Source organism: Pavona decussata, unplaced genomic scaffold (assembly GCF_977016875.1).
Source record: "Pavona decussata unplaced genomic scaffold, jaPavDecu1.1 SCAFFOLD_21, whole genome shotgun sequence".
Lineage (NCBI taxonomy): Eukaryota > Metazoa > Cnidaria > Anthozoa > Scleractinia > Agariciidae > Pavona > Pavona decussata.
The window spans coordinates 285,001-417,500 of record NW_028145444.1 but is presented as its reverse complement, the minus strand read 5'-3'; the positions used below and the strand labels follow the sequence as shown (position 1 = coordinate 417,500).

Genomic DNA, 132,500 nt, shown 5'->3' with positions numbered 1-132,500 from the left:
TTAATCCATTGTTCAGATCCACAAAGGAGAAAGAAGCAGTTATATATCTATTAATCTTCTTGCAGGAAATTTTCTCGATATGAAAATTAAGTACAAAAATGTGACAACACAAAGCAAATTTCACGAAACTCTTTTTTCAAATTTTACAAACGAAAATTTTACGTTTCTACGTTTATTTCTGTGCCGATCTCAAAACGTTTTGGTTTAGGAAACAATGACCAAAAAAAAGACAACAACAAACGGAATATTTTTTTCGAAAAAAAAAAAACAACAACAACAACCAATTCTTTAAATATGCGAAAGTACTTGCCGTTCAATATCGCATTTTAAAACCTTAGGTTTTTTAAAATGCTTGGAGTTTAAGATACGAAGGAAATATATGCAAAGATGGCAATGAAAATTAATTGCCTTTTTCTTTCTTCTGGTATAGAGAAAACTAATTACTTGGGTTGCCAGGTTTGTCACTTATTTTTCGACAAACATTTTCTTTATTTTATGGTTATTTTAAAACAGTAAATTTAGTCCTTTCTTATTGAAATGCAGATTCAGTAGCTCTTAATATTTAAACAGCTTCTTCTTTTGTTCGTACATACACCGGATAGTTAAATTAAGAGCTCAATTTTTATTCCCTCTTCATCCGAGAAGTATACTTAATTAAACGCGAAAGCCTACTCGTTAGCACACAGCTGTTTTGGGGTGTGATACAAGTCGCTGTTCCAGTTCCAGTTCTGGGATTCTTTTTCCAAAAATGTTCCTGTCTACGATTTCTAAATGAAAACCAAGATCCTACGGCTTGGTAGTACTGCCCGATAACACAGATGGATAACTTTACAAGAACGCCACCAAACTGCTCTGCAGTGCATGGAAATGTATCGTGTTTTAGACCATTGCCTCCCAAAAATTTGTTATCACTCCTCTCTCTCAAAGAAACTCTGGAACCGATTTTTACAGTGGTTGAGTTCACTGCTCTTTCTGTAGCGTTCTTAGGCAACCTTTTGATTGTCCTTACAGTTTTCTCGAACAAGAAAATGCGGAGTATGGCCCATCTTTTTCTTCTTAATGTTGCCGTCGCAGATTTGTTCTTCTCTGCGCTAAATATTGCAGGGCATGCGACAGAACAGACGCTCGACAAAGAAACACTGAAAAAGACATTTTGCACGCTGTACCGACCTCTCATTGCCGTACGCTTTTTAGCGTACGCCATTTCCATGTTTTGCTTGGCGGCGTTAAGCGTAGAACGCTGGTACGTGGTTTGCTCGCCGATAAGCGCGCAATTTTCCAACGCCTTGCTGGTGAAGAAAGCTAAATTCTCGTTTCTGTTGCTAATGTGGATGATAGCTTTGGCTATCTCTGCGCCTTTGGGGCTGTGCAAAATTACTGTCACAAAGACCTTTGCAGTATTTCTCGCTCTCGTCTTGCATTTAATTCCACTAGCGGTTATTACAGTGGTGAACATTAGGATGATCCTGATGTTAAAACGGAACGCAGTGTGCGAAATCAGCGCCGTGAACGAGAGAACAAGCGAAAAAATCCGCAAGTTGCTCATAACTCTGATCCTAAGCGTGTTGGTCTTCTGGAGTCCCTACCATTGTTTATTTCTCTACTTTGTGTTTGCAGAGCCAAGATCCTCTCCTGAAGAAGCTGTTAAGCTAGGGCTTGCCTTCAGAGCTGGGAATGTCTGGGCGTATTTCAACCCGCTCTTAAACGCCCTGTTGTATTACATTTTTTCCAAGGAATTTCGGAAAGGATTATGCGGTTTATTTGCACTATGTTCTGGTCGCAAATCGGTACAGAGAAATGCCACGAGTGGACCGAGGAGATCCGCACAGGAATTAGTACGATTCAGCACTAAAAACGAAGCATTCTCAAACTTAAATATTATGGCTCATTTACCTGAGACCGAGTAATCACCAGGACTTTCAAAATTTAACTTCACTGATCCAAACGAGTTTTGATGAGAAGATGACTGAAAATCAGCAAATCCGGCAATTCCCACTACTTCGCACCATGAAATCCAGTTACTTCGCACCATTACAACCATCACTTCCCACCTTCCTCCAGTTACTTCGTACCTTGACTCAAGTTACCAGTTACTTCGCACCATGAGTCCAGTAACCATTTACTTCGCACCTTGAGTCCAATGACCAATCACTTCGAACCATGACTCCAGTTACTACTCACCATGCAGTTTACTTCGCACTGATCCCAGTTACTTCGCACCATGCTCCCAGTTACTTCGCACCATGACTCCAGTTACTATGGACAATGACTCCATGATTTCAATTTCTTTGCACCTTGACTCGATTTGCTTCGCACCAGACCAAAGCGGAGAATGGACGAAAGATCGGAATGACCTTCTAAGGAGGGAAGGAACAAAGCTTAACGTTAAATCTGGAAATGCGCAGCTTGGGCCTTAATACTTCTAATCTTTTGACCTCTCCTAGGACTCTCATGGGCTCTAATCAACCATTTTCTCTCTCTTTTTATTTCTAAGGCTTATAGCTAACCAGCTGCAAGGTTGAATAATGTCAATACAGTAGTATCACGGGAAGAGTTTTCCTCTAAGTACTTCCCGTAATCCCACTGGCAACTTGGATTTTAATCAACGCTCGTAATCATCAGCTTAATATCATGAAGCAATTACAATGAAAAAGTTGCTAAGTATGAGTGGGGGAGGAGGTATAAAATTCCAAGGGAGGGAGGAAGTAAGAAATTACATTACCCTTCCCTATAAAAAATGAACTGTTGCTAAGCTTAAATTCAGCAAATGAAAGGCGCTGACCGAGTAAATGATTTCCAAAATAACATTGTATATAGTAACCTATTGTAGTTACACGTAAATATTACGTTACCCGTGATATGTATGTACAGGTAACAAATTCTTGATAATTGTACCACACTTTGGCTGCTTAAATTTTGGCCAATTTTGAAAAGCTGCAAACAGAAACTGAGTAAAGTAACTAACTAACTATATAAATAAATAAATAAATAAATAAATAAATAAACAAATAAACAAATAAACAAATAAACAAATAAACAAATAAATGAACAAATAAGTGGGAACTAATGCCAGACGCACATCTACACAGTGGCTAGCTCTCCGTCCGATGTTTCCTGATTGGTTTGGAATTCGGAAACGTTGGCGTTTTCTGGAGGGATCGGAAGAAATCCGGACAACCTGGAGAAAAAACGCAAAGTCAAAATTAATGCAAGATCAAAATAAAAATGATTATGAGGTGCGTTTGTGTTCAGGAAAGCAAACATATAATATTCACCTTTCCTTTTTGCGGGCTTTCAGTTTTTGTGGCACGCTTTGACCGTGCCGAAACAACGAAATTGAAAATCACAAAAGAAAAGGCGCAGTGGTAATCACCATGCCATATGAACTGGACGAAGCTGGTATGTAACGTTGTAAGAATAAATGCAGCAAAAATGTTATCGCTTAGTATGTGGGGTAAGTTGTAACGGGAAATAATAAATTATGTGTAAAGATAACGTAAACTGTTGTGAAGAGTTATCTGCTGAAAACGAGCTTGTTGCGGGTGAAGAAGGAGCACGCCTACTAAACTGGTTGTGGCCAGATCAAATCTGTTATAGACCATAAAATGACGTCATAAAATGTTCGAAACTCAAGTGCCAAGTTCCCGCTACTTCGCACCATGAAATCCAGTTACTTCGCACCATTTACTGCCAAGTTTTGAACATTTTATGGCGTCATTTTATGGTCTATAAGGGTATAGACCATAAAAAACTGCCCTCCATTCGTGTTTTGCAATAACATGGAAAAAGTTCGACCGGAATTGGCTTTATTTTCCTTTGTAAAAGCGTGCAACAACAACAACAACAACAACAAACAACATTTTATTGAAAATTAGAAATATAACTAATTATATTACTTTTCCCCCGCAAATAGCTTATGAACTAATCGAGGCTGGGAGATCTGAGGACATATTACAAGTACAAAGTTTATCTATATGTAGATGGACTAAATAACAGTGAAGACACTACTATACAGTGAATAGGATAAACTAACATAAAACAAAGCAAATACATTAAAATTACGAAGAGAAGCTAACCTAAAGTCTTAAAGAACTTAGTAAGACGGGAGACTTCGGCATAATTATCTTCAGACCGCAAGAAATTTAGTTGTTGGACGAACGTTTGAGTAGTTTAATCGAATGACGAATAGAGTTCCAAATCTGGGCACTGATTCTCGAGAAAAAGGTATACATTTTATCGGTTCTAGGAAACTTAACATAGAACGAGTCGCTAGAGGCATATCTTGTTCTGTAGTTATGAATCTGACTTGTTTTAACAAAATGATTGAGTATACTAACTGGTGCTGACTGTCTGTTGATATCATACAATAAATAGCTACAATCTTTTAAAAAAAAAGGCTAGGTAGGGGAAGGCAATTTGATTTGAGAAAGAAGGGTACGGTATGTTCGTTAGACTTCCTGAAGTAAATAAGATGTAAGGCCCGTTTTTGTAGAGTTACGATCTTTCTTTGAAATGTCAAGGCACAGTTTCCCCAACTACAAATACCATAAGTTAAGTAAGGGACTACTAATGAGCTGTAAACTGAAAGTAAAACACGACGCGGGACATAATGTCGAATTTCAACTATAATTCCTATCGACTTGCTGATTTTGTGACAGATAGATTCAATGTAGTATTTCCAAGAAAGATTTGAATCAATCATTAAGCCAAGATATTTTACATAGTCTTTCATTTTAAGGTTTGCTTAGGTGTTAGTCACGGAGTCTAAAAAGATTATTAGTTAGTCAAGAATTCTAATCCTAGGTATGAAGGGCATATTCTTTTGCCGGGGACGAAAGATTACAAAGTTTGATTTTTTAGGTTCAAAGACAGTTTGTTGGCCTTTAGTCATTCGTTGACGTTGCCAAGGTCGCGATTAACAAGTGACTCGAGTTACTTTAACTTGTTGTTTGCACTGAAGTATTACACTGGTATCGTCAGCAAATAGATAAAAGGCAAATAACGAGGACTTGTAAATATCATTGACGTATAGAAGGAACAAGAGTGGTCCGAGGACTGAACCCTGTGGCACGCCGCACAAGGTCGTCTCAGCCTCAGACACAACATTATTAACTTAGGTACGATCTGAACTAGGAGTTGATTACACCTATTATCTGCATGAAGTCAATTGTCATTTCTTGCATAAATTCTAATGATGAGCTGATGTCACTGGCACAAAAAATCTTCCGATATAAATCGATGAAATCGGTAAAAATCAAGATAAATCGATAAACGAAACGAGTGTGTCATCGATTGCTACCGATTGATCGATGGCAATCGATATTAATCAAATCAGATTTACCAAATTTTATCGATTTATCGATTGATAGATCGGAACCGATTTTTATCGATTGACTACGCCGGGATGATATCATTTCCGTTGTACTGTTGTATTATAATTAATTTAGGAGGGTCATTTTATAGGATTAAGAAAATACATGTTTGTCAGATAAATCGCTAATTCACACAATATTCGACAGTTCTGTCGTTTTGTTCTGCGATTTATTATAATTCAAGGAGGAATGTAGCCTGACGGTATGTCAAGCGAGCTTCGTTTACTGTACGCGGTCGCAGTGTTGACGAGGACAAGACCGAATACCACTGCCAGGATTACCGCTCGCCTAACCGGCTTTCCTACCACGAATTCTGCAAACCGTTAAGGAAAATAGCCTGTGTACAGCCACCCTCTCCCCTCAGGAAAAATCGCAACAAAGAAAATAGGAGACGTCTGCTCGCAGGCTAAGGAAAACTGAAAATGAAACGTTTTGTATCAGTTGTGAACGTTGCCTGAGTTACCCAGCATTAACATATATAGCTCAAACGGATGCCACACAAGCGGGTTGCGAGTGATCTCTATGCTGACTGACATTCGTCATTCGCCCTTTTTTCAAATAGGACTCATTTTAAAAATTACAGTGAAATTTCCTGGCTCACAAGGCCTGCCACTCACATGTTATGCTTTTGTATTTTGATATTTTGAGCGATGGAATTCAGCCATTATCTGCGAGTGCCAAAGTCTAAAAGAAGAAATGTTAGCGTCAATGCTCACGGTGAGCTACACACATCACATATAATAGGAGCTTAAGCAGCGACGACGGCAACGGCAACGAAAACGTCACCTGAAAATATAACTTTATTTCATTTGTGCTACTTCGCGATTATTTCAACTCGCTCAACTTCTACAGAAACGGCGAACTATCCAAGAACCAAATTGGAATTGGTAGGAGTGGCGTTCAAGGAAGAAAGAAAATGAAAAGTTCACCGTCGTGTGCTCACGTTCTCCAAAAAAGCCTAGAATTTAATTGGTCATTTCATGTTATTGTTTTGCAGAGAACAGCAGAGAAATGTATCAAAATATAAAACGCACGTGCAGAGCGATTGTCAGTTGCTCATTAAACCTACATTTTTATGGCGTTGTCGTTGTCGTCGTCGTTGCTTAAACTCCCTAATGGTCCCTAATGTGAACTCAAAAACGCGTTACCACCCCTTGTCGTTGTCCCGGTGCTCATGGCTCCGCCGCCAAAACCTTATATTCGTGCGCGGATTTTTCATACCAACAACCGGCTTCGCAGGCTAAGTCCTGGAAGAGGCAGAAAAACCAGTCCCCATGCGCATGCCCACACCAAGGACTATAATTTGTGAATTCGTGGTGAAATAAAAATTAAATTATCTATGTAAACAACATCCGTATGAATGAGTTACGTCACTACCAGAAACTCAACCAAAGAAGTCTATGAGCAGACACTGGACATCTCGCTCCTTTGATGATCATGGTGATGATGAGAGGAAGAAAAAATGTAAGACAAAAGGAAGAAGAAAGAGAAGGAGAAGACGTAGAAAAAGAAGAGGAAGGAGAGGAGGGTGAGGAAACGCAAGAACGAGAACAAAACGGCGGAGCTGCAAAAATGCCATTCACACCCGCATACCTCTCTGATGTATATGATCTGACTAACGAGTATATGAGTGCTTCAGCTGCCTGAGGTTCTTTAGGCATATAAGTGTTAAAAGGAATCCTCAGTTGTAAACAGCTTTGTACCCTTTGTATCGTTCATATAAAGGGCAGTCCAGAAGTAACTTGTAGTATCTGCTAGACAACGCTCTGGTTGTGTTGCCCTTGCTTCAATTGTCCATGTAAAAGCATCCCTGCGAGTCTCATTGTCTTCCCACCTCACGACCCATCGAGCCAGTACGCCACAACTTTATGGGTCAATGACCATTTTATCTTGCACATCTTGTAAAAGAAAGGTTACGTTTAATGTAATTGCTCAGGATGGGTGCTCCATATCTCGCAGCCGCATTGTATGGCACTCAGACCCACTGCTCCGTCTGTTTGTGTGCAGTTGTGACCGGATAAAGGCTGCAACGTGACTTTAGCCAGAGGTGATTTGCATGAATTGCAGTGCATGTATATCTCTGTTGGTGCATCTGGTGCACCATCGATCGTCGTCAAAGAGATGGCCTACCAGAAGGGATTCAACCAATGACACTGGACGGGTCTGTTCAAGCCACGGTTGCCGCTATATTGCTGTGTCAGTTCTACTTTTGCACTCTTGATTACCGACAAGTTGTTGTTGAATTTGCGGTTGTCTGGTACTGATTTCTCGTCAGGATAGTTTGTCCTTTTTGAAAGATGGCACATTTCAGCTTAAAAAAGCTTTAAAGAAAAGGCTTCCCAAGCGTTCCTCTCAGGAAAGAGTTGATTGTGCAATATTGATCACATTCCAGTGGCGGATGCAGACCTTGAGGTAAGTGGAGGCCCACTCTTCATGAGACGAAATATCTCGGCACCTCGGCCCTACAGAACTTGCTTTTTAGTCGGTTCACAATGAAACTCGATCTGGTGGTAAATTTTTTCCAATACTTCATGCGTTTGGCACGTGGAAATTTAACAGGCTCCCAAATTTGCATAATGTTCTTCATGCCGCAAGTCTCATTTAATCGTGCTGGATTTCTAAAACCTCCACCTCGTGCGTTTATATTCTAATACGCTTGAAACAACTGAAAGCAATTATGTAAATTGGGAAGCCTGTCAATCTCTCACGTGATAAATGCATGGATCCATTCGCTCATTAAGCTTAACGGATCGAGTTTCAGCATTCAGCATTCTTCGTTTGAAGAGTCAATTTATTGAAAGGGCTACTAAAAAAGTGAGCGTTAAAAAGATCAACGTCGCATTTTGTTATTGGAAGTAAAACATGACCCAGTTTCACTGTGAAACAGTAACGAATATCATTGACTGTGTAGAGTAGTATAGTGGGTTCGTTCAAGACTAAATGAATTATTTATGATTGCTGAGTATAATTGAGTATAGTTGAGATTTTCTAAGGTCTTCTACTGTACGGCATTCTGCAAGAATAGTCAATTGACATGTCACGCTGCTTTCTTTCAGTGGCTGTACATGTATTTTGATAGTCGATCGCATACTTACATGTACATAGTCCACCTGTGTTCCACTCCACAAAGCAACAAATCAACCAGACGTGGCTTCTTCCGTTTGGATTCCACAATGTCCCTTTATAAATGATACCTTTGAACATGTCGTGGCATCTTTCTTAGGGTTGGTATTATCTCCTCTGCATGTGTTGACCTCTTCGAAACCGTGTTCGTCCATCCTTGTCAAAGACGAGATATTTGCCCCTTCGAAATCTAAAGGAATTAGTTTTACAACGGAAATTTTTGAGCTGGCATCTTGTCGTAGAAAACGTGAAGTTTTCTTTGCAAGTTAGTCCGAATTTTTTAGGCGATTAATGTTTTCCGAACAGATATCCGCCGAAATGAATCGTTGGATACCTCTATTAGTGGATTACTACTATTAGTGGATCTGATAGTTATCAGGTATGCATTTGATATCTCTGTAGCGTAAAAACGGATGGCTATTCTGTTCTGTTCTCAAATGTCTCCGCCATCGCGCTGGCGTGGCCTCATTTGGTTCTTTTTGTATGCTATATGCAATCATTAAATAGTATGACAGGGCGCATGAGCGTAACCCGCTGACTGTAGTGAAAATCCTTTATCCTAAGTAACTTATGCACATAGATGAGCTCTTTCTGGCTGTGGAAGTTACCGCTACTAATAAAACGTAAGAACAAAACTATTCAAAATATCTGATAATTCAAACTAATTCAGAAACGTCAACTAATCTCTTAAGTCTATTGCCTGACTGACTACGGATACAGCAATGTTCACGTTACAACTTTAAAAGTCCGAGCGATGTTAAGGGAACTCGACAGCACGGCTTTCTGCATGTTGTGCAGAGCGTCCTTGCCCTTCCTTCCCACCAACTCCTTCATCACAACTTCTAACTCTCGAGACCATCCCCCTAAGACATGCGTAATGATGTTGCATTGCCGCACTTCATATCCTTGAAACCGCTGTTTCAGTTTCCATCTCAACGGCAGATATTTCAGGGTGTTCTTCTCCGTCTTCTTTGCCCGGTTTGCGATCCATGGACAGCTTATCTCAAGCGTGATGACTTGCTTTATCTCGAGGTTGATGATGCGAGCATCCACTCTGTTGGCTCTCACTTTTTGGTGCCTCGCATATAAAGGGAGATCCCGAGATACTTGCGCATTGCCCGCCACGTATACTGGCTTCCGTTTCACTGGCGAGTGCCAAAGTGGCACTGTCTCTTCCAGGCCTAGTTCTTGTAAGATAAGAAGAGAATCTTCAAAGCTGCGTTATGCCGGGACGTGTACTTGTTCTGTTCCAGGGGGTACAACCAGCCATTACTCGGGCAACACTCTGTGGGGCCTTATCGCATAGCCTGAACATCATCCCACCCGTCATAGCCGTGTGCATCTTTTGGCAGGCATACATCCTCGTAGGTAAAAGCTGTTTGCAAAGCAGGGCATTGCTTCCAACCGGTTAGCCACCAGAAACAGCCTTTGAATTTGAGGCTCTCCTCCTCCTTTCTTGCGGAGATAAGTTTCCCATGCCAGTTATGGTCTTGCACCTTCCATAACTTCCGCTCCAGACACTTCCTCAGCTTTACCTTCAGCTTCCCCGCTGGCATCACCTCCCCCCTCTCGTGCTCTATGCAGGTTGGATTTGGATACTCCAGCTGCAGCTGGAGGCTCCTCTGGGTACCTTGCTTCTTCTTTAACTAACGAGTTATGACCTAACTCCTCCACTCCCTCTTCAGACTCGCGTACCATCGCCATCGCTGGCTCGCCATTTCTGTATAACTTCACTGCCGCCTCGATAGTTGTTACTTTGTATTCCTCCTAGATCGAGCGCAGACCTCTGCCTCTCTTCTCTCTTGGCATGTATAGAATAGCCGTTGAACCGCAGGGGTGTTTCCCACCATTCTCGACGATTATCTTGCAAGATTTCCTGTCTATCTTCTTTAGCTCTGTCACCAGCCAGTGTTGTACCCACATCAAGTAGCCTAACACTGGTTATGCGAACTGATTCGAGGTTGTTACACGATTGTGATCAGACAGGGGATTGACCAGATGATAGGCATTCTGTGGAGATACACCTTAGTCGCGCACTCCATGGACAGCCTCTCCTCCTGCCTCACCGTCTCTATGACATCCAAGAACTTGTACTGATTACTCTCTTCAAGGTTGTGAACATGAAAATTCTCTTCACCCCTCAGCCCCGAGGCATCATGGGTATGTACTCCCCGTTTTACATGGACGACCGCACATACGACATCCGACATCCTCCATCGCGCACTTGGTTTTATTATTATTATTATTATTATTATTATTATTATTATTATTATTATTATTAGAGTGCACCAGGGAGTGCGCCAGGGATGCTTGTTGTCGCCCTATTTGTTACTGCTATCCATCGACTGGATAACGCGGTAGACTACAGAGGCAAATCGTGATGGTATACAGTGGACCCTCACAACCCGTCTTGAAGATCTGGAATTCGCCGACGACATTGCCCTCCTCTCTCATAACCACCAGGGCATACACACCAAGGTAATGCAGCTTGCAAAGATCTTAGCGTAGACGGGCCTTAGGATCAGCAAATCCAAGACAAAGGTGATGAGGGTTAAGACCACGAACGTGGATAACATCAAGCTGGATGGGGAAGCATTTGATGAAGTGGAGGACTTCACATACCTTGACAGCAACATCAGCAACGATGGTGGGTCTGATCGGGACATACTGGCAAGGATTGGGAAGGCAAGAACTGCTTTTGCAATACTGAGGCCTATATGGTGATCAAAGGTGATATCCAGAAAGACCAAGTTAAGGATATTCAAAACCAAAGTGAAGTCTGTCCTCCTGTATGGTTCAGAGACATGAAGAGCAGCCAATGTCAACAGATGGCTGAGGTCCATAATGGGTATCCTCTGCCCAGAGGTAATAAGGAAGGAAGAACTGTGGGGAAGAGCTGAACAGGAAAGAATCAACACCCAGATAAGAAGACGCAAGTCGCGTTGGATCGGACACACCCTCAGAAAACCAACAAACAATGTCTCATTTTCCATAATGCCTTTATCTCCATGGCCAGGTCACGATTTTATCGACTTTCTCGTTCTCCTTACTTTCCACTCTGCTGTCTCCCGGGCACGCGACATATAAAATTTGAAATACCCTCTCCTTCTTATGGATGATGACAATATCAGGAGGATTATACTCATGACGCTTGTCTGTCTGTATTCTTAAGTCCCACAGAATCTCAACATCTTCATATTTCGCAACACTTTTTGTCGAGTGCTCAAATCACTTCTCTCCACATTCTAGCCTATTTTGAACGCACAAGTCCCAATGTAAAGCTCTAACAACTCCATCGTGCCGCCGCTTGTACTCGTTATTAATTTGCAAGTTTGGGGCATTCACACAGGACACGGGAAACAGTCTCCTCTTTTTTCCTACACATGCGACATAATGGATTATCGTGAGACTTATCGATCTTTACTTTCACAGTATTCGTTCTCAATGACTGTGTCTGAGCAACCATGATCACTCCCTCTGTTTCTTCAGGTGGGCGTATTATTATTATTATTATTATTATTATTATTATTAATATTATTATTAATTATTATTATTTACATCACGCAGCACTAAAAGGGATTCAGTTTTGACCTCGTGTGAAGGCAGCCTGGCCACCCAAGACATCTTGACTAAAAATTTTGGAAAACTAGCTTAGCCGCCTCAAACATGTTAGCGTGGGAGTCAATAGCAACGCACAAAGGAGCAAAACATTTATTAGTGCAAGTCACAGCACAGAATGTTATAATGGAACTTAATTTATTTGCCTGCCGGACACTGTACACCGCTTTCAAAATTCAAAAATTAAAGTTTACACACCAAGGAGAAATGATGCTTGCATTTTAGGCTGCGACCATGAATGTCAGTTACTATTACAATAAAAACAAATATCAATGTATGAAATTCGCCAGTCACAATTCACCTGTTCGTGACCTTTGAACTCTTGAACTGATGCCTGTTGTTTTCATTCGCCACATGCCACGCCCGATGTGTAGTTTCTATTTATGGTATGTGGAGTAAAAACACGATTCATCATCAAGTCCTGACGTCTAATCAATTCTCATATTTTTGTAAGATTGGCTATCCAATCATAATGCAGGATTTTTCATGGTTGCTACCATGAATTTGCATCAGATAATTATCTTAATTCCCATCAATAAATCAAAGCATTTTTTTTAAGTGGCCCGCTTTCGGTTTCTTCAAAGATATTGTTCAGCCAATCACTGCTTTGACTTTCGAGTGGTATTATCCGGTGTTTTCTAAAACAGATTAATTTCTGTGGCAACCACAAGTGTTTTCATCCAAACAACGTATTTTAAGAAAGACCTTTTGTGATAACATCTGTAAGGTTTCTGTTCAAATGCAAATTACCAGCTGTCGCCGCAAGAAACAAAGCTTCAAAAGATGCCGGCCAACTGAAAAATTGAAAACAGAATTAAGATTAGCAATTAAATGTACACACACCTCGCCGGTATTTTTAATTAAAGTTACGTGCTGTTTGCGCTTGGAAAAGGTTTGCTGTAAATGTTTAATATCTTATTCACCCTCATACAAACACAGCAAGCTTAGTCAACTCAACTCTCCGGATGTCCTTCATGTTAACAGTACTTTATGCCATACCTTTCGATAACATTCAGTCGTTTTAATCCTGATGTAAGGTCGGTCAGCCGAGTCAACCACAGTGAATCAAATTAGTTTTAAGGAAACCGCGATTAGATTTCTAGATGCTATAACACATGGAGTCAAAATTGCATGAAATGTAAGGTGTGGCTTGTATACATATTGCTTGGCAATGTTTTGGAAATTTTCACGTCTTCGTTTTTCCGCGTTGAATACGTTTTCCGTGAACCTGTGATCAAAATTGGAACTCCAGCTTTTGAAAGAGGTGACTTATTAAAGAAAAACTTGGCAAATTTTGTCACACACACGAGAATTCAAATCTTGTAGTAAAGTGCAGGAGACAAAGGGAAATAACGAACACAACATCATGAGAGATATTGATTGATGAAGAAAATAATAAGATGAACTCTTTGATCGATTAGTCATTTTCCGCGATGGCATTGTTTTGACTACAACCACCAAGAATCCTTCAGCTCCTTGTTTCCTGTCCGGCAAATTACTGAAATTATGTGGCTATTGTTAATTAAACCTGAAAAAGGATTGTGGCAGTTGTAGCAGTGAAACGATGGGCTGTTCATGCAACCTCAGTTGATCTTGTAGTTGTTTATTCATGACTCAGCAAACAAAAAAATGCGTTCGCTGAAACAAAAGCTTCGTTATCGTATTTTGCATAAAATGTCGCCGATATCGCTTGATAATTGTTTTTCAGCCGAATACATGAATTGTTTGACCATCTCACCTTCACAGTTCAGTGTTACAATAAACATTCTGGAGATATAAACACAGCTATTGGAAGCCGCATTTAATTTAACTGACTGCTGTGCGAGACTGACACCAAAATGAACTTCTCAGTCGTTTCCGAGGAACAGCGTGGACAACTATGAAGAGTTCCCAGATGGTAAGGTGCAGAATAATTATTTCGTCGTTAGTGACCTTTTCAAGAGAGCAATTTTATATCCTGGTTACCGATATAAATTGTATCTCGGTTTCAGTCGTGACAGCGGACATTGCTGAACGATCAAGCTTGACAATGTCGCATTGAATCTTTGATGTCTATTTGTGTAAAATTAGACCAAGCAAGGCACGCTGTAGACGAAAGCGTGTATTATGAGCCGATAAGCAAATAATACAATTGTCAGTTTTCATTCTAAAGTAAAATAAAAAGCCGAAAAATATTATGAGCCAAATCATCCTCCAAATGACTGGAAAACCTGGAAAATGGAAGTAAAAATACATTTTCTGAGTAAGAATTCCTATGTGCGGACAGATTTTAAGAAGGCCGGAAGCCGGAAAAACCATGTACCAAGGTGAATCGGAAATACCTGCTTCGGATTTATTAAAGAACTGACAATGATAAGATGATACCGATGAAACAACTCCTACTCGTGTCATTCAGTTTTTGTTAAACAGGTGCTGCCGGTTTTCAACCCAGTCTACGTTGAATCTGTTTATTATAACGTGGAACTGGCTATTTTAAAGCTGTCTATATGAACATGACACTGGTTAACGGTTTGGCCCAGACAACTAAAGCGGCCAGATAACGAGCATTACTCGGCCGAGAACCCGTTGCCTACGCCTGTTACGTAGCTACAGGTAAATCCGGCAAAAGTGTCTCTGCTCGCCGATCGTTCGTCATGTTTGTGGCCGGTGCATGACGCCTTTGGTCGCCTTTCGTATCTCGGGGCGAAGTCCTGTCTGGCTTGCATTTGCTTTTACCAATTTACGTCTCTTTGAGACCCGACCGTACGCGTAGTCGTTTTAGAAAACTGCCTTTCTCTGGTTTTGTGGGGAACTTTTAAAGATCGACTATATTCAATCGAGTTGTTGATATGAAGATACACAAAATAACGATTGAATGAATGAATGAATGAATGAACAAAGGACTGAAGGGCTTAGGTCTTTATTGTTCTCTGTTTCAAAAGAGTTGACTCGTTTCATTAAAAAAAAAAAAAAAAAAAAAAAACAAAACAAACGAAAACAATCAAAGTAGTTGCCTCTTAGAGAGACATTATTTTAGACCATTTTGTGTACGTTTAGCGGTTGACTCGTCAAAACGACGCCCGCTTTCAGGATTCTGGTAGTTGTCGTAAAATACGCGTTTCCGGTTGTGAACATTGATTGCTGTTACAGATTTTCATTGGTCGACATTTGTCACGTGTTTCCTGACAGCGAAATTCTCCGAATCTCGTTCACCTCACAACATTCGAACCTCGATAGATACAGTCAATTTTTTGTAACGCGTTTATTTCCGGTTCGACGAAAAACGATTTGATCATTCCTGGTTCAAAAGGAAAAGTGTTACAAAACATCATTTGTTGTTACGGAAGAAACAGAGGCAAAGACCACGAACGCATGTCATCACGATGAGCTTCTTGTGGACAAAGTTACATTCGCTTGTTGTAGCGAAAATCGAATTTCATATCCCACGTTTAGGTGAGTAAGCAAACTGCAAAGAAATGTCAGCTCGATTATTTAGGCTAATAGGACTTTGGAGTCGTTCTGTTCGAAATATAAATTCGACGACTTGGTTGAGTAAACACACGTTGTCAGATTTTCGCGCGCATATTGCAGCGTCTGCCCATGGAACCCGTGCCTATACATGTGGCTGTCGAATTTTTACCAAATGGAGTTCTTCAAATAAGTTTCTAGTATCAATAAGTTAATCAAATTTGTAACCAGTTTACTTTGCCCTCTGTAGTGAACTCCGTAAAGGATTCCGTACGAAAGATATTGCGTTAGGGAGCTGTAAGTGTAACCTGACACTTGCATGTGCAAGATGACAGGAATTTTGCTTCACTGTCTGTAGAAAGACGGCGATTGACGCTTTTGTTGTAAGAGTAAGCTTGTACCTAATATGCCTCACACTAGCCTGACAATAGACCCCTCTCCAAAGTGGTGGCCGAAAATTCAAATAAGTTAAAATTAAAAACGTATACCAGCGCTAGAAAGTGCACTTTTACTTTAGTAACCCTGCAGTAGTTTCAACGTATTAGGTGTAATGTCAGATAAGAAAATGTAAGTTGAAAAATGAAAAATTTACAGACGTTTTCATGACTGGGTGTACGATGTATTTAGTAGGCACAAGCGGAGACCCTGTAACATAGGGTATACCTGCCAACTCTCACGCATTATGCATGAGTCTCACGCCTGCGGACTAAAGACATCGATCTCACGCATCAAGGACAATTTCTCACGCCTGACTACACAAATCCGGACGAATTGTTCTAAAAAACTTCATTTTATTTCAGATTTGTTATGTATTATTTCTTTTCTCTTTATAACAACCGCAAAAGCTTTCAAATGTCTAAAATCCGTTTGAATCGTAAGTGTTCAAAGGTCGTCGGAATATCTTCGGACATTTGCCGAAACGTTCAAAAGTTTTCGGAAAATCTTCGGAGGTGGTTCGGACGTTTTCGGATATCCCGGTCATGACGAGACAAAAATCTCACGCGTTTGACTCAGAAAAAGTTGGCAGGTATAAAAGGGCACTTTCGATTTTTCAGAACTGGCCGGCCAGACCGTCAAATGCGTAGGGAATGTACCAATTTAAAGGATTACGTCTTGTGCTAGTCCTTCCAATTTCTTCAAAATAGTGCATACAAGTATAATTTTGAAGAACTTGTCCTGATTTGATGACGTGTCCCTTTGTCTGTGCCAACCAACACTGTATAAGCACCACTGGGTAAGATGTGGAGAGCCCCATACAGTGATTCTGTGTACATTTTTCTTGTTGTGTACATTTGCTGTTTTTGAAAGAGGGTTAGTATGACAGTGGGTGCATGTACATGTATAATATTATTACTGTATGGGCAAGGCTGTTGCTTAAGAAAAATTCCAAAGATCCCACAAGGCCAAAATCCAAAAAGTTAGAAGCCCAACAAAAATGAAGTGTTAGGTGCTGCTGCAAAAAATTTAGACACCCAGAGCATTTTCTTGGGTGCCGCAGACTCCTGTTAAGCAGCTGCCTTGATGGGGCTGTAAACAAATCTTTTCCACCACTGTTTTGCCTGGTACCAGGGAGCGCATGGTCAGTGTTCTAGATACAAGTAATTTCAAAGGCAAGGAATCAATGAAGAATTGTACAGAGGTTAACAGTTGAAGGTCAATCCATATCTTGTTGAGTTTACCATTTAGTTTCTCAGGTCAGGAATGCAGCATCCTTGGTTTTTTGACATGAACACTGTATGCTTGTATCTCTGCTTTAGTTTACGACTTTTTTATTCAGTCATTACCTCTCTTGATTTCTTATTTAGTTATAATGCTCTCTTTTTTGTTTGTATTTCAATTATCTAGCTAGGAGGTACAATATTAGTTTCATTAGTTGCACCTCTCCTTTTCACTTAATGGAACGTTTTAGTAGTACATAATATTCCATTTTTATGCTTGATATTTATTTCTTTATTCATTTCTGTCAATATCTACACTACAGTAGACTCAAATGCTTTCATTGTTGTCATTGCCAAATGATCTACCAAGTCAATCAACCTTTTGTAGCTTAGAAGGGATTCTAGGACTTAGTTGCTTCATACAAATTCAATTAGGCTTTAAGTTGTGAGTTATCTCGCACTTTTACACTTACCAACCCTGGTAAATTTCTGAAAGAGTGATGTGCACAAGGCATAATTTTCATTTGCAGTTTTCCTTGATTTACAGATCGCACTGAACAGATGTTGAATTACGAAGGTAAATAAAGTTACATCAATTTGGTAAGTACTGATACCTAGAAGATAAGTGTTGAACGTGGCCATGATAAAAGAAAGGCAAATGCTTTGACCAAGACAGCAGACCACAATAATCAAAAGGAAAGTGCCTTCTTTTATTGGTCCTGGAAAGGTGACTCATTTGTCATAGGGAAGGGTTGAAAGTAGAGGGCCAGGACCTAGAAGTAGGCAGCTCTGTTACAAATCTTGTCAGAATTCGAAATAATTTCATCGGCTTCCAAATTTTTGGAAGGTGGTAGGTCGCATGTTATTGATAACTGCATGTAAACATGTAAACCTTCGGAAGAGCAGCAGCTCCGAATCCACAGAAGACAGCTCTTTAGCTGGCTCCCTGTACTTAATGAGAAACCTAGTAGGGTACATCTTGTAAAGCTATAATTATGTATACATGTGTAGCCTAAAATCAGTATGTAATATGGTGGTTTGTGGTGGCTCGCCTTGTATGGTGTCCGAGACTCTTGCATGCATTCAGTGGCTTCCTTTTTTGGTAAATTTTGTACTATTTTTAGTACAGGCTTATGCAGACTCACATGGTAGGTGGCAGCTTTGTACATAGCTAGGATCTTGTACTTCGTCTTTGAGCGTTTGTATAACGGTCTGCGGAGTGGTCGTTTTAGCATTTTCTCCCCCTCCCATCCCCTATTTCTCTTCCCTCCACTGTTTTCATCAGTGTGATGGGTGCCTGGAATTGGGTTGTGGGGATTTGCCAGCCATGGGGGCAGCATTCTGTCTAGGGGCTGGCTGGCCACAGGGAAAGCCCCTGGGTATCCCAGGCACCCACCTTCCATTTAAGGGAGGCAGTTGGTCAATTATTTAGTTATTGTTCTTATCTTCATATTTTTGCTTTGCCATAAATAAATTGTAATAAATAAATAAACTGACAATACGTAATTTCACTTTAAATCTGCTGCTTGCCTACATAAACATACTTATCTATCACTAAGGAAACATGCAGATTCCCAACTGCAAGTGGAAAAAAAAAGATACGGGTATTGAAAATGAGTGCTCTCTTTTAATGAACAACAAAATAACTGAATTACGACTGGTGGGTGATTGAATGACCTCTCAAGGAGAGGAAAAGGTCAAGAACAGAACGTCTTGTGTAGAACGTTCTTGCATGTACATACAGGATTTTATTAAAATTTGTTTTTCCTTTCAGTTTGGTGGTAGTATGGAGAGTCATGCGAGACCTGATAAACGGAAGTAAGTTGCAAGAAAAATTGATCTGATGTTAATTTGATGTTAATCACATAATTTCAGTCTCAATGAACAATCAAGAACAGTGTTCTTGTGTTTGGGACATTTGGGACCCCTTTTTGGCTTGTGGTGGGGGGCACAAACTGCCCATGTTGACTTTGATTATTCATTTCAGTAAAAAACACCAAACTTGGTGACTTTAAAATTAATTTTATCTGTCCACATAAATGAAATAAAATAAATAAAATAATAAATAAATGGGAATTTCAGTGGAATCCACGGGGTGGCTCTTCTTTCCACTGTTTCCAGGTCGAATTGGAATTTGGAAATGTTGGTTTTTGTGGAGGGAGGAAAACCAGAGTACCCGGAGAAAAACCCTCGGAGCAGGGACGAGAACCAACAACAAACTCAACCCACATATGACGCCGAGTCCGGGAATCGAACCCGGGCCACATTGGTGGGAGGCGAGTGCTCTCACCACTGCGTCATCCCTGCTCCACATTGCTATAACGACTTGCACTCTATATTATTTTTATGTTCATGTGGCTTGGTGTTTCCATGTCCATGTCTTTCTAAATTTGGATGTCTTTACGGTTTTTTTTTTCTTTTGAGAAATTTTAAGTTTATCTTTTACAATTTTTACATTCCTTTACCATTTTCACAGTTCTCTATTTGTTTTGATTACCCTTCAGTCAATTTGTCTGACCTTTTTTAAAGGTTTTACAGGGCTTGGGAATAATTTCTGTGGAGACACCGGTCATGTTGACCAGTCAATACAATACGATGCCTTTTATTTAAACACAATAAAAGTTATAGCTGTTGCTTGTGGGGTCATGTTATAAAATTAAAAAGACAAAAATGTTAGTTTACATTCACTAAAAAAATATCTAATTTAATTCAGACTAATCGCACTAAATGTTAACTTACAGATAATAGGATATCATACTAACTTAGTCATCACACTGTACATGTACCTAATAATTAAATAATATACATGTACAATCGGAAATCACCTGTTTCCTTCACAAATGATGATGAATTTGAGATTAGTTAAATTACTAAATAAATGGTACACCAAAAATTCATCCCCAATAAAATGTGAAACAAATTTTAGCTCAGTCTCGTGTAGTTTCTGGCCAATCAGGCCAAATTAGACCAAAATGTTTGTCTTGGTAGAATGGTATCTTTAAGGGGTCAATTAAAACATAGGCCTGAACCTGTTCTAAGCTCTCTCTTCACTAGACCCTGATAACCTGCAGTTCCATTATTTTTATGTCTAAGAGCATTGTTTTGTTGTTTGTTCTTTCGTTCTCTCGACCAGTAATGTTCAAAACTTGGCAGTGAAACCACTCGCCTTTCACTTGAGTTTTGAATGTTTATGACATCATTTTATGGTCTACTGTACAGTCATGCATAAGAGTCCAAACCATAGAAAACTACTGTCAGTTTGTTAATAATTACCTGTATATTACTTGGTCACACTAAATTTGCATCACATACATGTATTTTCATCATTGTGTAGGATCCACCAAGTAGATGGTGAAACCAAATTTGTTTTCCTGATATACATGATATCCCCCCTCCCCTGTTCGCCTCCTTGGCTACACCATATGGCCCGAGCAGGAGTTCGGTGCAGCTATTCATGGCAGCTGCCAGGAATTGTGGAAGTCTTTGTAGAGATCAACCTCATCCATGATATCGGGAATGCCTTGATTGATTAGAAATGCTAACAGAACATTGTGGAGATGTGCTGCACATGTTAAGAAACACCTCTGTGACAAGCATTGTAAATCACTTGAATTTTTCCCTAGATTCCCTAACCTTATGGGGGTCAAGAGTTAAGCTTTCAGGAAGCAATAACAACTACTATTTGGTAATTATTTTTCAACTCACAATACATTTTTTTATTTCTGGATAAAACTTAGACAAGGCAAGTGCATTGTCTTACCTCGTGCTAGCTACAGCTCTGTTGCCTACACTTGTACCTCTTATTTTTTTCTTGTCATAAGCGGTCCATCAAGACAGTCAGAAATTGCCTTCTTGCTAATATTATTACTTGTTGCATTGGTCACTCTTACCTCTCTCCTTAGCTGGCCTGTTTTTGTATGCGTAGTGGGTTAAATTTCTATTATTCATGTACATGTATCTTTTTTCCCTTTGTTGTTTTGCCAGATTACAGTAATTTGTAAAACAAGAGGTGAAGATCAAATCAATTAAATTGAAACAATAGATGCACATAACTACGAACAAGTACTATTTATACATTTAATTACGTTTTTCTTTTGTTATAGGCGTTCTGAAGGGTTGTTTCAAGGTGACGAGAATGGTACGTAAACTGTGCTTTGTTTGTCTCCTTCAAGATGTGGATGTAAATTACCATCAAACTACAACTGGAATTAAAGAGTTGACTTTTTCTGCTGGGGTGTGAACGTTCAACCTCTACATGTACATGAAATGCTTGTCAGCCAAGCTGAACCACAAGGGGGAAAATTTAAGTGAGAGTGAATGAATAAATAAACAAACGCTTCAGTAGAATAGACCCGAATTTAGGATGAGGTACTCTTCTATATAAACTTACAAAATAATACCAAAAAAAAAAAAAATACACAATAAACTTCTATACAATATTAATCAGCAATTCTTGAAATCACTGTGCACTAAAATGCACTTGTCAGAACTGTCCTAGTAGACTGGTTAGTTTGCAAACAATTTGAGGGAGTAGTATATAACTTTACTTATAACCTTCAAGGTCGGAATATTAATAAAAACTATAGTAAAAATTGTTTAAAAAAAATATGACTTTTGGCTGAACAACCTCTTTAATTTTTGCCAACAGCAAAAAAACCCAGACTGCAAGTTACAATTTCAAGGCTTGTAGCATCCAAAGATCAGTTAGAAAGGTTGCAAAAGCTATCAGCAAAACGCAAGGAAAAACCCAAGGATGAAGACAAGAAGCAAAGTGGTTTCAAGCTTAGTAGCAGAGATACACCAGCGTCATTGTTGCAGATAGAAAGGGAAAGCCCAGTCAGACATAGGCTGTCTAACCTCCTTGATGGAACAGTGCCCAGTCCAGATCGTGACAATGCAGAGCACCCTACTGAGGGAGAAGAAAATGTTACAAGCATTAATTATGAAAATTACAAATCAAATGCTGCTGAGCTGTTACCAAACCCAGAGTCTGTCAAGGCCAATTTGTTTGATCCAGGTAGTATATCTTCATTAGATGATGGCTCCTTGCCTGTGATGCATGATGAAGGTTACATTACTGTACGTTGCTACCCTGATGTTGAAGCCGAGACTCGTTTACAGGTAGAAGGAAATGGAAATGAGTCTTCCTCTGCCAATATCTCCTCAACAACTGATGCGAATGTTCCATCAGGATTGGAAGGGGAAATTTCTGGCAATGGTGGTAGTGACCAGCATGATGAAATACATAAACAGTTATCTAATGATGTTGCTGGTTTAGTTGTCCCAGAATGCAATGCATCTTTGTCTTATGACGTCACAGGAAGTGAACCTCCCAGTGGTGATTTATCGCCAGTTAATGAAGAACCTGCACCCAGCTTAGGTGGTGTTGAGGCAAAAAAGGAAAGTGAACTTACTGGAGATTCAGGAAGTGGTTTGATGCCCAGTGCTGCAGAAAACAGCTCGATTGATTATGCAACTGACTACAGTACCCTTGAGGTTTGTACATGTACATTGGTTATCTTTGTGTAACAAGTTAAATGGCTTTAGCTCCCATGAGTCTTCTGTAGCTCAGTAGTAGGGCATCCAAACTAGTAATTAGAAGGTCTTAGGTTTGACTCCTGATCATAGGAGTACTTGGATTTCCTTTTCTCAGTATGCCTGTGTCACTCACTGAATAATGCACCATTCTCAAGTAAAGAGTAATCTTTACATATTCATAAAAGCTGTTTTTATCTTGATGTTTGCTGGTAGCTATTTGTAAGTTATCATGAATTATGTGTACGATGATTTTATTAAAGCAAGGAAAAATAAAATCGGCAGTCAAATTTAAAGAACAGCAGTAGGTCACTCAGAATGACATTCTGGTCATGCTCATCTTCCGGCAAATCTGATGGCGTGAATTTGAAAGTCGCTCACTTAAAAATTGTCAAAAATATTAAAAATGTCCAAGTCATAAAAAGTGACCTCTAGTCCCCATCAAATGCATAAAAATGTTCTCCTTCCTGGCCAACATCCAGATTTAAATCAAAGATCCCCCATGCTAAGGCACCAGGTATTTTTAACAATTATTCCATGGCAAGGGTGCATTGGATATGAGATAATAGATAGCCAACGAGACGTGTAGCACCAAGTTGGCTATAATCATCCCATATCCAACAAGCGTGAGTGGAATAATTTTTTTTAACAATCAAGAAATATTGCTAGATCTTGCTGATTTTGCTTTTCAAGAACAACCACAAGACAATAATGGTTTTTATTTCTCTGGCATGGTATAATGGCTCATATACCATGGCCACTAAGCCAATCAAATACCTGGAATTGCATTATACCATGATCCAGTTTTTAATAATAACAATTAGTCAATGAGCATACTTTGGATATGAAGTGATGGCTAAAGTCATCCCATGTCCAACAAGCATGAGTGGAATAATAAAGTTGTGTCAAGAATGATTAAAAACAACCACAAAGTATTGTTAGCTCTTGCTGATTTCATTTTGAAACATGGCTGCTGTATAAATGCAATCAAAACTTGGAATTAAATTATCCAAAGATCCAAGTTTTTTAAACCTTAATTTAAAGAGATTGAAGGACTTAAAGATTTTGTGCTTACAGTTCTTTAACATGTAATGCATAAGCATTTCTCATCTTTTTACATTTATTTATTTTTAATTACTGAATACATTGTAGATCGTCAACAACTTGCTGTCCGAGTTGACCAATGAAAGAAGCAGAAGAATGGAACTGGAGGAAAGAATAACTTCATTGGAAGACAACAATAAAGAACTTTTGATAGAGTCTGAAAAATTGAAGAGCCTTGTTAACGACCTACTTCATCTCTCTAAGGTACACGTATGTTAATGTTCTGGAAGTGATGCAGCCCTTCAGTAGACAGGGATGCATTTAATAGCAAGTCAATTGCCCCCTTTCCTGGTTATGACATTCAAAGCACGCAAAGCCAAAAAAAAAAAAAAAAATGGAAATGTGCAGTTCCAGAATACCCACCCCAAGGAAGGTCATCGGAAATTCCTCGGGGGAGAAGGTCTTACAAGTCAAAATTTTAGAAACAAAGTATGAAGTTAAACTGGAATTTCCTGGGGAGACTAAACCCTTTGTGGGGGGAGTACAGATATTTTCTGGAACTGCACAGTGGAAATTTTGTGCAAATGGAACAGCAGTACATGTACCTCTGATGATTGTCCATTTGAACCAGAAAGTTTCCAGCATTAATCTGTACATTCCATTTTCAACCAGTTTAGAAATTTTGGCTTAGTGGAAAGCACTACCTGTAGGTAATCTTTGTTATTGTAGGTTAGATTGAGGAAGGCATATGGGTTTCACTAAGAACCTCCTGCCAGCATCTTTCTTTCTTGTTCTGTTGATCCTTTTCGTTACCTCAAATAATGTACATATTTTATTAGCTTTGCTAGCATTAATTTACTGATACATGTAGGTAAATAATAAATGGATTAACAGGAAAATTAATATATCCCATGGCTAAATGTATGCTGAGGTAATTTATGGTAGTATATTTGCGGCAATGTGTGGTTGACAACTGCATCGCTATATGGAGGTTGGGTGCCTGGGATGTCCAGGGGCTTCCGCTGAAGGCCAGCCAGCCCCTAGACCAACTACCACTCCCGTGGTGGGCAATCCATACAACCCAGCCATGGGTGCCCATGCTAGGCATCCAAGCACCCATTACACTCACTGACAAACAGTGGAAAATAAGGAGGGAAGGGAAGGGGAAGCAGGACGACTGCACTAAAGCAATACAATCCAGCTGATGAAGCTTCAAAATGTCTGCTACAACGCGACTGAATGACCCACGTGAGCATGCGTCAATTACATTGAACACTGACTGCTAACCTTTTTTTTTGTTAACTTAGTTAAACTGCATTTAACTGTATCCAATTACTGAAGGTCCTCTTGAAATGCAGACAAAAATGTTTTTGTTCTAAATATAATAAATAATTTATTTGGTTACAGGTGAAAGGTGAAACAGTTTCTAGAGGGACACAAATAAATATGAACCTAGTAAGTAACCAAGGAGTTGGTTGTTCTTTATTTAGCAAGTACAGTGTACGCCTGAGGAGGCAAGGGCATGCAGTATACTTAACTATTTTTCCATGTGGGCACATTCGATATGAGATGATAGATAACCAATGAGGCACGTAGTGCAAAGTTGGCTATAATCATCCCATATCCAACAAGCATGAGTGGAATAATTGTTTTATTAAAATCAACCAAGAAATATTGCTAGATCTTGCTGATTTCGCTTTCCAAGAACAACCAGAAGACAATTTAATGGTCGCTATTTCTTGGGCGTGGTACAATGGCTCATATACCATGCCCGCTAAGTCAATCAAATCCCTGGAATTGTATTATACAATGATCCAGTTTTTAATAAAATTCTTATTGTTATCTATTTGTAAGGCCTGATTTTGAGCAGCAACACAATTATAGGCAAAAGTAAAAGCATATTCAGGAGCCTCTATCAGTATTAATTGATGAGTCAACCCTTTGCCAAGTAAATTTATTCTTATGGAAATGGCTGTTCTGAGGAATTAATGTTGATAGAGGCTCCTAGTCATGGGCACCTAACATATTTTAAAGACTCACTTGTTTGTCGGTGGTTTGTGTATTCACTGCAACATAAGCATAATGCACAAGGAAAGCAACATTTTGATCTTCGTGCTTGTGTCAAGGCCATTCTCACATTGACATAAGTATTGTTGTGCTTATGCTTGTGCTTTTGTTGCTTGTGAATACAAGCTTTGTATACTGCTTCACAAGCTTCATACTGTCAGCCCTAACTCAAGGGAAAGTTGCAAAACCTTCCACTGTTGTTGGGTACACCTTAACAGAGTGCCCGACAGGTACTAATTGCTAATCATGTCGGGCCAGTCATTCATCAATTGGAAAGAATTAATTGCCCCCAACGGGTTTTGACCCAGAGCCCTCTGATAAGGTATCCTTGGAGTCCCTGTGTAATAGAATGTACAGTTGAAGTATACAGTTTGTATACTGGATGAAATCTTGACTTTGCCTGAACAGGGCATGCACAAAACAAATAGGTAATTATGATGTAGCCTGCAAGCAAGCTCTCCCGGGGGGAGGGGGGGAGGGAGAGGGAAGAAGAAGGAGACCTTGCAACGATATCTGCATCAAAAAAGTAAATGCAAAATGCTGATTGGTGGATATTGAATTTGGTGCTTACGTCATTACTCTTCATGTGCGTCGTGTTGCTAATACAAAAATGGTGAAAAGTGGAGTTTCTTTTCGTGAAGGTTGCGAGAATTTCTCGAAATAACCTAGGTTTTCTCTGAAATTAGGACCGAACAACATCAAGCTGCCAATGAGTTACTTCAAAGTAGCGATGTTCTTGCAGATGTTACGTATGAAATTTGGCACAAATTTGTTATTTCAACCTTTTGCTGCCGCCGCAGAAATTGAAAGGAATCAACATCAAGCAGTGTTGGTTTTTTGCCCATTGCAAAGTATCATTATCGATTACTAGATCACAGAAGCAAGAAGAATGGGGATGTCTGCCGCTTTGATTGCCGATATTTCAGGTGAAAAAGATATGGACATCTTTCAGCTTAGGCCACAAATTAAAGCTTTCTGAATATATTGCCTCAATTCTGAGTGCTTCGGTACAGTGTTAGCAACGAACTGCCAGTTTTTTAGGGCAATGTTTTTTTTTGGAAGCGCAATGTTTTCCTTTCGATCTGGCACTCGCATGTCTGGTTTGCTACTCGGCCACAACATCACAAATTTCAGACGGGTTGAATGTTGGGTCCTCGTTCTCGGAGACCAGGCTGCAAAATTGAGATCCTACCGATTTCCTTGTACTGCTTCTTTTTTCCCTGGCTGGACTGTGTCCAGTATTCGACAATTTTTTCTGTCCAGTAGTTTTTGTGGCATTGACACTGAAGTTGGCAAGGGTCGCTTGACCCTTGGGACGACATTTGTGACCTTGACCTTTTGGTCAATCGGCCTTAGAGTGCTCACAATAAAGTTAAATCCTTCAATAAATTTTCTGATTTTTGTGGCACACGGTAGGCATACTCAATCAGAGAAACTATAGTTTTTGTCAGCAAGGATTCCCATCTTTTGAAGTGTATCTGATATCATGTTTGTTTACATTTGCCATCGTTTCCAGTTTGCGCTGATTGGCCAAATTCTGACAACTAGGACAGCAGAGAGCCGCGGGGAGTATTGAGGGTGGCATTCAAATTCCTGAGACATGGTTGCAAGCTCTCGCTGCTTCTCCCCTCCCCACCCCTCCTCTTCCCCGATGTGAATCGTAGTAATGAATGTTGGAAATCCTGGTACCGCAACACTATTCACTCACGTAGCTTGTTTCACTTTCTTAATCTCAATAGTCGTGCACCTGTCTCCTTGTGTCAATCCTAACTTCTAATCGCAAAAACCACAAAGATCCTAAGAAGCTTCCTTGTATGCGGTTACAAAGGTTACAAGATTGGCATCTTTACTCCATGATGAGTCAAATCCTAAGCTAATTGATTTGTTTACAAGTCACGCACTGATTTCTTCCAATGCTTCTTCGATACTCTCGCCCCATTTGTCTCGGAGAGAGCAAATGTCCGTTGAAAAATGAAAACTTATCCCCTGCACTGTAACAAAGCAAATCAATCATCTCACATTCTAGATTTTGAGACGCTCCCTCATCGAACCTGTTTAGCCATAATGGCAAATGTTCAGTTCATAAGAGAAATGTTCAAACATCGAATCAGCACCCAAAATTGTCATGTCCATTTTGGTTTGGTTCACAGTTCAATCCCCTTACTCATCGTGAGCAAGATCTTCTATACGTAATCTTGCTGTGACTGCTGCATCACGGGAAGGCCTGGACGATGGCGCTTCAATACGCAACTCAGTGGCGGTTCATCCCCGTCTCCCGGTTGATCACAGGACAGTTCCAATGGGTATAGCTGCAGCACTGCTCGCTCTAGATGTGAAGTCCCGGTGTGCAACTTCGCTCCCCGTACAAGGCCATCGTACGCTTTGATTACTTCCGCAACTATCCCGACCTTCTATTTCCCATGATTCTTGTCCTCCGACTTGCTCATCACAACCTCGCCCACACTTTGTGTGTGTAGTTTCCCGGAATTCTCCTAGACTGTGGTGTGCACGCTGGCCTTTGACATACTCCCCCTTCCATCGTTTCCAGGTGGCCTCCTTGCATCGCTTGAGATACTTGGCACTTGCATAACTCGCTGTCCTCAATGTGATGTGATTCCAACTCAGGTAGTACATTTGGTTGACCAAACAACATGGAGGTGGGGGTCAAGATCGGTAGCTGTACATCGTCCTCCACGTAACTCAAAGGTCAGCTATTGACTGCGACCTCAACATCAAGTATCACCTCCTCCAACTCCGTCCAGGTCAGGAACCCATTTCCAATGGTCTTCTCCCACCTTCTCCCCACCAGGGCGCTCTGCTCAGGTTAAATTGCCACTTGATTCCCTGGCAGGAAAGGAATTTGTTGAGGTGTTCATCTGAAATCACTTGTTTCAGCCACTTAGCTGTTGCCACGAAGGTACCCCCGTTGTCTGAATAAATCTTCTCTGGCCAGCCACATTGGCGTTTGAGGCATCAAAGGAACTCTCCCATCTCCTAACTTGACAGCAACTCAAGATAAACACCTCTCGTCAGGCTAGAAGCGTAGAGCGCTAAATAAGCTTTTCCTTCTTGATTTCTCCCCTTTCTGTACTTCAGTGGTCCGGCAAGGCCCACTCCGACAACTTGGAATGCATTTCTTCCCTCGGTGCAATCCCTTGGTAGTTGTCCTGGTGGCGGAGCCGCAAAAGCTGTAGTGTGGAACCGCTTGCAGCCGTTACAGGCCTTAACAACTCTCTTCGCAAGGCATTGCAACCGTGGAACCCAATTCCTTTTTGCGAATCTTTGCCTTTGTGAGGCTCACTTCCCCATGGAGTGAGCTGATATGTGCTTCTGCAACTCTCTTCTCTATGAAGGGGTGAGAATCAGGTAAGTAAATGGGGTAGTCTCCCTGGATCCGCCCTCGGAACTCTAGTAAACCATCTGCATTTTCTTCTAGGTTCAGCTGTACACAATGATCTTTGAATCACTCGTTTCTCTTGAATTTGTCCTGTACTCGCTTTAGCCACAGGTGTCGCTGCATCTCGATCTCCTCTGTTATGAGTGGTCCCTTGGATCTTCTCACTTCTCGCTCCGCAGGTTACGTATGAACTGTGCCATCCAGGCACACACCCTCAGAGTTTTCCATAAGCTGAACTTGACCAGCAAGGCGTCTAGGATGTCTGTCTGAGCTTGTGCCACAGTGAATACTTTTCTGTATCACTTTTGCTTCCGCTTGACTGTCTGGTGTGGCTGTCGTTTTAATGTCGGCTGGTCATCGCTCTCGATCTGGTACCCCTCTTCACCATAACTCTTCCTTTTCAACGCTCCCATTTCGGCTGCCGAGGTCAGTTGGGTTGTCCTTTGTGCCCACATGGCGCCAATTTACTTCTGGGTGTTGTTGGATTTTCTGAACTCGATTACTCACCAACTGCTTGTAACTCCCTGCTCGCTTAATCTAATGTAATGCAACATTGCTATCCAACCAGCAGAACATCTCTCCAACTGGAAACCCCTCTAGTGCTTCCTTGACATTCACAATGAGATTGGTGGCCGTGTGACCTGAGACCAACTCGAGCCAGGGGATGGTGAGGCCTAGCTTCGCTAGCCTGGCTTTGGCTGCTATCAACCCAACACTATCACTGGATGGCTGAGATATGACGCCATACACTGCTACAGAAACGCCTTGTCTGCTTGCATCGCCGAAGCATTGTACTGCAATGTTGCTGACGTCCTCACGGTGTTGAGGTATGGCCCTGGGTACAGAAATGCTCACAGGCAGCTGTGTCTCCCATTTTGACCTCTTGGTTACCAGTTGACCAGAAAGTTGTGCATCCCAAGCAAGTTTCTGATAACACGCATCTTGATAAAGTAGTTTCCCGCTCAACGTTGTGGGTGCTAGAGTCCTAACGGATCGTGCACTCTCGCTATCTTCACAAGTATCCCTCTCTTGGTCACTTGAGCATGGTCAGTTGGGAACTTGAGTTCTATAGTGTCTTGTCTCTTGTTCCATGGAACCCCGAGAATGGACCCCCCTCCTTCTTGAGGTGCACTCAAATGTTCCATTGCAAATGTAGTACCAGGGAACCCCGAGAATGGACCCCCTCCTTCTTGACGTGCACCCAACTGTTCCTTTGCAAATGTGGTATCTCCATATATCCAGGAGACTCTACCGTGGGTGGCACCGGCTTTTAGTTCACGGCAGCTTGCACGGTTGGTGCTAAGTATGAACATTGTAATAGTAAGAATATTGTGTGTCGTCTGTAATGTATTTATGTTGTATTTTTTGGTTAATGGCAAAATAAACGAACTGAATTGAATTGAACTGGTCCGCTGCTGATAAAGTCATCCACCTACAAACTCTTCTCTATTTCTCTCACTAGATCTGGAAACTCAGCTCGACAGGCATCCAGGTGCTGCTTGACTACTCCCCCAAAAAGAAAGGGGGATGGCACCAAGCCAAACAGACCTCTCGAAATCGCAGTATCTCCAGATGCCTGGATTGCAATTCCGTGATCCAGTGAAATCGCATCGCATCTCTGTCTCCTCCCTAAATCCGGATTTCCAAGAACGCTTGCTTGATATCACCTGTTAAAATGACTGGGAGGAAAGGTGCACAGCCCAAAACTTGTTCTGCGACGGAGGCACCACGTGAAGGCACTTGTTGAGAGATGGAGTCTTCTCTGAAACCCGCACTGGGCATCAGATGCAATGCGAAGCTTGGTACTCTCTGTAGCCTCTCGCACTACTACTTTGTGCAGAATGTAGAACTCCTCTTCCACTGGTGGGCCTGACACTCGCTCCAGTATCCCGTCATCAAGCTGGTCTTTGATGATGGTGTCATATTTCTCGAGTATTCCATTCTCCTCCAGTTTCCAAATGGTACTCTCTAGTCGCTTCAAACTTCCTGCTTTGTTGTTAGGCGGTGGAGGGTGGTTTCCTCTCCAGGGTAGCTCAATCTCATACCACCCCTCTGGACTTTTATTTAATTGCTCCTTAAAGTCCTCATAAACATCTGTTTGGTCTCCGCTTGGTGTGTCAGGCAATCACAGAACATCTAATTTGCAGAGCTGTTCGTAACCTGCCACTGCTGTCTGTGTTAGGAACATCTTCCTTTCCAGATGACATTATAGTCCATACGAACTTTGTTAGCTCTGCCACAGGCTCGCCAGGACGTCCAATCTTCGGCATGCTTTCTGTCTTTATTTTCGCGTATTCGCATGCACCCAGGATACTGTGAATTGGTAGCCCAGGCTTCTGATCGCTGTTGTTCATATGTACTCCATCCAGATAGGGATATTTCTCCATCATCTCAGCATATCCTGGGTTGTCAAGTGTCAGCAGTGTGTAACGATCCACTTTTGTGACTTCTGTCTCCAACTGGAATTTCCCATCCAAACTGCCAATTGCAACGCTATAAATTCTGATGACCTTGTTGGTTGACCCGAGCATCATTTCTATGCGCTTGAATTCTTCATGAAGCAGTCTGTTTCCCAGGTGTTCTGACGAAGTGTATGAGCTGCCTGCTCCAGTGTCTAGGAGTGTGTGGCACTTGATTCTATTCACTTCCACAACAACAACGGGAGACAAAACTTTCTCTGTTCCTTTGTTTTGTGTTGTCATAAATCTTCCGCTTGTTGCGTGACCGCAAATTGACGTGTGGTGTCTGTGTTGACAGTTGTGGCAAGCATGGCTTCTACAGCTTTTTGCTTTATGCAATGAGAACATAATTGCTTTTGACTCAAAATCTGTCTTCGATCTCCAACTGCAACAACATTGGTACAATTAGCGGATATGTGATCCACCTCATCACAATAGACGCACCCACGCATCTGTCTTTCACTTCCTTGTTGCTTGACCTGATAAGATCTTCCGTGTGGGCTGCGTGCATTCCAATGGTTGCGATCATTCTTTCTCTTGAACACACTCGCTCTATCACTCTATTCTCCTGCTGTATTTGTATCTCTCCAACACTTGATTGCTTGGATAAATTGGCCAAAATCCCGGTCTTGCCACGTCACCCCGTATGTCCCCGGACTAAGTCTCCCTTTATTCCCTCCAGTTTGTCCAACACCGCCCTCACATTTCTGCAGACCTCACGTAACTTTCCGATTGTCGCCAAGCTTTGTACGTCGAGCAAAAGCTTTTTATAGAACTCATTGATTTCTTTTGGACTGGCGCTTGTGATGACAGGCAAACCCATGATGTTGCCTACATACGCATGTACAATTTCTGATGTTTTCCCATACTCCGATTTGAGGATGATCTTCGGCCTATCGTACCCCTCATAATTGAACAGGAGCCCATCTATGTCCGCTCGTACTTACTGCTGGCAGATCTGTCACGTCTATTTTCGCAGAAAATTTATTCAAGAAAGAGAGCCATTGTTCAAAGTACCAATCAAACTTCGTTATTGACAGTTTTGGCAGCTTTGCATGCATCCCTGAATCCCCTGGTGAACTTTCCTTTTTTTTGCTACTTTTAAATTCTTTCTTATGATTTCTTCTCGTACTCAAACTTCATATCCAATTTGTCCTTTTCAAACGCGAGGTGCTGCTCTCTCTCCTTCACGATTGTTGCTTCCTCGCTTTCTTTTTTGGCCATTTGCGATTTTTGCCTGACTTTCCCCAAACACTTTTCGAGGTGTTTGATTGATCTCCGCATCTACACCCTCAACACCCTTATCTATTTTATCGCTCCATGCCCATACCTCTTCCATTTGCTCACTCGTTGCAATCTTCTTCCGTTCCATCTTTAGTTTGATCTCGTCTGCTTCTTTTGTCAAGTACACCAACGCATCCTGGTGTCTCCCGATAGCTGTCGCGTTTCCTATAGTTACAATGTCTTGTCCCTTTGCTTACGTATACGCCAACAGTTTGAGGTTTGCGTCTACTTCCTTCTGAAGTGCCTCCAGTTCCATGTGTCAATCCCCATCCCGTTGGAGGTGCCAGTTAGTGTTGGAAATCCCAGTACCGCAACACTATTCACTTGCATAGTTTTGTTTCACTTTCTTTAATCTCAATAGTCACACCTGTCTCCTCGCCTCGATCCTAATTTCTAATCACAAAAACCACAAAGTTCTTAAGAAGCTCCCTTGTCTACGGTTACCAACATTACAAGATTGACGTCCTTACTCCATGATGAGTGAAATCATAAGCTAATTGATATTTTTACAAGTCACGCACTAATTACTTCCGATACTTTTCCGACAATGAATAGTAACCATATAACAGGATTTAGAGGGTTTTTCAAAGTAAGAAACTTGTTTAGTGTTTATGACATTGGTGTTTTTTTGTTTACCACAATGCATCTGGAGTTAACTTGGACAGACGTTTGTGTGTGAACATCTCACAAGAGATTTAATGACTTAAGATAAACCACACCTTATCTTGATACATCATCTGCTGCATGGCTAGAGTCACTACAAATTACCACCCAAATTCTTCCCAGGTACTTCTGCGAAAGCCATTTATTAAGGTTTCAAGCCATCCTTGAAGGCTTATAACTTGGTGGCAACCCAACTGAACGTTTGTAAGCTTGACAAAGCTTCACATTTGAAAGGGATCTTTAATCTTATGAGTGTTGCTAATTTTTATCAATTGGATTGAATTTGGCGGCATTCAAGCCAGTTGCCTGCAAGACCATGGACTGGCCAGTTTGTTTTGTCATGCTGGACTTGTCTTTCAAAGAAGGCTCATTTCATCAGAAAAAATTTCCACTCATCAGCCCTCATTGTTTTTTAGGGCAACACCAATCAATCAATCTTTATTTTGTACTCACTCTTGCTGAAAAATAAAATTACAACAAAGAAAATATTAAAAGTAATAATTGGAGTACTGGCTGCCTGGAAAAACCTTAGGGGCTGGTGGAGCCAGGCAGCCAGTTGACATCAGTAAACATGTGCTGTTAGTGTTGTTGCTTTGGTAGTTATTGAGACATTTCAAACAGTCAAATTCAAAAGATTTTACCCTTTCAGAATACGTAGATTGTTAAGGTTTTCCTTCAAAGTGCCCACTAAAAAAGTGATCCCTGATACGTTAAACGAAAGCTCTCTCCTCACGTGATGCTGTATTCTTTGCAGAGTCTCCGCCGTGGAAGAACAGTTGATAGAGCAACCTCGCCAATAAGGAAAAGAGATCCCTCCCCAGATTTACAACTGCTGTCTTTTTCCGTTGGATGCCAAGCAAGTCCTGATAAAATTGAACCTCCAAAGGAAATGTTGTCTTCCTTCTGCCAAACTGATGAGGAGGTTATACCTCCCAAGATACTGATGTCTATTTCCAGTCAAACGCATGTTTCCATACCAGTGGAGCAATGGCCACAACAAAAAAGAGCAGCACCTCAATCTCCGTTCCCTGCACAAGTGCAATCAATGGTTATGCCAAACATTCAAGGCGCTGCTTCAGTTCAGCTTCAGAGTCCACTGGCACCAAACCAGTTTCAAGCTGCATACAATCAGTCTTCTCTGCCATACCAAATGCCATTGGGTATGCCATCTCAACAAACGTACTCTTTGCAGTCACCTCAACAAGGACAATCACCAGGGCAAGCAATCCCCATCACTCCAATTCTTACTTTACAACAGCATCCTGCTACTGTGTCACACACAGCAGGCTTATCACCTACAGGTTATCTCTCGGGTAGTATAAATTCTCAAGTGCCTACAATTGATCTTAATCGTAATCCCTCTATGTTGGTGCATAGGACAACTAACAATCCAGCGGCCCTTACAAATGCAAATTTCAATGCCTATACGAGTTCTTTTAATCCCGCAGTTCAAAGAAATGCAATTCCTCAGTCTCAAATGGCAAATCAGACCTTAGCTTCTCATCAGAGTATGACGCAGATGAATAGAACTGCCCCTCACGTGGGAAGACAACAACTTTCTGCTCAGTACACGGGGCCGTCATTAGGAACTTTGTTGGAAACTTCAGATTCTCGAGCTGCCCTTCAATCAAGGATAAGTGCGGCAATACAAGAAGTACGTCAACGTGGAATTTCAGAGCTTCATTCATCAAGAAATACCAGCCAACCATTAGGACATTTCTCTTCAGGTAGAGTGGCCCACCAGCAACAGTCACAGTCTTTGGTCTCACAGCCCGAAACACAAGGACACACTCAGTTACACACTCAAGGGAATACCTTATTATCATCCAACCCTTCACAGGGTGCAACTTTGAATTCATCAACCAATCAGTTACCATTCACTGGGGGCCCTTCACGGCCATCAGTTGCACGAACTATGGCAATAAGTGGACGCATTCAAGGAAGTCAGGCATTGTGGTCACATCATCAGCAAGGGGCAAATTTGAATTCGTCCGTGAATCAGTCAACTATAAGTACTGTACAACAGCCAAATTCACAGTCTGCAGCAATGAATACCCAATTACATACTCAACAAAACCCTGTGTCTGTTTCAATTAATCAACAGGGAATGAGTTTAAATTCATCTACGAATCAGTCAGCAGTCATGGGGAAGACTATGCAGCAGCCAGTTTCACAGCCTTTGGTAAGAAATACACAGTTAAGCACACAAAGAAACCCTGCATCGTTACTGCAAAATCAACAAAGGAGGAATTCAAATTCTCCTTTGAGTCAAACAAGCGTAAGTGGAGTGGCTGTGCAACATTCTGTACAGTCAGAAGCAGTTTCGGCATCTGTTCAAACTCGGTCATCACACAGCTATAATAAGACGATAAAACAGTTTAGACAGATGGCTGTTGAAAGAAACTTAGAGGTTTCAAAAAATCAGCAACGAAGTGATGTGATCATGTATGATGAGGTTAGACGGGTGTACAATGAACTTCAGCAAAGCTTGGAGGAAGTCACTCTTAACAAGCAGAAACAAGGTAGTGCAAGTGTCGGAACATACAACGGTGGTGTAACAAGAAGTGCGCACATGGCGTCAAATACTCACAAATCAAACAGTACGTTTGTTTCCACTTCATCAGATACTGTATCCAGTGCGTCGATTTCCTCTCAGGCTTGTAATTCGAAAAACACCAATTCAAATCTATCCAGTCCTTTGGGAATAGTAAGCTCGTCACAGGAACAAAAACAAAACAGCACTGCTGAGGAGGAGACGAATCATTTGTCCACTCAAACGGATCCCTACAGGAGAGCACCAAAAACACCAAGTGGTGCACTTGAGGATGCAGTGCAGCGATTACTGGCCCTCCAAAATGATACTTCGTCGTCTAAAAGTGATTCTAAGTGTTCAACTTCTAACTCTGTTGATGAACTGTTTGATGGTACATCAGAGGATGAGAACGAGACAGAATCACTAGAGTCAGAACAAGAAACATCAGATGGGGCTACTGTTACTCTGACTGAAACTCAGGCAGAAAGTGAACCTCTACAGGAAGTAGGTACAGTTACACGAGTTGCGGAAACTTCCCTTTCCTGGGATGAAAATGAGGTGTTAAGAGAGAAAAAAACGGGAGATCCTTTGTTATCTGACGCTGAAGATTTGCAGGAAGCAGCAAGTGCTGATGTTCATACAGAGGACAAAGTAGCTGGTGATCAAGATCGTGTGTTCATTGCTCCCTCAACTCCTTTGAAAACCAAAGGTGAAATTGATAAAGATAAAGACACAAGTACCGATGACCTGTACATACATCTCATGTCTCCCATCATACCACAAATATCCACAGCAAGACGTTTTCGGTCACCAATCGCACGATCAGTCTTGCAGAGTGATGATTTTGACAATGATGTTGCCACTGTTGCAGATGACGATAATGGAGATAATTGTGTATTTAATGAAGATACGGATAATTCCGTTCGAGATACTAAGAATGATCCCTCACTGACAGGTGCAGCTGAGGCAGTTGGAAGTGTGAAAGAGGCAGAGAACGCATGCGCTATAGCTGGGACACGGCAGTATGTGGCAAATATGGACAGTGTTGACCCAGAGAATGTAGAGAATGATCCTGGGATTGCGCAGATTGCATTTGCTCAGGAGAGGTTTGTGACAGATGGAGATAAAGTCGGTGAAGGTGAGACATCGCAGGCTGTGAAGGTTGGAGATAATGCTCGTGAAGGTACAGAAACTGCCCACCCAGAACAGAGTAATCTTGACACACTACAGACTAGACCAAATATGAGCAATGTTGGCACAGATGTAGAGAAGGTCCCTGGATTCCCTCCAGGTTTAGGGGAAACAGTGGAGCTTGTTAAAGATGGAGAGTCTGTCGATATAGATATGGAAACTGATTCAGAACTTGAACAAAGTTTAGCCAAGACGCAGGAAGCTCTAAAGAATGCAGAGAATGGTCCCGAAGTTGCCCCAGATGCAATGGATGGAGGTAATGCTGATATGGCGACTGATGCAGAACCTGACCAGGAAACTGTCCCTGAATTTGTGCAAGGTGTGTTGGAAACAAAAGAGTTAGTGGAAAAAGAAGGCAATGCTGATGAAGATATGGAAACGGATGCAGAACTTGAACAACGTTTAGCCAAGGCACTGCAGGCTGTGGCAAATTCCGAAGACGCTGGCCCTGATGCAGAAAACAATGACGCATTTGGACTGAGTGCAGTGCAGAGAAAAGTCTACGTAAATGAAGGAGACAAGGCAACAGAAGATATACCAACTGATACTGAACCTAAACAGAGAACGGCTGACAAAGAGCAATGCGCCTTGACAAATTCAGACAATTGTGACCCTGATGTTGGTGCCGAGTTTTTACAGAGTGTAATAGAAACGGAAAGGGCTTTGAAGGATGGAAGTAATAGTAAGGACGGTAGGAGGACTGACGTAGGGAACAAGCACAGGACAGCTGATGCGCAGCATGCTGTTGTTTCTGCAGAAAAAGTTCATCGGGATGATTGTGAATTTGCACAGAGCATATTATTTGAAGAAGAAAGGGACAAGGGTACTGAAGGGTTGAAAACTGATAGAGAACGTGAACATGGCACAACAGAGACACAGCAGGCGTGTCTCAGTGTGGGAAATGTTGGCTGCGATGAATCTGCCTTTGGTTCAGGTGTATCTGAAAGAGAAGAATCTGTCGAGTCTGAAAACAATACTGACAAAGACGTAGAAACTGATCAAGAACCTGAGCAGAGTATTCCTGGGGCGCAACACACTCCAGTGATCGGAGATGATACTGACTTAGATATCAATTCTAATTCAGCACGAAAACAGATTATAACAAGTGAGACTGGGGCAAGTGTAGACAACACAAAGACTCAGAGTACAGCTGAGTCAGAACGTACTGCAGCAGATACACAGCACGATAGTGGTAGTCTAAATAGTAAACAACCTTTCTTTGGCACTGACTTTGATCAACAACAAAATGGAGGCAATGCTGAAGGAACAGAGCACATTTCTGGAGACAGTTCGATAATGACATTGTCATCTGATGCTACCGTGCAGGACAAAGAAAATGCACCAGCACCTACAAACAATGGCCCTTTCAACACAACACTTACCAAAATTGACCAGCCAGTATGTAACACGTCTTCAGCTCCAAATCATCTGAGTGAAGAAAGAAGTAATAAAGCACCTACTCCAAGTAGCCATCCGACGTTGGAATCAACTAGTGGTCCGTGTTTGAGTGGTGAAGGTAAGTTGGATCTGCGGACAAAATCTGACCATCAAAACTGTGAATCGGTGCCTAAAGCCATCCCTAAACAAGTTCTTTATCACCTCAACAGCACTGACATACAACCTCCAACCTTGAGTGATTTGAACTCTGTGTCCGAGATGAATAAGATCTGTGACACTGAAGGAATGAAAGAATATGTTTTAGAAAAAAGACAAGAGCCTAAACAGATGCATACAATTCCAAGTTCTTTGGTTAGCAGAGATGTTAATGCTAAAGAAGTTTCTGTTTTCTCAGTTTCTCCTAACGTGAATGTCAATCAAAATGAAAAGGAAAATGTATCAACCAATGGACCCTCAGAGCGGCACTCAAATGTTGCCTCCAACCTTCCGAAGCCTCGACTGGCTGTTCATAGTTTGGTGAACCGTGATCTTGTGATAATGTGGGACCTACCTCCTGATAACAACAGTACTGGAATAGAGTACTTTGAGTTGTACTCATGGAGCCGTAGCGGCTTCTGGGTGCCACTTGCAAAAATCAAAGCCCTCCAGCTTCCTATGGGTTGCAGAGTGAAAAATTTACAATCAGGAACGATGTTCTTCTTTACTGTTCGAGCAGTAGGTCGTAATGGAGTAGCTGGGTTGTTCAGTCAGCCCAGAGGTATAGCATGTTTATAGAAATGCTTTATGTTAGTTTTCCGTGTTGTTTATTTACATATAACTAGAATGAAGAAAGAACAAAGATAGTAGATGAAGAACTCCAGTAGTTTGTAAATGCCTACTGTGACTTCAAATGGAGAGAATCAATCCGTTTTTACTCGCACACCGTCATTGTGTGTGTGATAGATATATTCATAGTTGCCTTTTATCTCACTAGGAGATAATAGTGTTATATTCAGTAGAATATTTGTTCCAAATCAGGACAGATTGAAAAGGCGTTGTTACGATGAAAATAGAAAACACGGTCGGGACTTTAATCCTCTAAACCCCAATATTTTTCCTATGTTACCTGTTGGGAGACTCTGTCAAAAAAAAAAAAAAGATCAAGAAAATCCATTTCATGTTTGGTTATCGTTTCCTGTATGGCTGGCCAAGGAGTAGAAATTACGTGCTGGTCACTAGTGGGGCTTGAAGGGTTAATCCAACGAAGTGGGTGTTGAGATTATGGGCGTACACTTGTATCATTTTGAACAAAAAAATTAACTAAAGCAATAGTCCCAGACAGTCGGTAGAAAATTAATTTGCAACAGTATTTGGGAGTAATTTGTTATCTTTTAAGATTCACCAAAATGTTCCAGCTGAGGCCAATTTATCAAAACCTAACCAACCGTTCCCCTTGTAATTAGCGGGAGTTGTCGACTTTGTATCCTTTATTTTGCAAACTCAGTAATTCGTCAAGTGTATACAGAGAACAAAGGAGGTCTAACATAGATTTCTCTTCATTTAGTGGATCGTTTGCGAAGATATAACAAACACTTTCTTCACTTCTTAGGTCCCATTTACACCTTTCTTTGGAGCTGAAGGGTACAAACGTCTAAGACATGTTGAAATTTGGCCTAGATGGCAATCGCCTCACTTTTGAACAATGAGGGGAAAAAAAGTCTCTTGTTTACACTATATTTCAAGGAGAATCAAATGTCAGCTGTTGTTTTACTGTTCGGCAAAACGCCATCGGTCGTTTGATTTGAAGTAGCGTAGTTCCGTTAGCTGAACATGATCCATTTTACCTGGAACATTTTGTATTGGGCAACTTGATTAAAGTTATGTTGGCAACTTTTTTTACAACAGAAGTTACAGTTTGTCATTTGAATCATTGGAAACTTGTTTTATCTTACATTGATCCACAATCTTTGAAAATATAAATATATTTTTGCATGTTTGTATAGTTTATATTGAATAAAGATATTTTCACAAATAGGTTTTTTTTTACGTGACGTGACGTATTAGGCTACTGTCTGAACGTGTGGATATTGTGAACCTTGTGGTAATACTGGTTTGTATGACTAGGTTGACAGGCTTTGCAAGGTCGTATAAGTTCTGGAGCACAGAATTTTTTTATTGATGTTGATTTGCTGTACACTACCAAAAAGGCGTTCATTGATCACTTTGTTTTCAAAGGATCACATTTTCTTGGTGCTTTCTTATTGTTTAAAGAACTGCCAAGCAGCAGCTTACTTATCTTTCTTTCACACATTCGCTGAATCATTAGCAGATAGGGACCTTAAGCAGTGACGAAGACGAGGGCGCCAAGGCAAAGCTAACTTTGAAGATAAATTCTCCGAGCTACTTCGTGATAATTCAAACTCATTGCGGAACGTGGCTGAAAATTAATCAACATCTGTCATCAAGTTTACATGTCTTCCAAAAACTATGAATTTGGTCATTTTACGTTGTTCTGCCGAGGACAGCAAAGGAGTGTACCACAGTGTATAACGCACGTGCAAAGCTCTTATTTTTTCTGTCTTTTACGCGAACTCGGTATCCCTTTGTAAGGCTTTTAAAAGCCAGACTTTTTTTCAAACTTTCGCCGCGACACTAGACTAACATACTGTTCGAGCAAGGAAGTGATTCATCCAACATGATTCACTTCATGGGAGAAGCGAATGTTACTGTCCTTCCCAAGTGTTTGGGCTTTCTTCGCCGTCGGACCGGCCTTGAAAGCCCTGGCACTGTAGGTCGTTAAATACTTCGATTTTTCTCAAGCTATTATGAAGTCCATGCCGCTTGCGCACTTTCCCAACACACGCTTGACATTAACATATTCTTCGATGTAGAATGTCTAACAAATTCCTAAAATAGGATTTCTTCATGAATTTTAAATTCGTCACGACCCTAAACGAGATTCTCGTCTTCATCCTTCACGATATGGTGAGAAACACTGTGATGTGTCTCCACTTATGTTAAGAAATGCAGGCAATGGCGAAATTGGCAATTTTGACGAAATCTTGCCACAGTCATGACGGTGACGAATTTGGCAAGATTTCGTCAAATTCCCAACTAAATGCAAATAAGCTAAACACATGAAGGCCAGTCATGTTGGCGGATTTGACGATTTTGGCGAATGTGACAAATTTGGCAAAATTTCATCAAATTGTTAAATGAATACAAATAAGCTACACACATGGAGGCCAGCCATGTTTGCGGATTTGACGATTTTGGCGAATGTGAGAAATTTGGCGAAATTTCATCAAATTGCCAAATGCATGCAAATAAGCTGAACACATGGAGGCCAGCCATGTTCAGCCATGTTGGCGGATTTGAAGAATTTTGGCGAATGTGACGAATTTGGCAAAATTTTGTCAAAAATTTCTAAATGAATGCAAGTAAGCTACACACATAGAGGCCAGCCATGTTGGCGGATTTGACGATTTTGGCGAATGTGAAAAAAGTTGGCAAAATTTCGTCAAATTGACAAATGTATGCAAGTTAGCCAAACATGAAAGCCAGCCATGATGATTGTCTAATATTACAGTTCTAGAGAATATGACAAATTCCAGACATTGGGATAAAAATTGTCACACTCACCAAACAGCGCGCAAAAAGTAATACAAGTATGCCTCGTTATATAAGGTGAGTCCACAAGTAACATTGGAGGATAATAATTATCTTCACGTACACCAAACTCAACCAAAAAATAATGCATGTATACCTCGTTCTTTCAACGTGAGTCTACACGTAGCATCGGGGAAAATTTTTAACAAACACCAAACTCTACCAAAAAAAAAAATGCATGTATACCTTGTTCTTTAATTATGAATCAACAAGTAATTCCATTACGGAAAACAAACACCAAACACTACAAACAAATAATGCATGCAAGTTACATTGTGGTACATAAGGCATGAATAATTAATTTTTTTGCACAAAATTTGCAATTTGCGACTCACGCCTAAGTAACAAATACAAGTGAGCAAAACTAAATATCATTTCACTGCAATTTGCCAGGGTTTTGGATAGCAAAAGCATGCTCGCATTTCTACCTTAAGCTGCTTAAGCGACTAATGTTTTCTTCACAATTAACCTCGATTCTTCACTTTCATTTTCAAGTAGCCAATCTCGTTACTCTCCTCATCATTCAAATTCTCCGCTTTGTTGGTACCCTTGTCTTGAGCACATTCGCTTGGATTTTGGTCTTGGGCGAAATATCGTCAAATTCGCCGTATTCGTCGAATTCGCCGTTTTGTCAGGTACCCTTCTCTTGAGCTCATTTGCCTGAATTTTTGTCTTTGCGAAATATCGGCAAATTCGTCGAATTTGCCGCTTTGTTGGTACCCTTGTCTTGAGCTCATTCGGTTGTATTTTGGTCTTTTAGCGAAATATTGTCAAATTCGCAATATTAGCCAAATTTGCCGTATTCGTTGAATTCGCCGCTTTGTTGGTACCCTTCTCTTTAGCTTATTTGCCTGAATTTTGGTCTTGGCGAAATATCTGCAAATTCACCATATTTGCCAAATTTGTCGCATTCGTCGAATTCGCCACTTTGTTGGTACCCTTTTCTTGTTAGCTTGCATTTTGGTCTTTTAGCGAAATATTGTCAAATTCGCCATATTAGCCAAATTTGCCGTTTTCGTTGAATTCGCCGCCTTTGTTGGTACCCTTCTCTTTAGCTTATTTGCCTGAATTTTGGTCTTGGCGAAATATTGTCAAATTCACCGTATTTGCCAAATTCGCCGTATTTGTTGAATTCGCTGCTTTGTTGGTACCATTGTGTTGAGCTCATTCGCTTGCATTTTGGTCTTTGGCAGAATATCGTCAAATTCGCCATATTTGCCAAATTTGCTGCTTTCACTGAATTCGCCACTTTGTTGGTGTACCCTTGTCTTGAGCTCATTCGCCTGAATTTTGGTCTTTGGCGAAATATCGTCAAATTCGCCATTTTCGTCATTGCCTGCATTTCTGGACATATCTCGTGTTGTGGACATGTTTTGATCTGTGACTTGGAAAATTCCGTTATATTACTTCCGCATAAATTATCTTGAGTATCTGATGATGCTAACTAATCAGAGTTGATTCGAGCAAAATGCCTACTGTCAAGCAACCAATTAGATCGCTTTCCCCACATTCTGGGGAAACTGCAGGATCCTGGAACATGATTAGCAACGGCGTTCTGCAGACGTCTCTTCTTTCCGCCAAAGGAAATACGAGACGTCTGCACGCAGAATAGTAGGGCACTGTCTTGCAGTGTTGTGAGCTGTACCTTGGAGATGAAGTTGACGTAATGTTTTCACAGTCCATACCAAAGCTAATACTTCCCATTTGGTTTGTAAATATTTGGTCTGAATGTCACTAAGTGCCATGTGAAATTATCTACTCATCTTATATGAGAATCTAGATGCATCGGGCACTGCACTGAGCCATGCCCATAAGAGAGCAGAGTTCCGTCTGTTTGGGGGGTTCAGCTGTCTCGTGAGGTGCTTACACATTGCAGGTGGCGGAAGCTGTGACATCTTTGGAGACTATGTGACTAAAAAAAGCTCATGCTGGGATCGTTAAACTCACACGTGGGTAGATTAACGGTCAGGCCTGCCTTGGGTAACCAAGTGCTTGATTTAACAGCAAGATCGTGATAGTTAAGGTCTTTCCCATTCGCCACTTTGTCATCGCTGATGCTCTTGGCACCTGAAATGTTCGTTATCACTGTCTTAATGGTGTGTTGGAAAGAGTTCTGCGGCGGTTGCATTGATGCCAAAGATTAGCGTCTTGTACTGATGAAACGCAAGATATGTTGGGAAAGCAGTGAAGTATCTGTACGATTGGTGTAGCACCAAGTGGTGATAACCAGAACGAAGGTCAAGCTTGCTGAAGACAGTGGTGCCATGAACGGCTGTGTTTGATGTGGGTACTGAGGGTACTGTTTTGTCAATGCGCCACGTCAATTCTGGATGTTAGAGGTATCCAATTCTTTCACAAAGGCGCGGATAAGGAATGTTTCTGGGAATGAAGGCTCGCTGGCATGAGCGATGTGATCTATGCCCATTTTGGGTATGCCTAACTTCTCTGCTGTTCCGTTACCTAACAGCGGCGGTACCTGAGACTACCAGGAAATCTGACTGGCTTTCCAAAGGTTCCGTATCTTGAGCAATATTCAATGCATGGTCCTAAGTCAGATCTCTGTCCGTGAAACGTTTTGCTCACAATTTCTTGGAACAACAGTCATCAATGATTTGTTCTCTATTAAAACTGTGGATGCTGTCTTCAGGAAAGTTACACAAAGGGTGGCTTGTCGACATAGTCTATTGATGAGCTGTTTGGCAGTGCCGCTCCCTTTCATTTGACTTGTCAAAAGATGTGCCTTCTACTTCAAACTGAAATATTGGGTGAACGTTTCCAGTGCCGTCATCAGTTGGTCCCCGTTTCGTTAATGGTGAAAAGATGTCTCGAGGTCCCGGTCGGGTGGAGTGCACAAGCAGTTCATGATTTTTTGTCTTTCTTAGATCTGGTGGCATTGGCAAAAAGACTAAAACTCTTGATATACTTTTTTCATCACAACAACAACAGCAACAATTTATTTACAGAAAATAATGTACATATTATACTGACCCGCATATAGCAACGCTAGTCGAGGCAGGGCAGTCTCTATCATATGTGGGTCAAAGGTTGCAACCAGACTTGCATTTATTGTTACCGTCAAGACGAGGTTTATCTCACCATCCACATCTGGCAAGTACAAGACTGTTCAAAACAACAAGACTTCAACCTTCGGCCATGACGGTACCTAATCCCTTCTGAGAATCTAGCCATTACACTTTTCCTTGTAAATGATCCACTAGACACAGGTATTGTCCTATAACAATGGTTTTATACACGATCCGCTTAAGTGAATATCATTGTTACTTCCGTCGCCTACATTTGACAATGCTTTGTTTAACTTGACCCCATTACCTCAACTTATCTGCTTGCTCTACACGACCTTCCCCATAATTTTTTTCCTCCTCCACCAAAATGCTTTACCAATTCCTACACCAAACACAATTTATTCTTCTGAAAATGTCTGTAATGCTCTGAAAACATTAACGGCAAGAAAGACCAACGGACACAGAGCAATGATTTCTCTTGAGGACAAATTATTCTGACATTACCACAGCGTCTTCATCGAACTTCTAGGATTTCGTTTCGGCAACGTGATCATTCAAATGCACCGTGTACCGATGGAAGGTCCAGCCCCCCTTACTTTCCATTCAGGCTTTGGGGTCACCGGTATCACCTCTGGTTACTAACCACTTTGAAGAACTTAAATGAAATCACTCCACAATCAGGAGCTACCAACTACACATCTTTGCGGTTACATGTATACAGTAGGCTGAAGACTCTTACACTCATTCATTTATATGGCACGGATTTTGGACTTTGTATACCGCCACCATTCTACAATTCGTTTCCTACCACCACAATATTATTGTTTTCTAATTTCACAATTCTGTTATTTTTCTTACAATCCCAATTTCACTGTTTCCTCATCTCTCACATCTCTACTGTTTCCTTCTGCCCCACCAGAATTATATATATTGGCTACTCCACCGCTCCATTGTTCCCTTACCACCATGGAACTGTTACTGACTTTGGCACTGCGCTGTGAGAGTGTTGCTGATGGTCATGCTGCTTTGTGCAAAGGCACTACAGCATGGAACACTCGCCTCTCTCCAGTGTGGCTCAGGTTCGAATCCCGGACTCGGCGTCATATGTGGGTTGAGTTTGTTGTTGGTTCTCGTCCTTTCTCCAAGAGGTTTTTCTCCGGGATCAAAAACTAACATTTCCAAATTCAAATTTGATCATCTCGTCATGGAATCAAGCATACGTCATAGCATAGAAAGTTACAAATCTATTTTTTTTTTTAATATTTTACCACCAGAATTCCATTTTTTCTTCCTTCAACACCAGCACAGTTCCATTCTTTTTTGCTCTACCAGTATAATTCTCTGTTTCTTCATCTACCACCACAATTGTGTTGTTTCCTCTTTTATTACCACAATTGTATCGTTTCGTTTCCCAATACCTCAATTTTATTGTTTCATCTGATCTAGCACACCTCAAATCTTCCCTCTACGGCCATAACTATAACTCTCGACAACGACAATACTAACGTCTCTTTGTCTCCTTAACCCCAGCGATGTAATGTTACTGTATTACCCTCACTGTACCCCTTAGGGCCCACTTCCAGGTCACATTGACCCACTGAAAAATCAACATCACTCTCATCTCACCACAATTCTATTGTTTCATCCCATCTGGAACACCTCAAATCTTCTCTCTACAGCCGCAATTATTTTTGTCTTCCATCACTGTAGCTATATTGCTGGTTCCACAACGACAGTGCTAACGTCCCTTTGTCTCCTTAACCACCACGATGTAAGTTTTGTTTTATTACCCTTACTGCACTCCTTGTGGCCCACTTCAACGTCACGTTGACGCATTGACAAACCAACATCAATCCCGTCAACTCTGGAACGTCCTTACCAAGCCAGTGTAGCAACGGGTATGTTCACCAAGTTTTTTTAAAGGACAGCTATGATGGACTGGATACGTCCGCACGTACGTCTGATGAGTACCTGGCCCATTTGTTTTGGAGTGAACTATAGGTAAGTGTTCTCAAGAAGGAGAATTGTGCAAGAACATTCCCAAAACCTCTTTCAAGAGTTTCGTTACTGACTTTGACACTGCGAGAGGAAGCGTTGCTGATGGTCATGCTGCTTTGTGCCAAGCCCCTAAAGCATGCATATGAGAAAATGTATTCTGGTGAATCCGAAAGAAACCGAACTCTTTGCAAGTCTAGAGCCAACACCCCTGCACCAAGTAAAGCTCATTCACTGCCCTGCCCCTTACAGTGGAGCCTCGATTTAACAAAGTGCCAAGGGACTAGGGAAATTGTTTTGTCATTATATCGAAGTTCTGTTCGATACATTTTAAAAGACCGGGCTGGAGAATATCGTTCGTTATACCGAGGACTACGTTTTATAGAGGTTCGCTAAATCGAGGTTCCACTGTATTACAACAGATTCTACCATGCTCCGATTAGACTGAACGGTCTTCTCGATCCGACCCTTCCGAGTGCTCTTCGACCACATTGGACAAACACCACATCCCGAGAATTTAAGCTGTGAGGGTGAAGGTGGTGGAAATCAATAGAATCATGATAGGGGTGGTAGCAATGACGGGAACGGTAGGATAAAAGATGCCTCGCCACTCTTTCGTTCTTAGCTTTTTGTGTTTTATCACTTTTCCTTCTTTTCATTTGCCTTGCACATGTTAGTTTCCCGTTGGTCTTCTACTACATACTCCATTCGATCTTAGTTGCCATTTGCAGAAAGTTGTTCTACCGTATAATCCTTAGAATACGGTTTCCCATGGTCACTGTCATGTTTTTCCACGTTGATTATCATGACGCTGCATTTTACGTGTAATCATAATGACCGTAAAAATTTATACCTTTTTTCCGAATAGCTGTTTGTCAATATAGCACAACGTAACCACGCGTTTTACCCCAAATTGTCGTGTAATGGGTGCATTTGACGCTAAGTTATCGTTAAAAACGTTTGCATATTATGCTCAATTATTGTTAACTGAAAGTAGTGTTTGTGAAGTGATGATCTTGTTAACTATGTAGTTGGGCAATACTTTAAGCTATCTCAGTCGTTATAGCGATTGCCATGGCGACAGGTCAGCTCCACAAAAAGGACCTCTAAATTTCAGTTTCTGCAAATTACCTCAAAAACTTATTTCGATGACCTACCGTTTTTATTGCTTTGATAGAAAGCCCCATAAATTTATTAATCCCTTTGGCAATATGACAAAACGTTATTCAGTAGATATTATGTTATATAAAAAAAGACATTTTTCACCTATGCTGCATGCAAGCAAAAAAATTCAGGATAGGTCTCTGCGCAAAATGTCGAGATAAAAACAATTTTTTGCCTGCAGGTTTTATTTCCAGCTCGTTTGATTTTACGCCGCATTTCTACGTCCGATGTACTATGCGCGACGTTTGATAGAAATTTTGATTCACTCAGCTGACGCGTACACCTTGGCCATGGCGTGGGTGAGTTACGTGCGCGTATTCCCAGGATATTGAAGAGCAAAAATTCGGTCATAAAAATCACAGTTAAAAAACACAGTTTAAATATAACATATTCTTTTTAATACAATTGAAAACAATTTCACTCACTGTGTACTATGAGGGAAATGTATGATTACTGCTGGACTCAAATGCGAGATTTTTAAGGGATGTCATCCCTTTGTAAATGACTGGAGAACGTTTTATGCTGATTGCGACTTTCAGTGGCATTTTTAGCCTTTATGTTTTAAGTTTAATTCAAAATGACAGCATTTGAAAACATTCTTTAAATATTTTTGTGAGTCTTGTGTGTCAATATTTGATCCTATAAGGACGTAGACTTAAGTGCCGTGGCAACATCTCCCTGCTTTATAAAATCAACCAGGGTTTATCTGCCAACGCTTTACTAGTTCAGTTCGCATTTGATTTAGTTCTTGTGGTGCTTCTTGACGTTCTTCCTCTTGCTAAGCTTACTGAAAATCTTGTGTACTTTTCCCATCTTTGTTCGCTTTTGAGTCATACCCGGGATGCCTCCACCAATGGCATTTTGAAGGATATTGGACATGGGGCCTCCCATGGGACTTCCCATTTGACCCCCCATTTCCTGAGGTCCAGTGAACATGGCTCCGGGTCCACCACCGTTTTCCATTCCTCCCATGTTAGGCATACCTAAAAAAAATAGAAAATAGATGAAAACATGGAGCACACGTGCCGTCAGTACCTACCTCGTTTTTTTTTTTTTTGTCAAAAAGCGATTTCCTCCTACGTGAAGTTTTTAGGAACCACCAAGGGGACGCAATCAAGTAAATTTTTAAAGGAGACCCAATACGTCTTTTTTATCCGTACAATCCGCTGAAAGACCAGGCATTTCGTAAATGGAATGCATTAGACGGACACCTTGTCCGAATTTGCCCTTTACAAGCGTTTGTTGAATCAGCACATAGGAAACGGGATAAGTAACTAAAAAACAACAGGATAAGTTTAGTGGTGGCGTGAATGACACCTTACCTCCTCCCATGTTCATTCCAGCCATTCCACCGCCCATGCCTCCAAGGCCTCCCATTCCCTGCATTCCTCCCATCTGTGGCATTCCTCCCATTTGAGGCATTCCACCCATTCCTGTCATACCTCCAAAGCTGGGCATTCCGCGCATGCCACCTCCCATGCCTACAAAGGAAAATGTTGCTTGCCATTAGGGTAGGTTCGATTGCCAGCCGCTGTTCGGGAAAATGAGCCCTCCCTCCGCCCCTAAAGCCAGACCCGAGGGAGCGACGGAAATCGAGCCTACCATTAGGGCCGATTATTTTGGCGATGTTTAGACTTGTTTAGACTTGTACAAATAGAGTTCAAACGCGTCAACCAGAAATTTTTAGCATCTATATATGGAATCTGTTTTTATTCAAACCGAAATGTGTAAATCACGAGCATCCTAGAGCGCTGGCGTTCGGGAAAAGTAGCATAATACGCCCTGTGAAGCTAGGTCAAATAAGAGCTGTCATAAGCTTTAGTCAATGTGAAAACACGCTGCAGATTGCCATTCGCAATGAAGGAATAGAGATACACACCTTCACCACCTTCAATGAATTGTTTAGACATCAGTGCACCCTCCTGTGAACCTCCAGCTCCTCCTCCGATTGGCATACTCATGGGGCCTCCCTCCATACCTCCAGGCATCTGCATTCCAGCGGCTCCAGCCATACCTCCTGGCATCTGCATGCCACCTCCCATCATTGAAGGCATGCCTTCCATTGTGGCTCCACCTCCTTCACCAATGGAGGTAGCACCTGCACCAAAGCCCATACTCAGGTCCCCCATTCCTCCCATTCCGTTCATTCCTGCGACATCAACACTAAAAACGTTAGTCTCGCAGCTAAGCCGGACGTATGCAACATTCTTATGTAGACGTGGATTTGTGAGTTTGCATGGTACATCAAGAATCATGACCGTGACTTTCATTAGCGGTCACAATTTACCCCTAATTTACCCGTAAGGAGGTGGCGTGACCCAGCGGTTAGGGCAATGTACTCGAAATCTGGAGGTCCCGCTTTCAAGCCCCGTCCTCGTCCACGCTTGTAGATAGTCGGTTAGTTTGCCTCCTGCCAGTTGGGACTTTTAACCAGTTATGTTTAATTTGATTAATTGTTTCCCGTTATTCCTGAGTGGAATGCCTGGAAACTAGCTTTGGGTAGCAAAGTGTATTTCCACTATAAACAAGGCATTTAACATTTAAAGTGCACCTAACCCCAAAATGTTTTTTTCTCTTAAATAAATCTTTACACCTGTTCGAAACATATTGCGCTATTTAGCGCCTTTTTTCAACCACATCTTGACTTTCTATAGGCTGTAAAAGTGACGAAATCTAGCCATCATCTGTCCCATGACCGAGCTAGTAAGGGGCATGGGTCTATTCCTTATTTGACGTCACAAACTGACTTGCATTGGATTAAGTCTTTGTGAAAACGCATGCAAAGCAGTTTGTGACGTCAAGTAAGGAATAGACCCATGCCCCTTACTAGCTCGGTCATGGGACAGATGATGGCTAGATTTCGTAACTTTTACAGCCTATAAAAAGTCAAGATTTGGTTGAAAAAAGGCACAAAAAGGCTCAATGCGTTTCGAACAGGTGCAAAGATTTATTTAAGCGAAAAAAATTTGGGGGGTTAGGTACACTTTAATTTGAATTGACAATTCAGTTCGAGAGCGAGTATATCCTCTTCGGGATGATGCGGTTGATTTGAAGTGGATAGACACTTTGCCCAAACTTGCTTCAGACCATAATTCTGTGGGACTGTTAACTAGACTAAGTGCCAACGTTAACCTCCTCCACAACACCAAAGACAAGAAAAGGGTTTTTTTTAACTGCCAGAATCACTTTCTTGGATGAAGAATCGAAAATTAGCATTGCGTTGGGGACGGGAAGGGAAGACAAGCAAAGGAAACGTGTCCCGATACTTTTGCTGATTCCCACAAACATAATCTCAGCTTGGATGATCTGTTGACGGATACACTTTTAATTTACGATTAGAAACTTCAAACCATACAATCGCAACTTAAATTTACGTGCATTGCTAAACATTCGGTTTCATAAAAGACGTTAGATGGTTTAAATTTGATCTTACCACCGGGGCCTCCCCCCAAAGTGGGCCCGGAGTCCATTAGTCCAGGAACTGAAAAAGAAAAACGAAAATAAGACAAATACCCATAATTGTGTAAATTTAAGTTTCTAATTTCTTTGTTGTTAAAAATGAAAACTAGCATTAAGCAGCTCAAACAAAGAAATCTTTTTTCAAGGTGAAACAAACGATAATTGGCCTTTTTGGAAAAGGCCAAACTTGTTAGTTTCTTCGTTGTGTAGTCAAGAAAGTAAGTAATCAATTACGCTACGTTACACGAATGAAAGGAAAACGTCTTCTCGGAAAGAGGATCATTACAGAAAACAGTCAAAAGTCATTGTAATTATTAGTCGAGTGATAGAGCGCTGAATAATTATCAACTCGTTGATTAATGTAACAACTGACTGAACTTTTTGATGCTATTGATCCGAATACAAAACAAGGGTAAACTTTGTTTTCATTAAGGTAAGAGTTCAAAGAAAGGAGTCTCGAATCTTTCTAGTGTGATCCTCTGGCTGAGAGTCGCCTTTAAAAGGATTGCGCTTAATGATTATGACTGGTGCTTCCACCAGCCGTTTGGAATTTTTTTTCTTATCCAAGAAAACAGTGGATCGTGAATAGATAGTCCACTGACCTGGTCGGTCAGGAATTGTTTTGGTCTTGCAAAGACAAACATTTTTTTCAGTTTCGTTTCTTTAGTATCAGTGATTGGTGGCCTAAATTTCGTCGGTCTATGGAAAGTCAAATTTGTTAGTTCGTTTTTACGCGGTTCTTTCATTGATAGTTCATAAGACGTTGGTATAGGGCACTGCGGCTGTTGACAAAGTTCAGTTCTTGTGTGAAAGTTACACGAGCAACACAGTTGTTAATGGCATCAATCCGAAAGCTTTTTGTTATTATCATGATAAAACTGACCTCTGAAACATTGGAGTATAAATTATACTTTGGCATGCAATAAGCAAAATTATTTTAACCTTGTAAATCGCCAGATTTTTTGCTTGAGATCTCTGTCCTTGACATACCCCGTATGATATTTCCATGGCGATGATGTCCTGTTTATACGTGTCAACCACAAGAAAAGAACGAACTATTACTATTTTGAAAAGAGAAAGCTAAGGTGCTTGTTTTACCAGGGAATTGTGGGCACCAACCATTACAAAAAAAAAAACAAACAAACAAACGACCGTAAAATTTCTCTTATTTTTTATTCCTTTGTTTCCATATCAGCATCCGTTTCATCTTAGGCCAAAAGGCCAATCCAAATCAATAAGATCCACTTGTTTTAATCAAAGGAAGTTTTTTGCTAAGTGAAGAACAATGTTGAAGAAATAAAATATTGGGAGTGCGTTTCTCATGATTTTTGACTCAGCGGTTAACATAACACCACCGTCCATTTTTTGTTTAGGGTTAGGGTTAGGGTTTGTGCGTAATTCTTGTCAAAGTTTTGTTTGTTTCGTTTTTGTAATGATTTAATGCATCGCTATCTCCTGGTATAATAATTATTCGCCATGGATGAACATAAACCTTATGCAATACAAGACTCATCATAGAATCCCAAGATTGATCGTCAACATTCTTAAATTTGATCTACCAATTCAACTCAAGTCTAATCCTCGATCTTTATTTTTCAAGGTTACGTTTGCATACAATGGCGATTTCAAGTAATTATTTTATTCTTTCAGGTGTTATTGGGATTAATGTAGGTGAGAAGACGCTTTCCTCCATTGTAAGTTGCTGCTAGTCTTACGGAGCACCTACCTCCCTGTTTTTTGGATGCTTTGTGCGTTACATGTCCTTTTTCTTCGTGAAGACGAAATAATGAGAAACAAAACAGAGATAAATAACTTTGATGTTTTATAACATTTTGGCCATACACCGAAATGCGTCAGTGTCATTGAAGAGCTTTGAGGGCAATACTGAGGATTAAGAGTGCTGATTTGAAAGATAAATGTTTTGTTCCAAGCATTTGGAGCAGTCTTGATCCCCACAGGATCAGCGAAGGGTCTTCATTCGAGTAATTTTTTTTAATATCCACGTTACCATTCTCCCACCAATAACGTAGGTCCACTGCTCACTATATAAACACAAACCACCCACAATTCCTTGATTCGCTCTCGAAGCACTCGACTCCCTTTAATTACGGTAACCAATTTACCTTGGTGATAAACCAAACATTTGTTTTTATTCCCCACCAATGCAGTACCACAGTTTCTTTAGAAATTAACCCCCTCATACATTTTTGTGGGGGGGGGGGGGGGGGGGATTGCTGATCATTTTTTAAGTTGTCCTTTTGCATCTCTCTGTCTCCACATTAAAACCAGGCTGCCTGCGGAATTTCCAAGCAGATTATTAATTGTTTGAGACCATATGTCGTGGTTTAAACAGCCCCATTCAAATAACTAGAACACCTTTCGTTCTATTTCTTTTGTTTTTGTTTTTTGTTTCTTTCAAGAGTTATTTTCATAACATCAGTAGTGAAATTCATCAGTACTTACTTGAATGTTTCTTGGCAAAACCTGTTGAAAAGGGATACACGCCATGAATCAAATGCGTTTAAAAAATAAAATTCGATTATGATTGACTTGAACGTGGTTGAATCACACAAGTGCCGTAAAAGTCCTGTTAAGTTCCCCAGAGGGGTTTTATTCTTTTCAAGCGTCAAGAAGGGGACCTTATGTATTAGCGGATGTAAGGCAACTAATAGAGAGGGGGACGTCAAATCATCAACTTTTTAACAAAGGTTAAATAAGCGTTCCAAAAATTTACCACACAGGTAACTGAAACATAGCACCAATAGATTCTGTATCACAAATACAATGTAATTTTTACCATAGCATAACGATACTCCTCCATATTGAAGACCATCGTTTCCAAAAGGCAAAACGACTAATGTTTTGACCATTGGTATGTCTTAGCTTTGAATTACTTCGATTTTTGTATTTTCTGACATGGGAACGGGGCGGGGCAAAGGGTATTAAAAATCTGAAGTCCAAACGGGGGACTAAATAGAGGGTGGGTTTACTAGAGAGAAGGGAGCTTTTTCGGTAAGTGTGGGAAAGTTTAAAATCTATACACTTGTAGAGCGAGCTGACTTCATCGGACTCTTTAACTGTCACTTGATCGCAAGAGATACTACAGCTTCGACTCCGTTAGATATAACTTTGCCTGACTGAACGGAGGAAAGCCCACCTTACAACGATCTCCCAGTCAAGGTTGAGAAGCCTTTTGCACCATTAAGCACTATCAGGCTAAGGTAAGTAAGTTCCAAGTCGTAAAGAAAATGAGAATTCTGAGAAAGATTTTCTGGAACTTATTCAAAAGGAAAGAGAAGAATTTTGAGAGGCATGAAGGAATTCCCAACATTTGGAATATCACCTGAAGACTTCTAAGGAGTTTCAGTTGAATCAGAAGAAGAAGAAGAAGAAGAAGAAGAAGAAGAAGAAGAAGAAGAAGAAGTACCTTTATTGATTTATAACGCTTAGGGTAGCCCCTTCAGATGCAAAAAGCTGTCTGTTATCAATGGGAGCCCTGAGCACAACAATGTGCTAAAACTACAATATACATATACATTAAACTAATACTGATGATAAAATAGATAGATAGAGATTACGACGCGAAAACTTAAACGTTCTTGGTTATCCAGCTGGAGATACACTCGAGTGTCCGGAGATATTTTTTTGTTATGATTCAAATAGCGTTTGGTTTGACGATGGTTAAGAACGTAGATTTAATCACTTTTGCAAGTTTATGTAGTTAGACAACCAACAAAAACCATTTCTGAGCACTCCAATCATATACGCTAAGAAACTGTTCTATAACGTCTTTGTTTCAGAGATATTCAGAGACAAGAGAAACTAAACTTGTTAGTCAAGTGAATAACGCTGGTCCACCTCAAAGTCCACAGTGCCCCTTACTAGTGCTAATGCGTTTCCCATTCATGCGATGTCTCCTCCTTATAGGGCAGGTGATTCGTTTCCCTTTGTTCACTATTTATGTTTTACATTGAAGAACTCTATCCAGATCTAGGTGCGCAGCTTAACTACACTGAAATTTTTGCACTTATTTGATCGTTTCTCTCTTCTGGTTGTACGTACCAATACAACGAAACATCATATGTATTCTTCACATGGCAGATTCATAATGGCTGCGAAAACTGCAGACAGAGAGAGAACCCACACATACACAGACACACTCACACACTTCCTTCGTTATATTATGTAGTTACCTCTCGCCACGTCATTTCTCCTTTTCACAGGGGCTTTAGGAGGTTTCGGGGGCTTAGGAGGCTTGGGGGCTTTTGGAATATCGTACTGATCCTGAACCATGGGAACTTCTGGTATGTCACCAGTACTAGGCATGCGTGGTATCTCATGCGCAAATACCCACAAATATGGCACCGTACGATAAATAAAACCATCTGACCCTAAAACGAAAGGAAACTCTGGAGTGTCTGGAGTAACCGGTGTCCTTGGCGTTTCCGGTGTCCTCGGGGTCTCAGGGGTGCGCGGTGATACGGGAGTACTGGGTGATTCTGGGGTGAGTGGGGTGACGGGGCTTTCCGGTGTCCGGGGCGTCTCGGGTGTTTCCTTAGTGACAGGAGTTTCTGGTGTGTCCGGTGTTTCCGGTGATACAGGGGTGTCCGGTACCGGAGGGTGGATGTCTGCTGGGCGGGCGTGGATCACATCTGGAATGGTGATGTAGCTGATAGTGCTCCTTTCACCGTGTGGACAGTACTTCTAACTATTAGTCCCTCACATTCACTCTCGTACACTGTTATCTGTTAAATGTTATTTTTTAACTTAGCTCTCTTTTGATTAGTTGGCATTTTCGACTTGTCAGAGTAACCATGAAACATTTAAGCTTTCGGCACGTTTTGGAGTTTGCAATTTGATTATGGAACTTCATAAAACGCTAAATGATTGTTTTAACCTTAAAAAAGACAAACAAGTAATAGATACATGCCAGCCACAAATTAAGGAATGCGTTTGGTCAATATGATCAAGATTTGATATTTATTGGCCGCGCGCTCAGTTCAATTTGTGTGGAAACGTGATCTGCAATGCCCGGAAACCATCTTTGTTTGTTATGCTTTCGCCAGGTTAATCCATTGTTTCATCGTCTTTTTCTCTAAATTTTCGATTAAAGGCAGATAAATAACTGACGAGTCACGTATTATCGTACTTTCCACAAGAGTCGAGAGAACGTGGAAACTGATCCGACGAAATGTACCAGTTAACATGTTTGGTAAATGACAACCGTTCATTTTAGAACAAGTTTATGTAGGTACCGGCAAAACTTGTGACCATATTTGTGAAGTTGTCGCCAAGGTATTTTTCTTATTTAATCTGCAGTCTTTAAGTTTCGTTTCCCCTCTGCAGTTATTCTATACTAGGCCTTGATTGTCTGGTGGAATTTAGCATTGTGGTATTATTTTAAAAGTTGCTTCAAAGCCTGTTGACAACAGAAGCAGACGAAGGGATGACACTCAAAATGCTAATTTCTTGGATCTAAAAGTGCGGTTTATTTGGCGTATTAAGTGAATCAAATCCAAGCTAGTAAAAACAATGAGGTCATGTGCAACTACACTAATAAAGTTTCAACAACGGGGAAATTATTTGTCTGTCGTTGTGCAGACGTGGCTGCAGTAGGCCGGTTCCAGGTAGAGTGTGAATGTAACTGGCTTGACAGTGAAGAGGTAAAAACAAGACCATTGAGGCTGTCATTATTTAACTTCAACCATACTGTCATCCATTACAAGGTTTTTATGAATACAAAGCACGGTAATTCAACCAGGACACTGCCACAATAGATTTCATGTAAAGACGCAAGCAAACCGCTTGACACCATATAGCTTTGTTTATGAGAAGAAAAATTAACCACCTGTTCCTTGAGCAACAAAGTAAGACAGTTCATAACACCATAAGACAACTCTTGACACATCTGCCTTAGAGAAGTTTAGTCCTAAATCCAAGGTTTCAAAGGATCTGAAAATGTATTTTTATGTCTCACTCGAAATTGAATGCCAATTGCTTTAAAATAGTATAATTTCAAGTTCACAGCAAATATTAAGGCAGCGCACATTCCTTGTTTTATAAAAATCCAACAACGAATCAACTGATAGAATCCATTCCCCGGGCAGGTGCCTGAGTTGAAAATTTGAGCAAGGAATCTGTTTTGATTTAAAAGGTTATTTTAATCGAACAAAGCCCATCCAAACGATTTAAAGAGCCACATAAAACGACAGAAGAATAAGATATCTTACCTTGTGAAGTAATAGTTAATAGCAGGACTACAAAGATACAATTCCAGTGCTTCATGTTGTGTCTGTGGAAATAAGATATTGCGTAAATCTCACCTAAAGTTCTAAATACAGTCTATGACCTCAACTGGGATTCGCCCGCCCCAAGAAGCGTCTAGTGCGTCGATTAATGCTTAGCTAAAACTCCGGTTACCCTACAATTGTTCTTGTAGGAGACATATTTCCACAGATCAGTGGTTAGTGGGTGGAGGTGTAATAGGACTATGACTGACGAAGACATCATGCCTTCTCCTTTAAGATGCCACCGGTCAGATTTTATTAAGTTTTTTTCGTTTGAATATCTGAACGTAGAGATGTACAGTCCTCATTCAATCCAGAGGACTGGTCATCGTTGGCGCACTAGAATATTTCTAGTTTGGCACTCGCATGACCATTACTGTCACAATCCAAAGAGCAAACTGGGGCACTCTTCTAGGCTGACCTTTTGCTGTAGGAACACTTGTGGTTATCGTCACGTAACGGGGGCGAAAATGGAATTTGAAGGCAAGCAACACGAGGCAGTTTTAGCTCCAAAACACAGAAGTCATACCTTATTGGGATAAAATCCAATTGTGTGATCATTAAAGAGACAGCGGCCGGACAGTAATTTTATATATTGCTGTTCACTATTCTGTGCAAAGTGGTTTGGCAATAAAATCACAAAACTATGACCATTAAAATGAAGGTACCAAGCCGTACTTCCTGTGGTGTTGGTAACTTCATTTTAACGTGTTTCTAACTATCCAATACGAAACCAAAGTGTGATTAGTCAGAGGGAAAGCTCAGAACAATACTTTCCTATGGTGTTGTTTGTTGTCCAATATTTCACATACGAAATTTGATTTTAGCCTCGTTTAGGACATAGAAACAAAGTCATCGTGAAGGGAAAGGTAGTGGCTGATATTTTTTTTTACATAAACTAGCCTTCTATGGTGCAAGAGATAGTGAAGGGAAAGAATAACATGGAACTGCGATTTGTCGAGTGCACAATGAAGAGATTTCAATATACCGAAATTATCGAAATTTACTTTGAAAACATTGGATCACTTAGTAGACAAAACAACAATTACTTACATTCAGCTTCTCAATTTGTCTGAAATTTCTAACAAACCTTAACTGTAAATATCCTAGTGTTACTTACATCGTATATTGCAACCTTACCTTGGCTGTATGCGGCGAGTATTTGGGTTAAACCTAAAAGGATTTCCTAAGTGCAAAGAACAGAGACCCTCACCAGAGAAATGTCATTATTTATGCAAGATCTGTGTTCATCTATTATAGAATACGTCAACAGTGTGCCAAAAGTAGTAATTACTTAATGTGATGTATTACCTAAGTTTTTAACCCCGTGAAGACTTCGAGTTTGCAGCCGTAAACGAATGCTCTTGAGACCCGAAATACGATGTTATTCTTTACTAACAAATCCAGGATTTCTTAGCTGCACCAAAACTTCTAGAGCTATTTGGATTTACTCTCTTCACAGACTAAATATTTTATTTCATTGCTGGTGACAGTATTATTTGGGCCGCGTGAAGGGCAGGTAGCTTTCTAGTTCATTGAAGCAGGCTTAAACAGGCGGTGTTGGATTGCCACACACTCGACGACCGGTTGTTCATTGTTCTGTTATTTTGTGTTCTGTTTGGTGATTTATTGTTCCTAAATGTAAAATAAATTGCCTTCTTTGTGTGTCGATTTAGTCAATTTAGGATTCTGTTAAACGTAAAAAGCAGCAGCGTGTGGCACTTGAGTGGGAAAAGTGAACTCATCTGACAACTTTATCAGAAATTGTTACAAAACAATGGTAAGGTGATCAATCAGGTTTTAAGCCAAATAAAGCCGATTTATTCGCGTCAACGTAATTTAATGTTAAACTCCACACGAAATTTTATTACAATTGTTTTGAAATAGCATAACTTCAAGTTCAAACCAAAGGTTAAGAGTGCGTATTTTGCAGAAAAGAAATCAGTATTTTGGACTCCAGTCACAGCAATTTATGCTTGTTTTTACTAAAACCCTAACTTACGGGCCAACTGTTCGAACACATGCTCCGTTCAGGGCATTTTTTTTAAAGTTAGATAAAGAGATGACCGAAGGAAGAGTCGAACCCGGTCGTCGGATTCCCAAGCATGAACGTTACCACTAGACTACCAACGACTGGCCACCAGATTGTGCAATTTTTTGGAAAGATATCCTAGCCACAAATATAAAGGCCAACCGCAAGCTGCCTAAGCTATATTAGGCTAACCGGAGAGCTATTGGGGCTAACGTAACAAAGTGTTATGTAGGCTAACCGGAGTGTTATTTTGTAAGTGACCAGTCTATCACGGAAAATATCTGCCATCTTGAAGTGGGCGTAAAAAAATATCCCGTTCAGGTGCTTGAGTTGAAAATCAATCTCCTGCCCAGAGTCCTCAGTCCCTTTGGCCAGCGGTTGGTCGCCTGGAGAGACTCTGGGCTACTGGAACTATTTCACCGCAGAAATCCTGCGATTAAAAGGCATTCACAGTGCAAGACTAGTCGGAATTCTATCATTGAATGATCTTTGGTGGGAACCAAATTATTTTGTTGAAGACCAAGAACTGGAATACAGCAGCTTATCAAGAATAGTATGACACTTTTCATAGATTTCCGAACGTTTTCGAACATAATGCATTTCTTCCGACGATGACCGAAGACTGAAAGATATCTTGAATATCCAAGCATCGCAGGTCTTGACTATTAAACGTGGTGATTGTTTGGGGAAAGGGAACAGTTATTTTAGGTGCGAAGGACTCCCAGAAAATAAGGTAAAACACAAAAATGAACTGAAAATAAAGACAAAAAATAAATTGATTGAAAAGTTTAAGAGTTGTGTTTTTATTATGAATATGAAAAAGATTATTCGGGACAGCTATAAATATCATTTACATCTCCAGCAATTTACACCTTTTAAAGATAAATACAAAAATATTGTAATATTTTCTATTAAAACAAGTATCGCAACAATAAACACTATGATTCTTTCATAAAATGTACGGTTCCTATAAAGTAAAATTTATTCGTAGCCAAATCAAGGCGGTGGATGTGGATGTATTACCAATGTAGCGAATACGACTGTTGCGTACGTAGTTTGTTGTTCGTATCTTTTCAATGTTTTCTTGTGCAACATTTACAAAGAGTAATTGAAAAACATTTACAAAGAATAACTAAGAAGTTTTGAGTATCTGATAGCAGGAAATGTTTTTGCTTTTTCTGGCCCTGGAAAGTTCAAGATACGTTGGGTACTGAAAAATGTATTCACGTTTTAAATGTATCAAGTCAAAGTTTAAAGATAATTGTCTTCAGGCACAGTCGACGTTATATGGCCCTGTTTGCCTGCACTTTTTAAGTCAAGCCGAGTTTAATTCGATAGCAAAGATTGCTCTCAGTTTCAACGAGAGGTTGCGATGTGAAAAGGGCCTTGCATTTCCAATTTTTTTTCATTTCTTTGTGATAAGCTGAAAAGGTTCCTACAACTGAAACAGCACATCAACAACTGACGAGATACGACATTCCTATGACCTTTTCACATGAAATTAGTTTGATATTTTGGAGGCACTTTTCCGAGAAAGGACTAGAGCCATATTCTGGGCTTACGACATTTTGAATCACACTAATATTGAGATCCACCATGAACACCCTTTTATAACAGACCTTGTGAAACCCAACATGGTAAGTTATTTTGCACTTTCTGATCAATTTCAAACCGCCTTGGTCCCTGATGAGCAATTTAGTTTCCCTGGTGAAATGTGCCGCTAATAATTTCTCGAATCTTTACCAATTGTGCTGTTACTCTTATTGAAGGAAAATTAAAGCTAATGCAGTACGACGTCTCGATGATACTACCATCATTATCATGGTGAAGGGATATTCAAACTTTTTTAAGAAACTCTTTAAGACTTTTCTCTTTAACAAAGCGTTTTATTAGTTTTATTAGTTTATTAGCATTAAGTAACGACCATTGTAAATTACTGTAATACCTATTTTTTTTCTTTAATTTGTGTCATTGTTATGCGCGGGTGAGCATTTTCGTATGAAACCTGCGCACTACAAATTATGAATTTATTATTATTATTATTATTATTATTATTATCATTATTATTATTATTATTATCATTATTATTATTATCATTATTATTATTATTATTATTATTATTATTATTATTATTAAATTATTACCATCATTGTCAAGGTTATCAAGGCAAAGTGATATTCAAACCACGAAGAAGCAGTTACTTTGCCTTTATAACGATGGATGTATCATCGAAAAGTCGGAGAGCATTTAGTTTCAATTTTTCTACTTACGTTTTCCAGTAAACCTCTAGCCATACTCTTTTTATGATGTCTAATGATTTGCGCCAAATTAAGCGACTTTACAACGGTTTAAAAATTCCAATTGCTTTTCAAAATGCCGAGAATTGCATTTCCGAGAACCTAATGTCAATTGCAATCCCCAGACCACCTAGATGTTTCTGCATACGAAGCTCGTTTGTTCAAACTCCTCAGTTCGTACTTGTGCCCCAAAGCCTCCCTAACTCCATTTGAAAGTGTCCCATTTTTATGGAATAAAATTGAGAATGGTTGCTGCACAAAACGGTGAGGGCTTTGTGCAAACTATCGAAGGACTTTACGAAGGAATCTGCACACAGCTAAATGGGAAGGTCATGCAATGAAGACGCGAGGGGCCTTTTTGTTCTTGGTCTTCGGTGAAAGGCATGAACTATGTCGTTAGCGATATTGTGCAAGGATCACTAAATGGGCCTGCCCGTTCTTGGTCATCCACCGCACGTACGGCGAAATGATACTTATTTCCTGCAGAGAACTGGGTTAGAGTGCACGCCATCGGAAGTGGCAGGGCTTTCACAATTCCAATTTTCTTCCACATTATCGGGGGGTTTGTGCTTTCGGCGCCATCTTGACAGGCAAACAATTCATAATTATCAATTGTTGCTATGTTATCGTCAAGGCACATATTCCAAGATAGTACGATGCCATCCTGAACTACTACAATTGATGCTGTTGGTTTTGGAGGCGTCTTTAAATTAGATTGCGTTTGGTCGGGTCTAACCGCAGGAGCATCCGATTGGTTTGGAGCACTGCGAGCAACGTTTCCAGCATTAGGATCCCCAGGACGGTGCACCGATGGCGACGCTGTCGATGAGATCCCAGGAGACTGGACCGGTGGACAAGCTGGGTTTCTTGTTACAGTAGTTGGTGCTGGGAGAATTGGTTGATGAGGTGCAGATTTGTTTCGTGTAACCTATGAGAAAGCAGGGTAATACTACTGTAACGATACAATACAATACAATACAAAATTTTATTTAGACACCAGTGGCAGAAAAGTAATGATAGCAGTGAATCCCTGAATAGGATGAATAACGTTATGTGAAAATTTAAAGTTCAGTCTGTAAGAAAATGATAGCCACTAAGCTTAATGCGGCGGGCCTCATGGGAAACAGTGAGTTTTCTTTGGAGGCAAAGCAACATCCATTTATTTATCTGCCTCAAAGACTTAAAAAATTCTGTCTTCTGAATCTTCATTCAACATCATTCCGGTCAACAGAATGGTGTTAAATAAGAAAATATCGGCTAGAAAAAGGTGGCAAAGTTAGCCCAGGGGCCTTATGTGCCATACAGACTTGACAAGGATAACTGCTGCGCACCTATGAGTTTACCTTAAATTAGATATCTTGAACTGTTTAATAAAAAGTAAGAAAGATGTAATGTTCGTCATGAGCAAGAGCGTTGGACATGCTGTCTTCATGACCAACAAAGAATACAGGACTCGTTTCACATATGGCCTAGTCTCCCAGTTGTTGGTGCACAGAAGGTCGTGGGTTCGATTTCTGTCGGTTACTCAGATTTTTCTTTGCCCAGCACTCCTGAAATGATGAACATCACATCTTTTTTCATTTTATTACTGAGCAAAAATCGGCAATATTTATTGTTCATTTATAGTTAAAATAAATACCAAACGCGCCCTTTCATACATGTTTAAACTAACTATGTTAAGTACCTGATATTCTTGGATGACGTAAACCGTGCCATTAGATTCCGCAGGCTGATCAGCGCCACGCTCGCTCTCACTGTGGCGACGATGATCAGCTGTCATCACTCTTGGACCACTGTGGCATTCGTTGCTGCCTGGTTGTATTGCAGTTGAAGGGTAAACTACTCTCTCTACTAATTGACCTTGAGAAAGACCTGCAGGCGGACGACTCGGAGCCGGAAACTTTTCAGGGTAAGCAGAGGGCTGACTTTTTGGGGTACCCTGACTCAAATATGTTCCTGGAATCTGGTTAGATTGATTGGACGGACTAGTAGTGTACACAACCTGATTAGTTGGCAAAGGTCCCGATGTTTGCCCCTTTTGTCGGCCACGTTCCTGCACAGTCCATGGAGACTTCTGGACCCTAAAGTTATGCATGACATAGTTGCTGTTACTAGCTACAACATGCATTTGGAGGCTACCCTTAGCCGGGTGATTTTCAACTCTTCTCCTCTTGGGAGGATGAAAGAGTGACACATTTGGAGGACCACGAGGATTATCAGCAGTAGAACAGTGTTTAGCCTGGCCTGAAGGGCCATGATTTACCGCAGGATATGGTTGAAGATGGGCAACGCTAGGTCCGCTAGCTTGCAACAACTGTGCTTGTTGATTGGGTTGATAGGGCTGTGATATCCATTTAGCTGACGAAAATTGTGGTCGACGAAGTCGAGGTGATTCCGTTAATGTCTGTGGATAATAACTTTGATGCTGACCTGTAACAAGTGAATTGATAGATGACACATCTTGAATTCTAGGTCGTAGAGGTGGCGGTCCGCGTGTCGGAGCTACCTGGGGCATCTCAGGCCTTGGCGGTTGTTGATAAATGTTTATTTGTCCCTGCATCGCCCCGGAAACTTCAACGCGAAACTCGGGACGAGGCAGCTGGGTTGACGGAGCTGGTAGAGTTTCGCCTGGATGATATCCTTGCACCTGCAGCCCATCTTGATGATCTCGTTTCACCAAATTTTCCGTAGTTACTCCATGTGCTTGAAGGGGAGGACACATTGATATCTCAATTACATCTTCCTTCGACATTTTTGTGGCATCCTCGACAACGATAGGAAGGTTCTGTGCTTTACTGATCTCAGGGTTGTTACACGGAACTCTAGTTTCGAGCGCTCTTGTGCGATCATCAGTCTTAACTTTCTCAAATGATTCCGTTTTTCCATTGGTTTTATGAGCAACCACCAACTCCGAATTAACTACTGCGGCTCGGTGATCATTTACAATCTTTGCCGGGGGCTGCATTCGGTTGAAGAAAGTGGACTTTTCAGGCACAGAAGCTGGTTTCATAGGCTTGGAAATCTCAGGAGATAGGGGCCTTTCTTGTAGCTAAAATGAGGAAAAATATTACGACAAACGATACAAGCCTCTCCAATTATAACATTCCACTCACGTGTAACTGAATCTGTATGAAATATTACTTTTTACAGAGTATGTTGAAATGGAAAATGTGGATTCACTTAGTATCAATATGCGCATATCTGAAGCACTACAACAAAGCCTAACATGTTAGTATGGACTTTCTTTAAACGAAAATAATCACAAAATATACAGGGAATTACGTTCATCTTTGGAAACCTGCCATTTTAAACCTTCCACTTCCACTGGGTTATGTTATATCTTATTTCAAAATTTATTCAAGTGAAAGCTATCGAGCAATACTTTGCTATAATGTTGTTCAATTTACCATATTTTCATTTCTTTTTCCACTCAAAACTTTGAGGTTGTTAGATTAAAAATTAAGAACAAATAGAAAATAGAAACAAAAATGTACCAAATCCATGTCAACTTGCGTTCCACAGGAAATCATCTGCACCTTTTGCTGTGGGGAGAGAACAAAAAATTCCATGAGCTTTTACAGTTACATGTTTAATGAGCACCCTTTTTTCATCAAGCCTCGTTTACTGTTTCCTGATTGGTTGGCTTCTCAGCTGATGACAGCAAACTGAGAAGAATGTGAGCATAATTTATAAATTTGCACAGAGCATAATTGGCTCTTCATCAGATGAGCAGATAGGGCAAGCATGACAGAGTAATTAATGAACAAAATTTATTTACGGCTAAAAGCTCTCATGTTTTAAAAAGAAGAAATAATTGGCTTCAAACACATTGCCTCAATGAAGACCTGAGGGCAGGTTTACGAAGGTGGACGTGCTGATGGTTCCCAGTGGTTTGCGAACATTCAAGCAGGTCTTAAGGCTACCTACGAGAAGACTTGTCCGTTTTCAGTTAGTGGGTAGTTTTTACGTTTCGATGCAACTAACGCCGTCTGTATAACGTTTATGTAAAAAGACGTTTAAAGACGATTATACTTCTAAGACTCTCCCAAGCTAAATGCCGACGGTCATCGAGAGTCAAAGCCAAAGAGAATCACAAACAACGCCTCTTCAAGAAAAATTGTCCAGAGTTATTATTTTTTATGAGAGTAACCGAGAGCACATGCCAATTCGGAGCCAAGCGGGCGCGAGAGTTTCAACTATAGTCAATATAGCCACCTCTCTCTCAGTGCCCTGGTGGATTGTCACCCCCTAGAGCGGATTATCACCTCTCTCTCAGTACCCTGGTGGATTGTCACCCCCTAGAGAGAATTATCACCCCTCTCTCAGTACCCTGGGAGATTGTCACCCCTTAGAGGGGATTACCACCCCTCTCTCATTGCCCTGGGGGATTGTCACTCCCTAGAGGGGAATACCACCCCTCTCTCAGTACCCTTGGGGATTGTCATCCCCTAGGGAGGATTGCCACCCCTCTCTCAGTACCCAGGGGTATTATGACCTCCCTCACAGTACACTGGGGGATTATCACCTCTTATAGAAGATTGTCACGTCTCACATAGTACCTTAGTGATTGAGACCCCTTGATTGAAGAGGATCATCACCTCTCACTTAGCACCACGGGGGATTACCACACCCCTATAGAAAATTGAGCTACCATCTTGGAGAGAACTGTGATAGCAACATGATAAGTTTTCCATGAATTGGAAACTCGGAAAAAACTCCGAGCTCCAGATGGGATTTGAACCCACGAGTCACGGAGGGTCGTGGGTTCAAATCCCATCTGGAGCTCGGATTTTTTTTCCGAGTTTCCAATTGATGCAAAACTTGTCATGTTGTTACAGTGATAGCAGCCAAAAACACGGTATTTTCAACAATTTAACGTCAATTTATTTCAAGAGTGGAGCTGAAGTTTCCTTTAAGATGAATTAAATTTCATATGAATCTTTAAAATGGAACAAACACAAGTAGCCATAACGGATTATCACTGCAAACACCCATACAGATCTCTATTTTATATTTTACCCTTTTACATACAGCGTACAGGAGAGCGTTAACAATTCAATTACAGTTATCAGAAATATTAAGCTGCAAAAATGCTAGCACACCTTTTCCTGTTTGGAAGAGATTTCATTCAGCGTCTGTTGCAGTCGCACTGAGTCAAACTGCAACTTCTTTTTCTGTCCTTCCAACTCAGACACTTTCTTTTTCAGACCTTCTACATCTCCCATTAACCTTTTCTCTATTGCAAAAGTCCTTTTTATAATCACTTCTTTTAAAATCTGAAAGGAAACAAAGCAAGTTGACATGTAAGTTCCTGTAAGTCATTGTTAACCCTTAAAGGCCAAATGCTGACAGGTATGTAATTTAACATTAAATAGAGGAAAGATCCTTGCAGCTATTTACGCAACTTTTAAAGCAGTTACGATAGGAAAGCCTGAAAAATAAATTAAAAAATTCAGGTTTGAACGGGATTCGAACCCATGACCTCTGCGATGCCGATGCAGTGCTATAACCAACTAAGCTATACCAACCTATATGTCAACTATACTAACTATATCAACTGAACTCACAATATGACCAGTTCCCAGTTGGCTTGATAGCTCTGATTCGCTCGTTTTGATGAAACAGCAAACAAAAGGAAACCGATTCAAAGACAAAAGACTGCTTACAGTCCCCTATATTTTCTTCCCGTGATTGTCAAGTTCGAACAGACGCTAGCCTACGAAAGCCGATGTGTTTCAGGCAGAGAGAAGCAACAGCCAGAAATACGTCTGCGTTCGCAGACTAAACAGCCGCCTTCTTGATTACATATGTCAAAGGAAACCTGGAGAGTACCAAATTCCAGAGGGGGCTTGGTACTCTCCCCAGAGGTCATATATGAAACAAAACTGGCGTAAGTTACTGAACCTTACGTCATCTGAGTTAGGTAAGTAAGTACTTATATTTTGAAATAAATGCGATGGTATATACCACACGTTCAACATTTTAGCAGTATGCACGATATTTGTCCCATGAACCTAGTTTAATGGCCTTAGCTAGCTAGCTCGGTAGAGCATCCGAACTAGTAATCGGAAGGTCTTAGGTTCGACTCCTGATATAGGAACACCTGAAATTTATTTGAAATTTATTTTTTTTTTATTTTGCCACACCCCAAATACAATGTAAACAAAAAAAAATAGAAAAAAATAGATGTAACAATGGCGAGGAGACCTAAAGGAAACTATGAAGCTTATATTAATTAGGTCTCCTCAATTATTATTTTACAAGATGAAATCAAAAAAGAAGACAAGAACACGACGACGGATACAATTACAATTTCATACAATTACAATGTCAAACAGAAGGATATATTACGAAAAGAAAAGCTACAAGAAAATGAAAACTATTAATAATTATTATAGAAAAAACGCCTTAAGTGCTTTCTTAAAGGAGATAGAGGAGGACGAGTTGATTATTTTGGTACACAAGGAGTTGTAAAATTTAGGTCCCTGGTAAAAAACGGAAAATTGTTTGATGTTAGTTCGACAAAGAGGCAAACGATATAAATGAGAGTTTCTTGTATGATACGAATGAATTTCTTTCTGTAAGGTGAATTTACTGTCAAATTTTAAAGGAAGGGTACGGTTTTGGTAAGAGTACATGGATCTCTTTTTTCCGAGTATGCCTGTGTCACTTTCTAGAATAATATATCATACTTACATTTTGTTCGGTACAATACTAACGAACATTTACGACGGATTGATAAAGATTTTTTTGAACGAAAATCCAACTGAAGACATTTTTTACACACGAAAAAAAAAAATAATAATCCGGTTAGTTAGCGATACCTGTTTAGTGTACTAAGGCCGAGATATGTGTATCAAGTTAACAAAACCTCGGAAATATTGCTATAAGCTTTAAAAATTCTGTTTTGGTATCAATAAAGTACAGAAAATGAAAATAAAATCTCCAGTTTCGAGAACACAAACCTGGCGAAAGACATCCACATCCATTTTTATTTCACCCTCGCCTTTTGCTTGCTTGTTGCCTGGTGACGTCACTTCGTTTTTTTTCCCATTCACCACAAGCGACGCATATCCATTTACATCTGAAACGACTGAAGTTAGAAATTTAATTATGATGATGATGATGGTGATGATAATTATCTTCAAATCATCATAATAACAATCATACTAATAATGAGAATTTACGGTGGCATTTCCACCGAGTGGCTCTTAATCCACTTTTTCCTGGTCGAATTGGAATTACGTATCACCACAATAGTCTCTGATTGATACCTCACCACCCAGATCTATTTGCTTTTCGTCCACACGCGGTCAGACCCAAAGACCGCGTTCCCTTTGACCAGCGCCGATCAACGAGGAATCAGCTGGAGGAGCGCAAAAGTCAAGTTACATCCTAACCACAGGTAAATACAGAAGGGGGAGCTTAACTTAAGAACCACAGGTAACCCACACGAAGGGAGGCTTACACACAAGCCACAGGTGAGTCACGCGGAGGTTAAACGTATGAAACACAGGTAATCTCCTACCCAGATCTCACTGCAGGTTTCGAGATATGAAAATGTGGCCGTGGGAGATCTGGGTATGAGATTAAACCACAGGTTACCCACACGACCCAAGCTGCCCACACGAGCCACAGGTAACGCATAAGGCTGGAGCTTAATCCGGTTGCTACTCCATCGCAGAGTATCTTCAGCAGTATGTCACCGGTGCCCACACACTTTCGTAAAGAGAGACAATGTTTCCTTGAATCCGTTCGGAACGGGCAAAGTGAGGCACCGCTAAAGATACCTCCAAACCTTCCGGATGAAATTTCCGAAAATATTATAACCAGATAAAACGACACGAACTAAAGACCAGGCAAACCTCGCACCACCAAAATTCTGATCACAAATACAATGCACTAACCACTCCACAAGAACCTCAATAACTGTAGGGTTTAAAGGCCGGTTTACACAGCACGTATCAAACATATTTTGACACCCAAGTCTGGGCCGCGACTCGTGAAATGAAAGTCGGCCCGATTCAGAAGATCTGTTGCAGTACAATTTTTTTTACCAAGTCGGATCAGTACTCAAAGAAACCTCAATGTCAATGAAAATTCCAATCACAATTGGGTGTCAAAGTACACGTACGACTTGCGCTCCGATCTTGTCGGGCCGAGAACTCGGCCAGATAAATTGTAGCGCGTAAACCGGCCTTTAGTGTTGATTTTTCCATTTTACCTGACAAACTCTCGTCACTAGCAGCATTATGTACTCCCTCATTACCGTTGGCGTTTTGATCCAGGTCCTTTTTGTCTTTCTCGCCGTTCTTAGGCGTATTTCCGTTCTTTGATAGTAAACTGGCCAGCCGTTTCAACCGTTCAATTACTTCCGGGGTCACGTTCATCTTATTTTCCAACACCCGTGCAGATCACTGTTCAGTTCCAACCTACGACCAAGCTGGTCACAACATTTTGCAGGCTTTAATCCGCATCATCTGAAGCAATTGAAAATAAAAGAAAAATAATAGTTTACGAATCAACAAGTTTTTCGAAATTAAAAGAGAACGACGTTAAAAGAGAACGACGTTTCGACCGTCCGACGGTCATTTTCAAGTTCAAAATGAGAAGTAAAATATGTGCTTATATACAATTGTGAAAAAACTAATGAGATGCTGACTTAAAAAGCTCTAAGATATTCAATGGCCCCCGACTAGACACGAAGTTCTACAGGAAACCAACCGATACTGGGCTTTTACTGCACTACCAAAGCCATGTTGACATGAAATACAAACATTCTCTGCTGAAAACAATGTTAAACCGGGCGTTCAAACTCTCTTCGAATTGGCATTTTTTCCATCAGGAATGTGAACGTCTTAAAGGGATTTTTTCTCGCTTGCATTATCCTGAAACCGTCGTAGAGAACACCATCACACATTTTATTGAAACGAAAGTTACTGAGAATGCATGTCCTGAACAACGGGTATCCGACGAACGAGCTCTCGTCAGAATCGTCCTACCTTTCAAAGACCAGAAATCGGCGAACGCGGTGAGACACCAACTTAGTGATCTCAGCCGAAAGATCGATGCTGATGTCCATCCTGTCTACACAAGTCGGAAGATTAAGAGCAAAATCAAACCAAAGGAACATAAACCTCCCATTGTGAATCAACAAAACGTTGTTTATTATTTCAAATGTGGTCTGTGCGATGCAGACTATGTTGGCTTCACGAGTCGACACTTGCATCAACGTGTGGAGGAACACAAACGATCTGCAATTGGCAATCATGTAAAGGACGAGCATGGACAGGATCCAGAGACCATTAAAAGCAACTTCAGAATCCTGAGAAAGTGTCAGAGCAAACTCGACTGCTTGATCTTCGAGATGTTGTTTATTCGCGACCTAAAGCCGAAACTGATCAAACAATGCGACTCGATCCGCGCGAAGTTATTTGTTTAATTATTTCACTTTTAAATACCTTTTAAATACCTTTTATCGTTTTTAGCGTTCCTTTGTATTTATCATTCACGCTATTATTTTTGATATTGTTTAGATGTGAATATCTTAGAGCTTTTTAAGTCAGCATCTCATTAGTTTTTTCACAATTGTATATAAGCACATATTTTACTTCTCATTTTGAACTTGAAAATGACCGTCGGACGGTCGAAACGTCGTTCTCTTTTAACGTTAACTTTTATAGTTAAATAATAGTTTACTACAAAAAGTGTTAAGTTTAATCTATTTTTCAGGAAAATGGTGGTTGCGATAGCATTGAAGAGTTTCAATAGTGCTGAATTGTTAATTACTTCCACAAGGAAGTGTGTGGTCGAAGTGAAGGTTATGGAATTTCCGCATTCCTAGTGGCTTAAACAAAGAGTTCCACCATAAAGGATGTTGCATATCCTTAATTTCATACCTGTGAAGTGCATTTTTAAACGTTTTTTATGAACGGCATGCACAAGCATCTCTTTAACCAAGACACCTTCGAACTTCCTTTCGAAATTTAAAGAGATTTCATCACTGAATGGTCGCGGGAAGGGGGCGCGTTTGTTTAACACTTAGGTAATCAGATGTTGTCAGCTGAGATCTGCACGTGACTGGCCAGGAGGGGCCTTAATATCGAATATGGTGACAGGTTTTAGTAAAACCAGTTTATCGGCTATTGAACATATCAAGTACAGTAGTGATAAGAGAGACTATTAATTTAGTGTAGTACTGCAAGCAATTTTGTTTCATTTTCCTTTTTCATCAGCGCGCGGAGGGGAAGGGTCATCCGAAAAATTATGTTGGTCGGATTCAACTCCACCAGCCACACCCCCTTCCGCTCCCACACCTTATGAAGTACCAAGGTGGGATGACAGGAGGGTGCCAATCAATCAATCAATCAATCAATCAATCAATCAATCAATCAATCAATCAATCCATCCATCCATCCACTGATCAATCAAGTTATTAATGTGTTTCTGTGATGACCGGAGCACATTGCATTGTATTCCTTTTGTTTCGTGAGATATTATAAGGGATTGTACTTTGATCTTGATTTGCATTTATTTGTTTTGTTTTCCGTCTTTTGTTCAGGTCTTTATTTTACTTCATGTTTACCAAAACAACCCAGAAATTGCAATTGTTAAGCTTGAAAATTACTTAAGTACCTAAAATATAAATTTAAAAATCGGTATGGAATAAAACGGAGAGAACAGAATGCCAATGCTACTTGAACGGGTAAAACTAGGAGTCAAACATTTTGTTACCATGTAAACATTTGATCGACCCCGATCCATACACTGATCTGCCCTTATTGGCCTGTTCATCAAACGGCAGAGTTGGTTGCTTTGTAGGCAGATTGGCCAGGACCCTGTGATAAGCTATTAGTTCAATGCGATCCTTTTTTGCATGTTTTTTCTTCTTAATCTGACAGTTGCTCCAGGCCCGTCTTTGAAACAGAAGAGCTTCAGTCTTCTCAGAGCCTTATTTATAGCTGGCTGCTTGCAAATGGAGCTAGCCTGGATATTACAATTCTAAATCGGTCTATAATCTGCTAATACGTGAATAGACCTTAGAGAGCCTGTCACTACAGCTACAGCAAAGTCCAATCTCCCTTTTAGGTTGGTACGTAAGTAAGGCAGCTTTATTTCATTCGTATTTACAGATTTTAATAGGAAAATTAACGACAAAAACGTTACACGACTTTTCGACGACTTCATGTCATCAATTTCAAATGTCATAAAATTAACATAGGCGGCATATATATGTAGAAATGGAAGGGTGAAAAGGTACATGTAAATTAAATTCAAGCATGAGAACGGAAGAAAATTAAAAAATTCAACAGAGTTTCACACACATATTATAAGTACGTAAATTATGATCATCCGGGTGAGTGTAGTCCTGAGAAGGACTGTTTGTGGTGACTTTTGTCAAAGTCACCACAAACAGTCCTTCTCAGGACTACACTCACCCGGATGATCACAATTTACGTACTTATGACATGACTCCTGGGTTCAAACCATTTACAACACACATATTAGTTATAAACGGAATTAAAGCCTTCCTTAGTTAACCAACAGAACATTGTATGTGAATTTACATGTGAATTATTTTATGTGATTCGTGATGCAAATGGTTTCTGTTACACGTTCCGTTACCTCAACCAACGTGTGAAGGAATATTGGCATTTCGTAATTGGCAAGCATTTCAAGGACGAACAGAATTTAAGACCGGTGAACCTTTATGAGAACTTTAAAATCGTTTTCTTGAATGTCGAGGGAAGCTTGAGTGTAATTTTTGAAATGCGCATGATTAGAAAGAAAAGACCGACACTAAAGCACTCAAGCGCACTCTATCCGCGCGAAACTCTTTAGCTTTGTGTCAATTTTCCTAAAATGTCTATCAAAATTGATCCTTATTTGATGCATTTACAGAGTAGCATAAATATGCTAATATCTACGAACAATAAACAATACCAAACCAAGAAAAATAACATACTATTAATAAAAGTCATTAACAAAATTTACATGAACAAGAATTGGAAAATGAAGAGGTCTTTATAAATGGCTACGTAAGATTTGTTAATGGCGTCAGATGAGATGTCGACGGCACGGTTCGATTCAATGTGTTCTTTCATGGTTACTGAGCTGTCTAGCGTAAAATGTATATAATGTTAGGAAACTTGGCTAATTAATATTCTCGGAACATACCACCCTTTAAAAGACTAGCCGACTAATTAATGAATTGTTTGCCTGAATCTCGTAACAGTTGAAAAAGTCGCTGTGATTCACTGAGCCGAAAATGCGAAGCATCCGCGTCAACGAACGAGCACTCAAACCAGCTGCCACGTATGTAAAACCACTCGACGTGTGAGCTAATAAACATAACAATAGCTCTGTATTTAATTTCCAATTTAACTACGAGTTTTTCGAATTTTAACCAGCTGCATTCCATCTGTTATGAACGCATCCTTGACATTAGCGATTAACTATGAGGAAGTATTACTCTTAGGTGAAATGCACGACACACGGAAGCCACGAAGTAAAGATCGTATAGCATCTTTGGATTTTTCCTGTTTAGCGTTCCCTTCCCGCATATTTATCTATATGTAAACATAACATAAATTCTCGGTCCCCTGAGATTACTCAAGTAAAACTGACCTGAAGACGAAAGTGAAAAAGATAGAACACCTCTAAACAGCATTGCTGAAAAGGTTCTCATTTTCACTTCTCACTTCCTAATCCGTGTAAGCTACGTTACCGTACTCACAGTTTTGGCGGATTTGAAAATCTGCATATTTGACTGAATTTGTTGCTAACCACAAGGAATTATCAATCTAGCAATCGAGACAACGAACTGAGCACGTCTCCTGATCGACATTTGAAAGCGAAGCCTAAGATAAGGGTTCTTTGTTTTGCAAATTGACATCTGTTGCATCGCTGCTCCTTTTTTTGTTTCTCTTCAACCGAAAAACATCGCTGAAATGCCACGCGTCGTAAAACGTGTGAGAAGTCATTTTCGATTTGATTGTGAAATTCTTTGCAAAACCCAAAAAATTCTTGAAAAAGTTCCACCAATTTATCAGGAGTGTGCATACGCTTGCATGCAGCACACTGGCTTGCTTGTGAATGATTACTATATACCTAATGGGTTCACGTTTGAAAAACAGTATGAAGACATAACTGTGAAAAATATCGCTTACCTTTAGATGAGTTTTAAAACCAACTTTTTCTCTTAATATAAACCTAGACTCCACCTAGGCGATCGAAGGCGAACACTCACGCTAGGCGACGAACATTGAACCGAGAAATTCCATAAACAGTTACTTCTATGATAATTTTGTTCATATGATATGGTAATTTATTCAAAACTGTCAAGTTATTTTCTTGATAGTCTCGGATCTTGTGACAACACAATATCTGTTAACCACACAACAATAGCAATATTTTCCAGCTCATATTACGTGTTCACCTATTGAACAGATGCAATTCGTTGGATCTGCTACCGAGATCTATCGCGGCTATGGAATCCATAAAAGGACTATTAGTGCCCTTTTAATGGATCGAATACAAGTAAACGAAATAGTGCCGTTTTTAGTATGTTCCACTGTGTTTCTAATGAAACCCTCTGAAACCCTTAGAGCGTAACAATTTATCGACATTTATCTGACAGCTATTGAGCAGTATATTTCCTGTGGTGCGCCTGTTTCTTCATTTTTTCCAAACGGTTTTTATCCTTCTTCGTTGTTTTGAGGGCGTGATTTAAGGCTTTTCCCTGTCTAGAGCGTAGCTGAACGACCTATTATGTATATTACCTGGCGAAACGAACGAAAACTTAGGCAGGCGACTCACAAATGGCTGAAAAAAACCGGGCGAATGACAGATCATACATGTGAGATCGGAGGGTACTCCGGCTGCTCTCAAAGTATTTTTAACCTGATTAAAAACATTAAAAGCCCCGTTTGTACCGATCAAGAAAGAAACAAAAACTGACTCGGGGCATGGACTAACCCAGAAGTCTACGATTCAAGAAACACATTAAAAAGCTTGAGTTAGTATACCTTAATTCCCGTTTCCATTCTAAGCGCCTCCGTTTTTTTCACACTGTGGTCCTCTAGCTCCATATTAAAAGGACTTCGTGTCGATTGTCAATCATGTAAAAGTAGCTCCAAATCGGTTTTAAACTGAATAGGCCGCTTTTGAATAGAAACAACGACAAGAAAATATTTCACTAATCAACTCTTAATTACAAACAATGCGAATTCCGGAGCAATTTGCATGACAAAGATATCAAATGCACTTACTATATATGGCGCCGTGTCGGCGGGCGCCAGGAATGTCTGTCCCTTGGGAGTGTTTATAAATAGCGATATTTTCAAAAAAGACACTTCGATGGGCATTACTTCTTTGACAACAGATCAAAATCTTAAATAATATTTACCGTTTTTAGTGGTACGTGAGGGACTACTAGCAAAACAAATGTAAGGCTAAAGAAAGTAGTTTATCCTTAGATGAAAACTCGGAAACAAGGCATAAAGATCGAGTCATGCATCTTGTTCTAACTTTCAAGTCTGTGGATGAAATCCTTGTGTGGCTATAATGAAGGTAAACTGAATGCTAGCGAACAGTGAATTTCTCGTAACCTTCCAGTGTTGTCAAATTAAGTGAAACTGTGGATTTGTTTTCATTCAGATTTTCGTTGACACTATTAGGGTTGAATGCTCTGTGGTCGCTACGATGACTGATACTTACAGTCGCAAAGATTCCAGCGATAATACAAAATCCATGTTACACATGTATCTGCTCTCCATCACCAGCTGCGATCGCTACTTGCTATTCCATATAACAGCTAGAATCACTAGCCTATGGCGTCGGTGGGAGGTTTTTCATCAATTGAATAGATAAGGTTAATTGGCCACTGTAAAGAGATTCGAGAAATGCGTCCAACAAAGGGCTGACGCTCGAAACGTCAGCTCTCGGATCTCTTTACGGTGGCCCATTCACCTCATTCAAGACAGTTGATAAAACCAAGTACTTTCTTACAACTATGCATGACCCCATTCTAATTCTCTCTCGAGGTCAAAACTTTGAATTAGTGCCAAGTAGAATTTTGTAAAATTGTGTACGAATTAATCAAGCCTTCTGCGTCGTATGTGTCTGTGGGCGAGTGGGTGTGGGGGTGGGTCGTTTCCGCCTAATGTCTCCGGCTTTAATCCATCACAGGTCGGTAAACAGGAGCTCTCAAATGGAAACATTTTCTTATTGTCTCCCGTGTTCTTAGATCGTTTTCCATGTAAGCTGAATACAGAATTCAAAATATAGGTGGCCGACTATTCCTAACGCTTTTAGTTGTTCTAACCATTTTATTATTTTTTTTTATCGTCACCTCCGCCGTTAGGATAAGTTTCCCGTCGATATTTTGCATTCGAAATAATAATTTACTGATCCAGGTCTACAAGAGATCCGGCACCACTCATTGGTTTATTGCTGTGGTCTTGCAGATTTTAATTGTATTTAATACAGAATGATTTGTTCGATGCTTTAGCTGAAAATTTTAGTTGCAGAACGTTTTAGGAAACATAATTTTGTTCCCCGAATTCACTGGCTTTACGAAAACGCTAGCTTTTTTTTTTCTGCTAACGTCACTTTCACCAAAGACAATACTTATAAGACAATACTTACAATACTACAATGCGAAAACGCTAGCTGACCGTTACTTTTTCCGCATTTTTAACGACATATTTGCCCCTCCGAAAGCGAAAGGAATCACGTTTTCGGGTAAAGACGTTTTGAGCTGACCTTTTGCCGAAGAAAACTGTTATTTTCCTTACGACTTAATCCGAATTTCTTAGCCTATTAAGGTTTATCCAAACCTTCGCAGGTGTTTCTCAGAAAAAAAAAATCGTATGCGAGTTGCTTTTATAGAAACCCTAGAAAACTAAACATCATAGTAAAGCTAATAGACTATAGAGTCTGAAAATAATGTTACTTTTGGACATTTTTGCTTTGGCAGGCGAGTCCAAACCCTGAAACACAAAACTGACAGTGTGCGCTTTGACATGAATTACCATCCCAACAAACTGGACTATACCACTCAGGAGATAATGGACCTACAAAGTACATATGTTCGGCTTTTCTGATATACCCATTGGTTCCGGTTCCTGATAAAATCTATTGTAAGTTTGACAATGGAATCTTTTTCAGGGAGTTTCATACACTGGGATGCCCCAAGAAAGCTATTTCGATTTTCGCAAAAGCCTGACACGCTTTGGTTCATTAATGTATGACGAACATTTTGGCCAAATTTCGTTAAAATATGATACATCCAGATACTCTATTAATTCATTTGAATGAAGCGAATACTCGCAAAAACAAGCCCTGAGTTTAGTGGCCTCCAAAGATTTGCACAGTTTTCGCACCCTGTTACAACAGTTGTCAACGAGGCCATGCCGCCGACCAATGGAAAGTAATATAGGAAATCCCTGGCTACCGTAGCCTGCGAATGCAGACGCAGACGTATTTCCGCTGGGCTGTCGAGATTCTCGGCGGAGAGAATCTTGACAGTAGGAAATGCGTCTGCGTTCGCAGGATATGGCTACCGAGACTCGTGACAAAACAATCTATTGAGTCCCACTGTTGAAATTCGCGGAAAAGGCATAGCGGTCACGTTCTCCCTGTTTCTCTATGCAACGGGAAAACTAAAGGAAAGCTCTGTACCGCATGGTGCCTCTCTCGATTCTTCTCCGATCTGCACAGTTGAAAGTTGTTCGAACAAGGAGCCCTTGTCACTCTCTATGAGAGTTTTCTTTGTCTCATCGTATGATTTGTTTTTTTTTTTTTCTTTAAGGCCTAGTTCATACGTCGCATTTCAGTCGAATATAATGCAGACGAAGTTAATAAAAGAAATGAAATTTGCGGTAAAGCGACGTATGAATCGGTTCGTGGAATTAAATTCGTCCAGACGTTTTATCCCGTCTGCTCAGACGGATAAAACAGCTGACATGCGTGTGAGTTCAGACGCATCGAATTAAATACATAAATTTGAAAATACATTAACGTAATATCGATTCGTCGTTTTCTTGAATCTGGAATCGTCGTAGGTTGTCCACACCAAGTTCCAGCATCCTATGTTATTCAAGTCGGTTGAATCAAATCCGTCGTCTAAATCGAATCTTTATTAACGTCGTCTTACAGACGAATTATATTCGACGTATGAACTAGGCTAGTTCTGGCCCCAGGTGGGTTACTTGGGTATAAACGTGACGAGGGGGGGGGGGGGGGGATCCGACGGAGCCTAATATTTTGCACCCAAAAAAATGCAAGACTGAAAATTTTAGACCCAAAAAAATACATGACTTTTATACCCTAAAAATGCAATTTTAAGAGCTGTATACATACTGCCTTTCTGCTGAAAAAGAAACAAAGTTTCGTGGTCAAGGTTGACTAGTTTTGGAACATAGAATGACGAAATATTTTTTTGTGGTTTATACATCGCAACCATTAGCCTGGCGGAAATTCGAATCCAAAAAAATACGCGCAGATTTTTTAGACCCCAAAAAATACACAGTTAAATCTTCAACCCAAAAAAATACAGGAGTTGAAAATTTTAGACCCCAAAAAAATACGTCGGACCTCCCCGTCACGTTTATACCCGAGTATCCCCCCTGGAGCTCTGGCCTTGTGTACCATAGCCTTTTCGTATCCTATAGAACGTTCTTCCGGCTATCTCAACGAGAATTTTTGGCAGAAGCATGACAATCGAATGTAAAGAAAAATTGCTAATGTGATGCAAAACAGGCTTCCGGAAAAACCCGTTTACCGGAAAAAGGTCAGTGGGCAGTTTTACGCCTTTTGGAGATTATGGCACTTAGGTGGTTAATTAACTTTTATTTTAGAAAGGTCATTTCCATCAATAGCTCGCGCGTATTTAAAGTTTTTTTTTTCTGTTTTCGGAAATTGCTAAATTAAGAAATGAAGTTAATTTTAAGATTGAAAAACAGCGAAATTATACCATGTTTCGAGATCAATACGATATAATGATATATGATGTTATCGAAACGAAGTATAATTTCGCTGATGTTTAATTTTAAAACTACACCGATAAGAAATTTAATTTGGCAGATTTTTTTCCATAAAAGTAGCCCTGCGATCCTCTCGACAGATATAGATGATATGTTTATTCATCTGCCTTTGCAGTCGACGACTGAATTACAGCAGTGGGTCGTTTTAATAAATAACTTTTCCTTATCCACCGAAAAGAACCGCTAGGTCCCCTGGGTAAACATTCCTATAAACTAAAATGTTTTGTTAAATTAATCAAGGAAAACGAACGCTTTGGCATTTCATTCATGTAAAACACAGTAAACAGTACTACATCCGTGGCTTCCATTAAAATAGTCTCTGAGAAATCAGATCCACAAACAACCATAGGCTGCAATGCAAAACACGATGAATCACGTAATTAAGGCATATCCGGTAACCAAAATAACTCAGTCAGCTGGTAGTTAGGGTCTTTATACGTTAACGCGAGGTTAACATGAACCAAAAGCAGTTTTCTTTGCGCGTTGTACACAGTATGTTGAGCAATTTCGTATGGCCTAGCAGTTCAGTTTGCCAGTGTTTCCGACGATAGTATAATACGGCATTCAACTGGCAGACGGCATGGCGGCACTCAACGAAAAAGCTTCAGAACGAAAACTCAGTGGTGGCTATTTTTTATTGATGTGTCGTCTACGGTCATCTAAAATGGCGATGATTGGCGCTCTGTAGGGACCAAGCAGGGACGACGACGCCGGCGAAATCTTAACTTAAAAATTATATTTGGGCTATCTCTATGTGTTCTCTGAATAACTTCACGATAATTCCAACTTGAGTAGTTTGTGGAGCTCAACTTGCAGTGGCGGGTTTAGAAAGAGCAAGTAAATTAGTTTTGATGCGCACACGTTTTCCATAAAACCTTGAATTTTGCCATTTCCGGTTGTTGTTTTACAGCGAAAGGCAAAGAAAAGGACCAGAACGTATATCCCACGTGCAGTGCCAGTGTTTTGCTATCTATTATTACTGTTGTTTTCTGACATCTCTTTGCCGTCTTCATCTACCTCGCCACTTTGAGTCATAATGTATCGCGTCAATAAATAACACACAACGATAAAATAATTCGAATAAAATATCTACGACAGATTATTTCATCATGATATTATAAGCTTATGTTCAAACCTTGATCTCTCTTCAGCGGAGTTCGATGTAATCACTAGAGCGCCGGTCCAATTAGGCAAACAACTTCTTCTAGACTGCTTCAAACTGTTAGTGACTCAGTAACCGATAAAATTCCACTGGTAATGTATGTTAGATAACCTCTTTCATTCAAATCAATTAGAAGCTTTCCTCTTATGGTATATTAAATTAAAATTGACCTCGTCATAGGAATTTTTACCAAAATGTGACGCATTTCCGGTGATAAGCGGTGCTTTGATCTGACGTGCTAAATTGGACAACAAACATTTTGTAAACGAAAATTATTCTAGAAAACATTTTCAAAAACATTAAGCAAAACAAGAGCATGAAGTGAAGTAGGTACTCGCGTCCCTAAACTTGACATAGAATAATAAAATAATTATTGTTGTAGAACTTATTCCAAAATAGCTACCATTTTAATATTCTTTTGTTGTTATTCACATTTGCCCTTCTTACCTCGTTCTTAAGCTCAAAAATCTAAAGAATATTTTACCTTGAACGAGGCAAGGACTTATTTGAATGCAAAGAAAAGAATATTAATATGGTAGCCATTTTAGAATAAAGTTTATCATTACATCATTAAAAGATGAAATGCTCATCGAATAAAGTTTAATCACGTGCACGTGAAAAATAAAAAAAATCTGCTATTAAAAACCTGAGTTCTGATTGGCTCTCGCTTCTTGCTTGGGTCTAACTATAGTTAGTTCTTATTGGTTGCACCACGTCAGGATAAGACAGCGAAAATTATAATGAGTTATTTTGGTAATGTGACGCTTCGACGATACAACACAAAAGGATGTAAATTGATAGCGTCAAACAAAGGGTAACAATTATGAATGTTTGGTTTATCAACAGAGTTGATAACTTATGGTAATTGGCGACCGTAAAGAGATTCGATTTAGCAATCGTATCTCTTTACGGTGGCCAATTTTCCTTTAGTTATCAAAAATTCGTTTCTCTGTACTTCCTATCGACGAAGCGACGCAGTTTCTGCAGAAACTAACCTCCTTAGCTATAAATAATGGTCGAACCAATTATCAAGTTCATCTGGTTCTTTCAAATGAGTTGGTAAGGTAATTTGGCGACCGTAAAGAGCTTCGAGAGCTCACCTTTCGAACGAGGAAGGGCTAACGCTCGAATATCTTTGCGGTCATCAACTCGTTTTGACAAAACCAAATATTCGTTTCTTCTTTCTCACCGACGCAGCATAACAGCTTCTTGGGAAACTAACCTCCTTATCTAATTATAACTATAATGATAACAAATTATAAATTTAAGCTACTTTGGTAGGTATCCGGTCAACTCGCCTGCGTGCAAACTCGCCTACGAACAAACTCGCCTACAACTTGTCAGCTCGCCTACGTAGGCGACTTCTCTTCCTGACATAGGCAAGTTCACTCAAGTAATGTATGCCTTTTAAAAAACTTTATGTTCTATCTAACTCGTTCTTTAATCCATAAACCTAAACAAGCGTGCTATGTTCTAAATTCGCCTACGTAGGCGAGTTAACCAGTAGGCGTAGGCGAGTTGGCATAGGCGAGTTTGCACGTAGGCGAGTTGACCGGTATTCCTTTGGTAATGTGACCGCTTCTCTGTTCACTCTAACTATCAAGCCATGGTTTGAAATTTACGCCCGGATGACCACAAACAAATGTGTTCTTTGACATTCGTCTTGAATAGACCTTTGTCACGCGCGGCCATATTGAGTCTCAGAAGAATAAAAAGCTTTGTTTTTGCACGGCAAGCCTCTCACTGAATTCGCGTCTGGGTGAGGCTTACCATGCAAAAACAAAGTTTTTTATCCTCCTGAGACGCAAGATGGCTGCGCGTGACAGAGGTCTTTATTTGGGTGTAATACAAGGAACAAATGCTTTATTTACGCCTTGGTTAACGGAAGACGGTTTCGATGAGTCCCGTCATCGAAGGTTCCTTGAAAAATGATCGAGTAATTCCCAATGAGTTTTTGTTTTTGTTTCTTTTTTTGTTGTTGTTGTTGTTGTTTTTACACATGCTATATTTTAGGGAACTTTTTCCTAACTAAACTGCAATTTTTCTTCCACAAGGCTACGTACGCATCAAATTGCGAAAATCGCAATCGTTGCACCGGGCACATCGGCAATATAAAATCGCCAAGTGTGTCTCTGGCCAGGAGAGGGTCATAAGCTCCTGCTCTGGCTTAGGGGATTCCGAGATCAAACTGTAGACTTGATAAGCCACGCACAAATTAGCGCAAGCGCATTAAACTTTGGCTACAGCGGGGCGCTTTTATGGAACAGCCCACCCGTCAACTTACGGAAATTAGACTCTCTTGGACGCTTTTTAAAAAAGGGAAATTGATCGACTTTACAACAATTGTCAGTCAGGGTCCCACACGGCAATCTTGTAAAACAGTATTTTTGCTATTTTAACTTGTAAACTTTTTAATACTTTCTTATCATAATGTAGTAATGAAGCCGGATTTTACCGTGTATAAATAAATAAATAAATAAATAAATAAATAAATAAATAAATAAATAAATAAATGAATGAATGAATGAATGAATGAATGAAGTATTATGTATGTAATTTTACGAGTTGTTCTTGTTCTCGTTGTTTTGTTTTGTTTTGTTTTCGTTTTTTGTTTTTTCTGTGGCTTTGAAACACAATCAACACGACAAAAAAATAAATATAAATGGAGCCTAATTATTTTAACGTGGTAATTACCTGAAAAATATTAGACAACGGTACTCGGTTGACAAACTAGGAAACATTGTTGCGGAAACATTGTTTCTTGTTATGTTTTCCTGGTGGCTAAACTGAATTAGGGGGAAGCAAACAAAATGTTTTGCTCCCCGGTGGCTAAACTGGGAAACATATGTTTCGGAAGCAAAATTTGTATCCGGGTAGCAAAAATGTTCTTGACCTGAGGCAAAAACATTTTCTTGTTTCCGAGCAGCAAATTTGTTTCCGCAACATATGTTTCCCGCGCGGCTAAACTGGGAAACATTTGCCTTCACAACAGTGTTTCCGCAACAATGTTTCCTAGTTTGGTCAGGCCTTAAGTGAGACAGATCCGATATAGGTCTAATTATATTGCAGCTAGTTAATTGCCGCTAATTTCAAATATTCTTACTAAAACACGACGGTGACTGCAACGAAAACATCAAAAAACAAAACGTTAATGAGCTAAATAAATGGCTTTGCATGTGCATTAAAAAATTAGTACGTTTATTTGACGTCCTTTGCAAGACAACGACGTGAAATGACCTAATTTAATGTGAAGTCTTTTTATGCTATGTTTAATGTGAAGTTTTTTCTCTTTCTGGTCTTGAACGCCGTTGCTACTGAGCATGCTCCTAGATAATCTTAATTCTTTCACATTGTGCAAGTTAAACGGCGGGTTGGAATATTCACATAGAGGATCAGATAACGTGAACATTTATTTCTAAGTGACGTTTTCGTTGGCGTTGCGGGGCATTCGTAAGGTCCCTATTTTGCACGTGACGCCTAATCAACTATATGGGCACGATATGAAACTAATTAGTTTAGTAACATTTGAGAAACTTTGAACACATATCAGGTATCTTAGTAACATAGCTTAAATTAATGGCGCGCTAACAATGGGACATTGCCAAGGAGCCCTCGAATGGAACCCACAATAGGAAGAGGTCAGAGAGGGGTCTAAGGGGCTTCGGGTGTGTCTTGGACGGCAACAAGGAAGACACCACCACAAACAGATGGCAGGCATTGGTTTCGGACTTATGATTCGCTGGGAGCTAAACACTTTGAAGAGGAAGACTGAAGAAGAAGAAGAAGAAGAAGAAGAAGAAGAAGAAGAAGAAGAAGAAGAAGAAGAAGAAGAAGAAGAAGAAGAAGAAGAAGAAGAAGAAGAAGAAGAAGAAGAAGAGGAAGACGAAGAAGAACAAGAACAAGAACAAGAACAAGAACAAGAACAAGAACAAGAACAAGAACAAGAACAAGAAGAGGAAGAAGAGATTCCAGCGGGTTACCAATAACATGCGACCTACCGGCTTCAAAAGACAAAGTTGTGTCTGTTTAGTACTCTTTTTGAAGGTGGTAGGCCCCGTGCTGTTGGTAACAGTTGTTACATTTACCTGAGTGCATTTAAAATGATACTGAACCAGCAAGTAGCTTATGCTAATCGTGGCGGGTTGTTAGGTAGGATAATAGCAAACAATAAGAACAGGAATTGTATACATAAACTAAAAAGAACAAAGAAACAAATTAAATGGTCATCCGTTAGATTACCGTAGAATTCCGAAAGTAACGCCCCCCCCCCCTCCCCCCGCCGAAAGTAACGTTAAATTTTATCTTCCTATTGAACTCCGAAAGTAACGGCCCACCCGAAAGTAGCGGCCCTTCGAAAATGACAACTCAACAACAATAAACTTCCGTTTTGTATTTGATGTAAAGTTTCAAGTAGTATTTTTTGACTCTATGATACCATTCTACGAATAAATTGTGTCCATTTCGATCGACTTACAGTGCGGTTGAAGTATTTAGAGTAGCATAAGTAAATGGAACTGTCTCCTAGTCTTTCTTACAGTAAAAATCCCCAATAGGCCCTTGCCCTCGATCCTAATTACTGTTCAATTTGTATCAACATTGTATTAGATAACGTAGAATGGCCTTCAAGATTTAAAGTCACTGAAGAGAAACCCGTTATGCGGATGGAACAGCATGAGAGCGGAACTAAACTAACGTGCAGAATCATTTGTGATTTGATTGCAAACTTAACTGACTCCTACTTGAAGCTATCCTTTAAAAGCAGTTTGTGTACGTTAGCAGAGTCAAACGATACAGTAATTAGTTGCAGTATAATACGAACAGTTCATTCCATAGTTTTGTTCCGAATCTTGCAAGGGACGGAGTTGAGTTGTTCATATAATCCTGACGGTTTAAAGAAAAAGAGGATCTTGTGCGGTGGGTATCATGATTATCAAAGGAAAGCGAGAAAAGATCCAGAAAATTAGGTCCAGCAACTTTAATTTTTTAGTTGAAATATCATGCAATAAAATAGAAGCTGACTTCCCGTAAAGTGGAATGATTTTAGAAGAAACGAGCAAGGGAACAGTATGGGTCAGTTATTAAAAGACAGTTTAGACGGTGTTTTACAAAACCACGTTCAAAGCCAATTTCCATTAAATTGCCAACATTCACATATAAACACTATCTGCTGCTGACGGTAACAAGAAGGCTTGCATCCCAGACTAGAAAACTATTTATCTACTAATAAACCACTTACAAACAGATTTGGAAGCCCACTGACCCTGGCCCTTTGTGTCCTACTGTCAGCTGAGCAAAGTACATCAACCGAAGACCACGCTGTTATAGGACTAAAATTTTATCCAAATCTATCTTGTATACGACCTGTGCCAATGATCCCGGCCAGCACATGATCCAATTACTTTTCTTCTTCTTCTTCTTCTTCTTCTTCTTCTTCTTCATCTTCTTCTTCATCTTCTTCTTCTTTCTTCACTGAATAATTCAGGGAAGGCAAACAAATTGCTGTCAGTGTAAACACACTCGCCTGCCTCTCATTTTTTAATTAATCAATAGGAAATAGAAAAGAATAGCAGCGAAAATTAACTCCGAATAGCAGATAAACATTATTCTTGTTCCTTTGTTTTGTTTTGTACGTGTGCCACGCGCATATGTTTTTCTTTTGTTTGTTTGGACCCATTGTATTTTATTCAGTTTGAATAAATTGTTGCCCTCACTCAGTTTACTTAATTACCATAATGTTTCCACGGGCCACATGAAGCATAAACGACTGTTATCCCCATCTCGGCGCCTCCTATTTTTTAATTATTTTGATCGTAAGCGCGTCTGAGTGTCTCAGAATAGCTAATAATATCAATATCGTTTTGTCAGCGCGGTGCTTTCATCGCAAGGAAGGCCGTTGGACGAAGATGGACAAGACAGGTTTGATATTTTTCATATTTTTAAATGTCTTTGATGTGTCTTTCTGTGTAGCATGTAGAGCAGGTTTCCCGTGAGTGTCTTTTGTGAGCGGCTAAGCTGGGAGTTGAGTTAGCAGCTGGCTTGTGAAGCGAGTTAGCGAGCACTCGCATAACCCCAAACAGCTTATGCTCACTGTGGTAGCCAACATAGTTTTAAAAAACATTAACCTTAAGGATAACAGCAATTTTTTTAATTGACTTGACGAGTTCTCAAGTTCAAAAAAGGAGAAAAACAATTCACAAATTTTGTTTTTTTGGAAATATTCTGAAGGCCAAGTAACACGCGCAAAATTTTCTTGCAACGTGTCGCGCAACAAATGTTGCGTTGCGAGTGGCGATTGTCTGTTGCCCGCGCGCAACAAATTTTCATGTTGCAAAAGTGGAACAGCATTTACTTTCTGCAACATGAAAATTTGTTCAGCAGTGCACGCGTAGGTGATAATACGGGGAACAAACAATCGCAACCGGCAACGCAACATTGTTGCGCGGCAAGTTTCCAGGGAATTTAAGTTACCCGTATTACGTGGCACGCAGCAACAGCCGAAGATATTGTAATAGAGTTTCATATGAATGGCTACGCTAAAGCATCGATTCTGGGAGTGAAAAGAAAGAGCGGCGAGAATTAATTAATATACATCGAGAAAACCTATTTTATCGTTGTCATAAAATCATTATCTACTCAAAGGCGATAGCCTACGATCTCCTTTGTTCGTTTGGACTTTTGTTATCCTGTCAGTTTATGCTATATCGATTTCGATAAGTTCTACATTAATAAAAATTGTGGCATCTTATCTTTTTTTTAATTATAATGAATATGCGTCGGCGGAGGGTGTTTAAAACGGTGTATTTAAGTGCTGTTTTATGAATATCTTACCACGCAAACAACTCGGAAAATAATTAGCGGTTGATCATAAAACGAAAGTTAGCGACATCGAAAAACAATTTCTATATTTGAAGTATTTTCAAGGCTAGTGCCCGTTTCACAACTTTTAAGTTAGTCACAAAAACGGACTAGAAAAGAATAATTTATTTTCAGTGCTTTGTAGTGATAAATTATTTAATACTTGAATGGATAAAACCTCTGTCCGCATTGGGCGGCAAGCTCATTTTTTTTTTTTTTTGTTGTTCCCGGTCGAATCTAAACTCTTCGCAACGCTATATTGTGAAATTTTAATAGCTAACACTGACGAGCCCAGAAATCTCAATAATGTGAGAGGACATTGTATTTAGCTTAAAACGAGATGGAAAAATATATAAATAATGAAACGGAGAACTTAGGCGTTCATTATTTAACTTTTTAGGGAAAATGATTCACCTGTCGCGAGGTCATAATCTGAATTAGTCAGTTCAATTAGCATTGAAAGCCGGACTTCAATGAACGAACAAAATAATCAGAGATCCAGTTTGTCTGATCCGGTGATGTAGACTCTTTAGTGTGTGTCCAGTCGAATTTTCAGCCAGCGAATCTTGCAATCTGATTGGATGATCGACATAAGTACGTCAACAGGATTGAGAAGTCTGTGAGACTCCGGCTTTGGCGAGCTTGCTTGTAAACTCCTTTTGTTGGAAACAAGTTTGCTAAGCCAAAGGAAAACACCACAAAGGCAGATATAAAATGGTCATAGCTAACCAAGGAGCAAAGAAATTGACAAAAAAGGATAAATAAATAAAATAAAAATAAACGACTTTATTTAAGTGTCTAAGTATTTAGCGCTGCAGCGCTAATTGGGGACACTCTTAACCAGTGAAATAAATATACAAACTGAAAATAACATTGTTAAAAATCCCAACTGGTGGGAGGCAAACCTGATGGCTATTTACAAAACGTGGCCTTAGATTTGAAAACGGGACTTACGGAATGACTCAAGGCTGGATGAATGTCTATGACTGAATGAATCAAATGCTGAAAAAAATGAAAGACTGTATGATCGAGGGGCAACGAGTAAAGAAATAACAAAACTGAAAACATTATAAAAGAAGACTTTTGGGAAGGTTTATTAAATGAAACGCTGGAGACGTGCTACCCTTATGAAGACAGCAACGGCCATGCGCAAAGGGGACACAATCAATAAATCAGTATGTCACGTGACTGTGTAACGAACCCTCCTGTAATATTAGGATTTCTAGCTTTTTGTTCGTCCAGCCGAATGTCACAACCCCTATGGGAGGCTATGTTATTTCTTCTGATAGCTTTCTACCTACACTCGGAGTAAACTGATTAGACTCTGTTAACCATTGATTTATCAAATTTCTGCAAGGCTGATCGGACTGCGTAGAAAACTTCACACGACAGCGACATGATGGGGACCTAACCGAGAATCAACAGAATGCGGCAACCGTGGACAGCTGTTTCGAGCTTGTGCGACTCTCGTCAGCACGGTGTAGCAAAAAGTAGAACAACCAACGCGAATGTTTAACTTTTAAAATCAAGAAACATGTTATCGAATCTGTGGGGGAGGGAGAGGGGGGTAACGTGGGAATTGTGGGTGGGATGTACTCTCAGGGGCCGGTCCTTCTTTATCTGTCGTTGTGCATTGAGGCGGTGTTGTATCAAGCAACGTTTCATGGAACATCTCTCATAACGTGTAAAGATTATGGAAAATGATTGCAGGGCTGACACTACGAGAAGATGACTACAGTAGTTGCATACTTGTTGAATATTTGCCCAAATAAAATTGCTCGTTGCCGTATTTTCACCCCCTGCAATCAGTTTGTTTGTTTGTTTGTTTGTTTACACGTAAAGCGGTGTCTGGCAAGCGCATAAGGACTTCTATATTTGGGTCATATTTCGTTCGTTCCGACTGGGCAATTGAGCACGTGCCATGGCGTCATGACATGTTGTTATCACGTGTAACGAACCTTCGTTGAATTAACCACCCCTTTGTAATTAGCGGCTCTGCTCCAATTGGCCCGAAGGCAATTTTGATGATTTGTTGTGTACGATTAAAGTAGAGATCAGTTGCCCAAAGCTATCGCCAACAAACGCAAAGGAAGGTTTAGCAGACCGTTGAAACGATCACATTTGTTGGTTACATATCTAACAGTGTCACGGTTGCGTGGTAGCTACATTTAAGGTAAAGTAGTCAATGATATATCAAAATGATTCCTTGCTAATGAAATATCTTGGCTCGTTTTAAAGAGCAAAAAGAAAAAGGAACATCTCGAGGAGCATTTGAGATAGAAACGTTTTGGTTAGGACTTAATTTCAAATTAATGTTATCCATGCACACATATTGACTACAATCTTTTCCTATTGGTAGGAAATGAAAAAGTTTAGTATGGTCCTTGGTTATCGATAATGAAGACATTACCGGAAGAAATTATGTGGTTTAAACGGAAGAAAATGATGGGTTAATTATCGATCCAAACACACTCATGCAAGTCCAAGTTTCAAGTTTCAAGTTCAAGTTTCTCGTGAGCCACATGCACAAATTCAAATTTAAATATAACATAACCCTAAAGCATGGAATTCAGTTTTGCCGAAAGATTTCCCCTGGACCCAAACGCCATCCAAATGGCCTACTTTAAGTGTCAGATTTAACCGTCAAATGTCAATAGCTGTTCAGTTCATGCTTTCTAGAGAGAGATCTATTCCCTTCAAAACTCTTTTGAAGCCCCTTTCAAGTTACCTTTTCCTTCGATTTACAAAGGTGAAATTCTGTCCTTTTAAACTCCTCAATCCCCACAAATCATTGAAAAACTTACGCGCGTTTCCGTCAGGCCAAGATCAAATTCTACTGATTTACTACTTCCTTACGATCTATTTTTGCCTATAATTATTAACTATGCGCTTAATGCCGTTAATCAAAATATTTTTAGTTCCGGGTAGGAGACTAATCCAATGTTGTTTTAAGTTGAACGAATAAACTACGTTAATGTCAGAAATTTTCATCAGTTGGTCAGAGATTTCATTAAACAGTTTTTGCGTCAAACAATGTTGGTTTCCAAGGCTGTTAGAGTCAGGCATTAACTTGATCTTCACACCCGTAACAAACTTGTTGCTTTGTGGGTGAATTATATCAGCAGGCAAGCATCAAGTTTACTCAGTCGTGACAGGTGTTACGGATTACAGCCCTTAATAACAGCCCTGGGTTCCTTCAGCGGTCGTTCTCACGACTAATTACCACGATGTTATCACGTGCTAGGAAACCTTAATTGAATTGACCACCCCTTTGTAATTAGCGGCCTTGTTCTCATTTGTCTTGCCGATGACAGCCTATATACCTTTAAAATTAGTTTTCTTGTTAATTGCCATTCTTTCATCCAGAGATCGCGTCCTGTTCTGCTCCTGCTGCTGCAAAAGAAGATATTGGCTGCCCGTAGAATCCATGTCTTTGGGAACATTTGCTTATTACGTGGCTAGCAGACCTGTTTAAAGTTTCCGTTGCTTTTTGCAAAGGTATGGATTTCGTATTTCATAATAGCACTTGAGATAAATTAACGTTATTACTTTTTATGACCTAAAACTGGAGAGCGAATAGGGAAAAAGGACTACCAAGAACGGAAAGGGTTGTAGTTTGCATCAGGGGCAAGTATAAGGTCACAGCCCTGGTAAATTGTCTTCACGCATAAGGGAAGGAATTTTGGTACACAAAGAGGGCAAACAACGAATTCAAAACCGGGACACTAATAAGCTGCATTGATAGAAATGTGATGTTATATGCTTGTGTGTCTAACTGAAAAAAAAATAGCGTCTACCAATAATATTAATCTGGTCCTAAAGTAACATGGCCGCGAAAACTGTGTTAACCTCTTACCTCGGTTGATGCCTATAGGACACAGAGTGCTTGCTGGATCGAGCTAAAAAAAAATATATAGACACAAAAGAAATTATTGTAATATGAAAGCAACCAGTGCGTAGCGATAACATCAAGAATTAAATTTACTGTATGATTCTTGAAAGTCCTGTTTGCCTTGTTTATCCTGGTTATGCTACAATGAGTTACAATCTAAATTTGTTGAACATCCCGGCCATGATCGATCGTTAGAGGGCATTATAAATGTTTGTAATACCTGAATTGCTTCCAAGCAAATGAGGAAATAGTAGCAGATGAAAAATAATAACCCTCGAAATTAAAGGTTCAAGATTAGCTGAGTCAGTATTGTGGTCGAATATTCTTCAATTCCGCCCGCTCACATAAATTTTTGTAACATGTCTCTGCCGTTTTTCCTGAGTAATATTTCTAACCCTCGTTTCATCGATTGTGTTTTTCTTAAAGACAAAACGAAATAAAACCAGTGTTTCACGCCATACTTTTAAATATAGGTATGGGAACTATTATGTAATAATACGTTCAGTTGAAACACGCTCTTGTTCCAAAATAATTTATAAATAATAATTTCAGATATCTAGAATGTCCTAAATGAGACATCCCTGCAAAATCGGTAAAAGTTGCGTTTCTTAAGGATAATATTTTATGCGAAAATTGTTGACATATTGTAATCCAGATTCAAAAGTATACTTTAATTCTACATGGCATTTGGCAAGAAAGACTCTTTTCAGACGATTTGCATAATTCATATTGAATCCTAAATTAGAAGTGCTCCGATTGGAGCGCAATAATCCTTAATAACACACGTAATCTCATTGACCGGAGATGAAAAGGCGTTATTACACACGTAATCAAAATGTACTTTGTCGGAACAAGCCAGCACCACATCAGACAACACAATGGAATTCTGGGATGTCGGCACTGATTTGGTTCAAGATTTTTGCTTCCGATCCTCGCTTCTCTTCTAAATGTGCTCCCAATGATTTTGTGTCGATTAAAAGGTGCTATTTCTTTCATTTTCTTTTTGTTATCGTAGCCGAAATACAAAATTAAGAAACAAACAAACGAAAAAAAAGGAAACAACAACAAGAGATGATCCCAAAGATAATATACCAGGAATAAAACGAGCCAAGCAAACCAAACTTCCAGCTTCAACAAACCCGGAGTCAGTTACAACTCGGTACTGAATATAGGTGGCTTACACGTACGACGCAAGCGCAAGAAAGAGCAGTTTACATGCGACACAGCGGCAAAATGAGTGCGCATGCTCGTCACGCGTGAGCAATCTTACTTGGCAAAATGGCGGCATTTTTAAAATTCCCATTGCTCGTTCTCATTTCGCGTGAATAAGCCCAAAATCAAAATACATAAGGTTGTCGCTTTCAGGAAAGGTTCGTTCGAGCTTCCTCCATCACATATCTTAGGGACCGATCGTTTATTACGTCCTGCGGGGGAAGGGGGGGGGGGGGCGGTGGTTCTCTAAAATATCGAGTGTATGAAAATTTTACCCCCCCCCCCCCCCAATTAAAAAAAAAAATCTTTCAAACAAAAGTTTCACCCTCCATTGCAATGACAGTTTGGCAAGAGGGGCTAATTTTAATGCAAACAAACGATTATTAAAATGGTAGCCATTTTCGAATAAGGTTTACGGACGTCAAAACGGCCACGTAGCTTTTACGTGAACTTTGATGCGGAGCGAGACTGGGTCGAGCGCGCTCAAGAGTGCTTTGGTTCGAAACATCGCGGCAAATGAAGTTGAATGATTGATGAAGAAAAGTGATTACTAGAACAAAACGGTTCATGACATAGTTTGGCAATGTGTTGAATAACAAAGTTATATTCTGTCTTTATACTATAGATGATGATGATTTACCGTCCTATCTGTACTTATTGGCTCTCGATCTAAAGAAAGAATTGCATGGAATACATAAGACGCCATTAATGTCATTTATCTCGCTTACGAATTTTTCGATGACTCACAACGATATTCACCATTTTCTCCACACAATCTGTACGGGCTGAAGCATTCCTTTACCTCATAAAGGATCACATTCTTTTCACAGAACAGTTATATGTCTTTCAAAGCCTAGATCACCTTCGAATCGAAAGTAAGAATAGATAGACCATCTTCGAACTAGACCACTCTAAGCAAGCTGCCATCATTTTTTTCAAATTTTCAAATTATTTATTTTATTTATTTTATTTTTTTTAGCGCTCTCGACCAAGTCTCGCTCCACATCAAACGTCGCTTAGGGGTCGAGTGGCGTTTCACCGTCCATTCTTTTCTATGATAGGGACAGGGTTGAATTTGGCTTGTGCTTGCACAGTTATTTTGCATCAGAGACCCAATGGCAGTCACGTGACTAGTGCTTACCATCACGTCCGGTGTATATTTTTCTTTTTTGCGTTTTCAACTGAAGAAGGAAGGTTTTCACTTAAGTCGTTTATACCAAGGGTTTTTCATGGAATTTTCTTTATCCCACGTATGAATATTGCAGATATAAAAAATTATCAAACATCGTAACCCCTGCCCTTTGCTCTTGTTCTCTTCAATCTAAATGCATAAACAGTCCGAATCTCTAACCCCAAGCTTCAAATCTCAAACTGTAGTTTGTGATAAGCCGTAACCATGGTTCTAAAACATTTTAAAGGTCTCTCCGAGTTTACACCTAGGTTTGTAAGGTTCGTTTTCACAGGAAAGTTGTGGGCGATTCTTGAGGTGATTTTGATTGCGATTTCAAATTGCCTGTGAAGGTGTATTCTCCTGCCGTTTTTCTTTGCGAATTTTATGATGACTTGATTGAGATTTTACCGCAATGAGCGAATGTGATGTGAGCACAAAACGTTAAAAGTTGCCATCGCGGGTACGCGGTCTCCTCTCGTCGCAACAGAATCTCAAAAAAAATCGCGTTTGGCCGATTCACGTACGGTCATCAACAGTTATTTTACTCTAGCTTGTTCGTAGAAACAGTACTTCAATATAAATTAAATACACTTTATCAGGGGTACAAATATTAACGTAAATTACGAAAACGAAAAACAGAACAACGATGAATAATCATGAATCCTCGAAGAAAAATCCTACGCTTCATCTCGCACCTGCACAAGAAACTTGATATCTCGTTAAGGAAGGAACACGCCACGTGTGATAGTCACGCTATGTCACGCGCACTCACTAGTCACGCTCGCTACAGTGGGTATGCTTACGGATACATGCGTGTAAAACTGCCAAATGAGTTCATGAAAGGCCCTTTTCATGAAATAGTCCTAAATACTCGCTTTCATTTTATGAACGTGCTCAGCATTTTAATTCCTGTTATTAAATGTCTGATGAAAAAGTAAATTATGTTTACAAGCATTGTTGTTAAAACAGTTGTCTCAATATCATCTGCATTTGCATCGTAAATAGATATGAAAATTAAGCTCTCACTGGTAAATGACAGCAGGAAATATCTTGCTCATATCCATGTGATAATAACTAATGTTCTATTTTTATTCCACACTAAATATCATTTTTTAGCACAGATTTCGATGTAGGATTTATTTTCCAAAGAAGCTAGCACCTCTGTTAGAATCCATGTGGCTGTTTACTATTTTCGTCACCAAATGGGTTTAAATTTCCGAAATTGCTGAAAGTAAATATTTTATTCGAAAGTGGTAACGGTGCCATTATCATTGTCAATCAATTGCTGACAGGCGTTCCTATGACGTAAGCAATGTTTAAAATTGAGATTAACACCGCACGTATCTCCTAATGATATGAACTGGCTCACTGGCACGGCGGGGGTTTGGAGGCAAGATTTACTTCCTTCTACGTGTGGGACTCGTAAACTTTTATCATGGTTTATCGTACGTACGTATCATTATTATTATAACACTGTTTTTTTTTTCAATTTTCGCTTATAACTGACTTGTAAATACATAGGCACTTTTGTGGGCAAACAGCTGGTGGTAAGTTTACATCTAATGGAAACACACTTTTTCTACAAAATTTCTTCCTGATATCATTGTAATCCTCGCGGCAGCCATAACTTTAACAATAACCAAATAACATGTGATCAATCGGAGTTCCTAGTTTCGTGGTAGACATCGAATTCGCTTAAAATATACATTGTGCAGTGTTTCTGTCATTTGAATTTTATTCAATATTCGTTTTTGCTAAGTACCAAAATGAAATAATACTCGGTGTTGAAGTTTTCAAGTCATCTTGTGAGCTGTATGTGGCTAAATTTCCAGACGGAACCTTAAAACATAGGGCATGGAAATGAATGCACAAGGGCTTTGTTTGTCGGTCAGTAAATTAATCTGTCAATCAATCTATCATACTATCGTTGACAGGTCGTCAATATTTGCGCACGCCCAGAACTACTCACGTTCAACGTTTTACCGGCTTTCACCTGTTTTCATAAATTTTAATTTTCGCTAAAACGTTTAGATTAAAATTGCAGTAAACCTATGAAAAAATGCCCGATACATTTTGTGCTTTAATGAAGTCAACAAAAGACATTGACTTGACATAGACTTCCGCGCATCTTATTATTTCATTTTAGCAACTAAATAACGTCACAAAGCTGACGAGCTCATGTGATAAGCGTGCCGGCTCACAGTTTGTGATCATTTTAAGTCGGCGACTAAGAAAACTATAAACGACTGTAAATCTGCATTTTTCGCTTTCCAATGATGATATTCATTTGTGAATAAGCTCCAGTCGACATTTGCTGAACGATATTGGTGCCTTTACTTGAAATACAAAGGTAAAATTTATTCGGTATAATTCTAAAATTTTGTGTGAGAAATATATTTTTTAGAAGTAGGTTTCCAGCGGAAAAGACCCTTTGGTAACATTGTATCTAGCACCGAGAGTATTTGAATACGGTGGTAACTTAACAAAATGCACATGCTTAAAATAAGGAAATATTATACACGCATTAGAGCAAATAGCAAATTTTTACTTTTCATGGTTCCAGTTCGGAAACTGTATTGCTTCTTTGTGACTTTTACTTGCTCGCCTAGCGATCTACTGACTGGTTTCAGGACGTGCCTCGCTTTTGAAAGGATGACCTAAACATCTGAACATTATCCTAAAGGCAAAAAAATCGATCGATTGTTCAAGAAACCGTAATCCTTGCTTTATGGTTTTACATTGGACTGGACGAGTGCTACTGATAGGCCCGATTTTAAACACAGACTCGTTTAATTTAGTTTTCGAAAGGGTACTCCACGTTTTCAATTGTTCAGTTGTTGTTATCAGTTGCTGTTTTTGTTGTTGTTTTAATTTGTCGTAAATTCGAGAAAAAGGATTGGTATATAGGGTTCGTGGTATCGAATGATTATATGTACTCAGTTATTCTTCACAGTTTTAAAAACAGACATTTTTCATTTTCTTGTTTAAAACACCTGCCCTGTCTGTTTGACATTGTAATAATTTTCTCACGAGACGTGATCGTCTTGTATTTTAATAACAGCATTATGGCGACATGACATGCTGTGTTCAGCTGGTCTCTCAGTAAAAGCTTGTTTAGACAGGTAGTTTTCAAGTCACAATAACTAACAGAGAGAAAGAAACACAGCTTTGCGATAAAAGCAATCGTTTTAGTTTCAACAGAAAACTGTGTTCAGCCTGAAACAATCGTGGAGGCACGTGACTAAGTACGGATTTCTAATAGTATCGACAAACGCTGAATTAAGGCACCATTCCAAATCAATAGATTCTCTCAAGGTTTTTTACATTATCGTGTATAAATAAAAGTGGTTATTGTTTGCATGTCTATCCTGGTTTAGTATAAATCTACTAGTGTTCTATCACGAATGCCGTTCTCTGATTGGCTACGCTACTCGCTATCTATTCTGTGATAGATAGTGAGTAGCGATTTTCAACAAAATGGCGCCCGCTTCTTCGCGTTTTTGAAGTGTCTGCGATGAAGATAATTTACTTGTTTAGTTTGGAACGACTAGTAGATTTATACTAAAACAATTAGATTATTCGCTCTCGATTTCTACGCATGATAGCTGATTCGGGCTGCGCCCTCATCAGCTATCACGCGATAGAAATCTCGAGCTCATAATCTAATTGTTAATTATACAGCTGTTTCGACAAAGGTTGTCCAAAAAAAAAAAAAAAAAGCATAAAAGCGTACGCGACAATTGAATGCCGAAAGGTAGTCTGAAAATACCCAATAAATTTCAATAAAAGCTCAGAATCCATAATGCCTCCCAGGCATTATGGATTCTGAGCTTTTATTGAAATTTATTGGATATTTCCCAGACTACCTTTCGACATTGTCGCGTACGCTTTTACCCCTTTTTTGGACAACCTTTGTCGAAACAGATCTTATAGTATATTCTTTGCTGTGTAATCTGCCCTTATTTTTTGGACTGTGACATTTTTTTTATTTTCCAACAGAATTAAAAGATGGACGATTCTGTAATTTCACCAAAGCGCAGGTATTATATACAACTTAACAGTAACCAGACGCATGATGCTCTATAGAGCGGTTTTCAATTGAGTGTCGAAAGTAATTTCGCGTTTGCTTTGGTTTTGCTTTACTGCTCCCTGTGATTGTTTAACAAAACTCGCGTCACTTTCTCAACCAATGGGAATCCAAACCAAAACCAATCGTGTTTTCGCCTCACGCGTTTTCCCGCGCTTGGCCCACCCAGTTCCAAGTATTTGCTTCGAATTCTTATTGGCTCGTTGTGTTGTTAACATCTGCTGTGATTGCCCAGAGTAAATACTTTGGTTTTGGTTTTACGACAGTCAATTGGAAAACGCTCTATTCCTCAGGAAACATATAATAAACTAGGGATTTTCAGACAGTAGAACCCCACTAACTCAAACTCCTAAGGGAAAGAAAAAAGTTCGAGTTGGCAGGTTGGTGTTCAAGTATCCTGTCAATATAACTTCATAAAATATCGTGGTTTTATCATTCTTTCGCAATCACAAGTCACTTTGGTGCAAAAGGTTGTTTTAACAGAGACTTTTGAACAGAACGGGTTTAGTTTGGGAAGGCTAAGATCTAGTGAAGGACTTTTCCATACATTGCAATCTCGATATCAATAAAGGTCAAAGAATTTCCAAATGTCAATCGGTTTTGTTTTGACATTTTGAAGTTTACCGACCGACGTTTTTGAAATAGAGTTCCAGTTATCGGGGTAAACTTGAGCCCAGGAAAAGTAAAATTAGTTCGAGTTAGCTGATAGTAATTGACTGAAAAAATGGGGGCAAATCCAGAGGAAAACGGATTTTGTCCGAGTTAGCGGGGAGTTCGAGTTAACCGGGATCGAGTTTGTGGGGTTCTACTGTATATGTACGAAATTTTGCCTACGGACTTTAAAGATGAATATATGGAACCTTAGCGAATGACTACTTTCCACATATCCTAGACTTCTCAAATGTGATCGAGAAAATTGTTTACCAAGTACCTTGTGTTCTCTCAGTTTAAATATCTCCCAAATTTATTTACACAGAAATTATTTGTCATCGGATTCTCATACAAACACTATATTTTGTGCCACGTTTGCCCAATTATAAATGGGCGTAAGTGTTACGTGTTTTTTCCTTCCCTTGGGAATTAAAATACAATCCTGGGTTGAATATATTGACGGCTGGCCCCCTAAATTCGCATAATACTCGAATTTTTGGAATAATTGTAAAGTCTGATGTCTCATTCATTTTTTACTGGTCATGTTAACTATTCACAGGAGGCTGGATCTGAAATCAGGGAGAGAGTCTGGTGGTGAGTGGAAATTCCTTACGTTCGATTTAAAAAAAACCTGTAAAATCGTAACCGTAACCGCAACACAGCAGTCAGGCCGATCAGCCTGAGTGGAATCAGGGAGCGAAGGCTCGACATTGGTCCTTTTTTGCTCTTTTGGCCTCGCATTAACTGTACTCCAGTTTCAAGATGAGTTCAAACAATTCCTCATTGCACATGTATATACAGTCAACTCTCTCTAAGCGGACACCTCTCTAAGGCGGACAGAAAATTTAGTCCCTGCCGAATTTCACTTGTTTCTCTGTAACTGAACTCTCTCTAAGGCGGACATCTCTCTAAGGCGGACAGCGGACACTTTTTTCCAACATGTTGGTTCAAAAAACCTCTTAAAGCGGACACCGGATGTTTTTGAAATTTTATAACAGGTCCAAAATTCCGAAAAATTAGTGCAATCTGATAACAGTGGTTTTAATAAAATATACCAGACCTTACAATATGTCTTAATACAATATTAAAGTCACTTTTCCCGTCATTTTATACAACAACTCATTTGCGCTTCCGTTCACTGGAATCAGTTGAGTCACTTGTATTCTTCCTTCGCTTTTTCGTGTCTTGGTTTAGATCAACCGCAGTTGTAATCTTCTCGTTTTCTTTACCTATGCACTTTGCTATTCAGGCCACGACCTACAAGATGCCAGACTTGCAACGCAACAACATTGCAGCATTACAAAGGTTTTTTCGTAGTGAATGGGGGTTATGAACCCCAACTCCACGTACTGTCAAATAACAAGCGACACAACGGAGTTTTGTTAAGGTTGATTCACAAATGTTCAAAGTGTGTATGAACTGTGTTGGATTCCGTAAGGAATACATAAAAGAGACACAGCCGGCCCGTCATGGCTACATTGTACACTGTAATTAAAGTAATAAAGCACTGGTTTCAGTTTGATGTTCGGGTATCAGTTTACATGAACTCTCTCTAAGGCGGACAGTAAATCTGGTACCGAGGGTGTCCGCCTTAGAGAGAGTTGACTGTAGTTCATTGTTGATGTAAATTGACCTGAAAAGCCTATTGGGAGTGTTCAATAAAGTATCTATTTATTTTATTTATTTACCTACTTTTTTTTGGCAGAACAAAATGATCAGAATACCTCTTTATTGGATAAAGACAACAATGTGCAGAGGATGTTGTGTGAGAAATATGAAAAGAATATAAAATGGAAATTTATACCAGCCCGTCTTGAAGTCGTCAAGCGCTGCCAGCGCGATGCTGATTCTTGGAAGCACGCGAGTAAGAACGGAAATAATATTTGTGAGAAAGTAGCCGTACAACCATCAAATGACGCTCAGAAGTCTTTGAGTGAGGAAATGGAGGATCTCGGGTTTGAGCACAAAAGGAAACTCGATCACCCGGACCTCGCCAGACAGGCCACAGACCAGAAAAATACTTCAGAAGTGAGCATGCTGTCAACGAGTTTTCCACTATTTGCCAAGCCTCGCGAGGTCAAGCACGGATCACCAAAATCTATTAAAGGTAAGAATTCACATGTATTAAGTATCCTGACGATCAGGACCTTTGGTTATGAAAGTAGACAAGCTATGTAGCCCACAAAACTCCTTGTTTCTTGAAAATATCTTCTGTAAATTTCTTAGCTACGAGAAAATCCGACATCCGACTTATAACTGGTAATGCGATCCACCCTGTCCAATCAGGTCCGCCTCGCACAATTTTCACTCTCTTTAACGGGAATAATTATTGAATATATTTTATTTCAATAGAAGGTGATGATGGATGTATCGCAAACAGCCATGCCACTTTACAGCAGCACTCTACTGAGGTTTTGTTTAATAAAGACAACGTCCGTGATGTAAGTACATAGTGCTGATTTTCAAAATAAAAAAATAAAAAATAAAAATAAATTCCTTTATTTAAGTGTCAATGTATTTAGCGCAGAGCACTAGTTGGGGTCACTTTCCAGATCGAATTGGAATTTAGAAGTGTTGGTTTTTGAGTAGAGGGGAAAACCGGCTAAACCGGAGAAAAACCTCTCGGAGCAAGGACGAGAACCAGCAACAAACTCAACCCACATATGACGCCGAGTCCGGGAATCGAACCCGGGCCACAGTGGTGGGAGGCGAGTGCTCTCATCACTGCGCCATCCCTGCTCCCCCTAACAGAACTGCATGGAGCTATTAGATTGCTACGCCCTTTTAGATAAGATAGTAGCCCATCGCAAAACTGTCTGCTATCATTAAGTTGCATTTTGGGTCTTCCCGTGTGCCAACCAATGATTGACAGCCGATCGGATCTCGCGGAGTTGACCGAGAGCCCACAGCTTTGTTTTCTATATACGCCATAAGCTATGACAATTTTTGACAGCAGTTTTTATTCAATGTTCTTCCTTTTTTGGTAGGAAATTAAAAAGTTTGTCAAAGAACGCACAAGGGAGATAGTTGAAGAGGCTGAAAAGCTGCAAGCACGTGTCTCCGCACTGGAAACGGAGAATCGCAACTTAAAACACAAAGTGAAGATGTTGTACAAAGCCATCAGGGCAGCGCTCACCCGTCAGAAGGAGGTTAGATTGTTTAAAATGCAAGTCTCATTAACATAATTAGATAGTAATAGCGATACTGCTTGCGGGTTGCTCCCTTACTTGGCCTTACCAGACACGTTTGGCCCATACGGTATGGTTTTCAGGGGTTTGATTTCAAACATGTTATTGATTTCAGTGCTTTTCGTGTTAAACGGGATATAACACGATTGACTAGAGCGTAGGGTCACAATATGAAGCATTTTGGCTTCGATAAGTCGGAAAATCAAAGATTATTGTCTTAGGCTGCAGGGTCTGGGTTTATGCCCCGCCTTCTCCACCCAAGTGCTATACTCATACTTTTGACCTGATGGATGAGATGCTATTTTATCGCAAGGTCCGCCGCCTGCCCCACCACCCTCACGTCCCAAAACATCTGTTTGATAGTTACCCATTTATACATATAGTTGAGTGTCTTTCCTAATAACACACTACTAGGGTGGAAAAAGGGGCAGGACGATGAGTAATAGTAGTTACACCGATCGTTTGAAGGTGGCCAGAGAACAGAAAGTAAATAAGCAGAGTAAACTGTTCCAGTGGCATATTGTTTAATGGGAGGTGGTTGTCATTGTTCCTGGAAAACAGACTTCATAATATCTATTTAAACTTTTATTGTGTAAATAATCACATACAGCTATTTCAATTAACGTTGTCGGATCAAAGCTTAAAGCTTTAAAAAGACATCTCATCCATTTGATATCCTAACATTTCTCTCATCCAAATGGCTCGCCATCGTACATCTTCACTGCACGGACAAGACATAGCTGATTTTGATGAACTTATTCATAAAAAAATCTTGAGGTATACGAGAGGCTATTATTAAGAAGCAGTACTTGGGAGAGGCTAACTAAACGTTTCGCTAGCCCAGTAATTTCAAGGCCAGCTGCGCCTCTCTTATGCTATTATCACTGGCTCAAACTCATACCCAGCTAACTTGAACTTCCTGTTCACTCGAACTTAAGGACGGTGCCTACTTTTGTTACTGCGCATATGTTCTGCGCATCTCGAGATACTCGGGTTTCCTGTGGGTGGTGCCTACTAATACAGGGATATATTTGCGCGGTTTAACACTATATGGAGAAAGGAGAACTTAGCAAGTGCTCTTGGTATCCAAAATGAAAATTGGGGGCAACCATGCATTTTTAAAGGTAAAGGTTTTTAATTTTTTTTAAAGATAAAGGTTCAATATGGCAAAATCGCCATACATTTCTTTGTATTTTGCTGGTTTTTTTTTTTTTTTTTTCATTATTGTTGCTTAATTATCTCTTAAAAATGCGTGGCTACGCCCAATTTTGTTTGTTGGATTCCAATAGCCTTTGCAAAAAATCAGGTTTTCTAGCATAGTCATAAACTGGGCAAAAATACTTCTGTATTAGTAGGCACCATCCTTAACGTGGCCACCCAACCTTTTTAAAAAGTTAGCCAATCAGGATACGCGAATTTGATCAACGGTAGCGCTTCCTTTCAAAGTCGAACAGGCAAGTGACGGAACAACAAATTGTTGAAAACATGTCGTTTTGTATTTTATGGCAAACATGTAAAAAAAAGTTTGTTGGGTGGCCACGGTAATGTGCGTCGCACTGTAAGACAGCTTTTCTCTAGTTTTTTACCCAGATAACTCGTCAGTCTCTCTCTGAATCGAAATGTATTGTGTTTCCTTTGACGGTTTGATTTATTGAGATTCAACTTAAAAACCTGGCCTTGAAAGGACTTAACATTTTATTTTATTTACTTTACAGGCTTCATCAACAACTATGAGTTCTACTTCGGTACAGACAGAGCCACATGTAGAAACAGCAGAGTGTAGCTCAGTGCGATCATCCTTTTATAACCCAGCGGAACAACCCAAAGCGCTTTACCAGGATGGAATCTCACAATTTCAAAAGCCCTTGTCGTCTAACAGGGAAACGGGTGAAGCGACAAACCAAAAAAGATCGATTGACACCGTCTTTCAAAGCCCCACGACGTCTTTAAACAAGAAGACCATGGTTTCCACTGTTAACTTAACAAACCACTTACCAAAGCCGCCTCAGACTCTAATACAAACTTCACACGGTCAAGGAAATAGGTCCTCCCTGGACTATGAGCCTTTGTCTACAGTTGCTACGCAGCCTCTTAAGGTGCCTTCGTCATGCTTATATGGAAGCACTACAAATTCCAGAAATCCTGTTGCCGTCCTTAATGAAGTTATGAACCAAATCTGTCCAGATTCGTCTACCGTAGGACAAGGAAAAGGTACACAGCTAGGTCAACTTAATACTTCCTCAGTATACAACAGCTATCAGCCGTCTCGCCAAAGCACAACATCTACTACACCAAACACCAAAGGTAGCCAGGGAATATTAGGAGGTATATCTCCTCTTAGTACACTGCTTCCACGAAATTTACCAATCAATCCGTTAAACGGAGATTTTGAGGAACCCTTTCCAGTTAAAGAGATACAATTTAACCCACAAAATGCATCTAAATTCATGTTTTCATCAGCACCTGAGACATCAAAACTAAACAAAAAACCTGAAAAGTTCTTCGCAAATATCCGCCATGCGGCTAAAGCCTGCGAAAATGGGACGACATCGATTGTGGCCACTAACAAGAAGCCTTTTTGTAATGGCACTTCATTCACTGATACTGAAGAAACATCCATACCATTGATGTCTACTAGCCTTACCTATAATTTCACAGCACCTGAGGCATCTAAAGTGGAACTTAAAAGAGGAGAAAGGAAGACAACATGTGCTGTGATCAATAAAGAGAGACCAAACTGCAAAGCACTTGCAAAAATTCCTTTCTCTGGTGCTGAAGGACAACCAAAGGAAATCTTTTCTGTTGCATATGCAACTAGTTCCAAAGAACCTAAGACATTTAAAGCGGACACACAGAATGGAAGATTAAAAGAAGATGCCTGTCATTTCGTCACCGCTGGAGAACGGAGGGCCACATCAACTTTAAACATTAAAGGCAAGTCTATCTACCGGGACAAAATTTCCTCTACTACCGAAGGACAACCAAAGACAGTGTTCTCCGTTGCATCTAGCACTCAGTTTAGAGCACCTGAGAAATCTGAAGCCGACAGCAACAGGGACAGGACTTTAGAAAATACTTGGCATGTGACTACTGTAAGAGAAAAGAGGACCACATCATCTGTGTCCAATAACGGAAAGAGTAGCTGCAAACCTTTTGCAGCAACACCTTTCTCTGGTGCTCTAGAACAAATCGATAAAGAAGCTGAGACGTTTAAAGACCAAGGCGGAAGCACAAGGTTATTGGGAAACAATTATACATTTCCCACTGCTGAAGAAAAGACGGCAACATCCACAGCAGCCAACAACGAGAAATATGTCTACACAGACTTTGTAGACACTAGCTCATCTAATTGTGAAAGACAACCCAAGAAAGTATCGTCTGCTACATCTGACACATTTAAAGCAGACAGCAACTGTACAAAGCCATTGCAAAAAACGTGTCATGTGACCATTACTGGGGTAAAGAAGACGACACCTTATGCTGTGCCCAGTGATGGAAAGACATTCTGCAAAGATTCTTTTTCTGACTCGGAAGTACAACCTAATGTCGCATTCTCTGCCTCATCTGTTAATCCTTTACGTCTACCGTCACCGTCACTTCAGAAAGGTGGTCAAGACCTCAACGCTCCCGTAACTTCCGGGTGCTCATCAGCTGTGAGCCATGCCACCACTACTAGAGGTCAATCAGAAGGTTTGCTGGCCGGTATTTCTATGTTGGCTAAAGCTGCAGGATTAGGAGCTAAAGCTGCCAACCAAATCGCCTGCACAGTACATTCAAGTAAAAAACAAATTCCATCATCCTCGTGCGCGAATTCACATAACAAAAGAGACGACCGAAATAAAAACGATGTAATCCAACAAAACGTCAATAACAACGTTGACGTAAAAAACACGGAATCTCTGCAGACAACTTCATTAACCTCTGAGACATTGATGTCTTACCCTCTGGGAACTGGTACCTTGATGTCTGTGTCTGACTTAGAAAAAACGCACTTCACTTCCAGTGGTTTAGCAAATGGTACGGACATAACCAAACTTGCGGGGTCTGTTGAAGTTCACCAAAATTCACACACTGCCGACGAGAAAACGTCAAACAAAAGTCGTGTTAATAGTCCTGATTCCAATAAAGATAAGCGATCAATTTATAACACGAAAGGAATAACAAATAACAGTGGTCCAGCGCCTCCAAACTTTCCCCAACAGTCATCTTTAAGCGCACCTTCTCGAAAGAAATATCACACCACACCATGGGAGAATCAAAATTTCTTCTCATTCGCCAGCTTTTACAACGATCGAGGAAAACCGGAACACAAACCAAGTGAAACCTTAGATCCCAGACTGGTGATTACCACGCCGAGGTATTACCCTTATCCACCTTTTAGAACAAAAGGACAGGAAGCACACCTACCGTCAGTGTGGTCAAACACTTGTAAAGCTCGCAGAATGGACGAGAGGAGATCGTCACATGAAATGCCTGCAATGGAAGTACCTCTGAATTCGGACGTACAACAAGCCCGAAAGCAATCCTTTGAATTTCCTGATATGATGCACCGGCGCACTAAAGATATGCATGTTAAACCACCACGTTTACTCTCGTTTATACCCGTATCAAGCCAAATTGGATATGCAAGCCATGCGCAGTTGAATTCCACTTCGTCGAACTTGCTGCAACCTCTGCAACGGTCACACAATCCTCGTGTTTCCACGACAATAAATAGCTCCCTCAAGCAAGATTCAAGTACTGTTCAGACAGTCATGAATAGGGATACGCCTCCTAGCAAGAGCCACGAATCAATAAAAAGAGGTTTTCCTCCGCATCTACAAAGCCACGTTCACGAAAATAAAAGCAATACTAAAGAATCGTGGATTTATAATTGCCCAGCCTTAGCTAGCAGACCTTCATCAGTCACAGAAACAAGCGACGATCACCAAACGCCTAAACACTCTTTGAACAGCCTGTCCTCCCAAATAAATTGCCTTCATAAGCCGCAGCTAGAAATATCACAATTGTGTCAGGTATACCTTAATCAGCTGAGAAAGTTCAAAGAAGCTCGACCAATTTCTACGGGGGATTCTATTAATACCGAGCGAGCATCGCACCACAATTCATTGCCACATACAAAAAGAGTTAAAGTCGACGGAAACAGCGATTGTCAGCAAGATGGACAAGTTGCAATTAAGAAATGTTCAGTGAAGCAGCAACGAGAGAGCTTTAACGAGCTGGCGATGTTCGATCCTGAAACGCTGCCAGCACAACATAAAAAGGAAAAAAGTCAGCTGTTGCAACATCAAAAGACCCCTCGCCTCATATTTCACCATAAAAAATTCACCAGTCCAACGCAATGACAATGGGAAAATGGATCAAAAGATACTAAATCTCGGTACTAAATCAGGACTACATGAAATTTGTCCTTCATCTTTTGTTGCAGTTAACAGGTTTAAGAATTTACCATTTGGAGGTTTGACTCCTAAATTGTCATTTGAGTTGAAACGTAGTTTTTATAAATAGTTCGCATATTGACGCTTTGTTGTTGATAGTCTTTTTAGCTCCGTTTGTCAGCTTTTGTCACTCAGCTTTCGCTTTAATGAATACGTCGCCTCACTACATTTACATTTGGCCGCATTCACCCATAAAGGGATCCTGCCAATTAATCACTGTACTTTGTTTGCATGCTTTGTGCTATTTGCTAAACAATAACCATACACTCGATTGCAAAAACGTTGACACCTAAAAAGCATAAACCATGAACGATGAGACCCAACGGAGTTGTGGGTAGTGTTTAAAAATTGGCCCTTGTTGGCCAACTTGATTCACCATGTGCAACTGTTATCAACCGTCGCACGAGAATAGAATATTATGCAAATAAATTTAGTACACTTATACCCATAAAGCCACTGGGTCTCATCGTTCACGGTTTATGCTTTTTGGGTGTCAACGTTTTTGCAATCGAGTATATAAAAGTCAACACTAGTACTTGTTCTCGTGGCACAACGAATTTATTTATAGATTACAACTTATAAACATTTTTTACTTGATAATGACGTTATGCTAGCGTCGAAACGTCGTCATTTTTAGCAATTTTTTAAATCTTAAAATGATTTTAATTAAATAAATGTTTTATTGCAATTTTTATAGTTAAATGTTTTTAACTAATTGGTCGTTATATAAACCTAAACGAAGATTGCATTCATTATTAAAGTTTATACAGTAATTTTGTTTCCATTTCATCTGCATTATGCATTACATAGCTAAAAAGGGACTTACACTAAGTCGTTACGTGTTACGTCACATTCCCTTTAAAACGAAACGTTAGCCTTAAAGTAGATTTACGTGACTCACGTTATCTCAACATACTCTGATATTTAGTCAAGGGTGCTTAAAGAACGATAAAGCTAAGACCCGGTATGGTTTAGAAGTAAAAGATGTGTTTTCGATTCCTGTAAATTATTTTTCTTCTATAATTTTCATTTGGCCGCTTTCAAACTTTAACATAAAATAAACAATAGAAATGTAAAAGAGAAGTGATGTTATGTTTTACGCCTTGTTGGTGAATAAATGATAGACGTTTTTTTTTTCAGTCATGCCAGTGACTTGGAAAAAATAACCTATTTTCCCTAACGGCAAAAAAAGAAAAAGACATTTGGTTAACTAACTTCTAACTCATTTGTCTTAAACCGCGGCAATAACCAGAACAAGAGTACATTTTTTTCGAGCTTTAATGAAGCATTGCTAATAGGCACCCCGGAAATACCGGCTACCGGCAAAAGGATTGCGAAGCGTACAAACTTCTAATCAGCTTACATAGTTATGTGATATGCAATTTTATTTATAAAATTAAAAAAATCGCAACTAAAAGCTAGCCTCGAGTTAAATAATGCATGAAAACAGATGAACTTCAGCTGATTTGCTGAGAGTACACTTACTCCTCAAATTTGGTTTGCGATTCAATTGCTGCCTCACGTTTGCAAATGAAAAAACTATAAATACTGTACAATAGTCTACAAGTTATGATAAAAAGATCTAATTTGAAAACATCGATTCTACCATCAGTTGAAAACGTTATCTACAGTCGCTGATATCTGGTTTCTGGACTAAGGCTATAATCATTAAAAAACCTTTTTATTACCGGATACTGAAGCAACTCAGTTTGATGCAGTGGTAAGAGCATTCGTCTCCGGCACTAAATAATAATGTTTACTGGGTTCTATTCCGGCTAGGTTGAGTTTTTTCCGATGTCCCCTTGTTCCCTGTTCACGTACCGATTTTTCCCCCACACAATGTATTTGCACTCTAGATAAAGAGTACCGCCAACAAAACCACCTCTCAGCGGATCCGAGTCTTTTCTAAATATATATGAATATATCATGAAGTTTTAAGGGTATGTCCGATTGGCCACATTGTGAAATAGGAATACATCTTATTATCGCTAAAGTTTTCCTTGTAAAAGTTTTTTCTTTGTAGTTACCAGAATACAAGATAACTCTTGAGTATTGTGTCCCAAGCAACGTTTCCATGGTTACATGTTATCTAAAACGAGATCTCTGGAGGCTATTCCGCTTATTCCTGTTGCGGAACAGGTTGATCATGTGACCTTTTTAATCCAAGTAAAAGTAGCGGATAGAAATTCGATACAGGCTAGAATGATATATACACAAATGGCGAAGTTTTGCAAACGTAACGGATTAACTAATTAGATAATGGACAGGTCTGGTCTTATGTTGACGGAGGTTACATCATTCCCCCACTTAAAACATCAATCATTTTAAGTTACTGGTAGTTAAAGGTCAACGTGGTAAACTTTTCCTGCCAAGAATAATTGATGAGTTCATTAGGGCTAACTTGACTGGCTGGGTTCCCGAGAGGAGCCTTTTGAGAGGTACTCTACCTTTTGTGTTCACTGTTCAATTCAGTGGTTTAATTAAGGTTACTCTTTTGACTCAAAGGACAGTGCTCGTGATGAAAACTATTCCGCGGATCGCATTCTGCTGTCCTTGATGAACAGCTGTTTGCAGCTTTCTTGCTGTTTGGAAACGATGACTTCTTTTTTAGCTCTGCACTAGGGTCAGTATATCCATGAAGCCTTCCTTCCGTCGAATTCGTATAAATGCTAGACTGACTGTACATTTCCATTACTTCAGTGGAAAAGTTATTACTATTGTTATTATCCATATAACAGTTCGAAATTGTCTGTTCTTCTTCCCGGAAGTTCCAATGAGAGGTTTCAAGTAGGTGGGCCTGAAAGCTGTCTTTTCCATCCGAAGATCCAGTGTTGAAGTGTTGTGTTTGGGTAAAATTAACATGTGATCTCTGAACGTCATTTCTTTGAGAAACAGTGAATAGGTTGCGCGAAGACGACCTCGGAAAATTTCTAAATACCACTCTTTTGATTCCCTGACGATCTCCTTTCTTTAAATCGTTGCTCGTGTCTTGGGAAGAGCCTTGGCTGGATAAAGGGGGTCTTACGTAATTCATGTTTTCGTTTGGCCTTTGATGTGCAACGTTTCTAGACATGTCCGAATGCAAATTCGGATGAGTTGCCATTGTTTGCACCAGAGCTACTGGAAGGCACCTCTGGGTTGACAGTGAGTTCGAGGGATGTTCATTACAATGGGTTCTTTGTCTCAATGACTGTGAAACGACTTGCTTGAGTATTATAGACCTCATTTCTTTGGATGGTAATTTATTAGAAGGTATTGGTGTTTGGAGGGCTTCATTACACTTGCTAGCTCCTGACGACGGGGCAAATGACGCGGTTTCTGTAGGAGAGTCCCTTACCAGGGACATTTGACTTGATGGTGAAATTAAATTTGAGTTTGGTCTACGTTCCATAGAACAATTGGCGGACATTATTTGGACAGGTGGATTTCTGTTGCCTAGGTTACGTTCCTGACAAGATGGAAGTCGAGAAGACGTATTCGTTAATTGACGTGAACTTTGTTCATTAACTTTTTGTTTTAAGTCAGCGAACGTAAAACTAGACTTAGTAACCTGCGGTTCTTGAGGTGAACTTTTCTCGTATATACTGCTTGCCTCGCGGTGCGGATGACTGAACAGAACTTCAGTGAAATGTGATTGTGTTGGTGTAGTTGGTTTATATAGGCTACCATCTCCACTGTATGGAATAGTAGGAGCTGAATTAGCTAACTGTGATTGTCTCCGTGCTATCGGTTTGTGGAAGCCAAGTTCCTCTCTGGATGGATTGCTAGGCAGATTATTTGATGGCTGAGAACATTGTGGCACATTTGGCAGCTGTATAACACCTTTTTCCTGAGATAATAGGAGACTAGAGTTAATATCCGTTCGTTGTGATGCTTTTGGTACAACTCGTATAAATTGGCTTGATGGAGGAGTGGAGGGTGTGCTTGACCATTGAGCTTCTTGAGAATCGTGATGGGAAAGGACGCCTAAAGAAGTATTCGACAAATGCGATTCGCTCGGCGATGCAGTTATATTAGATATCACGCGTGTCTGAGGAGATGGGAGAGTGGATGATGTATTGGCAAACTGTGATTTTTGCGGTGAGCTTCCCGAATAACGAGGAAGAAGGCCATAGGAAACATTCGTGAATTGCGATTTTTGTGGTGGTGAGAGCTGTTTGTTAAGGCCATTTACGTTGTTGGAAGGAAGACAAGACGGTGCATTCATGAAGTGTGATTCTTGCCTTCCATTTCGCAGTTGCAGATCACTTTCTTGATGGGACAGTAGACCAGAACATGAATTCATTAGCTGTGGTTTTTGTGGTAAGCGTTGTTCACGAGGACCAGCTTTCCCAAGTGACAAGGATTGTGATGAATTTTTTTGATGGTCAAGCTCCCGAGGCGTCGATGGAGAAGTAATGGACGCCTTCCTCACTTGTGACTGTTCTCGGACTCTTTTGACGAGTTTTCGAAGAGCTGAAGTCACGATAGATTGGCAGCTGGATGAGCTGCTGTTCACAGATCCACTCTCCTTTGAGGTGGCTCTTGTATTAGACGGCGCATAACACATGGATAAAGTACAACGACGATCGCTGTGATTGCAAAGGTCAATGTCTTTTGTCTGTCGGGTACCGGGTGTTGCGATTGTTGTCAGTTGTTCTTTTGAGACCAACTTATTCTTGTCACCAAGAAAACCAGTTGAGAAATGAGCTTCAGGTTGCATACTCGAGTTTGCCTGTATTGGCCTTTTGATTGGGCTGTTAGGAATAGATGGAACTGCTGTTTTTGGAGGAGCAAAGGAGGTGCACGATGCCATGGCGCAGACTTCCTTTGTTGCCACGTCCGTGGGAATGGGAATACATGTTTCATCCTTTTGAGGTGGGTTCTCACTTGAGGTCAGTGACTCAAAAGTTGTCGAAATTGCTTTACTGTCGACAAGGGCCAAGGGAATTGGACTGAAAGCTCTTCCCATTTTTATGTCTTCCTGAAAACCTTCCACGTTTGAATGTTTTTGGAGCTGTCCCTCATCTGAAGTAGAGGCGTCCTTGTTAGATGATAAGTGCACCAATTGACTAGCTGATCCATCCTGGAGTAACAAAGGTACATTAAGGACTCTTGGAGTGACTCCAGCTTTATTATTTGTCACCACAGGCTTAAAAACCTAGCAAAAGATGACGAATAGTATTTTCAGTATCTTCAAAACTTTCAATACTTTTGAGAGCGTTTTCTTTTTGGTGCCTTCACTCCATAGCAGCAAAATGTTGTTTAACAGCTTTTAATTCAGAAAATTTTGGGGTCCATAGAGTAATTCTAATAACAAATCAACAATGGTAACTTCCGATAACACCGGGCCAAACAATGTTTTGAAGAATATGCAAACGTTTTCATTGGAAAAGTTCTAAGGCTGTACTTACAACTCTCATACTGACTTGAGTACCACGTGACACCATCAGGTTATTTTCCTGAAGAGAAGATTTAGAACAAGCAGTTACGGCAATGGGGTAATGGGAGCAGTAATTCCTCAAAATATACTTCAATCATTTAAGGACCGGAATAGAGTAGCTTGTGTTCAATAACTATTGCCCTCGCACATCAAGGGAACTCCTGCACTTTCCTTCACTCTAAGCTAGAGCGGTAGGAAGCATGTGTTATCAAGGGTATGCTTCCTTATACATGTAATTTTGGTAACTGCAACCGTATAAAATATGGCTTTGACAAAGTTTGTCCGAGAACAGGCGATACGTGAGGTGAGACGTGATTTGTAAAAGATTGTTATTATTATTATTAGTATTGCCGCCCGTTTAGATGTTGGCGCTTGGCTTGAAACAAGAATAATATTCTAGGAGTATTAAAAAGTCTGAAAAAGGTATGAAATATTGCATATCTTGACCTTAGGTAGGCTTATGAATTTCAAGTAGCAGCCCAGGGAACTAAAGTTTTATACCTTGCACCAAACGTTTTCCTAGCTGGTTTATGCATTTATACACGAAGTAAGTAGACTTACCATAGCCACGTTCACCTGCGTTCCACATGAGACCATCCGCTCATTTTTCTAAGGAAAGAGGAAGGAAAGAATTGTAGTGAACATTTTGTCAACCTCTTTTAAAGATAAACAACAGTGTAGTGTTTGAATTGTATTTGTGCATTTTGGGGGTCAATAATATGGCTTTCCCAATGTCTCTTGTTGCTATTTTTAAACAGTGTCCTGCCGTGATAAGTTTGCAGGACCTTAAGTGAGGGTTCAGGCTAGGAGTAAATAACTTAGAAAAAAATTCCTTCCTCTGCTGTAATATCTGCACATTTTTATCTGGTTCGTTTTATCACCTATCATTTCCATCTTGGGGACGTAGAATAAGGTTAATTTCTCCTCATCCTCATCACCGTCATCATCATCGCCATCATTGCCATCCTAAATTGTTTAGTGGTATCTCTTCCTTTTAACATACGACACTCACTAGCTTTTGTTGCTGAATGAGATCTTGAAGAGAGTCACGGAGACTGGATGCTAGCTGCTGCAGTTCCTGGTTTTGTTGTTCAAGTTGACTCATCCTGTTTTTTACTTTTTCCATTCGCTTCGTCAAAACTCTCTGTATTACTGTTGCGCGCTTCTTCAGTTGCTTCTTCACAGTCTAAAATCAAAAAAACCTCCATACGTTCATTCCTTTCTTGTGAGACCTCGATTCTCCTATCAGTGGTTCATGTCTACCCTTTAAATAATTTGATGGCTTAATGCAGAAAACGCGGTGCTGAGAAATGATGATATGTACATTTTAGCTCTATAAATTTCGACTGGATGTTAACCCTTGCTAATGGGAAATCTTATTGATCGTGGTAGGATTAATTAATAAACCGAGATCTTCTTTCCAAATAGAACTTCCTCTGCTCTATCTAGCGACTGAAAAAGGCGTTTGTGCCGAAATGGGACAAGACGAGGCTACATAGAAATATAGAAATCAATTTTTCAAACTGTATGACGGTGTGAACCTGAAGTTTACTGCCGCTACATCGACGACAGTATTGAGGTAATTTCAACCAGCAAAGAAGAACTTAATCATTTTATCACTTCTGTAAATTCCTTTCACACGGCTTAAAAACTGATACTTGGGAAATTTCTGAAACCTCGGTCGCCTTCCTCGATATCAAAGTTTCAATCAAAGGCAACGGTCTGGCCACCACTACTAACCTGCAGACTCAAACAGTACTTACTATTTATCTTATCACTAGTTGCACGTGAAAAACTCATCCCGTATTCTCAATTTCTTAGACTTCGACGTTTATGCATAGCCCACTTTGAAAATGAGTGATGGCCTGGGTCGAGAGTAACTGCCTAAGTGATTGTGGGATTGTTTGGGGGGACGCAAAAAAAGCGAAGATAATAGCCAACGTCCCCCCAAACCTTCCCACAATCGCTTGGAAAGCTACTCTCGACCCAGGCCATCACTCTTTTTCAAAGTGGGCTATTGATGACTCCAAGTTTTCAACAAGTCAGACGAATTTATTCTTACTTTTCACATTACCATGCTCCCACCAATGGCGTAGCTCCACTATTCACTATATAAACCATATACACCCCACAATTGCTTGATTCGCTATGACGAAGGGCTGATGCTCGAAACGTCTGCACTGAGCACTCGAATCACTTTACTGTGGCCAAAATACCTTATCAACTCTGTTGTTAAAAAATACAAACACTCGGTAAGGAGAATAAGTTGTAGTTTGAAAGTCTCGGCTTAAAATTTAATCCGACGACGGAAGATATTGTTTTATATCGTGGACAGTAGAATAACACGTTCATTCATACATACTTCAGCGGGTTTTACGACTCCTCTTTGCCAATTTACTCACCTGTCTAAATCTTTCAACGCCCGTATTTTCATCTTTGCGTAGAGCTTCAGTAGATTGTTGCAGAGGTTGAGCACTGGCCTCGGATGGTCGCTCCCAGGGTTGAATTACTTTAGCAGGTGCTTTGGGAAAATAAAATTGCATTTGTTCAATACGTTCCCTAACAAAAAGAATGACGTTTTGCAAAGTATTACTAGTACCAAAGTATTAACGGCACCAGAGGATAGTGTAGCTTATTATCTTTTCTTTAAAAGGGTTGTATTAAGGGAATGGGGGTATAGCACAGCAGGAAGATATTGCTTAGTAGCTTAACTTAAATGTCATTTAAATCTCCAAGGAAGGTCGTTTATTACCTCTAGTTGTGTTAACTGCATTACTTATTTCATCTCTGGACCTCTTCGTCCCTGTGATTGTTGGCTGAGGTGTGCGTGCACGTTCCACAGTACGGTCGCTGTTAAAATTCTCGTTTAGGTTACGTATCCGCACAATTCTAAATCCTCCTTCATAGCTTTGCTCAATTTGAAAGCCGTCCTGGTATTGTGTTCTGGATAGATCTATGGCATAACGAGTTACAATTCAAAAGTCCTGTTTGGTCTGTAGACCTTATAAAAGTGAGTAGCACTCAAACACTTTCTTTGCAACTCTCAAGAGCACCCAAGCGCATAATTAAATAGAAAATTAACATAAGATCGAGGCCGGGTTGTTCGAAAGCTAATCTACGATTTAAAGTTACTCGAGGTTTTATCTGGCTCTTTAAAAGTGGTTTTAAAGCCTAATTTCAAGCTAAAGGTAAAGAAAAGTCTAAGTCAAAACTGAGTGTCAACAATCTTTCGGAAGCATCTTTACCGATTAGTAATTAAACTTGAATCAAAGTTCACATTAATCCAGGATTAGCTTAATCGGCTTTCGAACAACTGGGCCCAGATGAGTTAAGATCAAATGAGATGAGACGAGATGGTATGGTATGAGATGAAATGTCATGAGAAAAAACGAGACGACTGAGAAGTGACGAGGCGAGATGAGCAGAGGTTAGATGAAGTGAGATGAGAGGACATGAGATGATCATGAGATAATATGGGATAGGATGAGATGTGATGAAATAAGATAAGGTGGGATGAGTTGAGATGAAATGAGGTCAGATGAGACGAAACGAGACGAGACGAGATGAGTTGGGAGAGATCATCAGAAGAGATAAGATGAGGGGAAGTGAGATGAGATGGACACTTACAGCTAGAGACATTTTCTTGGTTACGACTCACACGTGAATCTCCGGTTGAAGTTGGAGGAAGTGAAGTTGGAAGAGATGCGATGAAATAAAGTGAGGTGATTCAAAATTTGTTATTGATCTGTAAGTTCATTGCACCTACTGAAAAAGAAACTTACCGGAATCTTGCCATGGATCATATATTTTGCTGTTAAGAGAGATAAAATTATTAACGTAAGCCAATGCAAAGTCAGGAAACTACGATACAGAACTTGATTTAATTCAACTGGCACTCGATATCTTGGAATGATAGCAAAATATAAACATTTTGCTATTATTCGAAGATATCGAGTGCCAGTTGAATTCACAATTTATTAATAAGCTAAGAAATTACCTACACCTTATGAAAATTCATATCTAAATAAGCTATGAATTTCCATGTTATCAGCCTTCAATGCTTTTGCAATAATCATATAATTTATAATAAAGTCTCGATTTAACGCGCGCGCTGATTGGTTGAAATAGCGTGCCATATCAGAGTACAGATGCACGGAGCAACGGTGTCACGCCATCAGCCCGTTTGTGAAATGCCTGGACTTCTCTCTCGTTTTTTTATTTATTTTATTTTTTATAATTATTATTATTATTATTTTTTTGACCCAGACGTCTTATATAACCTAGAAAACGAAAACGAACCCTTAGCTTCAATGGCTATAGACCATCCTGTGCTTAACAATACAAATAACAGTTTTCGAAGACTGAAGTTAGCGATGAGAGCCAAGTATTAAACATAAAAAAACAGAAATTTGCAAACATATCAAGCGCCGAAATTGACGAAATTACAACGAGGGCAGAGACGAGAAACACCAAAGATAACACAAAATGGGCAGCTCAAGTTTTCGAACGAAAGATGTAAAAATGTTATAAACTTAAACAGTGTTAAAATCTCACATACGGTAAACGCTCGTTAGCTATATTTTCTTGTTAAAAAAAAATCAAACAAAAAATTGAGAAAACTGAAAATTTAATTAGCTAGCGAATACACACCGTGTACATATATAAGTTTACAAGATCCTAACATTTTCCGTGCAAGTTCCATCACGGCACATCATGGCCACTCCTCCGCTCACCACAGTGAAGCAAGCATCAGAAATTGTTTGTTCAGATTTTCTCTCCGGGGCACTGAATGAGAGGCCACAGCAGTCACAGCAGCCCAGTTTTCCTAACGGTGTCAACAGTTCGAGCAATCCTCTTACTCACGTGAATTCGACTGTTGTTCATTCACAACTCGGCGAGCCGCACGCCTTAGCAACCGATTTTGCCATCCAAATTTTTCCTCGATCACTACAGGAGGCCTATTGTTTACGGGAGTGCTGTTGACAGTTTAAAACACATTTTCGGTGCAATACGAGTTCCAGTGCGTTGTAAAAAGTTTACAGCAATCAACATTCACTCACTGCGTGCAGTCGAATATTTCCGGTTCAGTCAAAAACCTCCGGAAAATTCAAAAAGCCGGAGAAAAATAAATTTATCGTCGATGTGCAGCGAGTATTAAACACGGCAAAGCAAAGGCGACACACCCGATTGCTCGTCCTTATCAGGCGACTCACCCGAGATAAGAACGGCCGAGTTCAAAATCTCTCTGTGAAGAAATTTCTAATATTATTATCGGAGTTAGCTCACGAAGCAAAGGCGACGCACCCGATTGCTTATTGTTCTCAGGCGACACACCCGAGAGAACAACTGTGACCTAACTATGTCTTTTACCTTTGCACAATAAAACCGTAAATATTTAACCGGTATTTTTGGACACTTTTGTCGCACTCAGCGTGGTGAACATTGATTGCCAGTATCTATCATCTATTTTGGTCTTACCGTCTGAAATACTAACATGACAGTAACACGGTACCGCAATAAAAGGCATTTTAAAAATATATTTTGTATTGACTCTGATTGTAAGAGTTCCTACACACGTGGGAAATGGAAGCTGGTGATCGACGCCGTTACACTTTTTCCCAAATCACGAATTCGCAAGTGCTGATCAAATATATAACGTAAACATAAAAATCGCACTTACCTTTGCGGACCACTGGAGGATGACGATTTACTTTATTTTTCATTCAATTATTGGAAAATGATGTAGAAAATTAGCTTGCCGAAAAATAAACTCTAAATTTGCATCGTAGAGACCATGGGCGAACAAATCATTCATGTTATGGTTCGTCGATTTAGGAGCATTTAGCGCGCCAATTAGATTGGCGGGAAAACGAAAGCCTTTAGCAAAAATTGTCATTTTTCTGTTTCCGACACTCGATGTGTAGTCAGGCTTTTGGACAGATCACAGGAGTTTTCGTTTCCAGTTAACTGTGCGTTTCCACAGAAGCCAAGCTTTCTAGTCACAAAAACTTCATTGCTTTGCGGCAAGCTCGATCCAGACATTACACGCGACTGAAAAAGATTCTTTACTATACTGTTGATAGATTGCTGCTTTCGAACAGGAATTCGATCATAGCAACTGTCACTCAACCTAATTAGTTTTAACACCTCTACGCGGCTCCTCATAACACAGCGCAGCAGTTGGTTTAATACCAGCCGCAAGCTTTAAGCAGTTTGTTTTCGAATTGCCTTGTTAAAACGTCCAGATTTGTATGAGCCACAAATCCACCGGATTTCATCGAACATTTTACTTTTCCATGCTGATTTTTCAAGCACTGGCGTTACATTCGAACTATGCAAAGTTTGTGAACTTGATGCTTTGCTTTGACATGTTTGACAGCTTTCGTCTTGTTCAACCAATCAAATCATTTGAACCATTCTAACAAGGATTGTCATTGGCTTATTTTAGCGCACTTTATCAGAGTACAGATGAACGCTGACGCCACTTCTGTTCGTTTGGAAAATGAAATTTGTTTTGAAAATGAGGGTGAATGCGTGGGGAAATAAAAGGATTCTTTACCATAAAACAAATAAAGAAGCCTCGACTGTGCTCTGTTCTGTTGTAAAGCACTTAGGAAGCGGCTAGAGCACTCAAGAAGTAGGGAGTAACACTTGACTACGTCTCGTGTTTCCCGTATACACTTCTTTCGTGCTCTAGCCGCTTCCTGCGTGCTTTACAACGGAACAGAGCACAGCCGAGGCTTCTTTATTTGTTAAATACAACACTTATATAGCATAGTTTACATTTAAATTTTCAATTGCGCTTTACAAAACCTCTAACAGATCATGAGCAATATAGAAATAATAAAATTAATCAAGTAATCATGAAAAACTTGCTTAAATAAAAATGTTTTCATTTTAGTTTTAAAACAAAACAGACTAGACGTAGATCTAATGTTCTGTGGTAAGGAGTTCCGTAACCTCGAGGCGACGACCATACTTCGCACGATCACCGAACGTCTTGAATGATTTGTCATGAGGGAAGCGAAGTATGGTTCCATCATGGGCGCTACGGAGACTATGTAGACGTGAAACCTTAAAGACATCAGATCGTTGCCCCCTTTCTTACAAAGTGGAATTCACACTTACCGTCGCTTGGAATGTCTTTCAGGATCATCCATATGTATTGCCACAACCTAACAAAAAAAAGCCACATATTAAAGCGAAATTCTTCTGATGTGATTTTGAAAGATGAGGTGTTACGATCATGAATGTTAGTGTCCAACATAAAAAAACTCTTTAATGAAAAGCACGGTGTGGGAATCTATTGCATCATTAATTTAGCATGATGGAAATCACCAACATCTCGTCTCACTGATTTGCTACCAATCATACACAAGTTGTTTTGCTTCGAAAGGGATATCTTAAACGCGAACAGGAAAAAAAGGACATCCCTGCTTTAGCCACACGTTTGATGCACTATAAAACTCCAACGTTCAAAGGCAACTGAACACAGCAATTCTAAATGTCGAAGAGACGCGAAGTATATTTCGAATTGCCGTATTTTTAGAGTTTTACATCGCTAAGACGTTTATTTTATAGTTTGTCAGATGTGTGGCTAAGACGAGATCTCATTCTCCCTAGCCTTGGTGGCTGAAATAAACACCTCAGCCTTCAATTATCAGTATCGCAACCACGCAAATTAGTATCTTTAGACTATTTAGTTTTCCAATTCCATGTAAGCAACCTTAGCATAATTCAGATCTACTATACTCAGCCTGTGCTCGCGTTAGTTTCCTTTTAAAACAATTTACCATTGGATACGGCAACGCCAACGCAGGCGTCACTTTGAAATGAATATTCACGTTATCCGATATACTTAGTTTGTCATTATTCCACCCCGTTCAACTTGCACAATAAAAACGAGTTATTCAGGAACACAAATAGCAGCAATGGCGTAAATAAAAAGTCCACAAAGAGTAAGAACTGATCATTCGCCGTACCTCGTGTACTCACGTTTTCCTTAAAACTTTGTGAATTTGGTCATTTCACTTTCGTTGTCTTGCAGAGGACGTCAAAGAAATGTACTAATTTTTTAACGCACCTGGAGAGCTATTGTTTAGCTCATTGAACTTTTTGTTTTTTGACTTCGCCGTCGTGTTTTCGTAAGGTCCCTAATATTTCAAACACGATGGTAGAGATCTTGGACGAACTGCAAACGGGTCAACGACTGGATCGCTGAGGAACGCGTCTTGGTCCCAACTCAAACATCAACAAGTATGTTATGTAAGCTGGCCCTGGCTTAAACTCTCAATTATTTAGTCCCGATGAAAAATCTTCAGGTCTTTACGGAGAGAAAGCATAAGTGCAAATTCACTTCCAAGTTCGAAGTTTCAACTTTTGGATCTTCAACTGCAGAATTTCAATAAGCTTTTGTTACTCAAACGTATCAATGCCGATTAACGCGCATATTTTAGAAGGTGAATTGGTTGCTAAGACAGTGAGGCAAAACAGGATATATCATACTTGAGTTAGATGGGCTATGAAAACGTCGTAGAATGAAGCACCGGGATGCACTATTGAAGATCTTATAACCTCAATTCTTTAGCAGAAATATGCAGAGTTGCTCAGTAACAAACAGCTACTAGCTTACCACGACAAGAGCAAGACAATATGAAACAACTTAGAATTTTTTAGTGAAATAAACAGATTTTCTCCGGTTACGATAATTTCCGCAAAGTAAATTGTTTTTACTCTAGCAGAATGATAATAATAATAGATAGACCAAGTGAGTGGTGGCTAAACAAGCCTCTCAAAACATTTAAATAAATAAATTGCACCAAAATCTTTCGACTAAAAGGAAGATAGTCCTTGTGCGTGAAACAATTTCGTTATAGAAACTAAATAAACACAACTCACAATAGCACATCACAACGGAACACGATTCAAATCGTGCGTGAGAAAACTAAGAAAAACTTCTAGAGATGACTGTTATTTTCCATGCAAAACATTTGTAATCGTTAACTCGTTTTCTTCCCTCCTTTCTCCTCTCCTTCCTCCCAATCCACCTGTTACGCCATAGCTCTCTGCCACCGCCGCTGCCCCGCCCCCTTCCCCCCCCCCCCCCTATTACTCTCTCTTACCGTCTCTTCCATCAACTCTCACCCAAATCTATTTACAAGGAGAAGGAACACCAGGTTTACCGACCCCGGACGTGCCGTCAGCCCAGTCAAAACTACTCTGTTAAACTCCAGCGTCATTAGCACCTGTGCCCGTTGTTAAGACTTATGCTATTGGCTTCAGATGTCAACTAAAAAAAAAATGATAGCAATGCGCCATAGCTTAAAGAAAGCGTTCGTTGATAAGCGAAGTAAACTGTTATCAGAAGACAGTAAAGTCGGATTTACATCCTTCGTTCTGCAGGGACAAGTTTTCGCACAAAATATTGAAGTTTTAAAGGAACAAACTGGTTGCTAAGGAACTTGAGGCAAGCTATTAAAATAAAATAGTAACTCTAAGGATGCAAATATATACAGAAGCGAGTTGAATTAAATTCACGAAACTTGCTAATTCTTAATATTAGTAGTTTCACCTGCGTTTAAGCAATCTTTCAATGATTATTTTGAATATATAAAACAGCGAAATAATAGTACTAACATTAGACTGCGATATGAAATTTCAGTTGGTCGGTGCTTGTTGCTGTCATATTATTTTCTTTCCAGAATTCCTCCCTATTTTGCGTATGTACTTCTTGGATTGAAGGGTTTGGAGTATTTATCATCTACTACTATGCCTTCTGATGTTGCAGTGCTACAATAAATAAAGCGAACCTATACTGCTGATACAAAACATTAAAGCTTGAAGTAAAGATAGTTATTAATTTTGATGTCATTCACGTCAATTTGGCCTGCTCTCCTACTTAAGCCAAAATATAAATAGCTAACATAAACAATTTTTTTTTTAATATTTCGCTCATCTTCTTTTGAAATGAATTTGAATCGTGAGTTTATTCTTGCGACAACGCGCTACTTTGGAGCAATTCCGAAATAGTAGTGAAACAAAACAGATTCCTGTTAACCACTTTCCATTGGGTTTAACTCCGTTTAGGGAAAGAAGACATAAGTGGATCAATTCATCCAAGCAGTACAAAGGAAATCGTGTGTTCTTATTAATATATCGTGAGATAAATCCTACAAAAACTATAAGCCATCTTGTGTATTCAGAACAGCTAATTCTTAGCAATTTGGGGGCAGTTTCGTTGCAAACCAGCTACAAAACAGCAAGAAAACTGCAGGTTAAGATGATTATAACGAGATGGAAGTTTGAGGGGTCATCTTTGTTGCCATAGCTGGTCGATGAAAAATACATATATGGCAGGAAAATTATATGTTGTTACAGCACTACGACAAAATAAAATGGAAGCGCTTGAAGGTCGGAAAAAGCGATGGCATGAAAGTCACAGTTCTATTTTTCCATATTACACTGGATGTTTGTGAAGCCACACAGATGCACACTTGACTGCCCATTTTCGTAACTAAGGAACAACTGTCTTCTTCAGACTTGCATGTGTTACTTCAGGACGTTGAATTCGAATTTTCATCTTTTAAATTCTATCTTTATTGCAAGAAAAAGTGGAGACGCTTAAGAGTGAATTTTGACGCTGTGGTGATTGTTATGATCGCGCACTGTCTTTGAAAACAAGTAGGGATCTTAAGCAAAGACGACGAGGACGACGACGAAAAGGGACTTAAAATGTCATTCGCGTTTTCTGAATAAATTCGCGATAATTTCCACTAATTTCAGTAGTTTTTGTAATGTGGCCGAGATATCCAGGAGCGAAAGTTGTAGGGGTGGTTTTAAAGTTCACCATAAAACCATGAATGTGGTCATTTCATGTTGTTGTTTTGCAGAGGACGACCAAGAAATTAAAACTCTTATTTTCTGACCGGTTCTCGTTCCCGTCGTCGTCGCTGCTTGAGCTCCCTATTTTTCGTTTGGCGGACGGAGAAATTTGAATACCAAATTAACGTTTATCGACAATTCAGGGTTTGAATAGTGTAACACGCGCTCAAAACGTAGAATTTTTGTTTCGAAACTTGCGATAGAGTGCACTGCTTTTGAGTGCTCACCCACAGTTGTCGGTATACATGGTCAGTATACTAATACCGAAAACATCAATATCTGTTTGAGAACCATAACAACCCCACTAAACTACTTATCTTTTCTTGGATACTAAAGACAAATTACAGAGGAAGTTCTTCTTTACCTCGTTTACATTTTGTGATAGATTTGACTCAAGAGTATTAAAATTTATTCTTTTATTTTTCTTGGTAGGAAACATTTTAACTCAGTATTAAGACATGCCATATTTATGCAAATAACGTTTCGAAATTAATGTCAAGTTCAAACGTTTCAAGGCCAATCGATTATCTAAAAATATTCACATACAAGAAGCGAGAAAAACAAAACTTAGACGAGCAATGTAATCTGATTGAGTGTTACCTTCAATTCTTAATTTAATTTTTCTCGAGTTTACTTCGTTAGGAGTGGCGAACGACCGAACGCCGAACGGGGCAAACATTGTTCCGATATATTCGACATATTACATAGCGATGATCAAACAAATTTATTATTTAATTTTTTTCCCTCATTTCTTCTGACTCAGTTTCCAAATGGTAGTCAAGAAATAAATTGTTCGCATGCATGTTACGTTTAAAACCGACCGAATGGAAGAGGCACGCGTTTCTCGGCATTGTAGCGTGCAAAAACTGCCCACGGTATACGCTTCTATTCACCTGAATCAGTTTTGTTAAAGAGAATGGGCCAGTTATTTAAACAGAGTCTAACTTAGGCCGCGGCTTAAGACAATCAGTGGGCCTCCAAATCTGTTTATAAGTGGTTTACTTTACGTAGACAAATAGTTTTCTAGTCTGGGATGCAAGCCTTCTCGTTGCTGTCAGCAGCAGATAATGTTTAGATATGACTGTTGGCAAAATTGAAAATAGCTTAGAACGTGGTTTTGTTAAACACCGTCTAAACTGTCTTTTAATTACTGACCTAATATATTTTATCAAGCACAGCACATTTTTCTTCTGGCCCTAGTTTGAGATGATACCTTAAAAACTCCCAGCTTCAAACCGGATCACTGGTGTCTTGATGTGGGGATTGAAGTATGTGCCTGGATTCACCTGAATGTTGTTAAAGAGAATATATTTTTCAAACACAACACTTTAATTGTTTCTGGCCCTACTTTGAGATGATACCTTAAAAAATCACGGCTTCAAACCGGTTTTGCTGTTGGGGTGACTCCATGGATAAGAACATTTGTTCCACGTTGTCCCTTTTCAGCCAAAGTGTATAAATTAGTATGAACTAGTTAGAAAACATAGACAATGGTGGTCTCACCAAGTGGGGGCTGATGATGACATACTAATCCGTTCTTTGTCCCTTCATGTTACAGAAACCAAAATTATGAGAGTAACCCTCCCGACACGTTCTCGATTCGTTCACCTTCAATTATCGTGATGACAATCAAACTGCACCAGACTTGCTTTCAAAACACTCAATTCAAGGTATTAAAACCACCCTCAATCATATCAAGTTAGCGTCTATTAACATAGCGCCACGACACAATTACTTCAGCCGAAAATTTAGACATTCTAGACATAACAGAAATGCACTCTCTTTACTTTGTATGTCTCCCGGTTCTTAATTTAAAATACACCAGAATGTTTACATACCACCTGAGCCATTGAGAATGGTCTCAGTTTCTCACGTGTAGTTACGATCAGGATAAAATACAGAAGACAGCAGCATTTTTCAACTAAAAATACCGAGCGAAGACCTTTGCCTCTCGTTTGCTTTGATTTCAGGTTCAGTCACTTAGTCATTTCTTTAACAAACGATCCTGAGAAGAAAGGACGTTCCTCGCTCCAGGCGCTTTTCAGTTTTTCACGAATCAATAATTCTTAATACTGCGTTGAAACAGTCTTCCCAAATGGTTCTACATTGTTCGGTTTGACCTGTTTATTTCAAGGCCCTCGTCTTAGATCAACTCGTTCAGTTTAATTCAGGTATAATTTTAAAAGGCTAAACGGCACCAGTAAAATATTGACAAATAAAAACCCATCAGTCATAAATTTGAATTGAATTCATTTAAATAAGCACGTTGTGTTAAAAAAAAAAAACCTTCCTCAAAATGAACAGGTTTGCAGACAAACTGACAACTGAAGGAAATGAACAGATCACCAAAGATTTTTCTAGACTGACAAGTTCAAGTCTAACTGCTTTAACATGTTTAATTCAACCTTACAGATTGCCAACACTTTCCAGCGTTAAAATGCTTTGGCGCGCCGTAAAATATAAAATGTCTATAGGAATCGATGTTTACGTGCAATTACAACTGACTCATCCAGGGATACATGATCTTTAAATTACCAATGAACAACGTTGATCATTTTCTACCTGTTCCTCTAAAACACAAATTAAAGTAGATACTGCCTTTTCGACCAAGTTTAGCAACGAATCTGTAAGTCCCTTTGTCGGTATCAATGCATGCGTGAATATTTCATTAACACACATGCACTTATTCACTTCGCATACATACTATTTATTTTTTTTACATTTTGCATACGCAAGCCTAAACAATAAGCGAAGAAATGTCATCTAATCAATACTTACGTTCTTTAATAATGGCTTACTACCCTCTGCTGCTCTGTAATTTCCACAGCGGAATAGCCGGAATTCACCCTTAGTGGCGGACGTGTTTGCCTTTGAACTGTCATCGAATAGAAGCTACAAGGCAAGTTTCATACAATGGAAGTTTAAAAGACATTAAGGTTGCCAAGGAACGAACAGGGAGCGAAAAACTTTAAAGCCACTACTCTAGAAGATTTTTCACTGAAGAGCAGAATTCATGGATTGAATTCGGTAAAATTTTTTAGTAATATTTCCTATTTGGCCACGAGTTTGAACATGACCATCTCACTATTTTCAAAACTAGGGCACGTCCGTGAACGAGGCCAAACATCGCTGAATCCTTTTTCAGCTTAACTTAGTTCTCAAAAACCAATTTCAGTCGGTTATTTAATGTTCACAAAGGACGTAGAAAGAAGGCATTAATGAAGACATATCTATCGAATGGTTCAGCTCTCAAAATTGAACAAAATGCTATTTTTGGGTCAACTTTGTACGTATTGTTCTACTGAAGGCGGTCGATGAATATATCAAGAGAGGGTAATTTTCAAAACTATTGCTTGCTTTTCTATATCTTTCAAATGACTGCTAAATTTTTTGTTATTATCAACGTAAACGACATGTGATTATATTGAAGGTTTAAAGTGACATGTCGGTACTTATTGTTCGCGGGTAATTGAACACGCGACCGACATTCGTTCACATCGATACGATGTTTTTGTGTTTTAAACTTTCCATTGTTCTCATCTGCACGCTCAGTATACGCCTTGTAGCGTAAAAATTCGTGGGTTTATGGAGAATGTGACACACGATGGTAACTTTTATCTCTTCAATTTATCACGTCTCATTATCTGTGCTTTGCGAAACTAGATGAAAGAATATGAATTAATTTTTTTAAGTGATGTTTTCGTTGAAGTTCGCGGTTGCGAAAGGTACTTATTCTCTCGAGTCGGAAACAGTGTTTGTAAGAAAAGTCCGGATGCGGCCATTTGGGAAAATGTGACGGCTCAATGCACAATTCAGAAAAACATTTGAACACTTTCTAGCACAGCCACCTGCTAAAAGCTGCTCATTGAGATGTTTTATCTGATATGTTCTGTTTTCAAGTCACAGCAGAAGTTATATTCAAGCAAACAAAATGGCATCCAAAATACCGACAAAGTTCTGCTGTGGCGATTTTTATGAGACAAGGAATTTCCACTTCCGACGTCGAGTTTTACAAATAACTGAAATGGATTTTTCTTTGCACTAGATTTTTCCATTGGATTGTTTGAATTGTTCTATTAAAATCCTCAAAATATCAATTACCGTAAATCGTATTTGCTTACGAATTCGTTGGGTCATCCTAAAACTAAACAAATGTTATATTCTGCGTTTTGTATTTAACATATTGATAAACTAGAAATACGTGTCTCGCAAAACCTCGCGAAGCTAGGGCTGGGTGGACAGTTGATTTCTACCTCGGTTGTACTGCCTGTGATATTCCAATCTGCGGTTCCTCTGCTCTGTGGTTTCCTGATGTCTCCTTCTTCTTCGCTGCTCGCGCTGAATCTGAAGTCGTCTTTCACGTTGTTCAGGAGTTTCGTTGTTTAATCTCCCTCGGCGAATGTGTCGTGTCCCTTGTGCTTCCTCCTTGGACAAACTTTGTTTGTACTGTTACCAGGCAACAGCACGGACATCGTCAACGATATATATCAATATTTTTTTTTGCTCGAATTCGCGCGGCTTAGCTCCCGAGCGATTCACGTACGGCCCGAAAAATTTATTAACCTCGCTTCGCGAGGAATTAAACATCATCAACTTCCTGAAAAACTAAAGGATGAAGATAGATGCTACCTTTTTTAAATAGGCGAGTTACTCGCCTATATAAAATATATACTCAATGAATATGCCTTTTTTGAAAAATTGTATTTTAGAGCTACGCTAACGACATGATCTGCACCGATATCTATCGTATAAGCGCGGACCGTATCACGCCGACAAAGGTTTTGGATTTGAGAACATTCACGGAGCGTAGTTTTTTTTAGGTAACGAGGAACTCAGAATTTACGCCATGAAAATGATAAATCCTTTGTATCTAGCCGCCTCTACGTTTGTTTTAAATTACCTAATTTGCACTTTTTTAATTAAACAATGCTGTTCGACTTGCTAAGAAATGTTTTCGTATAACTCTGAAACATTCAGCCCAGTTTACCAAGAGTTAAAATTTAAAGCTGAAAAGGCCTGATGAAAACTAGCTATACAATTTGTGTCATTGGTTAGTTAATCTGTACTTTTTTGATACAAAAAAATTTAGTGGCTGAGGCACCAATGAAAAGTTAAACGATGGCAACACTCAGCGATCAAAATAGGAACTTTAGGAACATCATAGAGTAAATGGAAATTGACCAGTGCAAAAAGTGAATTCTGCAGTCATTCACAACACGAACTTTTTAATATTTTATCAGCCTCGTCATTTGCCCGTTGTTGTATTTACATTGTCTTTTATTAGGTTAGATATTAGTCGGTTGATTGTAAATTACTTCTGAAAATCAACTTTTTAGGAAAATCTAATAAGCATTGTTTGTATTTTATAGAACATCAAGAATCTTTTCAGCGTTTGAGTACACTTATTACAAGTTTTTACTTCAGAACAACGGAACAAAATATTTATTTATGCAAAATGTTTTTAGAACATCTGCAGTATTGTAATATCTAAGCCATGTTACTCAGTTAAGCAAGCTAAAAGAACGAAGCTTGATTTACTGAATAGGCTTTGGAAATTTTAAGTCTAACTATTCCAAATAAAATTTTTAAATGGAAAAAACATCGCAACAATTTTCGTAATACTGAGTGGAGAATACAAATCCGCCATCAGATCATGGACGGCAGGTCTTGTCGATTAAAGGCGTTTGCATCAGTCGCCACAAAACGAAGAGTACATTGCACATTCGCTCAACGATAATCCCTTTTTAGGGGAACCAGCTGAATCCTTTCATAGACCTGACTGCCGCTTCGTCATTAAAGACGGAAAGTCCTCCCAGAAAACTTTAAGTAAACCGCTATGAAGGAATTTTTGCTGTAAAGAGCGCAATTTCGTAGTCACGACAATATATTCATTTGGTGTTAAAGCAGGTTTTGGATATGTTATCTGGTAATTCGTTGCTTACCGTAATCCTTGTATAACCGGCGTTTTCCTTTCTCAATACACTGTGATATAGTAAGAAATTTGATTGATTTAATGAAAATTCTATACCACTAAAAGGCAACTTAAATAACACAACTTCAAATAAGCGAGAGGTGGTAAAATTTACACCTAAGTTGCCTTGAACTTTAATTTGTCTTATTTTATTTAAATTATCCTCCATGATATTGATAATTTGACTACAAACATATCATAAACATTTCAATTTTTTGATTCAATAAAAGGTTATGGCATACCTAGCTCTTTAGTTTGCTACCCTGCTGATCTTGAAGCTGTCAGTCGTTGTTTTATTGACCAGGCTGGAGCCTTCACATTTCTTCATCAGTAATACAACTAAACGCTGCACTTCACGGAACATTCATGACAGTCACCCAGCTAGGCATTGAACAAAACAGTGGGTGAAATTTTTGTGGGCCATGTTGGTTGCCACTAGTGACCAAGGTGAACAAAAGCTAAACAATCCATCATTACAAGCAAGCAGCGACAACTTATGCCTACTATCTTCAGAAAAAGGGGGCGGGTTGCTGTTTACTAAATATTCCAAAAAAATACAAATCCATTACACTGTGAAGCAGGCAACTTTGTGAAAACATTTCTTTTCAATTTTGACGTAGTCACTCGATCGGCCGTAGGTACCAGAAGATTCAAGGCTCTCTGGTAAAGAGATGTGACCATTACGACTGAGTTCCTTTAGCGATAATCAGGCTAATTATAGCAAAGGCTTTTATGAAAACGTGCACTGAGACATTTAACAGATCTATCCAGAAATTTCTGTCGATAGAATTTTCCGGAATATCTTAACTTTTCAAGGCCTTATCCAGTTTCAGTAGTACAAAATTCATAGGCCTTCGTTAAAAATGAATGTATCCCAACTTAACATGTCTAAAACATCAAAACAACCTCACAGTTCAATAAAGAGCAGCATTACGTAGGAGGCGTTGAGTGGCAGATTCTGAACTCATAAGGCAAAAACAAGGTTGATATTTGTTCGATATTTGCACTTTTCGTAAGACGCTTCTCACGCAACCTTCCAAATGAAATTCAAGAAAACGTTGTCCCTCAGGGAGCTAGACATCACAAACTCTTGATTTCATTTATGAATATAGAAAAGAATGCTTTCCAGAAAATTAAATGGCTCGGCTGATCAATAATCCAAAATAAGCAATTCCATAATGGGAGACAGAAAATGTTTTGTAGGCCGTGCCGCAGGCTAGCTAACAGGAAAAAGCTTCTCACTTTTTTAATCTAATCTTGCTTTTTTTAATTGAAAGTCTCGTGTAATGAAATTTTCAAAATGACAGTTTTTTAATCACTAATTTTCAATTCACAGCGTCATTCCCCGATGGGGGCTGAATTGAGGTGGGCGTACCGTAGGTGTTTCAAATTAAATCATGGGCTGGTTCTCAGTGATTCAGACGCCGTACTTCACATGAATTTCATCCACTTCTGAAGAGCAAATGTTACCAAAAGACAGGCATTTTCATAATATTTTTACTAAATTCTTTGCATATCATTCTATTATGTAATGCGCATTAGAAATTGACCTATTATTGGTACTTATTATTACCTTGAAGTTGTTTGGTTTAATATCGATATATTTCTTTTTAAGAAAATCAACTGATTTGCCGTAAATATAAGCTACAAAACTGGCATTTTGACCGAGTTCATGCAGTTATTATCGATTTTCTCAAAAATTTATCGGTATTGAACAAATCAAAGCCGAGTGTCGGTGAGTTGTTTGAGGTAAATGTCTACCAAACGTGAGAATGTAAGCGGAATTGGCGTTTGAGCTGTTGCCACCAAATGTTTGATTGCGGTTGGTA

The 132,500-nt window shown here is 39.8% G+C and overlaps 6 protein-coding genes across 17 annotated transcripts; 2 read left to right on the top strand and 4 right to left on the bottom strand.

Moving 5' to 3' along the window:
- The first annotated feature begins 13,867 nt into the window (after nucleotides 1-13,867).
- Nucleotides 13,868-40,800, top strand: LOC146486055 (uncharacterized). 4 transcript variants are annotated; one of them, XM_085097845.1, is made up of 9 exons: nucleotides 15,171-15,545; nucleotides 17,766-17,818; nucleotides 18,993-19,036; nucleotides 21,322-21,356; nucleotides 21,867-22,714; nucleotides 23,906-24,061; nucleotides 25,205-25,252; nucleotides 34,422-38,907; nucleotides 38,999-39,158. In XM_085097845.1, exons 3-9 carry the CDS (start codon nucleotides 19,005-19,007, stop codon nucleotides 39,022-39,024), a joined length of 5,631 nt encoding a protein of 1,876 aa, XP_084953971.1. In that variant the 5' UTR covers nucleotides 15,171-15,545; nucleotides 17,766-17,818; nucleotides 18,993-19,004; the 3' UTR covers nucleotides 39,025-39,158. The 4 variants fall into 4 exon arrangements, with proteins under 4 accessions (XP_084953957.1, XP_084953971.1, XP_084953964.1 ...); XM_085097831.1 differs by lacking the exon at nucleotides 15,171-15,545 and adding an exon at nucleotides 13,868-14,010 and having other exon boundaries at nucleotides 34,422-40,800; XM_085097838.1 differs by having other exon boundaries at nucleotides 15,179-15,545; nucleotides 21,322-21,344; nucleotides 34,422-40,800.
- Nucleotides 40,801-48,994: 8,194 nt separating this feature from the next.
- On the bottom strand, nucleotides 48,995-59,600 carry LOC146486053 (uncharacterized). Of its 3 annotated transcripts, XM_085097796.1 has the most exons (9): nucleotides 59,506-59,600; nucleotides 58,309-58,370; nucleotides 54,542-54,562; nucleotides 53,805-53,846; nucleotides 53,021-53,098; nucleotides 52,053-52,100; nucleotides 50,499-50,768; nucleotides 49,942-50,100; nucleotides 48,995-49,602 (listed from the first exon to the last, which is right to left on the bottom strand). In XM_085097796.1, the coding sequence occupies exons 2-9, from the start codon at nucleotides 58,361-58,363 to the stop codon at nucleotides 49,361-49,363; spliced, it is 915 nt and encodes a 304-aa protein (XP_084953922.1). In that variant the 5' UTR covers nucleotides 58,364-58,370; nucleotides 59,506-59,600; the 3' UTR covers nucleotides 48,995-49,360. The 3 variants fall into 3 exon arrangements, with proteins under 3 accessions (XP_084953922.1, XP_084953938.1, XP_084953930.1); XM_085097812.1 differs by lacking the exon at nucleotides 53,021-53,098; XM_085097804.1 differs by lacking the exon at nucleotides 53,805-53,846.
- On the bottom strand, nucleotides 56,080-57,986 carry LOC146486054 (uncharacterized). Its single transcript, XM_085095723.1, has 3 exons — nucleotides 57,927-57,986; nucleotides 56,231-56,782; nucleotides 56,080-56,199 (listed from the first exon to the last, which is right to left on the bottom strand). Exons 1-2 carry the CDS (start codon nucleotides 57,984-57,986, stop codon nucleotides 56,255-56,257), a joined length of 588 nt encoding a protein of 195 aa, XP_084951849.1. The 3' UTR covers nucleotides 56,080-56,199; nucleotides 56,231-56,254.
- A 2,236-nt stretch (nucleotides 59,601-61,836) lies between the features above and the next one.
- On the bottom strand, nucleotides 61,837-82,050 carry LOC146486052 (uncharacterized). 4 transcript variants are annotated; one of them, XM_085097767.1, is made up of 7 exons: nucleotides 81,877-82,050; nucleotides 70,919-71,174; nucleotides 69,660-69,787; nucleotides 67,797-67,970; nucleotides 66,189-66,236; nucleotides 64,379-65,743; nucleotides 61,837-63,622 (listed from the first exon to the last, which is right to left on the bottom strand). In XM_085097767.1, the coding sequence occupies exons 2-7, from the start codon at nucleotides 71,082-71,084 to the stop codon at nucleotides 63,083-63,085; spliced, it is 2,421 nt and encodes an 806-aa protein (XP_084953893.1). In that variant the 5' UTR covers nucleotides 71,085-71,174; nucleotides 81,877-82,050; the 3' UTR covers nucleotides 61,837-63,082. The 4 variants fall into 4 exon arrangements, with proteins under 4 accessions (XP_084953893.1, XP_084953901.1, XP_084953884.1 ...); XM_085097775.1 differs by lacking the exon at nucleotides 81,877-82,050 and adding an exon at nucleotides 76,722-76,922; XM_085097758.1 differs by lacking the exon at nucleotides 81,877-82,050 and adding an exon at nucleotides 75,864-76,000.
- A 5,644-nt stretch (nucleotides 82,051-87,694) lies between these two features.
- Nucleotides 87,695-109,532, top strand: LOC146486051 (uncharacterized). Of its 4 annotated transcripts, XM_085097740.1 has the most exons (8): nucleotides 87,695-87,819; nucleotides 92,125-92,256; nucleotides 99,033-99,073; nucleotides 100,331-100,365; nucleotides 101,477-101,878; nucleotides 102,124-102,212; nucleotides 102,759-102,920; nucleotides 104,675-109,532. In XM_085097740.1, the coding sequence occupies exons 3-8, from the start codon at nucleotides 99,042-99,044 to the stop codon at nucleotides 108,302-108,304; spliced, it is 4,350 nt and encodes a 1,449-aa protein (XP_084953866.1). In that variant the 5' UTR covers nucleotides 87,695-87,819; nucleotides 92,125-92,256; nucleotides 99,033-99,041; the 3' UTR covers nucleotides 108,305-109,532. The 4 variants fall into 4 exon arrangements, with proteins under 4 accessions (XP_084953866.1, XP_084953878.1, XP_084953860.1 ...); XM_085097752.1 differs by lacking the exons at nucleotides 87,695-87,819; nucleotides 92,125-92,256 and adding an exon at nucleotides 96,376-96,482 and having other exon boundaries at nucleotides 102,127-102,212; XM_085097734.1 differs by lacking the exons at nucleotides 87,695-87,819; nucleotides 92,125-92,256 and adding an exon at nucleotides 96,383-96,482.
- A 125-nt stretch (nucleotides 109,533-109,657) lies between these two features.
- Nucleotides 109,658-129,073, bottom strand: LOC146486050 (uncharacterized). The gene is made up of 10 exons (XM_085097757.1): nucleotides 128,954-129,073; nucleotides 127,479-127,592; nucleotides 120,948-120,994; nucleotides 117,602-117,630; nucleotides 116,572-116,772; nucleotides 116,222-116,340; nucleotides 114,832-115,005; nucleotides 114,381-114,428; nucleotides 113,791-113,838; nucleotides 109,658-113,537 (listed from the first exon to the last, which is right to left on the bottom strand). Exons 3-10 carry the CDS (start codon nucleotides 120,977-120,979, stop codon nucleotides 110,874-110,876), a joined length of 3,315 nt encoding a protein of 1,104 aa, XP_084953883.1. The 5' UTR covers nucleotides 120,980-120,994; nucleotides 127,479-127,592; nucleotides 128,954-129,073; the 3' UTR covers nucleotides 109,658-110,873.
- Between the last annotated feature and the right edge of the window lie 3,427 nt (nucleotides 129,074-132,500).

Excerpts from the sequence above, each read along its gene's own strand:
- LOC146486055 (XM_085097831.1), top strand. The coding sequence starts at position 19,005 with ATGGAGAGTCATGCGAGACCTGATAAACGGAA. Across the intron at positions 24,062-25,204 it reads ACCTACTTCATCTCTCTAAG|GTGAAAGGTGAAACAGTTTC; the intron begins GTACACGTATGT and ends ATTTGGTTACAG. Across the intron at positions 25,253-34,421 it reads CACAAATAAATATGAACCTA|AGTCTCCGCCGTGGAAGAAC; the intron begins GTAAGTAACCAA and ends TATTCTTTGCAG.
- LOC146486054 (XM_085095723.1), bottom strand. The coding sequence starts at position 57,986 with ATGTGTCAAGAGTTGTCTTATGGTGTTATGAACTGTCTTACTTTGTTG. Across the intron at positions 56,783-57,926 it reads CTTTGTTGCTCAAGGAACAG|AAGTACTGTCCACACGGTGA; the intron begins GTGGTTAATTTT and ends ACTAATAGTTAG.
- LOC146486053 (XM_085097796.1), bottom strand. The coding sequence starts at position 58,363 with ATGAAGCACTGGAATTGTATCTTTGTAGTCCTGCTATTAACTATTACT. Across the intron at positions 50,101-50,498 it reads ATTCATTGAAGGTGGTGAAG|GCATGGGAGGTGGCATGCGC; the intron begins GTGTGTATCTCT and ends TTTCCTTTGTAG. Across the intron at positions 49,603-49,941 it reads TGGAATGAACATGGGAGGAG|GTATGCCTAACATGGGAGGA; the intron begins GTAAGGTGTCAT and ends TATTTTTTTTAG.
- LOC146486052 (XM_085097767.1), bottom strand. The coding sequence starts at position 71,084 with ATGAACGTGACCCCGGAAGTAATTGAACGGTTGAAACGGCTGGCCAGT. Across the intron at positions 66,237-67,796 it reads TCTCTTCCAAACAGGAAAAG|CAAAAGGTGCAGATGATTTC; the intron begins GTGTGCTAGCAT and ends CTCTCCCCACAG. Across the intron at positions 65,744-66,188 it reads CGCAAGTTGACATGGATTTG|CTACAAGAAAGGCCCCTATC; the intron begins GTACATTTTTGT and ends TCCTCATTTTAG.
- LOC146486051 (XM_085097740.1), top strand. The coding sequence starts at position 99,042 with ATGGACGATTCTGTAATTTCACCAAAGCGCAG. Across the intron at positions 102,213-102,758 it reads ATAAAGACAACGTCCGTGAT|GAAATTAAAAAGTTTGTCAA; the intron begins GTAAGTACATAG and ends CTTTTTTGGTAG. Across the intron at positions 102,921-104,674 it reads CGCTCACCCGTCAGAAGGAG|GCTTCATCAACAACTATGAG; the intron begins GTTAGATTGTTT and ends TTTACTTTACAG.
- LOC146486050 (XM_085097757.1), bottom strand. The coding sequence starts at position 120,979 with ATGGATGATCCTGAAAGACATTCCAAGCGACG. Across the intron at positions 113,839-114,380 it reads CGCAGGTGAACGTGGCTATG|GAAAATAACCTGATGGTGTC; the intron begins GTAAGTCTACTT and ends TCTTCTCTTCAG. Across the intron at positions 113,538-113,790 it reads CTCAAGTCAGTATGAGAGTT|GTTTTTAAGCCTGTGGTGAC; the intron begins GTAAGTACAGCC and ends ATCTTTTGCTAG.